Source organism: Triturus cristatus, chromosome 5_2, assembly GCF_964204655.1.
Source record: "Triturus cristatus chromosome 5_2, aTriCri1.1, whole genome shotgun sequence".
Classification (NCBI taxonomy): domain Eukaryota; kingdom Metazoa; phylum Chordata; class Amphibia; order Caudata; family Salamandridae; genus Triturus; species Triturus cristatus.
In genome coordinates, this window is record NC_140588.1 from 1056432088 (window position 1) to 1056576266 (window position 144179).

Genomic DNA, 144179 nt, shown 5'->3' on the forward strand with positions numbered 1-144179 from the left:
CATCGATGTCGAAGGTGAATGTGGTGGAGTCTTGCGGGGAACATAGGAAGGTGACCTCCAGGGCATGATGCGGAAGGTCTCATGTTATCCGGAAGCAGCAAATGGTGGAGTGGAAAGCGACAGCCTCGTTTTCACCACCAATTCGGTATCAGCTACATGAGGATGAAAACTAGCCCCTAGTCCATAGACTCAGATGCCACAAATGTATGACCAGAGAGTGTCCATGAATGTCGGGGAACAGACTTAGTGGCACTGGTGCTGAGAGGGGATGCAGTCTGCGATGATGCCGGTACACTGATATGAACTCCGCCATCGCTAAATCAAGACTCTGTGACCTACTGGCCCGCAGTGTAGGCCGGAGGCTGCGGTCAGCAGTGGCCCATTCCCACCTGGCGTTGGCTCGCGATGCACCGAGTTAGTGACACCAGGGCAGTTGTCGGTAGTGTTCGATCACCTTCGTTAACGATGATCAAATTCCCTCCGGACTGCAACGCGTCATCCTCTTACGCCTCGCCTTGCTTGCGATGATATGTATTCTGCCTTTGAATAATCGATGTTCAGTTCAAATTCTGTGACCTACTCTTGCGCAGCGTTGGCCAAGGGCAGTAGTCCACATAGGCCCACAGACACGTGTGATTGTGATGCCATACACAGACTTGGTGGCACCACATCGAAGGGAGTATAGTCACATGAACTCTGCCTTAAATATTGTTCACTGCCAGGGTGTAATCAAGACTCCGTTCCAAATGTGTGACCTACTTGACAGTAGGGTAGGCCGGAGGCAGCAGTAGAGTATGTCAACGAGAAAGGACTAAAGCAGGCCTGTGTCGTGGAGGCCGTGATGGTCTGTGAGGCTGCTCAGGCTTGGAGCTTTTTCAGGCACGTGGTGGGCCCTCCTTGACACACGCCGTTGTCGGAAGGTGATCAGTGTGGCCTGGCTGCGCAGGGTAGGGCCTGATGGGTTCAGGGTCCAGTGGGCCGGGGTATGGCAGGCGCACAGGATTGCAGGCAACTCCTCTCACGAGGACGGTGTCGGCGTGGTACGAGGCTCCGCCCTGGCAGAGACGTTGGGCTTTCCGGAAGAGGACCACGCCCAGGGCTATGTGCTTTTTATTCACACCCCTACGCTGGCCTGGCGTACGCCGGACCACCCCACTTCGCTCACGCTTACGGGGGGGGCGTAACAGGCAACATTTCCGCAAACTCACCCACTGGCTAGGGTGACATGGTTGTGTCCACTGTCCACTACACTCCATGAACCAGCTGTGTATGTCGCCATGGATATGGGTGTGTTCGGCATACTGCGGTCTGTCCAGCACATCTCCGCCACTCGTGGCATTGTGTAATTTCCCAATCATGGTTCTCCTGCTTCCTTCACACATGCCTGGTTGCCACCTCTCCCCACATTGGGCCAGTGTGTGACTGAGGTGCTATGCCGTTGATGGCTCATAGTCACGGCTTGCCCAAGTTACCATTGTGAGTTGTTCTGTCGTGTCTGGTGTGTGTGCATGTTGTTTTGCATGTTGGTTGTGATTTTGTGACGTGTGCATTGCCAGAGTTGTGAGTTGCATGGTTGTGGAGTTGAGGTGAGCGGGGTGTTCATTTGGAACTTGCCAAGGGGCTGTGCATTTCCCTTGGTGCCATCCTGGGAATGCTGGTTGCTGATGGACTATCGGAGGAAGTAGGGACCATGCACACTGGCTGGGTATTTGAAGGCGACATTGGTGGAGGTTCTACGATGTTCGGTTGTTGCCCGCACATTGATGTGAGACGTGTGCTTTCTGTTGCGTTGATTGTGTGCTGTGTCACCAAGGGGCACAGGTATGACATGTGTGCTGTGGATTGCCCCCAACATGTGTGTGCATCCAGCTATGGCGTATGGTCCTTGCTTGCTGTCCAGCAGATCCTGCGCATTGTGTTGGATGTATAGGGACTGGGGTACCAGGCTGATGGTGATGTACAGGACAGGTGTGAGGGACTTGGATGTGGCTGGCTTTGTGACTCCTCTGACTCTGGCGGTGTTGGTTGGGGGTACCAGGGGTCAACACGTGCAGCACAGCCAGCAGCTTTGTGTGGGGTGGGATGTTGGTTGTCTGCTGTGTTAGTGCCGTCAGCCTGTTGGGCGTTGTTGGTCAGGATGCGTAGGATGGTTGTCCTTTTGAGCCTGTAGTGGGCAATGACTGTTGGGTCTGTGTGGCTGGTGCGTGACACTGTCTTTGTCTGCGCTACCTCTGTGGTGGTCCGGGGGGTGTTCCGGGTGGGGTTTGGGCTCCTGGGTTGGTGGCGGTGGGTGTTGTGGCCCTCTTGGGTGTCCGGGCCGCATGGCCAGTGGCTGCATGGCATCTGTTGCCCTTCCGATGTGGCTGTGGGCTGTGCTCCCTTTTGTGGTGCAGGTCAGAGCAGGTGTTTTTTTTCCTGCTGCTAACGCGCCTTATCGCCTGTTTTGTGTTCTTATTGCAGTTCTGGCTGGTCGTTGTGAATGTTGTGGAGTGGTGTTGTCGCGGCTTTTGACACGGGAACGGCTTCTCTGCATCTCATTAGCGATAGTTGCGGGGGTCATCTGTGGCGATGTTTTTTGCAGCTGCTATCATGGGTAAACTGGTGCTGTGGGCTGTTAACACCAGCTTGTGATTGGGGCGATAAGTTTATCACAACTTTGGCTGCGATAATGTGCTGTTAACTCGGCGATAGATCCTTGTGAATATCCCCCAAGGTGCCTTGAACAAGCATCTCGTCGGACCCTGCTAGGGCAAAGGACCACAATGTGGCCCAGAACTGGTCGTGCTCAGGAAGTTCAGGGGACGCATCACTGTGCTGTCAAGCCCTCCAGCAGCCTGCGGTGCAGGAGAAAAAAGCTTCCTGTTGGGCCCTGCTAAGGTCAAGGTCCCCAACGCCCCGAAGCCTTTGTGTTCAGGAGGGGTGGGGGCCGCCCCTCTGCACTGAAAAGCGCCTCCAGGGCAAAGACCAGACTGGGCCTCATCTCTTGGTCCTACATTAGAGTTGCTATAACCGTGGATAAGCGTAAGTCCCCCACTGTCCCAAGAGACACATGTCTGTTTTTTGTCTTCTGCATTCAGGGCTCTTACCGAGGAAATTATATCCTTCTGAAGAAGGGCTGGAGTTGGGTTCTCAGAGCACAGTGAATGACAGGAGCCGTGAAGCATTTAAGGGGGACCCTGCATTTCAAACTGGGACTCAAGGATCAAGCAGGGAGGTGCATGCCCACCTCCCCTTAAAAACAATACGGCAACTGAGGATGCAGACCCTGGGGGCTTGTAAAGGCTTTGGGAGGGAGTGCATGCCCTCTCCTCAATAATATATATTTTTTAAAATAGACGCCTCCCACCGGCACCCAGGATGGGTGCTGGCAGTGGAGTCAGCAGGGGCGTAGCTCGGTCAGTAAGATTGTGGGGGGGTCACCTCAGATTTACCAACAATCAAGCAGGGCATGAGAGGGGCTTAAGGGGCACTGAGTACTGTTAGACACAATATTTTTCAAACTAGCCAAAAAATTTTAAAACTTTCAAAATAAACGAGAGAGCGAGTGTGTGTGTGTGTGTTTTTGTTTATGTGTATGTAGAACTCCCAGGTGAAATCCGACAAAAATAAACATCAGGGGTCCCAGGTGGACATCGAGATACCCAAAATAAAAATAACATAAAAATAACAAAATTAGTTATAAATGTGCGGCAGGAGCCACTCATTTACTATTCACTGCTCCCTGTTGGATCTTTCAACTTTTTTTTATAGCTTCTTGATGTCCCTAGAAGATACAGCATTTTTCTAAATGTTGTGCGGGGCTGCAAGGACTGCAGCAGCCCCCCGGCCACATAAAAAAGAAAGGGACATATTTACCAGATAATGGCACAGCTCGGCGGTGCAAGCCATCTCGCTGCGCCAAGCTGCCTCATTGGGAAAGTGCAGGAATGTGTTGTATTTACAACAATGCAATGCTTCCCTGTGCTTTCCTCTGCGCTGGAGCACAATAGCCATCCTAGCGAACGAAGGCACCCTTGCACCATGATCTAAGGGTGCCTGCTTTGCAGGGATGATTGTTTTGTGCAGCTAGGAAAACCTTCCTGCACAAAAATAATCATTGATGCAGAATGCACTTTTACACCACCTTTGGGGAGGCATTAGAATCTAACACATTCCCAGGTTTACAAAACCTTGTCAATCTGGGAATGCATCAGAATCCATGGGTGTTGCTTGGGAAGACCCACAGCAACACCCAAGGAATGCCCCTTTCACACCGGTAAAGCGTGAAAGCGGTCCATATATACAAGGCCATGAAAAGCCACGCAGGGTAGCTTTGCGTCGCCTTGTAAATATGGGTCACTACACTGCGCCACCGGAGCATCAAAAGAAGTGACGCTTCTGTGGCACACGGGGCTTGTAAATATACCCCTAAGTCTTCTGGGTCATGAAGTCCATGACCACGGGACAGCTTATCATATTTTCTCAAAGCACTCCTAGCTGGAGGTCTACGCTCTTCAGCCGGAGCTGTAGCCCATTTTTGGTGGTTTCTATGGCTGCACTTTGCAGTTTGAAAAATGTTAAAAAAAGGACTCAAAGACATGTTGGTGTTTATATATTTTTTTACTTAAACTTCATTACATTTTTTATAGCAAACACTTTTATTAAACATTGCACTTTGTGCATTAATGAAATATACATTTCATTGTGATTATTGTTCATTTGTTTTATAAAAGACAATACATGTGCTTTGTATATGTTGATATCCTGAACCCTTCATAATGCCAACAGGTCCACATTTAAAATGTTGGTGTTCTGATCCTTTGACGTAGTCAGGAGGTCTGTCTTACTTAAAAGGACACTGAAGTCCTGTAGGAGTTGGGCGCATAACCTGGTCTGCAGGCAACTCCATGCCGAGAATGCCCGAAGGCCATGCACGGCATAGGGTTGACTGCAAGTGAAGTGGTGGTTGCAAGTCCTGGCCACAGACCAGGCAGGCCCTGTGGCCAACTCCATGCTGGAAATAACCAAAGGCTGTGCACAGTGTGGGGTATCTTGCATATTAATGCATAAGTAAATGAAGAAGGTCACAATGATACTGTTGTCGACTAACATGTTTCCAGTGAGTTGCAGAACAGATTTAGAACTCAGAATTTTACTAGTCCAGTCACGGTTGAATTACACTCACTTTGATTATATAACTATTATAGGCTGAGGCAATAATATGTGACTTAGACATTGCTTTCATGATCATGTAAGTAAACCCACTTGGGTGATAAAGAGCTGATAGATAATATAATAGCAGCAGAGTGGGCGATTTGAGCACTATATTCATGACCAGGTAATTAAACCCACTTCAGCGTTAAATGCTGTGGCTGTACAATAGGATACAATCATATTAATAGAGTAGGCCTGGCATACACAAGGATTAGGAAATATGTGCGGAAGCACATTTGATGTGGCAATATGGGCGATATCAACTCATGATACATGGAAATCAATTAGTTCATAAAGCATCAGGTACAATGGATTATCACAAACTGAAGCATCTTGTGTTTGTTTGAAATTCACATTTTGCACTATGTATACAGTTATTGCAATATTTGCACTCTGTATAAGTGTCAGGGAAGCTTTGTATCAGACAGGTACAACCCTATTACGATAAAAATGTTGTTGGACAGAGTGTGTGTGATCACATTTTCACAATTGAAGCCACTACAAAGAAGTTCTTACAGGATGCAGTACAAGTGGTGCCCAATGTGTACTTTGTGTGTGGGAGAAATGCATATGTTCGAATGTCGCTGAATTGGTATGGCACGTGTTACGTGGCTGTTGCGTTTCCCAACATATATCATGTAGAAGATTTGGGATCTTTGGAAGGGAAGCCATCCCATGGAGAGAAGCGTGGTACGAGTGCTGGAGAGAAGGTTGGAGATGTGTTTGGAGCAATGATACCAAGTTTGGGAGTGGTTTTGAAAGACATAAAGATTAGAAGGTTATCAACTATTGTGGACAGGTTGTCAGCAAATACAGCTCCGTCTTTGTTACTAGTAGATGGAGAAATGGTCTCGATAAGAGCTATGGTGATGCTAAACCGTCTTGCTGTAGATGTATTGTTAGCCAAAAAAGGCAGGGTAAGTAAAATACTGAGGGTTCAACAGTGTTGTACTTATATCCCAGACCATAGTAAAGATCTGAGGAAGTATATAAGTAACATTACTGAGATGCATCATGAGATACATGATTTAGCAGCAGAAGGAGTTTGGGATAAAGCTGGTAAAGGATTTGGAAAGACTGGAAGTTGGTTTACAAATCTTGGGAAGGGAAATCTTGGTTACATCTTGAAGCCAATCATAATAGTCATGATTTGTGTAATTCTTTTGCTTGGAGCAATAAGAGCTTATAATTGGCATAAATCAAGACAGGTTGAGAATTCTCTTAGACACCGAGAGAGGGGAATGGAGAGACTGCAGGACAGTCACTATGCAAATCTCAACAACCTAGAAAAGTTTTGAGAGGGAACGTCTGTTTACTTCTGTTTTTTCTGCAAGGAGATGCGATTGATTATGATGACACTAGTCATCAGAGGAGGGACTGATAGAGCGTGATTGTGCTCTTTCATTTGTGGGGGTGCATCATAATCACGAGTAGTTGGCACCTACACATAAAAATACGTACTGTAATAACGTGTAAAGTGAAGTGATAGTCATGGTTTTGTACAACATGGAGAAATCAACATTGTAATCAAGTGCTATTTGATGAAGCTTTAATGTTCTGAGTTTTAAATTTGACTAATGAGAACCAATTTGTCTGCTAGGTAACGTATTGATGTAAAGATGCCCAGTAATAATGTTCATGACTACGTGTGTTCAGTGAGATTATATGTTGTTTTCTTATGTTAGCTGAATTTCATAGGCCTCATGTGTATTTCTCCCTGGCTCTCTAAATGAGTTTGCTAGTAGAATTCATGTGTATGTAGAATCTGTTCTTTCTCACGTTTCTGTTGCAGGTGAAGAAATTAATCTTTGTTAGTTAGAATAACACATTTGTTTTAGGAGCAAGGCTAAGGGAGGAGATGATACATTTGAACAAGCGGTACTGATAACGTGGGCTGATGTTCATTCTCACTGGAGAAGGCCTGGGAATCAAGGTCATCAAGCCAGAGCCTGAAACCACCGTTACTGCATGGAAAGATACTTACGAGGAGGTGTCCAGCTGGATGGACACCTACAATCCCTGTAATAGTGGGCATTAATAGAACCCCTGTAATTTCTAACTCACCCAGACCTCCTGCTCAATACATCACCATTCATACTCTAATATCTGCCAAGGATAATCCCTGCCCTCTATCTTGCATGCTCGTCATGCTGTAGATCGGTAGCACAACATGCTACAGATAACGCCCAAACCCTTCTCAGTGAGGGAATTGATATCGCTTTCCTCACAGAATTTTGGCACAATGATCATTCTACTGCCATACTTGACCTACTTACACCTTCTGGTTACTCCATCATTAGACATGACAGACCTGAAAGAACAGGTGGAGGTATAGCCATAATCCACAAAGCTGAAATTCAACTTTCCATTTTGAAGAATGCAGAATACACGACTTTTGAATACCTTGGCGTTGAACTTAAGGGTAAAGGCTCCCCATCTATCAAACTTCACACCATCTACCACCCGCCTGGTGACCGCTCCTCTTCACTGAAGTGTTATCTGACCAATTTACTCAATTCTCCCTTCCTGACACGAAGGGCGTGTTCTTGGGCGACTTTAACATTCATTGGAGCAATGCGGAAGACTCCACAGTCAAGCACCTCATGAACCTTCTTGAAATAAATGACCTTAAACAACTGTGCAATGAACCAGCCCACATCAAAGGTGCTACTCTCGACGTGATTATCACTAGAAACAAACTGGTCTCCCTCAGTGCCATCGTACCCATTGACTGGTCTGACCACCATCTCATACTGTTCAACATCGCTACCACCATCAAATCACACTCAGACTTAACTAACAAACCGAAGCAGTGGACCAGAAACCTCAAACAAGTCTCATCTACAGATCTTAAATACATGATTCATTAACAACTTCAACATCTCCCTTAGACTCAAAACGTAAACGATCTCCCTGCCCACTTCAACATGGCGATAACAGAAGTTCTCGACCAAGATGCACCGCTCAAATTAAAGCAACAAAGATCAATCCTATCAAAATCATGGTTTAACTCCGATCTTAACAATAAAAAAAGACAACTCAGGCTAGCAGAAAGGTCATGGAGACAAAACCCCTTATCATTACATCTAACTTCACTCAGAACTGCTAGGTTAGCATACAAGAAGCACATTTTCAGAGAAAAAGCCTCTTTCTTCCGCACCCAACTCGACCGTGCAAAGAATAGGCCAAGGGAGCTCTTTAACATTGTCAAGCGACAAACCACATCTTCCTTCCCACACGAAATAAAGGCCTCTAATGAAAGTTATGAAGAAATTACCAGCATCTTCACGGACATAATTCCTACAATTGAGCAATCCTTCCGTCAAGCTACAACCCTTCCTACCCTGCTAACTACTCTCACTGTCACACCTCCCCCTACGACAGTCCTGCCACCCAAACTTATCAACAAACAATCAACCCCAAATGAAACAAACAACAACCTTTTTAACTCCCAATTTAAAAACAATGCCAATTGGTCGGTCTTCAAACCCATGACTGAACAAGAAGTCTTCAATATTATTGCCAAACTTAAGCCTACGTCACACACCAAAGATCTCCTCCCTGCAAAAATTGTACAGAACCTAAATCACATCATCGCCCCGTGTTGGCCAAAAATCATCAATACTTTTCTCGCCTCTGGTTGTGTACCGGGTTCCCTCCAACTAGGTTTAATCACACCTATCCTCAAAAACTCCAAGGCAGACCCTAACGATCTCAACAACCTCAGACCTATCTCTAATCTCCCGTTCCTAGCCAAAACTGTGGAAAAATTAATCTTACAACAACTCAACAGACATATAGGTGAATCCAACCTGCTTGACTCCTTCCAATCAGGGTTCAGGAAAGGCTGCAGCACAGAAACCACCATGCTCAATATTGTAGATGACATCCACAGATCCTTAGAGGATGGAGATTCTTGCCTACTTATCCTTCTTGACCTATCAGCGGCTTTTGATACAATCACCCAGCCTTACTGAAGTCACTGAAGACCCGCTCCGGTATAAATTGCACAGTTTTAAAATGGTTCACATCTTACCTACAGCACCGATCACAACAAATCAAAATCAAGTCTTGCCTCTCGAAACCCACACCTGTCACACTTGGTGTGCCCCAGGTCTCACTCCTCTCCCCCTCACTCACCTCTTCATGGAACCCCTTACTAACATCCTGAAACAAGCTAAGATCAAATACCACCTCTATGCAGATGGCACAAAACTCTACTACAAAATCAAATCTCCCAGTGACATCCTACATACATCTCAGCGTTACACTGCATAAGATAGAGTCTTCCTTTAACTCTAACCATCTATATTGAGCCCCAGCAAAAAAGAAGTTATCCTGTTCTTCCCCCTAAATGATCCACCTTCCAATTCAAGACTAGATCAACGCCTGAAGGCCCTGAATTGTTCGCTCACTCTATCTAATTCGGCTGAATCCTTAGGCTTCACCCTGGACAAAAACGTGTCAATGAAGGATCACATCAAAATCTCAGCAAAAGGAGCGCTTTACACTCCAAAACACCTAAAAAAAATTTAAACCATTCATTCCCGCGGATGATTTCAAATGGGTTGTTCAATCCCTGGTCCTCTCCAAACTCGACTACAGAAATGCTATTCTCACGGGGACCCCGAAAACTCATCTCATCCCCCTCAAATCGTACTAAACATGGCTGCACTGCTCATAACAGCCATCAAATGGTATAGACCCATCACGTCTGCCCTCAAGTCCCTAAACTGGCTTCCCATCAAAGGCAGATGCATCTACAAGACTGCCTGCATCACCCACAAAGCACTCCACTCACACTCCCCGGACTTTTTAGACAACAAACTCACAAAAGCAGGAAGAACCAGACCACTGAGAAGCTCCACCACACTTCTTCTCATTCCTGCCAAAATAACAAGCATTGGCATAGCCATTCGGTCTCGCCTTTGGGACCTTAGAAGTGTTTAGCCATGCAACAGTTGCATAACTAAATACTTATAAGGTCCCAAAAGCGAGACCTATTGGCTATGCCGTGCAGCCGCGAAAGTGAAAGTGATCGCGATAAAGCGCGTCGTGCGCGCCCGCGCACATGCACTGTAGCTCTAGGCTGGCCATGGTAGCACTTTTTGGAGCCCTCACAAAAAGTCTTGCCAGACCAGCGCATGCGCTGGGTCAGGCGAGACCTAAAAAGGAAAACAAGCTAGGCCCGCTCTTTCTCAGGAAATGCTCCTAGCATTTGGAACTCCCTCTCGAAGGACCTACAATGCAGCCCCTCCTTCCCCAGCTTCAAAAGAGACCTGAAATTCCATCTTTTCAACAAATACTGGAACTTATGAACAAACGAAACTTGGTTCAATTAGGCTGTCTTACTCATTGCAGTCCCCTTTGATTCCGTTGGCTGTTTTTCTTTTCTTGGTGTTTGCCTCTATTTGTCTTAGATGTTTTTCGCTCTATGGACTCTAATTGTTTAGAACTGATCACAATTTCAGCAATCCACCCTGATGGCTAAATGTTTTTCTATGTACAGATTTCTTGTTTACTCCTTCTGAGTTGCCTATTTTTCCTGTGTATATATGTTATGTATACTTGAACTGATGATTGTTGCACGTCCTATGCTCAGTGACTGTTTATTGCCTTGCTCTTGATTCTGTAAAGCGCTCTGATACCTCCGTGTCTAGCTAGCGCTATACAAAACCTTGAATGAATAAATAAATACATTTGATTTCAGAAAAACAGTGCAAGCCCTGTCCCTTTCTCAGCTGTACTTTCTAATGGCCTTGTAGGCGATGAATTTAGTCTTGATGAGGATACTTGCTCGGAGGGTGAGTCAATGGCCTTGTCGGCGGTATATTTGGTCTTGAAGAGGATGCATGCTCGGAGGGTGAGTCAATGGCCTTGTCGGCGGTACATTTGGTCTTGAAGAGGATGCATGCTCGGAGGGTGAGTCAATGGCCTTGTCGGCGGGACATTTGGTCTTGAAGAGGATGCATGCTAGGAGGATGAGTCAATGTAATCTGTTTAGCGTTGGTATGATGTGGTCAAATATCTTCTAGTCTTTGAAGAGACATGCCATAGAATGTAGAATGCCATTTCAGGGCAAGCCATGTTCATCACTGTGGAGGCAATAACCAAAATCCCTTTGGTACCCCTTAATGGCATCCTAAAGACCTCTGCACATTTCAGCAAGGGTTCCAAAAAATGTTTCCGCATCACCCTAACTCTAGAGGTATTTAATTGGCTTTCTCTCCGTGCCCGCACATATCAAGCTGCATCACCTATAAGGCCATCCCAATTGCACCCATGTCTACCGTGCACAAAAAATCAGCACTGCATCGTTTGTGTTTCAAGCACTTCTCTAGTATGTTTTTTGTGGCATGGATAGGATTTTACTTATCCCTAAGCCTAAAATCCAGAAAATAACTGGATATTTAAGGAGACACTGTGCAGCATCATTGATGAAACTGTGATGTGTTTTACTCTGAACACTCTCCAGCTAACCTGGAAACACACCAGAGTTATGGTCACTGTCCAGTCTGACTCCACTGAGCACATGATGCAGCCAGTGAAGTGTTTCCAGCCTGCCCTTGTGCATGTCTGCACTAAGCACATGATATAAATAGGATATTGTTTGCAGTCTGTCAGAGAGCCTGATTGCAGTATGCACAGGATGCAAATAATGTACTGATTACAGTCTTTGTGAGCCTTGCCGCACACAGCACGTATGCAATGTGCGCATAACCTACCTGTGTGCCTTGGTGCACTTAGCACGTTACACAGGTCGTGCAGTGGTTCCAAGCTCTGTATTTGTCTACCTGTAAAATCTAGAAATAACGATTGTGAAAAGAATAAAGCATGTCCTGTTGACTTTGGCAATGTTTGCTTCAAATTGATGGCCTCATTTACAAATGTTTGGTGCAGGGCAGCACCACAAGCCTTTCTGCTTCTCTGCCCTACGTCAAAAGAAAAGGGACAGGAATGTGCCATATCTAGGAGATATGGTGCATTCCTGTCCTCTTTCACAGCGCTGGGGCTCAAATGTCTGCCTTGCACCAACGCAGGCATACTGGCACCATGGTGCAATGGTGCCTGCTTTGAAATCAGGTTGTTTTGTGGGGGAAGGGACACCTTCCTCCACAATAACAACCGTTACGCCACCCATGGGGAAGCATAGGCCTTTGATGCCTTCCCAGGTTTACAGTATGTTGTAAATCTGGGAATGCATCAAATGCCACGGGTGTTAAGTGGGAACACCCACTGTGATGCCCATGGTACGGCTCTCCCGGGCAGAGTGAGGCAATGCAGCGACTTGCACTGAGTTGCCTCACACCATATCTACGAGGCCATGAAAAGCCACGCAGGGTGGCTTTGCGTTGCCTCGTAGATATGGGTAAGCCCAGTGCACCACCAGAACATCAATAAGAGTGACGTTCCGGCGGCTCACTGGGCTTGTAAACAAGCCCCTGATATTGCGCATACATTAGCTATGCACTCGCCTTTTCCCTCAAATAGCGGTCACAGTCTCAGACAATTTAGGTGTAAACCATTCGACTGAACAAGGAGTAGGGAGTGATGAGTTGAAAGAAACCTGCATTCATATGAATAAATGCAAACCTACACACCAGACTTAGCCATTCTTCGAAGCCCCCCATTGTAAGTGTTACGTTTTCGGGCTTAAAGGATCAGATCTCACAGAAAGTGAATGTTTAAGCGGATTTGTAAATCAGACTGCTGCACATTTTGATTGGCTCTAACCAGACAATAGCTCTCTAAGAACTTCATAGCTAGTACCTGAGACAAGCCTCATTACAGTATCAATCCAGCTATCACTGCACCTTCCGCCCCTAACAAGATGACTGAATTCTAATAAAGGAGAAGCGTGTTCACCAAGCTCCCAGTGTGGCTGCACTGGGAGACAGGCTGCTGGAGAGGATCCGTGCAAGCATTCACTTCACTCTGCAGAAAGCTGAACATTTACAAGAAAATGGCTCTTACATTTGCCACTCCAAGTTTCAGTAATAAAAGAGCCCCCCAAAAACATGCATTTCCATGAGTTTGTTTGCAGGGAGATGCAACTAGTGACAAAAGGAAGTGTAAAAAAAAATGTAAATCCAGTGTTTGTAAAGCGCGAACAGCTACCGGAAGGCATCCCGGCGCTGGGGGCCGTCAGGAAGATTAAGCAAGCTATTGCCCAGAGTCACATGGTGCTGGGCTGACCTTGCCACCGGTGATGGAACCGTGAGACCCAGATTCCAGCGTCAGTCGCCCTGGCCGCAGCGCCACAACTCTTAAAAGTAAGTAAAAAGAAAAATGAAGTGGCCAGACAAACTAATTTGAAGGAGCACAAATCTATTCCAGAGCTCTGAAGCTTTCTAAATTCTTTAGTGTGGGAGCTAATTTCTGTGATGAGGCCACAAGTAGTGATGTCACACACTGACCATGATGACTTTACTGGAAGTCATATCTGTAAAATGGACACATGAACAGAACAGATGTAAAATGAAAACAATAACACAAAAATCTAACCAAAGTTGTCTCTCAAAGAAAACTGCACTAAATAGATAATATCTGCAGGTGTTCACTTTGAAAATCCAATTTTGCCAAAACGTAAACGTTTTTGCAGATGCAATTCAGTCACATTATCTACTAAGGTGAAACAACATGTGCAAGAATATTGATTTAGGCTTGGGCAGCTGGGCACTGTTAGGTCTTCTTTGTGACCATTCATCTGCTTGGCCTCTGTGTGCAGGAAACAGTCTTTACCAACAAGCAGGAACCCCGCATGCATCTACCGCGCAGGCTTTACCATGCATGTGACACTACCACACATGCCATTACCATGCAATTCTTTGCAACAAATATGTTTTTACTACAAATGCCATTACAATGAATTTCGTAGTAAAGGCATGAATGGTAAAGGTAAGTGCAGTTAAGTATTAAGAGTTTTAAGCATCAAGTGTTTTTTACATATACATATATATTGCTATATTAATTTGGCCAATGAACATGTATTACAAGAAGCCTATAGCCAATGGAATGACAGGAGCTGCTATATGAAGTGCAATCGGAACATATTGTGTCAAATTCAACGAAAATATTGCAAAGAACTCGAGGGTGGTGGAATGATGGTCTCATTGTATTATATTGTATTGTATGCGGTATTTGTAAAGCGCAGCAATCACCCAACGGGTATCTCGGCGCTACATTACATGATACATTGACAAGTGGCTTGGAGGGAACGGAAATGGAACAGATAGAGCAATAAGGAGAGTTAATAAGCTCTAGGAAACAGCCATGTCTTGAGTTTTCTCCTGAACTGCAGAAGGTCATGAGATTGTCTGAGTTCCAGGGGAAGGCCGTTCCAGAGCTTAGCTGCAGCAAAGCTAAAGGCTCTACCCCCTGACTTGGCTTTTCGAATCTTTGGAACATTCACCAAGTAAGCAGTGGCTGAACGAAAACACCTAGGAGGTGTATACCACGTAAAGATCTCTTGAAGGGGCATGGGTCTTAGTCCATGCAAGGCCTTAAAAACCAAGCATAAGGACTTAAATTGGATCCTCTGCGTTAAACGGTAACCAATGAAGCTCTGCAAGAGCCAACGAACCTGATGAACGCCGCGGTTTCATCAGCGCCAGTTTAGCCACCATAGTTTGCGCTCTCTGGAGGCGTTCAATCAAAAATTTGGGGGCATCCAGCAGTAGAGCATTGCAGTAGTCTAGTCTACTGAGGATAATGCCGCCAGTGACCAATGCTCTGGCCACCTCTGGTAGTAATGGAAAAATTTTCTTCAGAGCTTTAATCAAAGAGAAGCAAGTCCCTACCACCTTATTGACGTGCATCTCCAAAGTTAGAGTGGCGTCGAGCATGACTCCCAAATTGCGTACAGCTTTAGCCGGTACCAGAGTAGGTGTAGATAAAGAAGACCAAAGATTTCCAGGAAAAGGAGGGGGAATCCTCCCGGTGGTGCAGTATAAAACCTCAGTTTTGCCTGAATTAAACTGAAGAGAATTTGCTCTTAGCCAGTGGGCAGTGTCTCGCATACAGTCATGGAAAGCTGTTAGTGGAATGGAATGATTACCCTCTAAAGAAAAGAAGATTTGTGTGTCATCAGCATAGTTCACAAGTCTCACACAATGCGTTTTTATGATTTCAACCAGGGGTCGGATATAAACATTAAAAAGGATGGGAATTATCTCTGACCCCTGTGGAACACCGTGGTGGACATCAGAGAACTTGGACTGATACGGCGGAAGGGAAACGGCTTGACACCTATCCGAGAGGTAAGATCGAAACCATTCGAGAGCAGTCCCAGACACCCCAACTTCTTCCAACCTGGTCAGCAAGATGTCATTATTGACCGTATGGAAAGCGGCAGACAGGTCAAGTAGAATTAAAATACCTGATTGCCCCCTGTCTGCCCGCAGTCGAAGATCATCCAATACGGTCACTAGTGCAGTCTCAGTTCCATGGCCAGGTCGAAAACCGTACTGGACATCATCCAGCCTGGAATTGGATTCAAGGAACTCAGACAGACTTTTGCTGACCAGACGTTCAATGATTTTTATCGGGTAGGGAAGAAGGGAAATGGGTCTATAGTTAGCCGCACAGGTCGGATCCAGAGTCGATTTTTTCAGGAGTGGAGTAACCACTGCTTTCTTCCAACAAGCTGGAACTGACCCGGAGGTCAAAGAGCTATTGCAGATCTAACAAAGAAGAGGGAAGAGCTCGGAACCCAACTCCTTCCAGATTTTATTAGGAAGGGTGTCTAAAGGGGACCCCGAGGACACACTCCCTGCAGCTCTATAAAAAGTGTCCTCCGAAAATAGCTCAAAGTGATCCAAAATGGGCATTAGGCCCATCTCTATTCCTTTGGCCATTCCCGGCTCCAGTACCTCAGTGATATTGTCCACGGAATCTTTGCAACTAGGTGGATCATTTCGCCTTAGTCCATCAAGAACACTTGTTCTTGTAAAATGAAAATCCTAAAATGCTAGTAATGTACATGATTCCAAAGGTGCATAAAAATTCTTCTGTACCTCCAGGACGTCCAATAATATCTGCCCAAGGAAGTTTATTTGAAAATACATCAAAGTATATCGATTTTTTTGCAGCAGCATGTGAAGAATGTACCCTCCTATGTGATAGCTAGTTGGGATTTCTTGAGGCTAATATACACCATCCCCATGGAGGATGATTATGTCTTAATTGTACAAGACGTTACATCATTATATACTAGCAACCACCATGAGAATGGTTTGAAGGCTATGAGTTATTTCTTACAGAGCAGAAAGGTCAGTTTGTACAAGCATACTCAAATGATCCTTGCAATGGCAAAGAGGTGTCTAGATTACACTTTTGTCCTGTTTGGGGGAGAGCTGTTCCTGCAGATCCGTGGGACCACGATGGGCACCTGTTTCGTTTCCAGTTACGCATGCTTGTATGTGGGCTGTTGGGAGGAACAGGTGCTCCGCAGAAGCCATGGCGAGGCTTGGAATGTCTACATAGTGGTGTGGCCCAGGTTCATAGATTACCTATTTGTGGTGTGGAGGGGGTCTATTGAATCTGCTTAACCATTTGTAAAAGATGTCAATGCTATAATATCTGTAAAACAAATGTGATATTTATTGATTTGGAGGTGTTCAAACAGAATAGAAAGTTGAAAAGACGATTGCACCAGAAGGAATCTGCTGGTAACACTACGTTACGTGCAACAAGTTTCCACCCTAAACATACTAAAATGAGCATCCCATATGGGGAAATGCCCAGTGTGAAAGGAAAATGCAGTACACAAGATGATTACAAAAATATCAGGAAGAGATGAAAAAAAGGTTCTGACGGAGAGGGTACAGCCTTAAAATGATTGAGGAAGCTCAAAGGCCAGCAAAAAACAAGAACAGTGATACATTTCTGTTTTCAAAGCAGAAAACGAACAACCGAGAAATCAGAAATGAGATTTATAATCACACATAATGTTCAAGAAAACATTTCTCTACCACTCTACAAACACGCCTCCTGCCGCACTACTAGGTGGAAGATGAAATCCCCTTGGCTGCTGAGGGTCCTTGGGGGTGACAACACCTCCTATTACCTCCAGTAAGACCCACACAGCAGGATTGCCAAAAGGTCTTCAGAGGACATGCCTCATTTCTCCACCACTCTGCAAATGCATCTCCTGGCGCACTACTGTTTGGGGAATGAAGTCCTCTTGGATGCTGAGAGACCCTGGGGCCGAAAAGCCCTCCTGTTACTTTCTGTAAGTCCTACACTGCCGGATGTCTGAGAGCTGGTCAGAGCCCAGACCCTTTTCTCCACCACTCTGCAAACACCATTACTACTTAGAAATAGACATTCACTGGAAAAACAAAAGGTTACAGGACATTATAGTTAGGAATAAGCATTTTAAAAAACCTTAGAAATTCATTGAAAAAACAGAGGTTACAGGGACGTTATGGTTAGGAAATGGAATTTTAAAAAAAATTGAAATTCACTGTAAAATCAAAGGTTACAGGGATGTTATAGTAAGGCTCAGGCTTCACTCCTACAAAACCAGTGAAATTCAGCGGTTATAATTAGCTGAGCAAACTATAATTTGCACCGCCACAATGCACTGCTTATGACCTCACATAATACATCACTCATGACATGGTCAGTGACATCACTGATGACATCTCAAATGACATCACTGATTATATCATCCACAAAATCACTAATGCACCCACTGACATCCCATAGTACCCTTCATACACCCATTTCCACACAACCATTCACCAACCCATACCAAGTACTTACACACCCACTCACCGGTTCATAGATCTACACACATCCACTCACTCACCCATACAGCCCCTCAGACACCCACTCACTTACTAATACAGCCACTGACATATCCGCTCAAACACCCATACAGCCACTAACACACTGAGTCAGCCACCTATAGAGCTACTCACACACCTACTCACTCACCCATGCAGTCAATCACACACCTACTTACTTACTCATACATGTACTCACTTACCTATTCAGTCACTGACACAAGCACACACTCACCCATACATCCACTCTCACATTCCTACACTCACCCATACAATCATACCCCATCACTTACCTATACTGCCTTTCACATACCCAGTTACTCACCCATATACCACTGACACATCCACTCGCCCACATAGTCACACACACACACCCTCACTCACCCAAACAGCCCCTTACACACACTCTCACTAACCCATACAGCCGCTGACTATACATATATATATATGTATATGCGTGTGTGTGTGTATATATATATCGCCAGTAGGTAGTTATAGTTAGGACCTATTTTCCATAGGAAAATCGCAACATTCTATTCCAAATAACTTTGGCGCCGATTGACGAATCTTCGCAACATTTTCAAAACTCGTGGGGCGCTCCGGTCTGCTCCTATCTTGAAAGTTACGGGGTGATTCGGCAAGCGGGGGCGAGGAAAAAAGGGGGTCCCAAAACGTGTTTTTATATATACATATATCAGACAAACTAGAGGTTACAGGGACATTATTGTTAGGCTTAGATTTCACTCATACAACACCATAGAAATTCTGCAGCTATAGTTACCTGAGCTAACTACAACTTGCTCCCCCGCAATATTACATCACTCATTACATGGTCAGTGACATCACTGATGACAGCTAAAATGACATCATGGGCTGCCCTGTATCAAAATGAAGAAGTCACCTGGGGCATTAATAAGCCCTGGATGGCGTGCACCCCCCACTCCAATATTAGTAACATGCCCCTGGGACCTGGCCCACCTGGGGGCCGATAAATAAAGAAGCGCGGGAGTCCCCGCTTCTTTTTAATAAACAATTTCAGCGGGAGCCACGGATCCAGTACGACTCCCGTCAAAATGTTTTTTTTAATGCTTTTTGGGCCCTCGGGGGTGCTTGTTGGACCCCACCCCTCCAAGAGGCCTAGGGGCTCAGGGTATTTCTACCCTGCCCCCTTTTGGTTTTTTGTACAGTTTCAGGTCCAAGATGGTTGCCAAGTCTTCCTGGTTTGAAGTGTTGGCAGACAATCAGATTTGAGCACAGGGACTGTCAGATCCTCAGATGATCCGCATCACTATATATACAAATTGAATTTTTCCTTTATATTTCCAAAACTACTAAACTGATTTATGTAAATTTACAAACAAAAAGCCTTTCTGGACCACAGCTACCTTTCTGACAACTTTGGTGTAATTCCATTCAGCAGTCTGGTTTGTAGATATGTCTAAAGTTCCTACGGGAATTAACATGGGAAACTCACGTTTTTTGACTGCCCCTATTTCTTGGTCCTGGCTTGATGGATCACCCCAAAACTTTCCATGACCAACAAGAATCACCGGCACTCTTTTTTGGAAAAAGTTTGTGAAGATTCGTAAAACAGCCCCAAAGATATAGGCAAGTCAAAAAAATGCTTTTCCTATGGAAACATGGAATTAAATTACAACTACATACTGCTAACCTTTTTTAGGGTTTAGAGTGGGTAAGAGTATATGTTCTTTTGGGTTGTAAGTGGTTTTAGGGTTTATGGTGGGTATGGGTTTTTGGGTGGTAAGGGGTTTATAGGGCTCAGGGCGGGCATGGGTTTTTGGGTGGATTGGTATTTTTAGGGTCTGGGATTGGTATGGGTTTTTTGGTTGGCAAGGGCATTTTTAGGGTTAAGGGTGGGTAAAGGTGTTTGAGGGGCAAGGGTAATTTTAGGGTTTAGGGTGGGTACGGGGTTTTGGGTGATGGGAAATTTTAGGATTTAGGGTGGGTGTGGGTTTTTGGGTGGCAGGGGCATTTTTAGGGTTTAGGGTGGGTATAGGTTTTTGGGTGGCCATGGTATTTTAGGGTTTAGGGTGGGTATGGGTTTTTAGGTGGCAAGGGTATTTTAAGGGTTTAGTCATAGGTAGGGTTTTTTTAGCAGCAAGAGTATTTTTAGGGTGTAGGGATGGTATGGGTTTTCGGGTGGCAAGAGCTTTCAGTGTTTAGGGTGAGTGTGTGGGTATTTGGGTGGTAAGGCAGTAGGCATGTGTGTGTATGTGTACACACACACACATATATCGATCTATATATTCATATACACACACACATATATATATATATATATATATTTATATATTTATATATATATATATATATACACATATATATATATATATATATATATATATATATATATATATATATATATATATATATATATATATATATGCAACCAGTCCTGCTGTCAATATTCAAAAACAGGCGTAGACTCCGTGAGAATAAAGCATGAATATATATGTATATTTTTTGTTTTTTTGGGGTGGGGTTATAATTACCTGTTACATTTTTACCATTTATATGCCTTTACCATACATGCCTTCACAACGAAAATTTATTGTAAAGGCATGTGTGGTAGAGGCATATGTGTGGTAAAGACTTACGTGGTAATGGCATGCATTGTAGTGTTGCGGTCATTGTAATGACCACGGGGTAACTGCATGCGTGGTAGTGGCTTATGTAGTTCTTTCATACAACCCTGTGTGCACGTGTCACTGCTGGAGCCCAGTAGGTATGTATGTGGTATTTCTATAGCATGAACCTAACCAAAAGGCAGTGAAGCTCTGTACAGGCAAGCATAAAGTAAACTAGCACAAGGAGCAGTAGCTAGTTTGTGGACTGTTAAGGCAGGTTAACTATTCTTTCATGCAATGCAAAAAGACAACTTTCTGCATTGCGAGAAAGGGTGAGAGCTGAAATGGGCTATATTTACAAAGATATGGTGCATTTTTGGTCTTTCCTCGCGTACTTGTGACTACTTGGATCCAATACAGGCATCCTTGTGCCTTGGCGCAAGGGTGCCTATGTTAAGGGCGGGATTGTTTTTCTGCAGAAATGGACACCTTCCTGCACAAAAACACTCTTTAAGGGCAGTTTTTTCTTTGTATGCATGCTGCAAGATCTAGCATGTATACAATGAGGAAGCAGCAGAGAGAAATACATATATTTCTCCTCATAATGCCTAGGTGAGGAGGTGCACCATGTGGTGCGATCCCAGTTTTGCATACCTTTGTAAATCTGGGATTGTGTAAAAACCCTGAGTGGATGCTTGGGTAAGCCCACACTCCACCCATAGAACTTCATGCTGCAAGGTAATGCAAGGCTGTGATATGCACTGTCTTGAGTTACTTTGGATTTATTAAACCACAGAGCCACTCAAGCTGGCTTTGGCTGAGTAATCCCAGTAATGGACTTGCATTGCCTTGCGATGACTTGCACCACACAAAGACAACCAAGGGAGTAGCAAGAAAATTAAAATAATCCTCACTTTGAACCAAGCAGATCAAGTCATTGTGACCCGCCCAAAAACAACTCTCTTGTCTCTTCCCTCCAAGTATCTATCCATTTATCCTCTCATTCTTCCATTTCCCCACAATATCCACCATTTCACCTTTGCATACTGTCTCCCATTACTTCTTTCGTCCATCATTCAGTCTTTCGCCATTCTCTCTGTCCATCCATGCATCTGTCCTCCATATCCAAACCTATCCATCCATCTCCTAATCTATCCATCCTTTTAGTCATCCATGCCTCCATTCATCCATCCTTTCACTCATCCATCCATACATCATCCTTTTCACTCATCCATCCATTTACTCAGCCATCCACCCTTCCATCCATTTATTCTTTCAGTCATCCATCCAGCCACCCTTTCAAATATTCACCCATCCACCCTTTCACTGATCAATCCATCCATCTGTCCATTCACAGTCCCTTTCACTCATCCAACCATTCTTTTACTCATCGATCCTTACTCCCATCCATTCACTCGTTCATTCATCTATCCATCTACCCTTTCACTCTCACATCCATCCACCCACCCACCCATCCATCCATCCACCCACCTACCATCCATCCACACACCCACCCACCCATCCATCCATTTGTTCATCCATCCATCCTTTCATTCACTCACTCACCACCTACCCTTTCACCAGAGCCTTTGTCCGCTTAGTTGAAGATAGAAGAGGCCCATCCAGATCTCTCTTCCCACTGTAGCTGCTAAAGCAGGAGGTTCACAACGTCCCAGTCCAAACCTATACAACTATCTACAAACCTATCCATCCATGCATACATCCACCCTTTCACTCATCCATCCCTTCATTCATCCTTTTGCTCATCCATCCACTCTTTCACCCCATCCATCCATTCATCCACCATTTCCCTCCAACCATCCTCCCTTTCACTCATCCATCCATCCACCCTTTCACTCAACTATCCATCCATCAACTCTTCCACCCATCATCCACTCATCCATCCATCCAGCTACCCTTTCTCTTAGCTGCCAATCCACCCTTTCACTCATTCATCTACCTCTCCATCCATTCTTTCAGCCATTTACCCTTTTGCTCATCAATCCATCCATCCACTCACCCTTTGACCCGTCCATCCTTCCAGCCTCCCATTCCCTCATCCATCCACCCTTTCACTCATCCATTCATCCACCCTTTCACTCAACTATCCATCCAACCTTCTATCCACCAATCCACCCACCCATTGACCCAACCGTCCACTCATCCACCGATCCATCTACCCTTTTACTCAGCTATCCATCCACCCTTTCACTCAGCCATTCATCTTTTAAGTTGCCTATCAACCCTTTCATCTACGAGTCAATCCACTCATCCATCCATCAATTAACCCTTGCACTCATCCATCCAGCCTTTCAGTGACCCATCCACTTCTCTTTTAGTCCACTTATCCGTCCACCCTTTCATTCAGTCATCCAACATCCCTTTCACTCCATCATCCATCCATTCATTCAGTCATCCATCCACCTATTCATCCATCCATCCTTTCACTCATTTCTACATACATCCTTTCAGTCATTCATCCTTACATTCACCCTTTCACTCATTCATACACCCATCGTTCCATACACCCTTTCTCTCATCCATCAATCCTTCCACTCACTTACCCTAAACTTTCAAGTTAATTAATTATGAGTCTTGGTTTGCCGCGCTGCCCACAGAAGAGGCTCATAAAAACCCAAGCCCTTTGTAAATCTGTCCCCTAATGCATTGCAATGTAGAATTCTTTAAACAGGTGTGACTTCAACTCTTTCCTAAATTAGGGCAACATTGGGGTGATCTTTATGAACATATGGATGTAGTTCCAGATTCTCTGTGCATAGATGGAAAAGGCAAGTTGCCTTTTTTGCTGTTTTTTTATATTCTTAGGGGCATATTTACAAGCCCCTTGCACCACCAGTGCGTCACTTTTAACATGGGAAAAAGTGAAGCAGCTGCGGCGCAAGGGGCTTATGAATAAGCCACTTAGTCCGTGGTCTGATTGGGTCCTGACTGCAGGTATGCTGAGAACCACTAGAGATGGTGAGCTTGTATGCATGATAAGCGAGGGTGCTGGTCGTGATTGCTTTATAAAAGATCTAGCTAGGTTCAAAGACAGTGTGTGCCAACAATGGGAGTCATTGCAGTTCCATCAGGATGGCAGTGATGTGATCATATTTTCTCTGACCCTGGATGAGGCCTGATGTGGTGTGTGGGATGCCCATTAGGGGTGGCAGTGTGGAGACTAAGAAGTCATAGACCAGGGCTTTACTAGCTACTGATGTAAGAGTGCGAGGGCTAGAACAGGAGTTCTTAAGTCGCTTTCTGGAAAAACCTGTTTTACTTTATTTGGAAGGGAGAGCTGACACAAGGCTATCTTTGTTGTTTCGGCAGCATGTTCCCTGAGGGTGAGGTTGCTGTCCATGGTGAATTCAAGTAAGTTGAAGATTGAAAATCAATAAAAGAGGGGGTTTGGAGCAGTCGAGGTTAATGTCATCATGTCCGGTTTGTACAGTTGCTGGTTCTTTGTCCGTGGCAAATCGCAGGAGATCTGTCTTGGTTGCATGAGGTGCAGGCAGTTCTTGAGGCACTGGATGTCTGGAGCAGGGAGACTTTCAAGCAGAGTTGTACCTTTTTGGCATATTGGTGAATCTTGATACCATTATCTGTGAGTAGAGCACAGAGTGGCCCCACGTAGAGGTTGGAGGCAGCATCAAGGGGACAGTATTGAACCCTGAGGGACCCTGCAGGTGATGGAGATCTTTTGGTAACTGGTGGTGCGCATGTGAACAATGTGGTGTTGGTTGGAAAAGTAGAAGGAGAACCAAATGGAGGACATCACCAATGAACCCCATTCGAGATTCCAGGGTGCATATGAGGGTGGGATGGTGAATGTGTCAAAGGCAGCTGAGAAGGACAACAATGTCAGGAGACAAGGATCGTCTTCATTAGTGATTAGGAGCATCCGGGCTACGATGTGTAAGGTGGTAGTAGCTCCAGGGATGGAGCATCATCTGATGCCAGACTGATAGTCATGCTGCAGATGGTTAGCCTTAATGTGATCTTTAAGTTGAACATTTTTCAATGATCTTGCCAATGAATGGTAGGTGAGTCATGGTCCTGTTGTTGGTGAGGTCATCATGTTTTGTTAGAAGTTAAAGGATCTGTCCTGCCTTGAGACCTTCTGGGACGATTCATTGAGTGAGGGAGGCATTGACAAAGGTACGTAAAGGATAGCAATGTCCCCAGGGAGATAGTTCATGCATCATGGTGTGCAGTGGTGAGTCATTGTAGCATGCTGTTCCTTTCTTCCCCCAATCCCCTTTTAGTTTTTGTAAGGACTCTGTCTAGAAATATGGGCTTCCATAGCAGCTGAAATGCCATTTACAGACATTCATCATGATGAGGTCGGGAAATCAGACAGGTGGACTAACCTGGCTGCTGCACACAATACTGGCACTGTCCGGAGCTCGATCCTCGTAAGAGAGTATTGAAGGTGAATCCTCAATTATGTCCTCCCAGAAAAATGTCAACACAAGAAAATACTTGAAGATAATATGGTCACCACTGTTGATTTTCAGTTCAGACGTTAGGAAGAAAAGGTCATCAAAAGATATTTGAGAGGTCGTCACACCCTTAACGTATCAAGGCATGCTACATCATTTGACGACCTCTCACACTGGGGTAGGAACGATGCCACCCCAGCAGACTCAACAGAGGCAACAAAAAGCCCTGGGAGTTCTCAAAAATCAAGTTTCAGGACAAATATTCACCTCCTGCTTCGGGCAAAACCAATTAAAACATACGTAGGGGTATAATCAGAGGATTCCTTCATAATTGAGTACCCCTGGTATCACTTAAAAACACTAAAAAATTGTCATTTGGTGAAATACAATGATTTACCTGCCCATCATAAATCCGAAAGTTACCGGCATGTTTTGAGCTATACAACAGCTGTGGTATCCAATCAAAGCATGCAAAAACAAGGAATCCGTAAACCATACCGGTCCCTCAGTTGGATTGGCTTTGAAACTAAAGGAACAACACAAAATATAAGAGGGACAAGAATAAGTGTAAGTAACCCCATTCTTTTTCTAACTACTTTCACCACTAAATTAAGAAAGTGACAGTTAAATATCTCAAAATATTACTGTGCACCATGTGAAAATCAAATTCAGTAAGTTAATTCAATAGACACAACCATATTATAAAAATAATTAAACGATCCCAAAAAGTAGCATTTTTTGGGAAACGTGTACTGGATGTCTATGTCCATCCAACTTTGTAGTTACCCGAGATGTATTATAGTACAGGCCTCATAACTGAGTGTGGTGGGCGTCTTCTTTGTAGTCTACCGGTCCAGGGAAGACCTGGCTTGGCAGTTCAGGCTGGACTGTTCCCATGAGGAGTAGGGTCAAGAATGATTTGCATACGTCTGAGTCTAAACTGGGGTGGCATGGTGAGCAAAGGAACGATGGATTTAACCAAGATCTCTTGACTGGGGCTAAATGTATGATTTATTCAGCAGTCCATCCATAATTTGTTTGCATAGCACTCTCTAAGGAGAGGAACAGTGCCCATCTGGTAGCTTGTGCCCTGCCTCATGCTTACCTCCCTCCACGGAAATAGCCTCCTACCATATCTCCATGAGCCACTCAACATCCCAATATTACCTTTATGTGCACTTTGCCTCTTGGCAGAGCTATTCTACCCTTCAAACCACCCACAACTACCTTTGGGTACAGGTGGTCTAATAGATGGTTTCTGCCCCATCTCCTTACCCACATTATTCTTGTGGCCAGGTGGCAACCTCACCCTCTATAATTAACATCACACGCAGGTGACCCTCTGACACAGCCCCTGCACCGCCCACATCTCCCTTCTTGGGTATGAGGTTCAATTATGGAACTTTTATCTCTGCCACCCAATACAGACTTTGGGCCTCATTTATGAGAAATGACGCATCGCTGCGTGAAAGCAGCGATGCGTCACTTCTCAGTGCGCCCTCCTTGCGACATCAATGATGCGTCATATTTATAATATGACGCATCATGTCGCAAGGAAGGACAGATACGTCAGTATAACTGACGTATCTGTCAGCGCAAAAAGTGGCGCACTGCTGGAGTTATGCCGGAAGCCCGACGCAACTCCAGCAATGTTCCTTTCACCTGGGGCAAGCCCCATCTGAAAGGGCCTGCGTCACCCTTACGCCTGCCATGAGGCAGGCGCAAGGTTTTGACGCATTGGCGTCCTAGTAGTGGCGCAGCGAAATCTCATAGATTTTGCTGCGCCACTCCTACGACCCTTTCTTGCGGGGGTACGCCCACCCTGCATACATTATACCTGGTGCAGGTATGATGTAGCGCAGAGGTTTGCGAAGTGACGCATCTACCTAGATGCATCACTTTTAGGGCTTGGTGACTTTGTGCACCCGCCCATAGGAACTTTGTCCTCCTGGTGTTAGATGATTGATTGATTGATCATAACTGGAATTTTCTCCCTTCACAGTTTATAATAAGTCCAGAAGCCACATGCAAACAAATAGAGGGGATATTTACAATGAAAAGGTGCAACACAGCGCAGCAAGCAATTTTGCTGCACAGAGCTGCGTCACCCAAAAAAAGCAGGGATGTGCCGTATTTACAGGAATATGGCGCACTCCTGTACATTCCACTGCGCCGGCGCTAAAAGAGCAGCCATGCACTAACACAGGCACCCTTGCACCATGGTACAAGGATGCCTGCGTAGCAGGGATGATTGTGTTTGCTCAGGAAGAGACACCGTCCTGCACATAAACAATCATTGATGGTGTTTTGCTCCTTCTATGTGTGCTGCAGAATGCAGCACACATAGAAAGAGCAGAAAACAAGGAGAAATAAAAATATTTCTCCTCATTGCGCCAATTTATGCCTCCCCTTGAAAGGTGTTAGTTTTTGGCACAGCCTCAGATTTGCCAATCTTTGTCAATCTAGTGCAGTGTAAAAAAGCCATGGGTGTTGCGTGGGAACGCCCACAGCAACACCCATGACACGGTTGTATGATGGAGGCACGACTGGATAAACCATGTGTGCCTCTACCACGCAGCCTAAACAACTAATGCGTCTTAATCACACATCCCTTCACCACGCATGCCTTTACCATGCAATTTCGTGGTAAAGGCATGAATGGTAAAGTGGTATGCATGACTAAGGTCGGGACCACCCGCTCTAAGCTACAATCGCCACCCTCTGCCCCCCTCCCTGCCCTGAGGACCAAATACCCCTACCCCTCCCAGCCCCCACTCTGTCCCTGACCCTTAAACACTACCTCGACACCCTCCCACCTCTTTGCGCTGTCCCTAGAACTACCCCAACCCCTTCCACTGCCCTTAGGCAAAACCCTATTTTACAAAACTACTCTGATCCCCCAGCACTAAAAACGACCCCACCCTCCCCTAAGTCCTAAAAACTACTCTGACTGCCCATTCCCCTTCCCCTGCAGCCTAAACCCCTGTCCCTTAACCCTGTCCCTTAACCTGACTCAGCCCTAACCCTGCCTTGACCCAGCCCTAAAAACTACCCTGCCCTCCCTAAGCCCTAAAAACTACCCTGACTACCCATTCCCCTCCCCTTGCCCTGAGGCCTAATAACCTAAACCCTAATAAAAAAAAATCTACCCGACCCTCTCCCAACCCTAACAACTACTCCGACCCCCCCAGTCCTGAAAATTACCCCGAACCCCCCCAGCCCTGAAAATGATCTCCAACCCCCTGCCCGTAAACTAACCCCAACCCACCCCCCAGCCCACTAAACAACCCCGACTCACCCCAGCCCACAAAACTACCAACCCCCCTCACAGGCCACAAAACAACCCCCAACCCACCACCCAGCCCGCAAAACTACCCCAGCCCACAAAACCTCCCCGAACCACCCCAGCCCACAAAACAACCTCTGACCACCCCACAGACCACAAAACTACCCCGACCCATTCCCCAGCCTAGAAAACTTTCCCCGACCCCCCACAATCCAGAAAACTACTCCAACCCCCCAACAGCCCAGAAAAGAACCCCAACCCCCCCACATCCCAGAAAACTACCCTGACCCACCCCCAGTCCAGAAAAATACCCCAACCCACCCCATCCCAGAACTACAGCCCAGCCCCCACTTACCTCGTTGCTTCCTGCAAGGTTCTTCCTGCTTCCGCCCAATGCAGCCAGCAGCTAGACCGCGCAGTGCCTTAACCACGCATATGTGTGGTTAAGGCATATGCGTGGTCAAGGCAAGCGTGGTTTAGCTTGCGGAGTTGGAACACTCATGGTTTAGACCGCAGTGTTCCGACTGTTTCAACCATGACACCCCTTTAACGCAAGATACTGCATGAAAGATGGCCTTATTTACAGGGCCGTGTTAAGCCACGCAAAGTGGCTTCGTGTAGCCTTGTAAATATGAGCCAGCCTACAGTGGCACTGGAGCGTCAAAAAATGAGTCTCCGATGGCGCCAGCCTGGGGCTCGTAAATATGCCCCCGGATACAGCAGGACAGTTGTAACTGGAAAATGGGAACTTTCTCCAAGTTAGAAAGTTTACTGGGTTGTGATTCGGGGTGTCATTTGTTTGTAGGTGCAGTTCCATGCATTTGACCTGCTTACTGCCTGGCACAGTGACCCCTGCTGGCGCCCCCTCCTAGGACACCACTGAAGATGAGATGCAGCGCTTTGCCTGTGCAAGCCTTTCTGTGATGAACAGATTCTACATCTGGCCCTTATTGTTTATTTAAGCGCCTCTGGCTTTCGCCTCTCAAAGCATCAACTCTCTGCAGTGCCCCTGTCGAGTGTTCACTAAGCCGGTGGTGAAACTGCAGTTTTCTTCTGGCCGTGCCGTGCTTTGCCCTCCAGGTTGCTTTAAGATTATACCCTATGCACTTTCGGAAATAGTACAATCGGGGTTTCCTTTGCAGGACAGCCATTTCCTGATGTCCGCCCCTCCCCTAGAATCTTCTGAATTCCCCCTCTCGAGGTGGACAGACAGCCTCCGCTTCCAGGTAAAGAGGGGCAGAGACGCTAGAAGTCCTTCCTGTGGCGTCTTGCCTGCCTGGGCTTCCGGCGTCATGACTGCCCGCGCATCTTATCCATTTGTAACGCCTTTTTAGGTGTCGCCTGAGCCAGTGCTTTAGCGCTGCTCTCGCGAGAGCTTTAGTAAACGGGGGATTTGGAAGTGCAAACTAGTGCTTTCAGGCCTCCAAATACAGTGCATGTGCGCCGGGCGCACGCACCATTTGGCAGCCTGCGTGATCATTTCGCGGCCGCTTTGATGTTCACAGTGAGCCGCGCGGCCACTGAGAACATCAAAGCGGCCGCGAAAGTGCTCAACATTTGCCAGCCTGCATTCCTCTCTCCCCTACCCCCTCCCTTATCCCACTTCCTGCTTGTTTTAAAGTTGTTTTCCTCAAAGGTTTTGTTCTGCTAATTACTTCTCTGCATCTGTAGACATGGACAATTGAGGCCATGTGTCTTACTACGTCTTATTGACATGTCTGAACTGGACAGTGACATTTAAAGTCTGCACCCATGTCCTTGTTTACGAAACGGCTCTGTTGACAAGCGTTTAATTTACAGCTGTAGCTGCAGTCACAGTGCGGGACTCAGTGCCGCTGGCCAGGTGAAGATACACTCTTCACTCTCTCATTTACAAAGGCAAGTAAATGTAATATTTCACGGTAACTCAGATGCATGTGTGCTTCCTTTTGTGTGAGGTGATGCCAATGCTTTTGTTTTAAACCCCATCCATTCCCCTTCTCAAAGAGCTCACCCTACCATCACAGTTGTCTCTGATGTAGACCGCATATTATCATTGTGTGCTTAGTGATGATGCTTGGGGTAATGGTTGCACCTCCAGGAGCAGTATCAAAGATAATAACACACATCTCGCTATTGAACCATATTACATGGTTTGCATTACGGTATTTGAGCCTGCATTAGAAATGATTGCTCGAGTGTACAGGGCCAGAATGGCTTCCTGTGTGCAAATGGTTATCGTGGCGTTGAAAAGGGTGATCAGCTACACAGCATTGGTCGTTGCTGCTGGATTTAATAGTACTAAATAAATGCATTGTTTGCGGTGCAGCTCTGGCCATCAAAACACCCAGAGGGAGTGCTAATCAACCCAGTGCAGTTGAACCTTTTACTACACAGTGCAGAAGACCGCAAGATTTTTTTCTCGCCTTATGGTTCTTGGCTAGCCTAACGTTCCTCTTTACTTCAAGGCTTTTGCACGTGTGCAGCTGTCCGCTAGCCCACCTGGAGTGCTTGTTGATTTCCTCTGCTCTCGTCCGATTCCCTCTCTGCTGCACTGTGGTGTGGCGGCGCTTTGTTGCCAAGGATTCCTTCTTACTCTCTCCTCACCTCTCCACTGTCCTCCTCTTTCCCATCTACCCAGTTCTTTCTTCCCTCCTCTTTCTCTTCTACATCTCTCTTATGTATCATTCTCCTGACCCCCTCTTCACTCCTGCTCTCCTCGCCCCCCTCTCTCCTCTATCACTCCCCCATGTTCTGCTCTGCTCTTCTCTTCCTCATGACCACCCTCAACTACCCCCAAACTATATATCTCTATCATCTATCCTCCTTTCTCCTAACTCTCTGTGATCCCCCTCCCTCTCATCTGCTCTCCTTCTCTCTACTACCGCCTCTCCTCTTGCCCTTTTCTCCTCTGCACTGTAATAATGAAAGATGTCTCGTAGACAGGTCACGTAGAACAAGTTATAGGTTTATTGGTTAGTCACAAAGTCCAAGTAATACTCATATAGAGCCCCACCAGGAGCAGCCTCCCTGCTGCTCAGCCCATCTCTTCCAACTGCCAACTCCTCCAGTCCCACACACTCAACATTCCAAGTGACAGCACACATGGCTGAGCAGCAAGGAACAGGACAGTAATAAGGAAGATGCACCAACAACAACAATAGGTTATAGCACATCTCCATTCCTTAGAAAAACTAAGCAAAAGATATAAATGCATTAAGTCAGGATAGCACAAAATAACTTTGCTTGCATAAACAAAAATAAACATCTTGAAAGACTTAATAAAGAAATACATAAAGCAATTGAATTTACATAAGGCACTCAACTTAGAAAATACTCGCAGGAAAATATAATGAGCCCCATCCCCCTCCCTAGGGAAACTAATTAGATGGGTACTCACCACCAACAAACTAAAAGTAATAGAGTAACACACCACCCTAAAGGGGAATACACCTCCCTTAGAAACTACAACAACGTAATAGGGGAATCACACCTCCCATTAGGGGAATACACCTCCCTTAGACGCACAGGACATTGTAATAGGGAACTCACCTCCCTATGAAACTCAGAAGACTGCAATAGGGGAAAACACCTCCCTATAGGGGAAAAACACCTCTCAAAGACTCACCGAACACTGTAATAGGGAAAAATATTTCCCTATGATACTCCAAAACTCCAAATACTTTAATAGGGGAAAAACACCTCCCTATAGGGGAAAAACACCTCCCAAAAACTCACCGCACACTGTAATAGGGAAAAACATTTCCCTATGATACTCCAAAATTCCAAATACTGTAATAGGGGAAAATACACCTCCCTATGATACTCTGAACATTGTAATAGGGGAATTCACTTCCCAGAAGAAACACCGTAATAGGGAACACAACTGGGGCACAAAGCTCCCAAAACGTCTCAAAATTGAACTAGGGCACACAGCTCCACAACCCTACCAAAGTAATGGGTACACACCACCCATGAAAACAAGAATTGGAGCACTACCCGCCCAACAACCTCACCATAAAATTGTACACAACACCCTTGAACCAGAACTGAGACGCACATAACCCCACAACCTCAACATAAAAATTGCACTCATCACCCATTGACAACAGGACTAAGACACTCACTAGCCCGCTATTATTCACCAAAATAATTCAAAAATTATTCAATAAAACAAGTTACCATCCCACAACTTAGTAATTGGGTACTCACCACCCAATCAGACCGCACAGTGCCACTAACCACCCAAAACACTCAACCACCATTACACAACAGAATATCAAGCACAACAATTTAGGAGAAAATGGCAAGCATTAATGATGAAGTGGAAGTCTCCTGCTCCGGTGAGCGATCTCTCACCCGAAGTTTTCACTCAAAGTGAAACCAATGTCCAAAGTTCAGTGTTTTCAATGTGTTTCAGAGCAGGAAACTGACCACCTTGAACCTCATTCATCTCCATGAACACTGTGCTTCCTCCCAACGTCATTAGAACACTCAGAGAACATCGTGGTTGGCAAGATGAGGTTGCTTGGTAAACTTAGACTCACCACTCCAAACCTCAGTGATTCCAGTCTTCACAGAGTCCCTGTGGTCGAACTCTGCCTCCTACAACTGCAACTTCAGTCCTCCTCACAAAAGTCGATGCGTCCACAACATTCAACTCCCGCTGTCCCCAGACCGCATGACGTCATGTGGAAACTTTATTGAAACTCATCAAAGCACAAACAGTGCAGCGTGGTTGGCATTTACAGTTGGAAAGATAACAATAATGTGCCAGCCCCAAGATGGCAGCACGTTTTCGGCGTCATGCCGGATGGCTCACTGCACGAATCTGCAATGAAGCGTCCAGAAGCAGCCTGCAGCTCCGTATACCACTCCATGCCTCCTCCTTCCTTCACCTCTGTCCTCTCAGCGCTTCTTCTATCCTATATCCCTGGGAGCTACCACTCCCTTTCCCACATTCCTCTCCCTTCACCCCCTCTCTTTCTGTGCCCATTTTCCTTTGTCCCTATTCCCTTTCTCATCCGCCACAGCCCCCTGGCCTCTCTCTGTCGCTCTCCCTCCCTCTCTCCCTCCCTCTCTCCCTCTCTCCCTCTGTCTCTCTTCCTCCCTCTGTGCTCCCTGTGCCCCCCCCCCCCTTCCCATCGCTAAATTCGGACTTCACTGCCCCCGGACAGCAGCTTCCTAGCTTTGAACACAGTCTGGGGTCCTGGGAGAGAGGTTCGGCGGTCGGGGGTAAAGTACCGTAAGTCTTGAATATTTTATTTTTCTAGTAATGGTAAAGACGAAGACAAAGGCAGGAGGGAGCGCAAGCTCTTCCGACACAGGTACCTGTTTTAGGCTTCTGCTCCAGAGACTAGATTTCCAGACATCACAACATTAAGGGGTAATTGGCTAACAATGTAAAACAAGCATTGGCATAGCCAATAGGTCTCGCTTTTCGGACCTTATAAGTATTTAGTTATGCAGCACAATATCCTTGGTGCAACAACGTCAACTGTTGCATGGCTATACACTTATAAGGTCCCAAAGGCAAGACCTATTGGCTATGCCAATGCTTGTTCTCCGTTTTCAGTCGAGCTGAAAGTGACAGGTCACTCACACACAACAGCGAGAGGCCTCCCACAAAATCCACACCACCATCCAGAACTCTTCAAACCAAGCACTGCCCTGCAGAGTACTGTGGCCTGTCTGCTAATGCACTACAGCGCCTCGTCAGGGGTACGAAGCGCTATACAAGCAAAATTAAAATAGTATTACTGTACAGAAATGCCATCCCACAGTCAGAGACTTCAGATTCAGAAAAGCCTCCATCACTCACTCCCTGTCCCTACAACAATGGGACAGTAGTGGCGTCAGGAGTTGGGGAGGGTAGTGATCCTGGGAAGGGTCACGCCGGATCAGCCATGTTTCCAGGGCCTGGTGGAGGCTGCCAGTCGCCCCCTAGCCTCCCAGCAGCCCATGCAGAATGCCTCCCACCCTAGGCGCTGTGCAGGACATGGCAGGGTCCCCTTTGGAGAAGAATTCCCAAAGAGGGTGTAGATTGCAAAACGGTGATGGAGAGCAGGCAGTTCTCCGATGGGCCCCATGGAGGGGACCTCAATGTGCCACTGGAGTGTTCGAATGGAAGGAAGGGTCATCATCACTGAATGTCTACAGGGGAGTTAGAACTGGGACTGGACAGGTAAAGCCGAGGGCCAGCTGAGGTCCTAGATGCAGTTACTATGTGGGAATTGGCTGACTTGGTAATGGTTTACTGCTGCTCTTGTGTGCTCACTTCTGCTCTTGTGTGCTCACGTCTGCTCTTGTGTGCTCACTTCTGCTCTTGTGTGCTCACGTCTGCTCTTGTGTGCTCACGTCTGCTCTTGTGTGCTCACGTCTGAGTGACTCAAAGTGTGTGCGGTGATCACTGTCCGCTTATGCCTTTTGATGCATGATGCTCACTGTCCCTTATTATCAGTCTGCATGTTCCCAATACCCCTATCTTTAGATTTTTCTGTATGCTTAAATTGTCTCACAGTGCTTGAAAAAGGTCTCAATGAGCTGCCATTGTGTTAAATAGAGATGTAGCAAGCAAAGAAACAGACCCCCCTTGGACTGGGTGCACCAGAGGCAGAACAAAGAAGGCAACAAAGTAATTCCGCTCTTTAAGAGAGCTTAAAATCCTGCTTTACAGTGGGAATGACCGGAGTACCACACATATGAACAAGCGAAAAGATACTGAGATGGACTAAAAGCCTCCTCTGTGACCCCTCTACTGCTGCAGCTTCCTTTTCCCCCCAAAGCTTTATATAGTGCGAAATTCACCAGAAGGTATCAGAGCGCTTTACACGAGCACCAGTTGCGTCACATCAGGACACGTTCATTTTGGTTAAACACAGGGGGATTAAGTGATTTGCCCAGAATCACAGGATGTTGAGCGTCATTGCCGAGACTCAAACCTAGGGGCATATCAAGCACAGCGTTAAAATTATTGCCGCTTTAGCGCCAGAAAACTGCCGCTAAAGCGACGATAATGGGCTTGATAATATGCCGCAGAGAATTCCAATAGAAGGCCATGTTCTGGTGTCAACATGGGCTTCTATGGGAATTCTCTGCGGCATATTATCAAGCCCATTATCGCCGCTTTGGCGTCAGTTTTCTGCCGCTAAAGTGGCGATAATTTTATCGCCGTTTCTTGATAATATGCCCCCTAGTTCCCCAGATTTGAGATCCACCGCCCTAGCCGTTAGGCCACATCCTCTGCCCATCCTTCCCTCACATACAGGGTGCCACCACTTACAAAGACTGATCTGATAAACAGGGGGCGCAAGGAAAGAGCTTCCATCAATCACTTTTAGGGTAGCACCTCCTTTCTGGACGCAGAGAGAGCAGCCTTCCTATTGGCTCTGTCGATGGAAAGCTTCTTTCGAGCCATCTGAGTTAGGGCATTACACCACACGCTCTATTTGATTGATGGATTGAAAAAGCTTCATTTCAATCTGTAAGATCTTAAAAGCAACATACAATTTACAAAGACAAACATAAATATATTCACTTACATATATAACTAAACAAAAACAAAGATATTTTTCTTCCAATACAGACATCCACTAAACCGTCCATTGTCAACTCTTGTATCGATGACATCATCTTGGGCAACTAGCATAATATGCAAGTGGATAGACAATAACACAAAACAATCATATACAATAAATAGAATAAAAGCGTGCAAAAACCTGTTAAAAATCTAAATAGCCTATTTAAACGGGGTGTAATGCTAGCCCTCTCTTTCGCTAAACGCATGTCTGCCGCCACAAGCTTCTAGTGGAGTGATGCATCCCCTCTTCTCAATATAGCTATGAATGAATCAGTTAAAAATTTAAAATACAAAACAGTAGCTAAAAAAGTCCTATTTATAAGTGATATTTCATCATACAATAGAAGGTTCCGCTAAAACTTCAAGAGAACAAGGTCAAAAAAATTGTTACACCGCGTACATGTTAAAAAGACACTTGGCCTTTTGCTCCTAAACATTTGGTGTGCCACATTCAAACAGACTCTAGGAATTTTGCAAGAGCAAACACTCTTACTCGGGTTGTGTCTCTGCTCAGTATCCTAAACGCCTCCAGAGACCTTCTGGTTCCCAGCAACCTATAGATTGCCTATAAAATGTATACAATGAAAGGAGCGCATAAATCTCAAATAACATTCATTAATCAAGTATTGCAATCATATTATTATAATGTACTCTGTTTGCCTTTTGGACGACCAGAACACTGTGTGGAGGCTCTTGCCCTTCTTGACATCGTCGCTGGATTTCTTCGCGGAAAACTCTACACCTTGCAGGACCCGCTGCGCGGGTCCCGCTGCGCCTGCACCTACTGAGAGGCTCGTGTGGGGAGCTGGAAACTTCCTGGACCATCTGCACTCCGGCAGGGCTGCGAGCAGCCTAGCAGGGACTCCATTGCCCAGGAGTCCCTGCGTGTCACACCTGTGGCCGCTCTCCCTGCCGGCCACACCCCCGCCCTACCCCAGCTCTATATTAAAGATAGGAGTTACCGCTGCGCGGTAGCGAGCGGGAGCGACCGGGGCGAAGACCGGGCAAAGAGCGAGCCGTTTGAGGACGTTCGAGTACGTGAGAGTCCGGTCCGGGCCCCTCCTCTTCCATTTTCACATTTAGGCCGCTCAACCACCAGCGAAATGAGCACCAGGGAAACCAGAAGTAAAACATCTTCCCTAGCCGTGGCCAGAGCTGTCAAAGGACCTATTGACACCTACTTTGCTAAAGCTGTCTCTCTCCTGATCGAGGAAATCGAGGTGCTGGAGCGAAGAATCTCCCAAGAAATAGACTGGGTAAGGAGATCTTCAATGGGCCCAATGGCCCAAGCCAGAACCCCAGAAGTTAGATCCTGCCTATCAACTAGTGGTAGAATTGACCAAGCACCATGCTCACTCCCTGGCACCTCAACTACTAATCCAGAGTTCACTACTGAGGTGCCGAGTGACCTTGAGGACATGAGCCTAATGGCCCTACCTAGCACCCAAATTACCCTACCAACACTAACCGAGAACACTGAGGCAGTTAAAGCTATAGAACCTAACACAGATAGAGATAGGGGGGCGAGAGAAGGGGCAATACAAAAAAAGAAGAGGGGGCCCCAAAACAAAGAAAATAATAGGATAAAATCCCCCAAATCCAAACAACCGAGAGGCAAAGGGGGGAAAGGAGCCACCTCCGTCTCTATGCTAGAGAAGTCGGGAATGACAACTCCCCCTAGAATTAATAATACAATTCCATTACCACAGTCCACCAATACCGCGCCAGTGGATATTACCTCTGATGATATCACACTGGAGGACATAGGCACACTCTTAAGGTCCCTATTGAGTCCCCTTGAAGCTAGACTGATTAAAATCGAAGCTAGATTAGTTAGTATTGAGAAAGCCACTGTACAACTTGTTGACGCAAGGAAACTTGACAATAGTGGAATTAAAACTACAATAGAGGGTCTAGAACCAAAGCACACTAAGGGTAATGGACCACCTATTGCTACAAATAATAAGCCTCCACTCACAAACCCCAAAACTCCACAAGTTGTACTAAATAAGACCTTGCAACCCTTAAATGATAACAAGGACCCAACTCCAACCCAGCCTATAGTAACTGTCACTCCAAAAATAACCCCCCCGCTTAAAGCTACTGCTATACCCGCAACCAATAACAAGGGTGATTCGCCACCTATTGGCGAGAAACCATACCCTAACCGCAGACAAAAGCCTGTAAACCTCCCCCCAGAAGCAGCACCCTACACCTTAGTTCTGGTAGGGGTCCCGGAATTAAAATCCTCAACATTCGAATCCACTACCTCTCTTAGGAATAAAGTCATCAACTGGCTCTCTATTAATAGACCCCTTCCGAGAGGAACAACCAGTGATATCTCCATGGCCAGGAGGGCAACGTGGGTGGGTTACACCAGGAAATCTATTAATGGGGACTGCATTCTGGTCACCTTTAGAGACCCGAATACAGTCGCATATATCTGCACGTGGGTTTCTGACGAGGACTTTGGCAGTAACATTCAATCACTTCCTCTTTCATTTTTCTACCCTTCGAGCCCCTATAATTCAGAGGACCAGAGATGGGGGCACCATCAAGAGTTGCTGGAGGATTGGGAAAACTGCCCCAGGGAGAGCAATGTGCCCCAATACCATAGGGGAAGACCTATACATCATTTCCACCAGTATGGGGTGAGGCTGGTTGGGAAACTGTTACACGGAGGAGGGGCGGGGGTGGAGGATATAGGAGAGGAATCCCAGGGCCACACAGAACACATTATCCAGCCTATTTCCCCACCCATAATAGATACAGCAGTCTGGAAATGGTAGACTGACAGGTGGATGAAGTGGGGAGTTCTCTAATAGTATCTCCCAGGATGGAGATCAGCATACCCCCAGTCCCGGATATACATACTAGGGCAATTGACATAGTCGAACACAAGCCGGCTCTCGTATTAGGCATGACGGATTTTATCCTGTCTCCCATTAATATAACCTATGTCACAAATTATTCCCCCACTAGCCAAATGGCGCCCACTGAGCTTAACTCTAATAACTTTGTCTCCGCAGGCCTACACACCACCCAATCGGCACATATAACTGTGATCTCTTGGAACGTGGCAGGCCTAGCCAATAAAATAGACTCCATAGAGTGGGGCTCGTACATTAGCTCCAAAAATATACTTCTTTTCCAGGAGACTTGGGCACGTGAGGAAATATTATTTCCGGGCTTTGCCTCCTTCTCTAAACCCGCAAAGTGGGGGGGAAGGGGCAGGCCGTCGGGGGGACTTACGACCTGGGTAGCAACTGACCTAGGTTGTCACGCCACTTGCCTGGAGACCGCCTCGGATGACATATTGGCTGTCTTACTCGAGTGGTCAGACTCCACTAAGCTGTTAGTCATTAACATATACTGAAGGCCTGTTCCTATGCTAAAAGAATCTTGCACTATAGATGAATTATCCGGGTTCCTAGAAGGCATTCCTTGCGAACTTGCCTGCTTGGTGGGAGGTGACTTTAATTCACAGTACGAACCACTTTCTGGACTACGTGACGGCCCTTCCTATGAGGAAGATTCATGTTGGATTGTTCCAGAAACTGTGGCCCCACCACTTAGGGCCTGGACTCCCTTGGCCTTGCAGATAACTGCCCTCACTCTTAATCAAGGCCTAAGGGCTTGCAATGGCCGCTGCAAATCGAACATCCCTAGCATGTATACCTATAATAAAACAGGTAGCGAATCCAGACTGGACTATATTTTGGTCAAATTGTTCATGTGGCCATTAATAGTCGATTTCAAAGTCACTGAAAGAATGGACAGTGACCATAACGCTTTGGAATTGACTTATTCCCTGCCAGGGGGAGAGGACACATCCTACGGATCGGATAAAGATAAAGCAGGGCTCTTACTTGAAAACAATCGGCGGAGAGTCAAGTGGGAGAAATTGGTCAATAGTCCAGATAGAATTCCGCAGTTATATTCAAGGATCATCCCATTGCTGGAGAGGGCCTTTCAGATTGGAAAGGAGGTGCAAGATGATCCCAATAGAGGAAAGCTTGCACAAATTCATGCAGACATAATCATCACCTTAGAGCAGGATCTGTTTTCATCCTCAGGGAAAAGGAAAGGCCCCCTGTCCCAAACATCCTGGTATAACGCCACTTGCAGGGAATCCAAGGCCCATTTGTTACTTGCTATAAAAGGACGCTATGGCAAGGAAGAAATCCAAGCTAGGAGAAGATCCTACAAAAGGCTCCTGGAAAATGCCCGGGCGGAATGGGACCAGGATTATTGGGAAAACCTTGTTAAAACACTAACTAACAGAGACTCGCGCAAATTTTGGCGCATAGTCGCCAATGGTACTGAGGATTTATCCTCGGCATTAGAGCCCAACATAGCGCCCACGATATGGCAGCGCCACTTTGAGACGTTTTATGCTGAGGAAGGGGGGGAACAAAACACAGTTGGTGGCATAAAGACATCTAGTCATACGGGAGCCCCCTTTACTGAAAAAGAGGTGAGGGAGGCCATCAAGGGTCTAGCTGCGGGAAAAGCCCCGGGACTCGATGGGGTGCCTGGGGACTTGTTCAAACAGGAACCAGGGATATGGGTCCCATATCTTACACTAATATTTAATGCCATTCTGGGGGGAATGGAGGTCCCTGATACTTGGCTGAGAGCAGAGGTGGTTCCAATTTTCAAAAAGGGTTCCCCTCTGCTCCCAGCCAACTAGCGTTCTATCAGTCTCATCGACATATCCCAAAAACATTTTGGACAGGCTTCTGGCCTGGATAGAGGAGATGGACATCCTGTCCCCCTATCAGGCGGGCTTCAGACAGGGTGTATCGACAGTAGATCAAATTTTCCGGCTGAATCTCCTTTACTGGAGAACAGCCGTAATCGAGGGCGGTACTTTGTATACTATTTTTGTAGACTCACGTGCCGCCTTCGATATGGTACCTAGGGCACGGCTGTGGAGAGTCATGGAAGAGCTAAACGTCCCTGGTGATAATCCTGATGAGACTTCATTATAACAACTACGCCCGCGTAAGGTGCGGAAAAGGTGGCAAGTTAACCGATAGTTTCCCCGTTCGCAGAGGGGTTAGACAGGGTTGTGTCCTTGCACCGACCCTGTTTTGCCTCTTTGTGAACGGGGTAGTTGCCCACCTGAACAGGATTGCCAACACCGATGCCCCCAAGTTGACAGGCAGCAGGGTGCCTGCAATCATGTTTGCAGATGACACCCTGCTGTTGTCTAAATCCCCTATGGGGATCCAACGCATCCTAGACGGTTTTTTAGAGTTCTGCTCTGAGCGTGGATTGGAAATTAATCCTTAAAAAACTAAATTTATGATTTTGAATCCCAATACCCATAACCGAGCTCCACCTAGGTTAGGCACAGTCCAATTAGAACGTGTGCACAATATCGAATACTTGGGGATTACTATAAACGAACATCTAACGTGGACGTCACACCAGACTAAAGTGACTATCAAACTGGCTCAGTTGGCGGGTGGCACTATGCGTCTGGCGAACAAATCTTTCTATCGCCCACTAACCCCAATCATTCATATTTACAAAACTCAAGCCCGCGCGGGTGTCACATATGGGGGTGAGCTGTGGGGACACACTAATCTGTCTAAACTACAGTCAACGGAAAATAAATTTCTGAGACAGATTGTTGCCCTACCGCAGAGCACTCCACTACTGCCCCTAAGATTGGACATGGGAATTCGATCGATAACCGAGGAGCTAGGTCTCAAACCCTTGACATTTTGGAGACGCTTGTGGTGCAGCCCAGATCTCATAAACTACAGAGAGGAGTTACAGGAATTCCTGCACCTACGGAATGCCAAGAGAATTCCATGGATGATTTATGTTAAGGGAATGCTAGAGGAGATTGGTTATCCGGAACTATGGACGGATCCTACAAACGCCTGTTTAAAGACTCCAAAAAAGGTTCTTGTGAGAGCATACCAAGAACTAATGCTCACCAGAGCTATCGATGCCAGACGAGAAGGATCTTTGACCCATTTGTTCCTAAAAGTAAAAGATTCTTACCATCTTGAAAGTACTCTAGATGCCATGTCTCCTGTACTAACGAGGAAATTATTCTTACAATGGAGATACGGAACACTTCCCTTAGCATCGTTCACAGCGTCCTGGACATGCCGCTCCTCCATAGAAACTTGCCCAGTGTGCGCACATCCAAAGGAGAATGACGTTCACGTTGTTTTCTTCTGCAAGGGCTATGAGAGGAGCAGGAAATATTGGTTAGTCCCCCTACTTAAGAACTTGGGTTTTAGATCCTTTCAACCTGCTTATAGAGTTCTAAAGACAGACCTCTCCCCCACTGTAGTCTTTGCCCTCTCGAAATTTTTAACTTCCATGTAGTACACCCGAAGCCGATGGGTAAAAAGACTCGTATAAAAAGACTCCTTGATGGCTACAGACTGAACTTCATGTACCCTCTTTTAACACTGTTTTAACTATTGGATCACACCGTTGTTTAATTCGTTTTTAACATTTTTTGTATTAATGTTATGCATCTTTTATGATCTGTGATCGAAATAAAGATTTCTGAAATGAAATGAAATGATTTACATTATGAGATTGTTGTGTCGAACAAGGTAATAGAATACAGACATCATTGACTATTTATAGCCAAGTGGGCAGAGTGCGTCAACTTGTATTTTAAAGGGAGTCTAAAGGATGGCCTAACTGGTCTAAGTAGTGAGAAGATATGCAGAGTTGAAGCATTGTAATGATATTTTTATTATGTACACTGTTGATTTGCATCATGAGATTGCTGTTTCATTTACATGACTGATTATTATTGAGGGGCGTTTTCCTATATGTTTTTCCATCCCAATGGCCACTGGCCACGGTCCCACGCATCCGGAGAACTACTTCCGGAGGCAGATCCTTCTCCCATCGTGCCGCCAAGACCTGGAACTCCCTCCCCCTCTACCTGTGACAAACCGAAGACCTGCTGACCTTCAGGAGACAACTCAAGACCTGGCCCTTCGACCAATAGCAGCAGCTTCCCCTCCCCCCCCCCCCAGCGCCTTGAAACCCTCACGGGTATGTAGTGCGCTTTACAAATTACATGATTGATTGGTTGAATGTTAATTATGAAATTATAGAATGGAGATAGGCAGGCTGACGACCTGTTGGTATCAATTATTAGAACGTGCTATTTTTCAATGAAATAAGAGACTGATTAGTGTGTATATTTCTGTTTCTTACAGCCCTGATGAAGTCCTATGTCATGTCGAAACGCGTAGGCTGTATCTGTGATTATTAAGAACTAATGAATATAAAGAAATTGACGGTCGGATCTGCGACTCAAGGAAGAATAGAAATTGAGACTGAATGAACTATTGATAATAAATAAATTTGGATGAATCACGAGAGAACTTTGGACATTTTTGATCGCTGAACTATAATGTACAATAATTGATTAATTAATGTTATTTGAGATTTATGCGCTCCTTTCATTGTATATATTTTGTAATTTGAGAGTGGCTGTTTGAGCGGTTGACCACTGAGAGTAGAGCGCTAGATAGGAGTCTACTTGTATCGAATATCAGTGGCTAGTGCGCAAAGTGACCTAACCTTAAACCGTTTCAGTCAGTGAATATAGATTGGCTATATCCATTTATTTCTTTGGGTAACATAGGCTGAGCAAAAGAATAGGATATGGATTAGCGTTTCTTGTGCTCCCATACAGTCTGGGCATAGATCATCTGTGTTTTCTACTTCTGACCTCTTACTATAGAAAGCCTTAGTTGGTAAGGACTTTTATCTAAACTATATATATAGTTGGCGCACTCTCATCAGTACTATTTCATCTATAGTGGGCTCATACTCTTGGTAGGGGTTTATAATCCATAAAATCCCCAGAAAGACTATCTGTTTTTCTGGTGGCCCTTAGGGCCGCCATAGTTTCCCAATAAATACTTTTTAAGCTGGCTTTGGATACTAACAACAGATCATCTGTGTTTGACCAAAAACTCTCCAAGTCCAATCTGCCCAACAGCCCTATCACCAATTAAAGACATGGTATTTTCATAGCCTTCCCTGACAATAATAACTCTATTAGGACCACACAATAGGGTTCAAGAGGTTGGGAAGACCGAAGCCTATGCCAGTAGATCAAAATTCTACACTCAATTTATTTCCCTTATTTTCTTCTGTGCCAAATCAAGGAAAACTGGAACCAGTGGGGTACTCACTGGTAAGGCCAGGAGAGATTTTAGGAGCTTATTTTCAGCTGTCTCCAGTAGTTCATATTTGCACAGCCCCACATTTCTGAACCATATAGAACGGCTCCTAATACCTTCACATTGTAGATCTCAAGAGCTGAGGCCCCCGTAGTTGAAAAGGTCTTTTTTTGTATTATCACAATATTGGCAGTTTGTTAGGTTGAAGATACATATGCTTTTTGAATTTGTAAATCCCAATTAAGGTTAGACGATAATCTAATACCCAGGTCATCAAAGCTAGTCACTTGCTCAATTTGGTTTGAGCCAATATGCATCTGCGGTCTACCTAATTTCTTTTGATAAGATGGGCCAAAGACCATGAACTTTGGTTTTGGGCTGTTTAGTTCAAGCCCCCGTTCCTCACAAAATGCAGTAAAATCCTTAAGCAACTGCTGCAGCCACCAGGGGGATGATTTCAATAGCAGGAGCATGTCATCTGCGAAGAGCAAGGCAGGTACCCATCTGCCCCCCATCTTTGGTGCGTCACAACCCGCAGTTGCCAGGTGATCTACAACCCCATTTATAAACAGAGAAAACAGGGTTGGTGCAAGGACACAACCCTGTCTTGCACCTCAATCCATTTTAAAGGAATCCGTCAGCTGTCCCTGCTCCCCCATCTCACTCTGGCACTGTTGTCCAAATGAAGTCGAATAGGAATATCCTGGAGATTTTCAGGTATGCCCATTTTTTGGAGCTCCCTCCATAAGGTATCCCTAGGCACGAGGTCGAATGCAGCACACACATTGATGAAGACTACATATAGTTTGCCTCCATCACTCACTGCAGTGTTCCAGAATATACAATTAAATCGCAACACCTAGTCTATGGTACCAATGTTGCTGCAGATACCCGCCTGGAAATCTGATAATATATTGTTGTCTTGTGTCCACAATTGTAAATGAGCCAATACCTGTTTAAAGACATTTTTTTGAAGTGCCTAAATCAACTGATTGGTCTGTAGTTAGTTGGTGTATTGCGTGGGCCCTTTATAAAAATCAGAATAATCTCTGGAGACTTCTAAGATGGAGGGATGTCCATTCCCTGTAATATGGCATTAACGAGCAGATTTATGTAAAGGCCCCATTCTTCAGAGGCAGCCAGATATAAATCATTAGGTAGCATATCTGGCTCAGGTGTAGAGGCATGACACAATTTTATAGTAACCAACATTTCAATGAGCTCAAATTTAATATCACTAACACTGTCTGTCCCAGCACTAAACAAAGGGGCCCCACTTCCCCTTTCTGATACATCCACACATGAATATATGTTACCAAAGTAAGAGACCCACTCCCGGGGTTGGATAAAACATTACACATCCATTTTGGCGCCAGTGGCACTGTCCGAGGCAATTTTCCAAATGGATCTGGTATTCTTTGTAATCATAGCAGTATACATGTTATCCCACAATTTACTTTCCCACTCTCTCTTTGCTTTATCTAATACTTTTCTATAGACAGCTCTGTGTTTTACCCAGTCGTCCCTACCTTTTGATCTGATTGCCCTCACCAGATCCACTTTAACTGCCCTGCAGGCTTTGTTGTACCAGGCCATCTCTTTGTCCTTAGTGGGGCCAACTATTTTATTCTGGGCTAGGAGATCAGTCAATCTACTATAGAGAGTGGTATGAATTCTCGGCACATCCCTTTGCAACTCTTCTGGGGGGAGGTTGTGAATCTTTTCGGTATCAGATTTTACCATGTTGAGTGCATTTTCTAGGGCCTCCGGATGCTTGGATACCCACTCCCACGTAATATTTTTTCGCATTGTTTGTCTGAAGAATATCCCCTACCGCCCTATTTGCTTTGTCTGAATTTCTCAATCTCAAAACACCCTCTAAGGACAAGGTATGGGCATTATGGTCACTGTCACCCACTCTATTTAGGGTGCCAAGTGTGTTGTCCTTTTTTCCATGCTGGAGGTGTTGGATGGAAAATAATACTCTGGGAGAAAACTCCTAGGCTGTGGAGTTCATTAGTTATTCTGTTTTTCAGAAATAAACTCCAGCTTTCTGAAAAACCAAAGAAGTTAAAAGTTTGTGAACGGCCATCAAAACCTAAGGAAGGTGTCCATTAAACTTTTTGTACCTTGAAGCGAACCTTCATGAATGGAGTCCCTTACAGGGTACAGAAATGACCACTTGGATGCCGGTCATCTCTAAATTTGACAGATGGAATACTGCTGGGATGGTGAATGGAATGTCCTCTGACATCCCGACGGCCTGTACTCCGTCTTTCAAACTAAAAAATCAGGCCTCAAGTTCTGCTTCATTGAGTACCTCGGAAGCACTGATCAAAAGTATGCAAGCAAATTTGGAAGATATGGAGGACTGATTCTGCATAAATAACATCACTCACATTGATTGGAATATCAGAGATGACATCTCATGATAGCATAGACCTTTTATATTGCACTACTGGACTGTTCTTCAACTATCCAGAATTAGGTTGCATGTTTACTAAGGAACATTCCACATTGGCTAGCTAATAATCAAGGTGCTGGGTATACTGTATATCAGCCAATGTCCCATATCATCGTCCGGAAGATTACATTTTTTATATCCCCTGAAGTGGCAGTGGTCTACGTGGTGTGAACTGTTTATTGTTGATCGGGTTCATCCGTCTAAGTCACATGCTCATCACCGCATTGAAACTAGGGGTGGGCGGAACTCACAAAGTTTCACTCCATGGAATTCAGCAGTTACATAAAAACTCAACGATATTCTGTGGAGTTCTGCGAGATTCCACGGAGTTCTGCGAGTCAGCGGAAATCAGTACATAGTGTTGCTCGCACTGATTTTTAGCACCAAAAGCTTGTTCTGCTCTGATTTTGCCAGAGGGCGCAGCTTCTTTGCTGCTGCTCGAGTAGATTTTCTACTTGAGCTGCAACTTTCTCAACATGAACGGCCACGATTGCCCATGACAGCCCGTGTAGAGAAAATCTCACCGGGTGCCGTTCTAGATCCTCAAAATCACTTGAGTAGACTCAAATTCTCGTAGGCAAACTTAATGATGGAGAGCCGCGAACTAGAAAAAACTCTGCCACACAGCTATGTGGTGGAGTTTTGCTAGAACTCCATGTTACCAGCGTAATACGGAGTGGGCTAAACTCCACATACTCTGCCGGTGAGTTGAATTTATCGCCTACCCCTAATTGGAACCCAATTAGCCAAATCACACATCCTGCCTAGTCTACTGAATCCTAAATGAAACTGCTTTAATGCAGCACCCTCTGAAGTGCGAGTTGTAACTAAAGACTCAGGGGCAGATTTATGTTAGACTTGCGCCACTTTTACGCCGCCGTTGAGTCACTTTTGTGACGCAGCGGCGGCGTAAACCCTGCGCCACGTTGCGCCCTATTTACATCGTGACGCATCTATGGAGATGCGTCACGGTGTAAAGCCCTGCGCCACATTAAACCTGCGTCAGGTTTAATGTATGCAGGGTGGGCGTTCCATCGGAAAAAGCCTCGGAAAAGTGACGCAGTGAAATCTACAAGATTTCACTCAGTCACTTTTCTGACGCTGCTGTGTCAAAACCTTGCGCCTGCTTGAAGCAGGCGTAAGGCATGACGCAGCATGTTAGGTATGGGCAGCCCCTAAACATTGCTGGAGTTGCGTCGTGCTTGCCACACGACTCCAGCAATGCGCCGCCCTTACGCCATCAGATGCGTCACGCATCTGTTTATCCTTGCGCTATGATGCGCTGCATTGTAAATGCGGCGCATCTGTGGTGGCGCAAGGGTAAACTTGCGTGACGCATCTTTCCTGGCGCATCCCTGCTGATTTGCAGGTATGCGCCAGGAAACATAAATCTGCCCCTTAGTGTCACAGTACATAAGGTTTCAGTAACAAAGGTATGTTTCAAGTTTCATTGGGTTGCTAAAAGTTCTACTGCACTGGTGTATTCTCAGCCACTGTGTTATCTTTACATTGGTAAGGTAAAGAGTCATGTCGGAGAGGAGGGAATGTCTCACTAGTTCGGTATTGACAGCGTAAGTGGAAGAAGGGTTTTGAAGGGGTCAAGAAAAACAGAGAAATGCACACAACTATGGCACCTGTGATACACAAATGTTTTTCCTACCAGAACCTATAACTATTTTTGACAGTGAAAAAGCAGCCCAAATATCTACCTCTCATATCTGACTGTTGTCTCTGGAGGTTTTCTTGAATGATGTGCCTTTTCCTGTATGGTTAACTGGTTACGTAGTAGACCTGTTTATCCACTTCTCAGTTCCTTTTTCGCATTTCATTTGGCAAATAACAAGAGATTAAGTAAATCTGAGACTGCATAAAGGGCTTTTATGCTCTAAACGTTTTGCAGAATTTGGGAAGAGAGTTTAGCATCGATCATTAAAGCATCACTGAATTCCTATCATGAACAAACTCATTTTTTGTGTGAAATGCAATATTTTTATGTTCAATAGATATTACGTGACTCTACGGGGAGAAGGCTCGAAAGAACCTCCATGGGATGGTATCATGAGATCTTCCAACAATATTATCTCTGATCCCACAATTTAAGCAAATTGATGATAGAGCTTCTCCTGAGCTGATGGGGATGACATTTGTCACTATACAATTTTAGAAAGGTCTTTATGAGCTGGAATGTGGCTTCTTCAAGACTTGTACACGAATTGCATGTGGGCGTGCTTGAATATTCATACTGTATATTACATTCAATAGATCCATGTCAAGTAGTGAATGCCAGGACTTGGCCAGACTGCCTCTACAGAGCTCCGCACATGATACAGCTCATCTACTAGTCTTTACACATTTGCTATTTTTTGACCCAGTTTTATCCACCTCATCCATAACCTTTTCTTACCTGGTGGTCCTAAACCTTCATCTGCCTCCTTCCCCAAATAAAACCACCAATTCTAGGATATTTAACATCAAGATTTTATTCAAATGCCAAGCAGTACAAGACATCTCAGGAGCCAGTGCTGTTACTGAATGCGCAGCTCATCCCTGGATATAGTATTGCCAGGTGGACGTGCGAGTGGTAGATCGTTCATAAGCGGAGAAGCATCAGCATGAAGACAGTGAGAATGCAGGGTGGACCTTCTCCTAGGTGTGAATCTTCAGTAACTTAGACGGTATTCGCAGATATAGGCTTGCTTCGTGTAACAAGGTAGGTCATTCCATTTCCCGTTACCTGAAAAATAGGAATTGCAACGTCAAGAGTGTAGCAAACTTTGAGCAACGGATGTGTGGGATGGGTGAGGATACGGAGGTTTTTAGAAGAGTTGGGGAGGGAGGACAAGAACCTGAGAGGGCATCTTGCAGCATAGACCTCTGCATCAGTGAGGAAGGAGTGAAGGCATTACCTACTCTCTGTATAGAAGAGCATGAGGAGACAACAGCAGAACATTGTTTACCATAAGACCTGGGGCAGCAACAGGGGGTTGAATAGCAAGAAGCAAGTAAGAGCAGACCTGGAGACCATGAAGTACCTGTGTGTCATAGTACAATGGATCTAACTTTCTAACACGCCATCTATAGAAATATTACTCAAGTGGACTTAAAAATATTCACAGCCAGTCGTAAGGCCTGGTGATGCGCTCTATCGTCTAGAGCACACTGCCTGGAACAAATAGGAAAAGCAAAGATAATCATAGGAACCAAAGTTCCTACACATGCCTCTCTGTGAGAAAGGACCTTCTGAAGGCATCAAAGAAAAACTGACTTTTTAAGTCTGCAGTGCACCTCCCACTCACGCCAGAAGCTCTCACATAAGTGCCGTTGTGTGTCTGGCTGCATTAGGTAGGGTGAGACATGCGCTGGTCTCTGAAGAGAGTAGAGCAGTGCTTGTAGACCCACTGGCAGTCGGGTAGCCCCAGCAGGCCCTCTGCCCTGCTATGCAGTGCTTGGGTAGCAAGGACCTGACATCACCCATGAATGAAAGAATGACCCTGATTGGTCAGGACCCACAGGCTGGTAGGAAAACACAGTCTTGACGGCATCCAGGCGCAGGCTGCCTGACACTAGTCCTAGTAAGTCACCAGCTGAAAGATCCCCTGATGTTGTCAGTCATGAAGCCCTTCTACACAAGGGATGTGATTTCAGAAGGAGAAGAGGGGTTTCCAGGCCAGGCTTAAAGTTTCTTCATAGGTAATAAGTTGGCAATGTGCACCGAATCACTACTACTGCCGAAGGGGCATATTATCGAGCACAGCGTTAAAATTATTGCTGCTTTAGCGGCAGGAAACAGCTGCTAAAGCGGCGATAATGGGTTTGATAATATGCCACAGAGAATTCCAATAGAAGCCCATGTTGACACCAGAACATGGGCTTCTATGGGAATTCTCAAGGGCATATTATCAAGCCCATTATCGGCGCTTTAGCGGCAGTTTTCTGCCGCTAAAGCGGCGATAATTTTAACGCCGTTTCTTGATAATATGCCCCGAAGTACCTTGCGGGTGAGTTAAAGCCATTAGGGAGGAAATGGGCCTGAAATCCTTGTGGGATTTTCTTATCGTAGGCACCAAGCTTCACAGGCCTTCACCTACCATGTCTCTTTCCACTTGCCTTTGCGCTTCCCAGTTAGAGATCATAGGCATAGCCACCATGTAGGTGGACCACAGAGGGATGTGAGGTGACTCTTAATCACAGGCATACTGTCCACGCTCCCCTCCCCCCGTCCCCAGATTATTCTGCAACAGGTCTCCATTCAGGGACGATTGAGCTGCTCAAGTCCTAGGTGAAGTGAAGGAAGAGATGGAGACTTCGCCCTACTGAAATTTGATGTTAGCATCACTTTTAATGTGTCCTCTCCCAGAGGGAGAAGACTGGGAGTCTCGGTTCCAGGGGATACTGTCCCCTCCCTCTTGCACGGCTGACAGCTGCCACCTCAGTTCTTACAAGGAGTGGGCCTTGGGGGCTGTGCTCAAGAGGTGACTCTCCCTGTCTTAGGAGAGGATCCCTGCTGATATTTGCTTCTAATGCTGAACTTACTCCTTCAGACAGTCACTGATGGTCGCCCATCGGCTACAGGTCATACTCTTTTAGCCCATTTGGGGGTCCCCGCTTTTTGCAGCCGACCTCCTGATGCAGATGTTCCCTGCCTGGGTCTGCTGCAGGTGAGGGCAGGAGACCAACCAAGGCCACCACATGCAGGGAGAAGCCTGCCTGTGCTTCAGGGCCATATGTTTTTATTTCCCCACAGACCCTCCTTTGGGGGTGTGCATGGGAGACACAAAATATAATGACGCACACGCCTCGACGCGGCGGTCCACCTAGCGTTCACTATTCACAAATGGGTTTTCTCTCCATGTTGGGGAAGGAACACAGACGAAGCCCTACTAGAGCTGTCGGTTTGCCCTAGGGTCAGCGGAGACAGGGCCTCCATCGCCACGGTATCCTCAGGGGCAGCGGAGACAGGGCCTCTGTCGCCACAATCTCCTCAGGGTCAGGGAAGGTAAGGCCTCCATCGCCACAATATCCTCAGGGTCAGGGTCGGCAGGGCCTCCATCGCCACAATATCCTCAGGGTCAGGGTCGGCAGGGGCTCCGTCGCCACAATATCCTCAGGGTCAGGGTCGGCAGGGCCTCCGTCGCCACAATATCCTCAGGGTCAGGGTCGGCAGGGCCTCTGTCGCCACGGTATCCTAAGGGTCAGGGGAGGCAAGGCCTCCATTGCCACGGTATCCTCAGAGTTAGGAGGCAAGGCCTGTCACCCCGGTATCTTACGGGTTGGGGAGGTAGAGCCTCCGTCTTCCCTGCATCCTCAGAGTTAGGAGGCAGGGCCTCTGTTGCCCCAGTATCCTAAGGGTCAGGAGAGGAAGGGTCTCCGCTGCCCCGATAGCCTCAGAGTTAGGAGGCAGGGCCTCTGTTGCCCCAGTATCCTAAGGGTCAGAAGAGGCAGGGTCTCCGCTGCCCCGATAGCCTCAGAGTTAGGAGGCAGGGCCTCTGTTGCCCCAGTATCCTAAGGGTCAGGAGAGGCAGGGTCTCCGCTGCCCCGATAGCCTCAAAGTTAGGAGGCAGGGCCTCTGTTGGCCCAGTATCCTAAGGGTCAGGAGAGGCAGGGTCTCCGCTGCCCCGATAGCCTCAGAGTTATGAGGCAGGGACTCCATCACCATGGTATCCCTCAGAGTTAGGAGGCAGGTCCTCTGTCTCCCCAGTATCCTACCGTGAGGGTATTGGAGTGTTTTACGGGGCGGGGGTGGAAAGGATACCTCAGCAGACTGTCCGCTAGGCTCTAAAGGGTGAAACTAAGCAAGAAATCTAAAGTGAAGGAAAGGATGTTCAATCATATGGCAGTATCTATATCATATGTTGCTATCACAAGACCCAGGTGACTTAGACCCAGTCTTTAGATCTTTAACATACATCAACTTATACCATTATTGGTTAACAATTTGCTATTAGCTGTTTGAAACCAACAACAGTTTCCCCACAAGTACATCTCAGTAGATGTAAACGGATTCTGTGTTCGGTAAGAAAACTGTTCTTCGTCTCACATGGTACCTGCCATAATCCCTCTATTCTGCACGCTCATTGCGAGAGGTGCTGTAGAGTGTTTAGGGATGGAAGCCTATGTAACCCATGTAGCAGCATCTTACCCTGTATTGGTAGCACCATCAAGACCACAAGGGGAGGTCATAGGTCACTTAATGGGAAAACCAGGTCACAGGTGGACCAGACTCCTTCAGAGGAAGGGTAAGCATCAGCAGTGAAGTCACACCTTAAAATCTCCATCTTTGAACTTCCTGTTCCTCTTTCTCTGGGATGTGGGCATGGGTCACTCTATTGAAATACCATTATTAATTTGCATATAATCTACTACCCTAAAGCTTGTGAACTAATGTCGGAGTGTGGGGCGCTTCTCTTTGCTCTTACCGAACATCTCCATACAGAATTCTTTTGCAAGCAAGTTGGGCTCGCCAGTTGACCAGTTCTTGTAGTCCATTTCACTCCCATCTGTCCAAACATAGCTTCTAGCCTGGGCACAGAAAGAGAAGGAGACAAGAGGCTTAGAGCAGAGGTGCAGGGAGGTCAGAGGCAGAGAGACTGGTGAGAGAGGGTGAATTTCAAAGGCACACATAAAGATAGTGTAGTGATAGACTTAGTCCTTCATTTATGTCTATGTTTTAAGCTGATGGTCTCCATTTACATTCTCTGCCTCGCGCTATGTTTGCAAGTGTTGACGTATGACGAGGCTCACGCTCAGCATTCCTTCTCCATGGCACCCAACTACAGCTGAGTTATTTGCTGCTTGGATGCCTTGGAGGCAGGACATGGACGCCTGTAAATGTGATATTAAACTTAAACGCTGCAACAGCTGATGTCTCTGTGTTTTACCACAACATAATTGGCGACGAGGATGGGATTCACCACAACAGATAGCTTTGGAGATAAAGCCTGTTTCAGTGACAAAGAGGTCAATTACACTCAAGAACAAAGGCATTAGTTCCAGTGGTGTCTATTTCCACCCAGTAGCCATCCACGTGTGATTTTTGTTCCCAGAGTGAGTCTCACAACGAAGGTGCCCTGGGCTCGCTGACCAGGATGGAGGAGCTATAGATGGTGCAGGACAATGCTTTAAGCTCCTATAGTCACACCTGAGCAGCACACGAGGCTGCTCTTGCACAGGTGAGAACACTGACCCAAAGGTAGATGTATGATGACTGGGGGGGTAGATAGTGCCTAAGTCAGAGCTAGAAAGGAGAGGTGGTGAGTCAAACTACAGGGGGTCCGCAGCTTGTTCTCGGGAAATGAAATGATGATGTCCCATCCTGGTCTAAATAGATACTCAATTTTCCAATAACACGATCTCCTGGGTAAAAATCAGACAACTGACTTTAGAATTGTTGAAGGGACTCTTGGAAAACGAGTGGATAGATTCAAGCAACAGGTGCTTTAGCCAAGGGCCATTAGTAGTGTTGTCATTGTGGATCTGTGCTTAATGGTAAGCATCAAAGGGTGGGCTACTGTGGATGCTGGCAGGAGAGCAGCACAGCCACAAAGAAATACGCTCTCATTGCGGCTTTCTAATATTTGTTTCCCAAGAGCTTTCTGCTGAGGTATCTCATTCCTCAACTTGACATAAGTGAAAACACACTGCAAGTAATGGTCAGTCCATACATCCTGGAACCAACGCTATTCCATCAAATGCATTTCAGACATGGGTACAAAGATGCAAGTAGGCCTCTGGGGCCACAATCAGTGCTTGATTGTAAATAACCGGGTGCCAGAGCCCAAGGTACTGCTCCGGAGGCCACCGCCAGATGTACTGCCGACTGGACATGCCATCACTGCCACATGCCAGTGTAAACGCCCCCTACTAAACATCACACCCCTATAAAAGCGACAGCTTGGACAGCTCCAGGCCACCCAAAGCAGTAATAATGGCTTGGAGGCTCCAGATTTATTTTGTATATGTCCATTTAATTGTTATACTGATGTTCTCCATACAGAAGTAGATCCACCTTGTGGACAGTCATAAGCCTAACAAAAAATTAATGTGTGTCCTCATGTAACATAACTGGTGCTATGTAAAGCGCTCTGATACCTGATTGGAAACGGGTCAAGTTTGCGCTATATAAAACTCTGCAAAAAAATAAAGTAAGTGCTGGTGATAACAATTAAGTGTCGGAAAACACCGGCACAAACTAAGCACTAGTCACTGATCATAGCTGTGTTATTGGCTAGGTTCACACTATATATATAACACACATACATACTTACTTACATACATGCTGGTAAAGTGTTCCTTAGGACGGGTCACTTAAGACCCTTCCTTCCAAGTTACACTCTGGGCTCTGAGGCAGAAGAGACAGCCGCCTGCTAAGATCAGTGGGCCGCGACACCAGTTTTCCAAGTGAGCAGGAACTTAAGGGACTTGAGTTCCACCACTTCTGATTCTTCACTTCTATTGTTACACTATTTCGTAACACCATTTTCAAAGTTCTTTTTCTTGTCAAAATATATTTCTTTTTATCTTCCAAATGTATTTAACAATCTCTTAAGGGACATGTTTCACATTTGACTCTTGGGCCAAATCAGGCCCAGGGCTCCAGGAACACGATGGCTGTGTGTGCCTACTTCCGGTGCAGACCCTTCTGAATTAAAGATGGCACATCTGGCTACGCCTTGGCCCTAAGGGGGCGTTCCCTCGTTCCTTCATTTGCATGAGAGTGTGGCCCCATGTATATGAGGGCAAACTTTGCTTCCGCCTCTGTGTCATACTATGAAAGAGGGTGCCGGGGCAAAGGAGCGGTCAGGAGACGCACTGAATATGGGCCACAGAGGTAGCGCCTCCTGAGACTGCTCCTTGCGAGGGGATAAATGGGGCCCTGAGGGCACCTCCTACACCCCTCAGGCACTCATTGCACACGCCTGCATTGGGATCTCTGCCCCCCTCTGAAGTGCAGGCCGCGCTGCCACCTTCACTGTGAAACAGGAGCCGGCGGCTTCAAACTGCTGGTCTGCCTTTCACTAATGCGCTGTTCCAAGGGCAGGCGTGAGTTCACGGCTGCCCTGAGGGCCGCACATGCACTGCTAGAGTGCACACCTACCTGGTCTGCGCCCGCACACCCAGTGGATGATGCGCGTTGGTGCATACCAGATCGGTGCGCCCAACACATAAGACTGCCCTAATGCTCTGAAGAGATTTGAAATGCTGCATGTTCTGGCTCATCCATTACTCCTCCTAACATGGTCTTCTTTCTCATGACTCCAATGACCACAGTATTTATTTTGCTCTATGCCAACATCTGTGTGAAACCGACTCTAGAATGAGCTCCCTTGTTCCTGTTCCCTTCCGAGAGCACCATGGCAGATCTCACCACCCTGGTCCTGCCCTCACCACCAACCCACGCTGCTCATCATTTTCACTAATATTTCTGTAAATATTTCTGTTCATCCACAGCATCATTGCTGAGGGGCCTGAGGGGCCTGAGGGTTGTGTTTTTAGAGCCTTCGGTCCCACTTATGCCTGGCAAAAGTAATTATTCTTCACCTATAACTCAGCAAAGCCACTAAGTTAGAAAGTCCAAGAGTTGTACATTTAAAATGTATGCAAGTATTGAGCAATTATGAATTGGTAGGCTGTAAACAAGTGTGAAGAAGTTGTAGACCGATGGGCATAATCTTAAAAAAGGGGGGTGTCAGCAGAACGGCGGGGGACTTGCGATGCAAATTTTGTGACCGCCTACAATGTAAAAGATTTCAAGTGTAGTGGCAATGTAATGGCTACCACTTTGGAAACTCCTAACTCAAGGTTTTCAAATATAGGTCCAAAGCAGCCAGCATATGTACATGTTTATGGTATTTCTGCAGTTCAACCTAGCCAAAAAGGCAGTGGAGCGCTGTATATGGGGTAAATCACATCCCCTTAGATTCAGTGTATGCAAATCCTCTTCATGTGGTTGGTTGTCCTGCAAACCTGGCATGGATTATCCTTGGTTGGCCTAGGTTAGACTCCCTTGTCTGGAAAGACTTAAGGTTGTGTGAAAAATGGGTTGAAATGCATCAGACACTCTGACATTTGAGATGTGCCTAGCAGGAAGAGGGACATAAAGAAATATTGTTATTGCAAACAAGAAGAAAGAAAGACATTTAAAATGTAGTACTTCCTAACTCAATGCACGTATCTTATGTAAAAACTCAAAATAAATCTTTCTTCAAGTTACTGTCAGTGTTTTTGTGAATAACCTATTTCCACCTGTTTTTTTCAAAGTAGGGGTTACCTTTGCGTAGGTGATATACAAAAGGACTGGTTCTCAATAGGTTAAAATACATAATGTTTGCATTGGCATGAATTTCACATGTTGCAGTTTATAGTTGTGAATTGACCCCAAATAATCTTCCAAGAGTGACGTATAGACCAAAGAGGCCTTTCAACGCCCCCTTCTACAGGTGTCGCTCCCATTCTCCTCGTGCTCATTTACACATACCTCATGAAGGTAGAGTCCGCCAACCCAGACACGCGGCGCATTGGCATGGGTCATCCTTGCCAGCTGTATGTTGTCTGAATTGGTATGAATGGAAGCCAGGCGCCCACCACGGATGACATTCCTGCAGTACATCTGGTGAAGAAATGGAGAAGTAAGCAGGTATGGGGGACATGAGACACACACATTTCGATTATCACAAACTATACATTATAGGCATCAGTCCATAACTGACCTCACTGAAACTCCAAAAATGCCATGGAACATCTCTTGTGTAAAGCAGGGTGCCTATATTCTACCCCATACTCTCCTAGCTGTAAACACTGCTTTAGACACTTTACAGGAACATGGCTACATCTGGTGATGGATCAGAAACGGCTTCTCCTGCACAGCTTCTACCCTGCAAGTTGTTTGGTCCATGCATCTGCCTGCCTGGGCATGCGCGGAGTGATGAAACTGTCTAGAAAGATGACATTTGTGTTACCTTGTCAAAACAATATAAAGCTACGTAAAACATACTATGCCACCTATGAAAACAAAATGTTCCTGCTTCTTATTCCTTCTGCATAGAAAAATGTTTGTCACACGTACAGTTAGCACACCATATTAGGTGCAATACATTAGAATGTTTCAGTAAAACACAAACCATAAATATTCCCATACAAAAAGTAAATAAAGTTTCAAGTATTTTTACAAGTGACTGTAAAATAATGTGAGACAGTCCACCAACTATATGCGTATGCACAAACTTCTAGTTTTAGGAGTGATGGATATAAGGTGGACCTGCTCTAACAGGACTGACAAAAAACAGATGCAGTGTTTCGATTTTTTGTTGTACAGCCTTCTTCAGGACAAAAGCCCTGCATAATTTGGTTATTCTGTGGTGCTCACTCGTGTCTCGGAGTATAGTTCATCTGTTAAGTGTGGCCTGTGTTTGATGGTGCACATATATTGGGAACTATGGTCTCTTGTATCATTATAGTTAAGACCAATACATGATGGTCACAACTACGATAGAACCTCTCCTTCAAATGTCTTCAGCCGCTTAGTCAACAAAGGTCGATGCTCGAGTCCTTCTATTACGGATTAAAAATCTAAATGTGTCCTTTAGTAAGCATAACAATGTTAAAGGATATGCAAAGGCCTTCTAAGTAAGAGATGTGTAGCCTGGCTAAAGGGCATTATTCATCGGTGTGGATAATCTCGCCAGTAGACTGTGGGCTGTGATAAAGATGGGTATGGGAAACCTTCGTCATTTATGATTCATTTAAAAAAGGTTCATAATTAAATTGGAATAGTGAAAATACAATCTTATCCAGATAGAAAACAACATAAGAATTTTTTTTAACATGTTTTAATAACATTCCAAACGTATTCCAAGTAGCATTTGTACATCCAATGTACCCAAGCTGGTTAAACAATTAAGGATAATAAGTCAAGGATAATAAGACACCTCCTCCCTCGTCTGTCCTCTCCCATACTCACCCTATCTCATGACATGAGCCTGTCATCTGCTTAATCACCAGGCTCATGATTGTGGGGTCATTGAATTGGAAAAGATAGTCTATTATAACCTAGTAGAGCCCTGAAACCACACCATTATAGGTTCCCCAGGTTTGCAAATACCTAAGAATCTGTGAGTTTGGCAGCTCAATTGGTTGCGGCCCAAGTAGTTTTACCCATAGAGTGGGTTAACCCTTCAAAGCTGGGTTCGAAGTTATTTTGCACTTCTGCAAATGTTCACCCTAAAACCTGTAAGTAAATTGTCTATCTGAGTAATTCCTTTGGCTTCAAAGTCTGACCCTAGTGGTTCGGAACCCCCTAGCCTAACACTTCCTTTGCCCCATAGCATGGCTCCCACATGTACCCGGCTCTTTACCTTCAGTGTCTCATGTACCCAGTGCCCCACAGATGTCTTTGAATGAATAATGGGGTTCACTTTCTCAGATTTCTGACTGTCCATCATGTAGAGAGACCACAGCCTGCCAAAGAGCTCATTTTACATTCTCAGTCTCTTGGTGTCTAGGGAATCATGTATCAAAGATCACACTTGCTCCAGCTGAAAGGACAGCCAGTATGATCCAGGTGTTGCAATGTCAGACCTCCATATTTAGGGGTTGCATATAAGTTGACTATTTTGACCATTTTCAAACTTGGCTTTCTTCCCTGCCAAATAAAGGTGTTCCACATATTGGCCACTGAATTGAACAGTATCACAGGCATACGTAATGGTAACACTGCAACATTTTAATTCAACTGTTGAGCACCCATCTTATCAATTTCATTTATAACTGCTCCAACCTTCCTATTGAAATGAACATTTTCATATTTTTTAATATTTTTTTGTGACTTAAATAAAATGTTTCATCATTTGAGTATTTGAAGAATGCTTCTTTCTGTATTTCTGTGTATTGTTGTGAGGTTCAAGTCTTCATAAATGCCTTAGCCGAGGTCCCCAGCTTCCAGTAATCACATAGTGGAGGGCCCCGGATTTCAGTGGGGCCCTCGGGTTCCAGTTATGATTAAGTGAGGGTCCACAGAAGTCAAAACGTTAAGTACCACTTTTCTAATATTTCTGGGTATGATATTATCACTATTGTATCATCATCATCATCAAATAGGGCTTAATGGATGCCATCAGGTGTTGCTCTCCCCTTTATCACGATACTCGTGCAGATCACTATCAATAAAGGCTTAATGGCTAGTAAAAATAATAAAGAGGAAAGTGGGCGGTCCTACCTGGTCCCTCTCTAAATCTCAAAGAAAGGTAACTTGTAGTCATTGCAGGTCACCACCACAATCAGATTCATATAAAACCACATCTCCTTCCTCATGAACTTTGTTCCAATGCCCATCCATTCCAAATCTCTAAATAAATAGCTTCAATCTACCCTAACGAAGACTTTTTACACATTCAATGAGATTGCCACCCATTCTTCCATGTCGTTGCAGACCTGCCACGATACGTGGGCTAGCGATCTCAATTGGATGCGGATGATCAATGCAAAACAAACCCCACTTAATGTGGGTGGATCAATACTGTCAATACTGCCTTTAATCTATCTGCTAGAATTTTAGGCAAAATCTTAATATCACTACTGATCAGCGGGATGGTCTGAATTCTTGCAGATCAATGAGTCTTTATTAGGCCTGAAGCAGAATGTTCAGGAATTTCGCATTACACTTGTTACGTGAAGTTCCCAAAATTACGCCATTACGTCACTTTGCGTAATCATGCACTATTAATATACTGGCGCAGTTTGCAGTAATGGATGAGAAAAAGTTAACACAAATGCCCAGCAGCATCAGCTGTTGTTCATGGTGCAAAAATTGACATGAGGATGCATTTTGCTCTAATATATAGGCAACATGACGGATTTGCATTTTGCTTAATTACGCATATATACAAATTTCACACCTGCATAGTCTTTATCCAGACAGTTTTTTACAAGGGCAATCTTGGCTCTGTTAGATTCTGGCAATGGGCTTCTACTTCTATCCCTCTTTTGTCTCTTCAAAACCTTTATGTAAGAGGCTTGTTTTCATTTGTTGACCTTAGAAAATGTCGAAGAAAATTCATCTAACCCTAGGACTTTGTCAATTGGCAATTCATCTATCACCTTCCTGGTTTCCTCCTTGGTACTATCCTCCTCAAGTGTCTGGGCAGGTCAGTCACAAATGTTGCCAAGAACATCTTGGATAAAAACTGGTCGTCCCATGCCTTAGTATTCCTACGCTCCGAGGATCAGAATGGTCAGTAGAACTCCTGGAAGCCCAAATGTGTCTCAATAGGATGTGTAACCATCATGCCCTGTACATCTCTTATAGCTTGGGATCCCTATGGTTGGTTTATGTTTATTGCCCTAATTATAAGGCTAGGAGTCAACCAACTCTATCTCCCTTCATAATGTAGCTTTTGGAGGTTGAACAAAACGTTCTCAGCTTGAGTCTAAAAAAGCTTTGTCAACTGGTATTTGACTTATGACAATGATTGTAACGTATCCTGGAAATGACTCCTGCGCCAGCGGTACTCTTGCCTTACGTTCTAGAGCGAGTTGGGTGCTTTCATCCATCTGAACATAGAGTCCAACATCATCTCTTCTCTTAGGCTTGCTTTGCCGACCGTCCACAAACCCTGATGTGAGACAACTGCCACCGCTCTCCTCTGAGTATGGATGTAACACGGATATTAAGTGGTCTTTGTCTTTGGGCAGTGAGTTTGTATGGCATAGTAAAGAGCCACTGAGGGGGTTTCTGATTCCCCAAGTCAATCCTGATCTGAAACCAACCGTGATCAGAGACACCATTGAGTGTTATGTTCGAACTCAAGCCTAATAACGAATTAGGAAATACTTTGCGTTCCATACATGTAAGACATAAAAGTTAAATCTCTGTACATTGGGTGCAGCAATCACCATGTGTCAGTTAAGGTATAGTTTTTCATGAGATCATTGAGCTATCCCTAAAGAACTTGTTCTTATCCACCGATAGGGCATAGTCTGGCAGTATTGAAGAAGGCAGCAATATACATCTCCAGACTGCAGGCTGTGACAACCTGCAGGACCTGAAATATAATCACCTCTCTCCTCTCTATTTACAAAGTCACACGGAGAGTCGCGATTTTGCAAGCTCCACTCTACAGTGTGTGAAAAACACAAGACAGTCTTGGAGTGTTTTTCTTTAAAATGAAAAGGGTATATTTGATAGAAAATTGTGCAATTTGAGAGAGTGGTGTGATGATGTTTGAAACGATTAATGAAAATCCAAAACATAGTTAAATTTAAAGCTGCTCTTTGAATAATAATTCATGTGTGTTTGGGAGATTTACAGCTATTAGTATTTCTTTTGTGCCAGTGGCCACTTGTTACTGTGGCTGTTATTTCATTAGTCATGTCGAGGCTTTTTATATAGATAAACTTTTTCCCAATATTGCTGTGGTAACTCTGTCTTATACTTTGGGATGGTGGGTGTTCTAGCATAATGTATTCAGAATATTGACAACCACAACATTGTGAAAAAAGTATATATAGGTAAGTATAGTTTAATTTGTGATATGCACCTGGATGGTCGCTACTATGATCCTGCAAGGTGTGGTCACTATTGCGGTCATATTTGATGTAGTCACTACTGCAACAATGATCAAAGCCATTAGTAGCTCAGAACTATTTTCATTGATCAGAAATAGCTCTCACTAGAGAAAGGTTGGAGAGCCCTGGCATAGATCAACCCCATTATCCCTGTCTGGTGCTGCCTGGTGGCCTTTATAAACATGCAGTGCCCATCAAGATCTGTCCATGCCTGAGTTACTCAGAGGAGCATCAGAATAGCCACGCCCCTCTTACAGTAAGCTTTAGTGGTTGACCCGTCGATTCCTGCCTGTGGGCTTTTGCTAGATTAATACACTCTCCCAACCAGTCCCTTTTGAGCTTCTCACTTTCTTCAGCAGAGAGTTAGATCTCTGGTACCAGTGCTACGTCTGGTTGTATTATGTGGAGGTAACAGAGAACTATCTTCCTCTTGATATAATGGGTCATGCCATGAACATTGAGGGAAAGTGCCACTAAAACTTGTGTATTCTGCATACTTCGTGGAGCGGTGAATCTAATGGAGTGTTTCTATTTGAATATATCTCTAGGAATAGTAGTGTGATCTGAGAAGTGGTATATGTGAGTGAATATTGACATATAGGAGGAGTGAGTCATGTAGGGTAAAAGCCAGAGAAAACAAAGGTTAGACAGAGTTCCAGTCCACTCTGCTGATTGTCCTCTGTAGCCAGTCTAACCTGATAACCGCTGCTCTCGGTCCCCTTACTATGACTAGAGTGTGGTACACAGTGGTGGAGGTCTTTAGTGGTGAATGATGTGTGATCGGGCACCGACACCTTAGTCGGGCGAGTTGTTGGCAGTCTGGGTCTGACGACCAACCTCCATGAGTTTCATCTAACCATTCCTCTTCCCTATCCAACGGGGGGACTAACCTCATACAAGGTGAAGTTGGGTCTATTAGACGTGTAGTTTATGCAGGCTTTGTGGGACTCTTAAGTGTCCGTGTGGGAAAGTAAATCCATCCACGCCATGGGGATCCTTCCTGGCCGTACCCTCACCCATGTTTTATAGGCTCCCCACTCTCTAGATCAATTATCGAATGCAAGCCATTCCTCTGCGTCTCACCCACAGTGTCATAACCTTTCTCCCCGTTAATGCATATCTCTCCTTACTATATCTAAAATTCCAACCTGACCTCCCATGAGCTTTTCTCTCTTTCTACAAGCCCTGCCTGAGGCTTCTAAGCCAAATACTCTACAGATCAGCTCTCTTCCAGAGTCATCATGGTGCCTTTAGAGGAGATCGTGTCTCTTGCCGGAGGATGAGGACTGGACTGTCAATACTTGGGCTCTGATAACCATTGTCTAGAGACCTCTTCTAGCCTCTTTCTCGTTCAATTGGCGACTGCTCCATCTGGGACTGGTTCGCATGTGGACCACCTGTCTCTCCTTGCTGCTCTAATGCATCCATGTCAGGAGATTCCAGCATATCTAGTAATCATTCCAGGTGTTTCTAAATTATATGGTATGCTTCCCACAAATAATTAAAATGGGTGTTGGATATAGCAAGCTATATTGAAGGCCCAGTTTTTTCAGTCTGAGTTTCTGGGCTAGGAACCGTTTTCGCGTTTGCAATGTTTCATTGGAAAGGTACGAGAAATGAACATTTTGTATTTCCCATAATTAAACAGGCCACGTTGTTTAGATGTTTGGGTGAGTTGCTGTTTCTGTTGAGGGTGGTAAAGCTGACTACCGCTTGCCCCGGCCTTCTCACCTTTTATCTGCCTGAGCTTGTGGCCCTTTGGGTCCTTTGCAGCTCTAGTAGTAGGTAGAATTCTGAGGCTGTATGTTCTGGTATGAAGCACCTTAGAAAGAGTATCTTGTTGTCGTTTCCCCGCTTTTATGAGTTCCCCCCAAAAATTGCTGTTTGTCCCAACAATTTCTATCCTCCAATTCCATAATTTTCTTCTGCATGTTCCAATGACCTTGCTCCCAGGCTAAGGCGCTTTCCATGTTTTGCTCTGTAGTAGCTATCCTATCTCCAGATTCAAGCAGGTGCAAGTTTAAGGAGGCTGTATCTGCCATGACCGATACAATGATCGATGGCTTTGACGTCTTCTCCTCAACTGAAGTCATGGACATTCTCAAGGCTATCAATTCTTTCAATATGGCCTCTAGGGCTAGTTTTCTGCCATATTGTACTGCCCTTTGCTTGGGTTTTGGGATTTACCTGCCACAACTTCAGTAAAAAGGATTTGTGTAGCTGATCACAATATCTGTCCATTTCACTCCAGGTAGATGGCCAGTCTAACGCATACCAACCACCCAGGCAGCCCCCAGATACAATTTCTTAGGGCTGTGGCCTTCAAATGTGTAACCGCCGAATCTCATTTGCCCTACGACATACAGTCGCCGGCTTCAGGGTGCATCAAAAGAAACTTGCCTTTATTTCTTGGTCAGTCCCTGCACCCCTTTTTGTCCGCAATCATATGGAGGCTGAGAGCATGCGGTTGCCTCCTTTAATGACCACCAAATACCTGCAAAACAATGAGGGCCATATTTATGGGAAATTGTGGGGGTTTGAGTTCAGCAAGTGGGGTCTTCAAGTCTGAGCTGCTCAGTGCTATTCAGCCTGTCATAAGAGTTACAGGACCATTTATTTTTCACCATCGTTCTACTTACTGCCCCTGGTGGAGATCGACAGTCATGGCAGATACATCAAGTTGATGGGGATTATTAGTCATTCCCTGGTGCACTGAAGAGCTCCAATATGGCTCCAATGCTCCTGAAGAGTAAGTCCTGTTTCTGCTTCTATTGGTCTCTGTCCTGGTGTCTCTAGTCCTCTGCCGGCCATGCACACTGGCCTCGCACACATTTCAATAGACCCGATTCTGCCAGGGAGACTCCTGATTTTTTAAGCCAAAAATATTTTTCTTTTAGCCGTCTCCGACCTGAAATTGGCTCTGCTTTAATAGAAGTCAATGGGGAAATACATCCTCCAGATTTTCTTTTTCAAAATCTCCTACTTTTCCGATCACAAATTTCGGCTTGTATGGCCCTGGGGCCTGTCTGGGCCCTTTACATGGAGAATTTGAAACTCACCCAACCATCTTAAGAAGCACACACACTTCCTTCTGAGAAACTCTCGATGACAAGACACGAAGGACACAATGGTATTATAGCTTATCACAGTGAGGAGCGACCATGAGCTGCGAGGAATGTGCATGGAAGGCCATGAAGCTTGTGCTTGATTCCCTCTGGATACAGAGAATTTATAAGCATTGGGAGATGGTGATAGTAGACAATTATGACCTATATGACTTTACTAGAGAATGCATTACTTTACTAGTCTTTACTGTGGCCAATAACAAAATATTTAGGATTCGTGCTTGTATTGGGCCCTCCAGGCTGTTAAGTACAAATTACACATTTGCATTTAAAGGGAAAAAAAACAGGTTGACAAATCTTCACCTCCCCAAATTCAAGGTTTATCGTTCAGCCAGGCTGTCTTTTAGTGGAGGTTTCCATCCTTGACATTTTTTTATTCTGTTGAATCTCTCAGGTGTGCCCCGGGGGATCAACCCGTCGCACATGGGTTATCCTGGTACACCTTATGCCTTTTTCCAAATTTGAAAGATCCTGGGGCCATATTATCAAGGAACGGCGATAACATTATCGCTGCTTTAGTGGCAGGAAAAAGCGGCGATAATGGGCTTGATAATATGCCCTTGTGAATTCCAATAGAAGCCCAGGTTCTGGTGTGAACCTGGGCTTCTATGGGAATTCACAAGGGCATATTATCAAGCCCATTATCACCACTTTAGCGGCAGTCTGCCGCTAAAGCGGCGATAATATTATCGCCGTTCCTTGGTAATATGGCCCCAGGTATCAACATGGATGTTGGTCTGACTGTGCTCTGGAACCCACAGGCCTGGCCTCATCCCTTGCTGAGGATTAACAGAGACGGCTCAAATCCCAGGGTTTGCAAGAGCACAGGATAACAGGGCTATCCAGAGCCCTCCTCCTCGCGCTCACAGCTGGTTAGAAGATGCCGCCAACGCAGTCTTGGGTAGGCCTCCACTTTGAGTTCGCTCTTCTCACAGCAATTAGGACTATCTCCTCAGCACTTGCACATCAGTGCTGCTGGCTCTTTTGGTGCCTAAATATTACATGTATGCATTTGTGCTCTTGGTGATGTGTTCTGGTCTTCTTATCATATTGAGTGATACATAAATTATGTTATCACGTGGACCCTCTAATGTTAATGTTCTGAAGCAGCCTTTATTAAAACCATCCCAAAGCTTAAGTCCACGATAACGACGTGCTCTGGTGTTATTTAGATTTTGATGCAGAGGTCACTCTGTCAAAAAGTGATGAATAGCGGTCCACCGTCTTACAAGTGCCATCGATTATAATGCGCTCGTAATGCACCGGACGGGACATTTACCATGTTTGTGGCCTGTCCTCTACACTCTAAATAAGGCCATACGTTGTGGACCTTGGTCCCGACACCTGTAGCCAAATCTACCAAGCCATTTTGTGGTTGCAAACCCTGAAATTCACAAAATCCGGGTGTTTTGAATGCAAGATGGCGTTGTGCCTTGCCCTAGCCCCCTTTTGCGGCTTTGAAATCATTAAGGATCGCAATTAGGAGGAGGCATGAAAGGAGGTCCTCTCCTAACTGCAATTTTTAGTGGTAAATATCAACTCTTTGTAAACCCATCGAAAAGTTACCAACACTTCAAAGGGGGTAGTAATTGATTTTAAAAAGTCAAACTGTTCACATGGGTCAGATTCCCCTTTGGGAACCATGTTGATGACCCCTCCTCGTCCCCTGATGTGTTGGCAAACTGGAAACATCTGGGTTTTAAAAGAGTCATCTGTCTCTTCAATGGACATAGGCTGCTTCTAAACAAAAGATCCCCATTAGAGAATGCAAATGCACAATGGATGTCTGCTGACCCTGACCGACCACCAACCCTGCATTCATGCCACCCACAGAGAGATGCAAGATGCAACCGGCTAAATAAGATTTATTAGGCGGGTCATTTTCTGAGCCCCTGTTAATGGAAACCTTGCTATGCCACCTGCTGTTAAATAGGTCGCATTGCAATTTATATCCTCATTCACAAACCAATCAGGCGCAATTTGCATACGCCTGGTTTGCCAACAGTAATAGCACATCAGGCCCTGGTCTCTGACATTGGCATTGGCACTAGACGTTACCTTGCTCAAATCAAGAATATGTAAAAGCCACCCATAACACTGTCTCTCTTCTCCAGTATTGTACTAATTACATCATTTTCCCCATGCCCCTTGCATCCTAGTTTCTGTGATCTGGCTTCAACTGGACCCAAGAGGCACACAATACTGTTGTGTGTAAAACACCTCGCGCTTAAGATGCCTCAGCAGCAATGCGAATGCTCATTTTAAAGGGCTCCCCTACAACTGGTAGCTATATCAGATACCTAAAAAATATTTTGTTCAGCACTTACATCAGCCAGTTTGCTGAAAACCCTTGCGCCTGCCCTGGTCACTGGCTCCCTCTCCTTTTGGGTCATTGCCCTCATTCATGGAGACCTAACATCACCGAACCAACCCTAAACATTCTCGCCACCCAAAACAGTCCTCAGGGTGGATCGATGTATTGGTCTTCTCTTGGGTCGCTGACCTTCAAGTAAAATCTTACCCCTTCCACCCCTCTTCCTGATTTCATTGAAATTGGGAAATCTGTTGGACCCTTTTACATTAAAGCCATGTTTAGGCTCAACATGTGTCTTTAGGCAAGAGAGTCACGTAGAACCAATGTGTACATACCTCAGCATTGGAGAAAGAGATCTTAGATGAGAAAAGCTGGTAACATGTGTTTCCAATTTTGGTCCACCTCTTGATTCCACACATGGGGCACGAGTAGGCATCAGAGATGGTCAATTTTCCGCATGATTCGGGCACTGAGGGGTCGGGCACAACATCTTCACTTGTCCTATTTCCTAAAAACAACAATGAAGAAGATCTCATTTCATTGCGGTGGTTGCTGGTTCCAATTCATGGCTTGTGCCATTGAATATCACTATCGCTGCGCAGGTTCTATATGCGGGAATCTTCTGTACCCAAAAAGCATTCTCCAGGTGTACAACTACTATCACCATGAGAAACCTCTTAGGGAGATTCCTCACTAGTGCAGGATACTTACAACTGCATCAATCTTTTCCAACATGCAACATGTTTATCAATAATCCCAGCAGGTTCACTGCAGTTCCTGTGGATTTTCCTTGCCCTGAATGAAGCTGGCAGTCTTGCAGGTACTGGACAATGCTGTCTGGGGTAAACAGACTCTGTGGCCTTTTGCGAAGAACCCATCACATCACACCTCAGGCACCTACACTGGCTTGCCGTACAGAGGAGATGCCAATAAAAGCTGCTGAACCACAAGGCTCTACACAACCAAGGACCCGCCAACATTAACCACCGCCTGAACTTCCACCAACCGTCGAGAAGACTACGCTCTGCCTCCCTTTCACATGCCCATAAACTCTGCATCTACTGAAGCTGAAGTGAAGGATGCTCCTTCTCCCACATTGCAGCAAATACCTCGAAGAGCCTCCCCACACAACTCCGGCCCATCACCTCACTTCCGGAACCCCGAATGTCCCTCAAGACATGGCTGTTCGAATAAGCCTCCGGAACCTGCAAGCACCTGGATACCCTATTGGATGATTATACATCCTCTATAAATCCTAATTGATTGATTGATTCATTCATTGACTGAGACCCATTCTCATTGGGGTGTGTCTCCAATGTAGCTCTAGAAGTTGGGTAATTTATATCTATCCAGGAGCTAGATAATGTATAAGAAGATTTCCCTCTCATTAGCATTCCTAGAGCCCCAAAACAGACAACTGCTACCTGCCACAGAGGGAAGAAGATTCATTTGAAGGCTTAAAGCTGACTTGAACTCTAGACAAAACTAAAAGACCATCAGTATGGTCCAATAGGGATAATCATACCCCAAAATGGTCCATACAAGTGAAGGGACTCTTGAATCATACTTGAGGATGGGGCAGCTAGTGAAGCCCCATTTTACATGAAGATGGTGTGCCCCTAAATATCGAATCAACAATATCGACGGGACACAGTAGCGGCTGGTAGAGAATGGTGGCAGGGGGTAAAAAAAAAAGAAACTTACTTGCACGTCACGCCGGTCACCAGCTGCCACCTTTTCTCCACACAGGAACCAGGAAGCCAGCACCCAGGCTCCCAGCCAATAACAACGCTGCAATGCAGCATTGTGATTGGTCTGAGCGCCATGGTTCGGTGCTCAAATGAGGATTGGGGGCCTGGGCATGTCTCCACCCCGGCTGTAATGCAGCAAGTGCCAGCCAAACCTACATGCGCACTGAAGGAGCAGCCATCACACCTCCCTGAGACGGGGGAGCCCAGCCCCGCCGCTTCAAATGCAAGCTTAATATACAAAAATAAAATAATAACAACGGAGCGTTACTATCATTTCATTTTTTATATTGAGCTTGCAGGGGAAGCAGTCACAATCCATGTTAATTGAGCTCAATGTCCCTGCAGGGAGGTCATCTGGATTGAGCTCAATGTCACTGCATAACAGTCCATGTGGATTGAGCTCAATGTCAATGCATGACAGTCCATGTGGATTGAACTCACTGTCACTGCATGACAGTCCATGTGGATTGAGCTCACTGTCACTGCATAACACTCTATGGGGATTGAGTTCACTGTCACTGCATGACAGTCCATGTGGATTGAGCTCACTGTCATTGTTATTTGTTATTTGTTATTTAAGCTTTATTTCGGCTTATTAGCCATAAAAGCAAGAAGTACATAAAAAGACATTTCCAACTACTATATACAAATACCACAGACCAATATTCAAGTTAATACATACAGTGGGGAAAGCAAACTATTAATCTACATCAACGGATGTACAATTACTGCATTAAAAAATCAAAAACATACTTTTATAAATTAATTTAAAAAGCCAGATTTAAAAATGTTTTAAAACACGTTAAAAGAAGGGATCAGTACATTTTATACTAACTATACAGGGCTAGGGGAAACTGCAGACCACAATAATACTTTACAGCTTACAACCAATCTGTTTCCTCATGAGGTACACATTAAATAAAAACCTACTTATACAATACACTACCAGTTGCGAGGTATTTTACTTAATTATACGTTCTGCCTCTTTATAGGACCTAACCCCCATGTTTTTACATAAGGGTTTGATCCAAAGGTCCCTCAGTTTTTTATAGACCGGACAAAAGAACAATAGATGGACATCATCTTCCTTTGCCTTTAGAGAGCAGATGGTACACAGACCACTGTCATTTTTACCCCCCCCCCACCTACAGGTGTTTGCAGTAATCTGTAGGACCCCATATCTGAATTGCAGATATAACGTTTTTGCCAGTGGTGGTCTTATCTCATCCATGAATTGTTCAAATTCTGGGTTATCCTTTATAGTCAAAAATTTCTGAGTCAATGTGCCAATCGATGAGCTAAGGAATAATTCACCATTGACATAAGACCAGAAAGTAGACTTTACAAGCTTTTTGAAGGGCGGCGTCATATTCTGAGGTTCTTCCCATAAATGGGAGAGCCCTAACCTATTATACCACTGACAAATGTGCTTTAACCATGCAATTTTCTTATACCCATCGAACTGTAATATTTTTATCAGTCCACTCTTGTAAACACTCAACTCCGGGGTTGTGCATAACCTAACCCAATACAGTAATGGCCTTAATATCGCTTGGTAGTCTGTCCTTTTAAGATTAATATCCAGGAACACTGGGACAAGAGGGGTTCTAGTTGGTATTTTAAGCAACCTACATATAAAGCAATTTTCTTCCTTTTCAAAGTTGTTTTTACAGGAATGCCCCCATACCTCAGCACCATAAAGTGCGGCTGATTGGGCCTTCGCCTTAAATACCTCAAGTGCCGGCGTAATGGCTTTAGAATAACTACAGCCGTGCACTTTTAAAATAGGCATCGAGTTTTGTTTTAAGGATAATTCACTTTTTTCCAACTGCCCCTTCCATGAAAGGGTACTATCCAGCATAATTCCTAGATAATTAAAACTTCCCACGTATTCCAGTTTTTCATTATTTAAGGCCAGGTTCTTCCTAAAAGACTTCTGAGGGTTTATGGACATGTATTTTGTTTTGGAAGAATATAACCCCTTCCCTACACAGTAGCTATAGAAGGAATTCACCAAATTTTGTAGACCCTTTGGAGTCTGTGAGATGAGGATCGTATCATCGGCAAAAAGTAATGCCGTGATCGTCTCATCTCCTAGCTTCGGGGAGTCATGGTCACAATCCCTTAAAAAAATAGGTATATCATTGACGTTTAATGAGAAGAGTGTAGGCGCCAACACACAGCCTTGGCGCACACCCCGTCCTACAGGTATGGCCTTTGAAATTTCACCACCCTTCCCCCATCTGACTTTGGCGTAATTCCCTGTATGTAGTCTGATGAGTTCTTTAAGTAGCTCACCAGGGACCGCCATATTCTTAAGTGTGATCCACAACAAATTACGTGGAACGAGGTCGAAAGCGGCCCTCAAGTCAATGAACGCCACGTACAAACTGCCCTTCCTTATATTAATGTACTTCCAGCAGATGCACGTGAACCTAAATACCTGATCAACCGTGCTGGTTTTCGATCTAAACCCTGCCTGGTATTTAGATAATATCTGAGTCCCCTCTATCCATTCTAAAAGTCTATTTAAAATATGTCTGGCAAAAACCTTTTATAAAAGATCTATTAAACTTATAGGGCGATAATTGCCCGGATCATAACGATCACCTTTTTAAAAAAATTGTTACAATTTCTGCCCCTTTCCAGGTTTCGGGGATTGGTGTTCCGGCCACTATAGAGTTACATAAGAAATTAATATAGGCCCCCCAAACTTCCACATCATGCTTCAATAGATCACCGGGGATCTTATCAGGACCTGGGGCTTTGCCCATTTTGACAGCCTGTAATACCTGGGTAGTCTCCTCTAGGCTAAATCGCAAGGGGGCAATACTCAATGCTAAGTTAATCACTTGATCCCCTATGGGCAACCCTTCATTGTCATTAGAATAAAGTTTAGAAAAATGGTCGCACCATGTTTTTTCATCTAGGTAAATATCCTTAAGCGATCTGCCCTTTTTATTTCCTTTTGAAATTAAATTCCAAACAGCGTCCTGGTCTCTCGATTTAGCCGCATTTAAGAGATCATCCCAAAAGGCATCATCCCAAGTTTTTTTTTGCTTTGGTCAGTATTTTATTATATGCCTGTCTACTATCTCTTATACCCAGTGGGTTCTTAGATTTAACAGCCTGGATCAGATGGGAATTAGCTATGCGACATTCCTTATTGTACCATTGATTAGCTAACTCTAAATAGTTTTCTTTTCGGTTCTTATCCCTTTTGTAAATTTTACTCAAAGGGGAGTTAGCGCATCTACCAATTTATAGTGCAGATCTAAAACACCCTGGGTGCCCAATAGGGGCATCTGGCATGCTACAATGGTATCAGCAAATGTATTATAAATATTTAGCATCGTCTTTTCTTTAGCCAGGATATAGGGCCATCTTAGAGCACGCCTATTGTTTGTTGCCTGAAGTTCCCCAAGAGAGCTGTTTAACATAGCTTCTCCAGCTAATTTAGATATAACAGGCTCAGGATCTAACCAAAGTTGAAGTGGAAGATGGTCACTCTCTGTCCTATGATCTAGTTTAAAGTCGATTATTAAATACCATAGGCTTAGAGAGACCAATATAAAGTCTATATGTGACCTAGAGTTGCCTTTACAAAATGTTGGAGCCGATGGTCTGTCAGACTGGAAACGGCCATTACATGCCCTTAAATCATGGGCCACGGTCAGCTGTAAAATCTGAATAGCAGCTATAGTACTTTTAGCTGACCCAGAAGAATCCAGAGACAGGATGTTATTTGCAATATCCTGCTCATCAAATAAGTTATCCAGGTCCAACACTGGTTCATATTTACAATTAAAATCCCCTCCGACTACTACCTGTACGTTTGGACTTAATGTATCTAAGAAGGAATCCAAAAGCTCTACCACCTTGGATTCCCTATTAGATGGATATGGTCTATTATATATATTTATTAAATATATGGTTCCTTTTTCCCTGGTCACCATTTTTAATCCCAATAAATCAGGAGAAGAAATCGACAATTGGGTAACATCTATTTCTAAAGTAACTCTTACCCATATCACCAACCCCCCTGACGCTCTTCCTCTTACTGACGGGATAGCATCACAACAGAATGTTTTGTACCCTAACCTGTGAGGCATTTCTACAGCCCAAGTCTGCTGTAGAAGAATAATATCATACTCCTCAATATAGGAGCACCAAGCGACATCCTGTAGATTCCTAGCTATACCTGCTATGTTCCATGATGTTAGTCTTACAGGTGGATTTCCTTCTGGGCAAGGTAAAAATGCATTCAACAATCTATCATGCCTAGCTGAACCATCTACAGGGCTAATTGGGGTATTTATTCCATCAACTGGATTATTTTCAATAATATTTCCCTCTGCCTCGGTGCTCCTAATACAACACTGGCCAGCCTCACCCAAGCTACCATTTCTAGGTCCTGCACTAATTAGGAGCTCATCTGTTGCCACAACTTTGAAGGACAAAGCAGATCAAAATCTAACATCATAAGATAATGTGGGAGCCTCCATCCTTAATTGTTCAATCTCTATGATACTCGGATTTGACTTTCCAGCCTGGGTGTCTACAGTTACCTCTAAATCGAGATTACCAACCGACAGGAGTCAATCATTCTGATCCAATGTGCTCAATGCCAGATATCTATTATTAGTAGGAATCTGAAAAATTGGACATCTGCTGGGATTCTGAGGCCTACTTATAGTGTTAATCTGCGGGGCCCTACTTAGGTGACTATAAAAATATCCCAAAGGATGCACACCCCCACTATTTTCCCCCGGTGCCAGCGATGCCGCTCTAAGTAACACAGTCACCACATGTTGTGGATGTCTAAAATTTATAATTACACATTCACCCCTACAGGTTTTCCTAGCATTACCAATCCAAGAAACCCGTCTAGTCTGATCTGAATAATTAGTAGGAAACCCACAATTTTTGTTCAACCAAGAAATTGTTTTCCGTTTAAGTGAATCATGTGATTCATATCGTGAATTAGATAGAGAAGAGTCTAGGGGTGGAACATTTGAGAGAACCACAACATATGGCTCACAGTCTGGTGGTAGATTAATGGAGCGTATTTTTCTCTCTGGGACTGAAGACCACTCTGTACTAGCTGAAGTCACTTTAGTCTGAATAATATTGCCGTCCATTCGGCTTATCTCCCTGGGATTAGATGTGCTTACTCTCTCTATCAACGGCATCTGTACAGCATTTCCAGGTTGATCCACTATCTCCCTCTGTACTAGGCTCTGGTCATTGATTATTTGAGTTAAGAGGCCACCCAGTCTAGTCACTTCGGCTGTCAATGAATCTATCTTTTCCACAAGTGGCTTAACAACAACTTCTAATTTAGCTTCAAGTACCTTGGCTATATGATCTAAAAAAATCAGAATTCATATCTATATTGATGTCACAGTTGTTGGTCATGGTCTCCTTATGGCCAATAGTACTTCTCTGTGCTGATTCAGAAGTTAGCTTATGGTGTGCACCCCCCGCTTAATCTGCGTTTTCCGACACTTCCTTACCACTCTCTTCACAGGAGAGCATAGTATTGGAATGTCCATGGAATCATCTGGTGGGTCCTGATCTAAAGCATCCTGATCTACAGCCGTTACTACAGGAATCTCCACTAATACAGTATCAGTGACAGGAGGTGCAACAACATTTGGACTACTACTATCGTCATGGGGAGAAGATAATATTTACGGGAGACTCGCCCGGCCCAGTGATTTCCTTCGGTCATCATTAATCTTACTCACCACCTTCACTAGATAATTATCCATGGTTGATTTGTTTTTAGCCATTGGTGGTACACAGTAATACACGTTTAATCCACAGTACTAGGTAACAAAACCTCTAAATAATAACAGACAATATCGCCAAGTACAATAACCTTAACCCAAGGCACAGGGGGTGGCCCAGCCCAGCCCAGCCTCTTCCGGTCCCTGACGGGCAAGGAGCTCACTGTCACTGCATGACAGTCCATGTGGATTGAACTCACTGTCATTGAATAACAGTCCATGTGGATTGAGCTCACTGTCACTGCATAACAGTCCATGTGGATTGAGCTCACTGTCACTGCATAACAGTCCATGTGGATTGAGCTCACTGTCACTGCATGACAGTCCATGTGGATTGAACTCACTGTCACTGTATGACAGTCCATCTGGATTGAGCTCAATGTCATTGAATAACAGTCCATGTGGATTGAGGTTTCCAGCACTGGCGGTGAGGGGTAGGTTACGAACCACCTCAGGCAACATGAAACTGCTGTCATGTTGATGGACTCTGTGCACCATTTAGTGGAGAACTGATTTCCGTCACCTGTGGCCGCCTGTTCCTGCCCTTGTCTCCCTCCCACCGCCACACTTAGTGATCTTGCGGCCGCCGTGTGGAGGGAGACTACAATTCCCAGGCTCCCTTGCACTGGAAGCCGTCACAGCATCATACGCGCCTGGAGGCGCTTTAAAAATCACTGCAGCCCCGGTGGAGCGGGCGCTGCAACTACACTTAGGCTGTCGTGTTGATGGACTCTGTGCACCATTTAGTGGAGAACTGATTTCCGCCACCTGTGGCCGCCTGTTACTGCCCTTGTCTCCCTCCCGCCGCCGCACTTAGTGATCTTGCGGCCGCCGTGTGGAGGGAGACTACAATTCCCAGGCTCCCTTGCACCGGAAGCCGTCACAGCATCATCCGCGCCTGGAGGCGCTTTAAAAATCACTGCAGCCCCCGCATCGCGGGAACGCGCGCGTGCAGCGCCAGGCTAAGCCCGGGCAAAGGACGGGCCGTCTGTGGCCGTCCGGGGCTGGCCGCGGCTGGGCTGGGCAATCCCACTAACATTTCATCTTACGACCTTTCCGGAAACTGTAACGTAAGATCGGTCCTTCGTATGTTTATTGTACTGTCCTGGTCACAGTCTATTCATACATGATTGGATATTCTGCCTATTAACCGTTTTTATCTCCTTCGCTTTATTATCCCTAAGTTTTGCATTGTGCTCAGCGCATTTTTGAAATTGTTATTGTGTTTAGGATCATGAGTTCCCGTAAAACTAGAGGCAGGAAATCAACGGTGGGTGGCTCAGTGAGGGGGACGCTGGATCATTTTATAACTAGAGCAGCATCAGCTCTCGAGCATGAGATAGCAATAACAGAACGGCGTCTTTCCTTGGAACCTCTCTATAAAAAAGGCTCCTCATTGGGTAATATTCAGAGGGTAATTACTCCTCCCACCAATCAAAGGAATGAAATAGATCAAATAGGTGATATTAGTATTCCCCTGCAGCTGCAGGAACAAATTTCCTTAACTCAACAGAATGTAGATGACTCATATTTAAATCCAACACCTGAAGTTATCTCTGTTGAGCAAACATCAATTATATCCTCTGATGAGTCCCGTAGCCTAAAATCAAATAAAAGACGGGTGGACTGCTCACAGAAAAATAATAAAAGGAAGCGAAAGGGGAATACCCAGAATGGGCGGTTCGCCAAAATATAAAAAACAAACAAGACCCCCTCAGCTAATTCTAAATATAGGACAGGGAAGACCTCAATAGATAGTCTTTCTATTTCACCCAAGTCTATGACAGAACTAATAGGCTCGATAGAATTACTAGTGAAATTTCTGATATTGCCCCTCTTAGAGAGAGTCAAAAGATTGTCAGCTCAACTGGGGACTATGGAACAAACTCTTATAACCAATACAGATACGATTAGGGCCTTTACTCAAATTAGAAACCCAAAATCCATGGACGGTAAACCGCCCCAACAATTACTAGGTGAGAAATTACTAAACCAACACTCTTCAGTAGCGAAAGAAGCTGTCCCAATGATTCCCCAGCATCCTAATAAGCCCCGTACAACCTTGGGAGAAGAGAGAGAGGCCGGTAAAAATAGTACTTCCACTGAACAGGAGAACTTATATAAACCTGTATCCAGACTTCCCCAACCTAGTGATAGAATAAGGGGTAAGCAGCAAATCATAGACCTCCCCCCGGAAGCGGCCCTTTACGTGGTGGTATTGACGGGGTACCGGAACTAAAAGACGGAAGGATTGAGGGACATCAGGAACTTAAAAACAAAGTGATCCACTGGCTAAGCTGCAATAGGCCTTTGCCGGCGCACATTGATGGTGAAATTCTCCATATCAGGAGATTATGGTGGCTGGGACGCAGACCTAAGGATATAAGAGGTGATCTTATTATCATTAACTTTAGAGACAGAAGAGTGATTAGACATATGGGTGATTGGTATAGTGAGAATCGAGGAGATACAATTTCTACCCGGGATTTAACATATTTCTATCCGCACTCCATGTTGTCAAACCCCCCAAGAGCCCGTCCTCGTTCTGGGCGCATTAGTGAATTATCTGGCTTTAACGTTCCTATTTCGAATCGTTATTCCACACTCTCCGGATTGGAAGGTGTGGACTGACGCCTTAACCAGGTTTGTGGGAAAAGCCATGATGGAAAACAACCATTGTCAACAATTGAAACAGGTTTCCCTAATGGTAAATTTTCTGTAGCTGAGTTTGGCGGCAATCTGCCGGCAGTATTAACATACATGAAAGACCCGATAGTCTGTTTTGAACCGTCCCATAAAAGTTTAGGATCATTAGGACTTACATCATCAAGCACTGGAGCCCAAAATTCTTTTTTACCTGGACCCACGGAAGATCCACCAATAAGACAGCTCAAAACCCAGACAGGGAAAAAATCTCTCAAACCAGGACCACGAATAACGTTACTTTTTTGGAATATAGCAGGTTTACGCCCTAAAGTAGAAAATGGTATTGGCCCAACACTTTTCCATCAATCAAATATAATCTGCCTCCAAGAGACATGGACTACTAATGTAATACATATGGTAGGTTATAAAACCTACTTTTCACCTGCGGTTCCTACAGTTTCTGGTAGAGCGAAGGGCGGTTTAACCACTTATATCACAAATTTATTAGGAAACCTTCAAATAACTATAGTTATTCTTGAGGTCTATTTCCAAATATTGAGTATTCGTTTTGGTAAAGGGGAGCTGGTACTTTTGGTAAATTTTTATAACAACTTAAAGGAGCCCGAACTATTGGTGGTTTTGCGACAGATCTGCCTCCAATTAACAACACTGATAAAGGCATACTCTATGGGTGCGACCATCATTTGGGGAGGGGATTTTAACCTACATCCGTGTAAAATAAACAATGGGATTCTTTGTGGGTTAATAGACGAACAAGAGGAACCAATCTTCCATTTCTCGCATTTTGGTGCGGGCGCTATGTTAAATGAAATATTAATTGATATGGATATCGTAATTGTAAATAAAAAGAACACTGAAACTCAGTGGCCGGACGCAACATTCATAGGTAGAGATAGTCATTCCATCATTGACTTTATTTTAATATCGAATATGGCGAGAAATCGGGCAAAGGAATTTGATACGCATATCACCGTAATAGGCGACCACTGCGCCCTGACCGTAACATTTACTCCACTTAATGAATATCGGATCCAAACTTTATCCAGTGTATGAAGACAAAATTCTCTCTACTTGGATAAACTTAATGGATACTCCTTGAAATGGGAAAAAGTGGATCCGGTAGAAATCATGGGTAGAATAATGAAAGAGGTCCCTCACGCCATTGTAAAATGTTTAGATTTGTACACTACGGATGTTGAACTCCTCGGCCACTTTTGGGAGATTTTGAAAGCAATTAACAATATCTTGTTTGTGAAATCAAAAAAAACCCAGCCGAAAAAAGTAGGATGGTTTAACCATAGATGTACAGCAGCACATTCCAAATTAAAAAAAGCATTGCAAAAAATAGATAGGGTCCCGCAGGATATAAAAACTTTGAGGAGAGATTATAACTCAGCCTTAAAAGATAGGAAAGTTGAATTTAAACTAGATCTATGGGCGCAACTCCAGAAAAGCAGTAAAAATAAAAATAGTTCTGCTTTTTGGACTGTAGTTAAATCCCCCTTTCTTTTGAATTCCAAAGACTCTCCTACTATTGAGGTGGCAATTGATGCGGGGGCTTGGATAGACCATTTTTCAAGGATCTTTGCGAACTATCCCGGGGAAGGGGATAGCCAAGATCCTGTAATTCTACCACCTCTAGGAACATCTTATCCCCTAAATATTGGTATAACCATGGAAGAGGTATTACCAGCATTAAAAGCCAGTAAAAATGGAAAGGCTCCGGGTCCGGATGGGGTCCCAATAGACCTATTCACATCAAATTTAGGACTTTGGGCCCCAATTCTGACAAGGGTACTTAACGCGGCATGTGGGGTGGGACTAATAGATTCGTGGTCCAAAACAATCATGGTCCCCATCTTTAAGAAAGGGGATCGTCAAGACTTAACATGCTATCGACCAATCTCACTATGGGACTCTGTGGGTAAAATGGTGGGGAGGATTATCCTAGAACGCCTCCAAGGCTGGGCGGAGGATGGACAGATCCTATCGGATATCCAGTTTGGGTTCCGGGAGGGCTTAGGGACAGTTGATCAGGCTTTAAACCTGACATTGTTGTTGGGAAAATATGTATCTGCAAAGGGAGGCAGTGTCTACATGGTATATGTGGACCTGTCTGCGGCCTTCGATTGTGTTAGTCACACGAAATTATGGTCCATACTACGGGATATGAGAGTAGATATATCACTTCAAATTTTCCTACGCGAACTGTATTCCAACGCCTCAGCTAGGGTAAGGTTTGGGGTAAATGGAGAATTGACTGCATCGTTCAAGGTGGAGAGAGGAGTGAGACAGGGTTGTGTCCTGGCCCCCTTTCTCTTTACGCTCTATACTAATGGCTTGGAGAGAGCCATGTTGAAAGGGAGTCAGGACCTCCCATGCGTAAAAGATCGCAGATTCCGGCCCTACTCTACGCGGACGACGCAGTGATATTGGCCAGAACACCGATCGAGCTACAAAGGGCATTGAACAGATATTCTGATTTTATGTGCAAGCTAGATCTACGAATTAATATTAAAAAAACCTTTGTTATGATTTGTGGCCCCAGTAAAAAAAGGACAAAGGAAATATATCTGAATCAGGAGAAACTTGCCATTACAGCTCAATACCCATACCTGGGAATTATCATCGATCGCAAATTAAATTGGAACGCAGCTATTGAATCTAGAAAGTTCCAGCTTGTAAGAACTACTAGGGCCCTCGTCAATTTCGCTACAAAATTGGGAAAGAGACCCCCTGTAGAACTCCTAAAAATCTATATAGCCAAATGCCAATCTGTAGCGCTATATGGGGCTGGAGTGTGGGGGCATGTAAAAACGAACTCCTTGCAGGTGATAGAGAACGCCTTTTTGAGATACCTCCTATCCCTCCCCTGGAGTGCATCGACTTTCTCATGTCACTTGGAATTGGGGATTGCTCATATATCAGATCTAGCCAGAATTCAACCTCTCTTGCTCTGGCACCGTATATGGTCTTCGGATAAGAATATATTCACACAGCAAATTATCCGAGACTGTATGGAGCTGGATCTTGCAACCAAGATTGGCTGGTTAACCCATATCAAATCTTTCCTAACTGATCTAGGTATGGAAAAGTATTATCTGGTTCCAACCTCGATTCGATCGGTACCTAGGAAAACACTGAAAATGGTGTCCCTTAGCCATCTTGAAGAATTACGGACTGTTAATGAAGTGTCAAAATCGACCGTACAACAAAGTATGGCCGTGCAAATTACTTCTAGCATTCAGCCATATCTAACCTATGATTTTACCACCTTTGAGAGATTCCTTCTGGTTAGATTCAGGTTGAATATGTTCCACCGTCTGGTAGCTTTTCCAACAAGCAATAACTGGGACAAGGTTTTACCTTGTTGTCCCTGTGACAACATCTCTAGACAGGCAACAATTCATACAGTCTTCTTTTGTCAATTCTATAGGGATCATAGAAAAATATGGCTAATACCGCTTTTAAAACTTACGGACATCAGAAGGTGCCGTTCGGCATTATTGGCGCTACAGCGATTGGGTGAGGAATGGATAGCCAGGCTTATTGTTAAGTTTTTGAAATGTATTTTTCGACACCGATTGAACCTATAAAAATTATATGGCTATAGATTTTGGAAATTGATTTTCTAAAAATTGAACCTGAATAGATGAACTTGTCTCTCCAAAACTAATGATTTGTAATATTACTAAGACACCCTAGAACACGATAACAGAATCTTATAATGAATTTTTATGCCTTTTATCACTTCTGAAATTTTTTAAACTAGTAGTGGATATTAATGTACAATATGAGATGTACCTGTTCTCTTTTTATGTAACTGCTTTTATGGTTTTTAAATTGACAAAAGCCGCATAAAGTAATTTTCTATTCTATTCACTGCACAATAGTCCATGTGGATTGAGCTCACTGTCACTGCATAACAGTCTATGTGGATTGAGTTCACTGTCACTGCATAACAGTCCATGTGGATTGAGCTCACTGTCACTGCATGACAGTCCATGTGGATTGAACTCACTGTCACTGTATGACTGTCCATGTGGATTGAGCTCACTATCACTGCACAACAGTCCATGTGGATTGAGCTCACTGTCACTGCACGACAGTCCATGTGGATTGAACTCACTGTCACTGTCTGACAGTCCATGTGGATTGAGCTCACTGTCACTGCACAACAGTCCATGTGGATTGAGCTCACTGTCACTGCATAACAGTCCATGTGGATTGAGCTCACTGTCACTGCACAACAGTCCATGTGGATTGAGCTCACTGTCACTGCATGACAGTCCATGTGGATTGAGCTCACTGTCACTGCATGACAGTCCATGTGGATTGAACTCATTGTCACTGTATGACAGTCCATGTGGATTGAGCTCACTGTCACTGCACAACAGTCCATGTGGATTGAGCTCACTGTCACTGAATGACAGTCCATGTGGATTGAGCTCACTGTCACTGCACGACAGTCCATGTGGATTGAGCTCACTGTCACTGCATAACAGTCCATGTGGATTGAACTCACTGTCACTGCATGACAGTCCATGTGGATTGAGCTCACTGTCACTGCATAACAGTCTATGTGGATTGAGTTCACTGTCACTGCATGACAGTCCATGTGGATCGAGTTCACTGTCACTGCATGACAGTCCATGTGGATTGAGTTCACTGTCACTGTAAGACATCTTGTGTGGATTGAGCTGAATGCCACTGCATGGCACCCCTGTGGATTGAGCACCAAGTCACTGTATCACAATCCATGAGTATTGAGCTCACTGTCACTGCTGGCAGTACATGTGAGCTCACAGTCACTGCTGACAGTCCATGTGAGCTCTCTGTCGCTGCTGACAGTCATTGTGAGCTCACTGTCACTGCTGACATTCCATTTGAGCTCACAGTCACTGAGCTCACAGTCACTGCTGACAGTCCATGTGAGCTCACTTTCACTGCTGACAGTCCATGTGGATTGAGCTCACTGTCACTGCATGACAGTCCATGTGGATTGAGTTCACTGTCACTGTAAGACATCTCGTGTGGATTGAGCTGAATGCCACTGCATGACACCCCTGTGGATTGAGCACCAAGTCACTGTATCACAATCCATGAGTACTAAGCTCACAGTCACTGCTGACAGTCCATGTGAGCTCACAGTCACTGCTGACTGTCCATGTGAGCTCACTGTCACTGCTGACAGTCCATGTGAGCTTACAGTCACTGCTGACAGTCCATGTGAGCTCACTGTCACTACATGGCAGTCCATGTGAGCTCACAGTCACTGCTGACAGTCCATGTGAGCTCACAGTCACGGCTGACAGTCCATATGAGCTCACAGTCACTGCTGACATTCCATGTGAGCTCACAGTCACTGCTGACAGTCCATGTGAGCTCATAGTCACTGCTGACAGTCCATATGAGCTCACAGTCACTGCTGACAGTCCATGTGAGCTCACTGTCACTGCATGCAGTCCATGTGGACTCAACTCACTTTCACTGCCTGGCACTTTACAATGAGAGATGCAATTGTTGGTATATAGCACTGCAGATTGAATGAGCTCTTGTCACCTCAAACCACTCCACATATGGTGATGTAATCTGACTGCAAGGCAGCGTACATATATTTCATTGTGACTTGTACATTGACTAATGTCATTAACACTGCATGGCACCTTAGGTGAGTTACTTTCGAAGGCAGCATACTGCTACTGCTGGCACTTCACATGACATGTTTTCTCAGTTACTGCATGGCACTTCTGTAGGAGAGTAGAATCTGCACTTATGTTGCCCCCACTTTTTTTCTGATGTATACACTGGTTTCTGGCTATAGTCTGGCTGGGTCCCTGCTAATCAGGGCCCCAGTCTCACTGATCTCTCTAAACAACTTGGTGTGCATATTAGATGCACTAGTGATTGGATACTGTGGTACCTTATGAGCCCCTAGTATATGGTACCTTAGGTACCTAGGGCATTGGTACTTCACAGGCCTACCAGGGGCTGCAGCATGTATTATGCCACCCCTGGGAAGCATTCACAATCTGACACCACAGGCCTGTTACTGCAGTCTGTGTGACGTAGTGTTAGCACTCCTCACTGAGGTATAGGTTCCTATATCTCACCATACACACACATATAAAACTATCAGTCACCCCTATTGCAGGCCCTAACAATCCTGAGGGCAGGGTGCTTGGTTTACTATGTGAGGAGGTGCTTCTGCATGAGCAGGACCCCTCTGCAGCTGGCAGAGTCTATTTTCTGCTGCAGTTTGTGGATGCGCGTAAACCATATACTCTTAAGTGCATTATAACCTCGCGGTAAATACTAACTTTGGAATGACTGCATCAAAACATGTCGTGTTTGGTGTCAAACAACTTGGAATCATACCCCCACACCAGTAACTGGTGTGGGAGTATGATCCCACCCTTCTAGAGGGGATGACATGTACCCACTGTACTAAACGGTAGAAATCTCATAGAGCCCTGGCATCACAAAATAGATGCCACCAGCACAGACACTGGGCTGCCCTCCTGCTGCTGACCGAAACTCGCAGTGGAGGAAGCCCAACAAAAGGTATCCTGTCGCAGGGAGGTGTCACCACCTCCCAGACAGGATTTAGTGTATTGGAGCTGGGTGGGTGCACTCTTAGAGTGCTTTGAAGTCCTGCACTGGGGGAGCAGTAGGCTCCTCTGTGCATATGCCAGCTCAAACCGGTTCAGGGGCTACCTGCCCCTGCTCTGGCGTGAAACTGGACAAAGGGAAGTGGGTGTAACCACCCACTACCCTGACCCTCCTAGAGGAGTGGTCATAGAGCTACTCCCTCCCCTATCTTCACTATAAGATACCAAGCATTGTCAATGCAAATCAGATTACCCTGGACGACGCTCTACACAGAAGAATCCTGGCCCTTCGACGTTCCACTATCTCTGGAAGACTGAAGAATCTCCCTTGGAGTCAAGGAGTGACTCCCCTGCTTGGCAGGCACCAGTAACTTTAATCAACGGTAGCAAACTTCACCGCTCCCGCCGGAGTCCGAAGTCCCTGCATCCCCTGAAGTAGATTTCCTGACCTCTTGATGGCTATTTTGAGTCCCCAGTGAAGCTGTGGCATCTGGACCCCACGAGTGATGAGGAACAGCAATACCAGGGAACCGTGCACTGTTTTCGAGTGCAAACCCTAAACAACATTCTACGAACTTGTGTTTTGGACCAGCTGTAGTCCAAGCCCCTAGCAGGTCTGGTACCGAAAATCAGTGGCCTACCCCATCCCGAGTGACCGTGGGCTCCTGTGGAACTTTTCCTGCAAAGGTGTCTTTGCGGTTACTTGCCCATTGGCTAGTGACTCACCCAAAGATGTTCTTATTGACTTCAAGGGCTCTCCTGGTTGCTCCCGGCCTGCCCTTACTTACCCTTGCTGGGTAAGTCCATCAGACCTTGCTGGTCTGCATCATCACCAATCTTCAGTCCACACAAGACTTGCAGTTGCCAAGGCTTGTTGGCTCCAATCCGGTTGCCGACACCGTCATCAGCTGCAGACATTGTGCGATACTCTGAATCCGGCTGCTGGTCATCGTCGATCCCTCCTGGACCTCGTGAGCGAAGAGACAATCACCATCGACGACCTGAAATGACGCGACATCAGTGGTCATCCATCCTTCTGGCCACCGGTCACTGGCAAGTGACTTTGAACACTGTACCCTCAATTTTCAGGTCCTCTTCATCTTCAATCCATCTTCGGATTCCAGCGGACACCTCTTCAGTCATCTCAAGCAGCAAGTCTTCATTGGTCTCCATTGAAAACGGCATCGCGACCCGACACCAAAAGACACCTATGCACCCGGCTTCCGTGGGTGAGGTAACTCGTGCACTCTGGTGCCCAAGTGTGTGTTGGCCCTCGAAATACTTACCCTGTAAGTGGCTTGCTTGTTGCCTTCTTCGAAGTGCCCTAAAACTTTAAAATACAAACCGCAACTTGCTCCATTGTAACCTATAGGAAACCCACAGCTGTGTTTAGACACTGCACGCGTCTCCCGTGGGCTTGTTACTTACCTGCTAACACTGCAGTAGTGAAGCCCCAGCGATTCCCAAGGCCCTAGGCTTTGTCATTTTGCAAGTCGACTTTGTTAAACCATTTTCTTAGTATATGGTCTGGTACGCCCCTAGGGCTACAGCCATATTTGTGCTTAATTTATTGAGAACTGTTGACATTTGAATGTGTATCTGGGTTCTAATCTCATAAAGAGATTAGTAGAGTGTATCTAGAAATAAATACATATATATTTGATATATGTACCTGTGTGGTGTCCTTTTCATTTGGTAATTCAAGAGATTATAAGGTAAAACAAGCTGCTTTACATTCCTCAGAGACTTAGCCTGAAGGCTGCTCTCCACAGCTACCACTAGGATAGCTTTCTTTAAAAGGTTGTCTTTAACCTATCTACCATAAGAGTCGAATTGGAGTGGTGGAAGGTGGCCACTATAACTAGTGACCAGCATATGCCAGGCCAACTTCTCACATTGGTGGGCAGCGTGTGGGATTCCAGCTTGCCATTGTTGTACCAGAAAATCTCTATTTGAATTACTAACTGAAAACCACTAAAGGTACTCAAGGTACATATAAAGTCTAGCTAGTATCAATAAGTTCTACTGAACTTAGAGCTGTTTGTGAAGGGATAAGCACACCCTTGCTACAGCTCAAGCTAGGTTCAGTAGGCCTCAAGTAGTGTAGGTAGTACAACACTGCACAACACTAGTATGTCTCACCAAGGTGGAGCAAGTGGGTCCACCCCATCTCAGTACAAAGACATAGCCTACACTGACCTGAAGGCCTTATGCTTTGAAAGACAACTGAGTGTGGGCAGGAGTCCCTCCTCACAACACCTGATAGATCTGTTAGTAGCAGATGACCTGAAACAAGCTCTAGGAGCTAGTGGGTCTGCATCAGGGATCGGGTCAGCCATAGGCTCTGGGTCTGATGATAAAAATCAAGATGACCTGGAGTCTGTGATTGAAGGGCCAGACCCAGAAAGGTCTGAACAGAACAGAGGAATTCTCCTTAAGAGAGCTGACAAAGTGGGAGATAGGACCAGGTCCCCTTCAAGGGAATCTGACCATTCATACCACTCTGGAAGAGACTTTGTTCAACAGAGGAACTCCACCTATCCCAGGGAGACCTCCTCTGACAGAAGGTTCAAGATGCTCCAGTATGAGGAAGCTAGGCTTGCCCTCAGAACCAAGCAATTGGCCTTAGATAGGGAAGCCTTCGAGCTCCAAAGAGCTTCTAAGAAGGAGGGGTTAGATACCCCTGGTGGCAGCAACAGTGTCCCTAGAGGCAGAGATTACATTCCAGACCATAGGAACCTGTCCAAGGTTGTTCCTCCCTACCAGAGTGGGGATGATATCCACAAATGGATAACTGCTATGGAGAGGGCCTGTAAAGTTCAACAGGTCCCCCAGACACAGTAGGCAGCAATCTGGTGGCTCTCCTTTTCAGATAAAGGTAGAGACAAGCTCCTCACTGTTAGAGAAGAGGATGCTAATGATTATGAAGCCCTGAAGAGTGATTTGATAGATGGGTTTGGCTTAACCACTGAACAGTACAGGTTGAAGTTCAGAGACACCCAGAAAGTACAGACTCAGGATTGGACTGACTTTGTTGATTGTGCAACCAAGGCTCTAGAAGGTTGGCTGGCTGGTAGCAGAGTAACTGACTTTAAGGGATTGTATAATCTTATAATGAGAGAACATATCCTTAATAATTGCCAGAACCAGTTGTTGCATCAGTACCTGGTGGACTCTGATCTGACCTCTCCCCAAGAATTGGGAAAGAAGGCAGACAAATGGGTCAGAACCAGGGTGAGGCAGAAAAACCAGAACCAAGGTGGTGACACTAAGAAGCAAGATCCTAAAGGCTCAGACAAAGGTGGGGATAAATCTAAAGACCAGACGTCTTCACAAGGGCCCCAAAAATCTGCATCTGGTGGGGAGTCACAATCTCCAAAGGGAAAAGGCCAAAAGAAGCCCTGGTGCAAATTCTGTAAACAGAAAGGGCACTGGACATCTGACTGTACAAAGTCCAAAGACCAAACCACTACCACTCCAGCCCCTGCATCTGGGCACATAATTATAATGGTGGTAGTGGATCATGCCACCAGGTATCCAGAAGCTATACCCCTAAGGACTACCACAGCTCCTGTGGTAGCAAGAGCCCTCATTGGAGTTTTCTCCAGAGTGGGTTTCCCTAAGGAGTTCATCTCTGACAGAGGTTCCAACTTTATGTCAGGATATCTAACTGCAATGTGGAAGGAGTGTGGTGTAATTCACTACTCCCTATCACCCACAATGCAATGGGAGAGTTGAGAGATTCAACAAAACTGTAAAGGGAATGATTAAAGGCCTCCCAGAAAAGCTTAGGCAAAAATGGGGCCTTTTACTTCCCTGCCTTCTGTTTGCATACAGGGAGGTTCCACAGAAGGGGGTTGGCTAAAGCCCGTTTGAACTTCTGTTTGGGCACCCTGTTAGAGGACCATTATGTCTGGTGAAGGAGGGATGGGAGTTATCTCTCAAACCTCCCAAACAGGATGTGATGGACTATGTACTTGGTCTCCGCTCCAGGATGGCAGAGTATATGAAGAAGGCCACTAAAAACCTTGAGACAAGCCAAGAACTACAAAAAGCTTGGCATGACCAAAAGGCTGTCCTGACTATTTACCAGCCAGGTCAGAAAGTGTCTTACAGAGTCCAGATTACAAAAAGAAGTTCATTGTTCATTGTTCAAACAGATGCTTCAGAGCTGGGTGTGGGAGCTGTACTGTCTCAACTTAATGATGAAGGTCAAGACCAGCCAGTAGCTTTCATAAGCAGAAGGCTAACCCCTAGAGAGAAACGTTGGTCAGCTATTGAGAGGGAGGCCTTTGCTGTGGTGTGGGCCCTGAAGAAGCTGAGGCCATACTTGTTTGGCACTCACTTCATAGTTCAGACTGACCATAAGCCCCTCCTATGGCTCAAACAGATGAAAGGTGAAAATCCTAAACTGCTGTGTGTTGGCCCTCGAAATACTTACCCTGTCAGTGGCTTGCTTGATGACTTCTTCGAAGTGCCCTAAAACTTTAAAATACAAACCGCAACTTGCTCCATTGTAACCTATAGGAAACCCGCGGCTGTGTTTAGACACTGCACGCGTCTCCCGTGGGCTTGTTACTTACCTGCTAACACTGCAGTAGTGAAGCCCCAGCGATTCCCAAGTCCCTAGGCTTTGTCATTTTGCAAGTCGACTTTGTTAAACCATTTTCTTAGTATATGGTCTGGAACGCCCCTAGGGCTACAGCCATATTTGTGCTTAATTTATTGAGAACTGTTGACATTTGAATGTGTATCTGGGTTCTAATCTCATAAAGAGATTAGTAGAGTGTATATAGAAATAAATACATATATATTAGATATATATACCTGTGTGGTGTCCTTTTCATTTGGTAATTCAAGAGATTATAAGGTAAAACAAGCTGCTTTACATTCCTCAGAGACTTAGCCTGAAGGCTGCCCTCCACAGCTACCACTAGGATAGCTTTCTTTAAAAGGTTGTCTTAAGACTTAAACCTATCTACCATAAGAGTCGAATTGGACTGGTGCAAGGTGGCCACTATAACTAGTGACCAGCATATGCCAGGCCAACTTCTCACTACTTCTGGTAAATTGATCTCCCTGTCATTGCATGGCACTTCACATTATTTGCTCTTCACATTGGTGTATCTGCCTGTCCTTCATCGGCACTTAACATCGATTTACCTCACTACGTCTGTATGGCACTTAACGTGGGGTATTCTCACTGTCACTGCTTGCCACTTCCCATGAACAGGTCTTTGAGTGGTACTTCACCTGACTTGCTCTCACTGCCACTTCATGGCAAAGCCCAATGATTCATATCACTGGCACTTTGCATGGATGTAGTTCACAGGCACTGAATAGCACGTCACATGGATGTGTTTTACTATCACAGCGTGTCACTTCACTTGACTTAATCTCAATGCCCCTGCATGGCACTTCACAGTAATTGATATCACAGTCACTGCATGGCACTTCATGTCGTTGTGTCTTCACATTGATTGATATCATGGACACCAAATTCAATTTCATTTGAATTGAGCATACAGTCATTGTTTGTCACGTTACATGGATTTTGGGCACCGTCACTGAATGACACTTCACAGGGGTAATTTCACTCTCACTGCCTGGCACTTCATACGGATGAATCTCACGGTCACCGCATGGCACTTCACCTGACTTGATCCCACTGCCACTTCATGGCACTTCATATGGATGTCTCTCACTGTCACTGCATGGCACTTCACCTGGCTTTATCCCACTGACACTTCATAGCACTTCATATGGATGTCTTTCACTGTCACTGCATGGCACTTCATATGGATATCTCTCACTGTCACTGCATGGCACTTCATATGGATGTCTCTCACTGTCACTACATGGCACTTCATATGGATTTATCTCACTGTGACTGCATGGCACTTCACCTGACTTTATCTCACTGCCACTTCATGGCACTTCATATGGATGTATCTCATTGTCACAGCATGGCATTTTACCTGGATGTCTCTCACTGTCACTGCATGGCACTTCATATGGATGTATCTCATTGTTACAGCATGGCACTTTACCTGGATGTCTCTCACTGTCACTGCATGGCACTTCATATGGATGTATCTCATTGTCACTGCATGGCACTTTACCTGAATGTTTCTCACTGTCACTGCATGGCACTTCATATGGATGTATCTCATTGTCACTGCATGGCACTTTACCTGGATGTATCTCAATGTCATTGCATGGCTCTTCATATGAATGTATCTCACTGTCACTGCATGGCACTTCATATGGATGTATCTCATTGTCACTGCATGGCACTTTACCTGAATGTTTCTCACTGTCACTGCATGGCACTTCATATGGATGTATCTCATTGTCACTGCATGGCACTTTACCTGGATGTATCTCACTGTCATTGCATGGCTCTTCATATGAATGTATCTCACTGTCACTGCATGGCACTTCATATGGATGTATCTCACTGTCATTGCATGGCACTTTACCTGGATGTATCTCACTGTCATTGCATGGCTCTTCATATGAACGTATCTCACTGTCACTGCATGGCACTTCATATGGATGTATCTCACTGTCACTGCATGGCACTTTACCTGGATGTATCTCACTGTCATTGCATGGCACTTTACCTGGATGCATCTCACTGTCATTGCATGGCACTTCACGTGACTTGTTCTCGCTGCCGCTTCATGACACTGCCCATGGATTGACATCACTGTCACTGAGTGACACTTCACATGAAGTACTTCACTGTCACTGCATGGCACTTCATACCGATTAAGCACATTGTCACTACCTGGCACTTTACATGCTGTAAGTCAGTTTTGCTGCATGACACTTCACGTGACGTTATCTCAGTTTCAATGCATAACATTTCACGTAGGTTGGCCTCTCCGTCACTACAAGATACTTGTTACTGTGGCACTGTGTGGGCATGAAAGGGAGGGCAGGGAATACCAAGTGAAGCCCACACAAGTATAAAAGATAACAAAGACATGATACGTTTTTGGCTGGGCAGTTTCATGCCAAGGCGGTGAGAGAAATACCACAGTGGTTGTTGGGAAGCTGGACTGTAGATGTTGTGGAAACATGCAAACGCGATTGGACTGGAAATGGGACAGTCGAAAATGGACAAGACGAACAGACTATGAAATCAAATGTAAGCAGGAGGACAGTGCAGGAGAATAAGTTAAAAGGAAGAGAAGGAAGCCGGAAACATACCTGTATTGTTCAAAGTGCTTGTAGGCTGGACATATGTAGTCATCCAACACTCTGCAAAGTTTTCTTCCACGAGAGAAGTCTCTGAGTACTATTCTAACCGCGCATTGCAGAGAATTGTGCTTTTACCCTATTATTATGAGTTCCTCTATGCTGTGCTGGCATCGTTCTTCCATTCTACTGTGTCTGTGCCAGCATAACGCTTCCACTACACCCCCCTCTGTGCCAGCATAACGCTTCCACTACAACCCCTCTGTGTCAGCATAACGCTTCCACTACACCCCCTCTGTGCCAGAATATCGCTTCCACTATACCCCCTCTGTGCCAGCATAACGCTTCTCCTGCACCCCCTCTGTCTGCATAACGCTTCTCCTACACCCTCTCTGTGCCAGCCTAACACTTCCACTACACCCCTCTGTGCCAGCATAACGCGTCCACTATACCCCCTTTTGTGCCAGCATAACGCTTCCACCATACTCCCTCTATGCCAGCATAACTCTTCCACTACTCCCCCTCTGTGCCAGCATAACGCATCACAACACCCCCTCTGAGCCAGCATAACTCTTCCACTATACCCCCTCTGTGCCAGCATAACTCTTCCACTATACCCCCTCTGTGCCAGCATAACTCTTCCACTATACCCCCTCTGTGCCAGCATAATGCTTCCCCTACAACCCCTCTGTGCCAGCATAACGCTTCTACTACAACCCCTCTGTGTCAGCATAACGCATCACAACACCCCCTCTGAGCCAGTATAACTCTTCCACTATACCCCCTCTGTGCCAGCATAATGCTTCCCCTACAACCCCTCTGTGCCAGCATAAACCCTCCACTACACCCCCTATGTGCCAGCATAACGCTTCCACTGCTCCCCCTCTGTGCCAGCATAAACCCTCCACTACACCCCCTATGTGCCAGCATAACGCTTCCACTACACCCCTCTGCGCCAGCATAATGCTTCCACTACACCCCTCCTCTGTGCCAGCATAATGCTTGCACTACTCCCCCCCTGTGCCAGGATAATGCTTCCACTACACCACTCTTTGGCAGCATAGCGCTCCCATTACAACCTCTTTGTGCCAGCATAACTCTTCCACTACACCCCCTCTGTGCCAGGATAATCCTTTCACTACACCCCCCCCTCTGTGCCAACGTAACGCTTCCACTACACTCCCCACTGTGCCAGCATAACGCATCCACTACACCCCTCTGCGCCAGCATAACACTTTCACTACACCACTATGTGCCAGCATAACGCATCCATTAAATCCCTTCCGTGCCAGAATAACACTTCCACTACATCCCCACTGTGCCAGCATAAAGCTTCCACTACACCTCCCCAGTGCCAGCGTAACCCTTCCACTACACCGCCCTCTGTGCCAGCATAATGCTTCCACTACACCCCCTCTGGCCCAGCCTAACGCTTCTACTACACCACCTCTGTGTCTGCATATTGCTTCCACTACACCTCCTCTGTGCCAACCTAACGCTTCCACTACACCACTCTGTGCCAGCATAACGCTTCCACTACACCACTCTGTGATAGGTTAACGCTGTCAATACAACCCCTCTGTGCCAGCATAAAGCTTCCACTATGCCCCATCTGTGCCAGCATAACGCTTCCACTACACCACTCTGTGCCGGCATAACGCTTCCACTACACCACTCTGTGATAGCATAACGCTGTCAATACACCCCCTCTGTGCCAGCATAAAGCTTCCACTACACCCTCTCTGTGTCAGCATAACGCTTCCAATACACCCCCTCTGTGCCAGCCTAATGCTTCCACTATGCCCCATCTGTGCCAGCATAACGCTTCCACTACAACACCCTGTGCCAGCATAACGCTTCCACTACTCCCCCTCTGTGCCAGGATAACGCTACCACTACACCACTCTGTGCCAGCATAACGCTTTCACTACATCACTCTGTGCCAGCATAATGCTTCCACTACACTCCCCTCTGACTGACTGACTGAAGGTATTTATAGAGCGCACTTATGCCGAGGCGTCTTGGCGCTGGGTAGTATGAACCGGGAACCGCCCTATGATTAGATTTGCATTGAAGAGCCAGGTTTTTATGCTTTTCCTAAAAAGGGTGCGAGAGGACTGGAGTCGCATTTGAATGGGGAGGGAGTTCCATAATTTGGCTGCTAGAAATGAAAAGCGTTTTCCTCCCCATCTTACTCTTTTTATCCTTGGAAGAAGAACTAGTCCGGTGTCCATAGATCTGAGGCAACGCAGAGGGATGTAGCGGGGGAAGAAAGATTGTATGTCTAGCGCCCCTCCTCCATAGAGGGCTTTATGCACTAGGCGGAGGGCTTTGAACTCCACCCGACGTCTCACAGGAAGCCAGTGGAGTTGTTTTATGCTGGCAGAAGTGGAATGGTGCTTGGGTAAACCATGCAGTGCTCGCACTGCTGCATTTTGCAGTGACTGAAGCTTATTGAGCTGTTAAACTCCAGCGTCTAAATAGAGGGCATTACAGTAATCTATCCTCAATAGAATTAACGCTCCTACCACCGTTTTTCTCAAGGAGAACGGAATAAATGGAAAAATCTTACGTAATACCTTCAACGTGAAGAAGCAGGCTGAGGCCACTTGGTTTATTTTAGATCTTTGTCGATCAGAAAACCGATATTTCTAGCCTTAGACACCGGCACCGGGTACGTTCCGGCTTCAGTGGGCCACCATAGTTGGCTCCAGATTGAGGATTTCTGGCCAAATTCCAAGATCTCGTTTTTTTCGGTATTAAGTTTCAGGAAATTTGTGTTCATTCACGACATCAGCGAGGAGAGACAGTTGCAGAACCGTTCAGCTGACATGTCGCCATTTTGCGTGACAGACACCACTAGCTGCATGTCGTCGGCATAAGAAACGAGCACTAATCCATGACTTTTGATTAGTCTGGCAAGCGGAGCCACGTAAATGTTGAACATAGTTGGGGACAGGGCCGAGCCCTGAGGGACTCCACCCGGGAGAATGAACCGTTCCGACCTAAATCCCTCCCAGTGTATTATTTGGTCCCTGGAGGACAAAAACGATGTTAACAGGGCCAGGGCCTTGCCGCTGACCCCAATGGCCTGCAGCCTGCTCACTAATACCGCATGATTTACGGTATCAAAAGCTGGCGTGAGGTCCAAGAGTATCAAGGCCGCCCTACCACCCATCTTACGGATCTCCTCTGTAGCCATGATCAGAGCTGATTCTGTAGAATGCCGAGCTCTAAAACCATGCTGGGAGGAGTCAATAATGTTATTAGCATCTAGATAGGCCGTCAACTCCAGGTTTATGGCTTTCTCCAAGATTTTGGAGGGTAAAGGTAGACAGGAGATCGGGCGGTATTTTTTAGCCTCCAGGGGCTCAAACAAGGTTTTTTTTAGGATAGGTCGGATCAGGCCATTTACCAGCCCAAAGGGAAAATCCCTGATCTGATGACTAGATTTAATAGAGGGGACAGCGATGTGCAGACCTCATCCAATGCTAGATGTAAAATGTGTGGGGGACAAGGGTCAAGTGGGGACCCAGACTTGGTTTGCAACAGTAAGTCAGCCACTTGCTCTTCGCTTAGGGTGGAAAATTGAGTTAGGCTACACTGGGGTCTGCTCCTCCTGTACCTCTAGATGGTTTCTTCTATTAGCTTCTGATGAATTCAAAACTTCCTCATAAACCAATTGGACCTTATTCTGCAAGAAGACCGCAAGTCTGTCAACAAAGGTTTGATCTGGGACAAAGATGGTGTCTCGAGGGCAGCGCGACAGGGCTGTTACTGTATTAAACAGTTAATTTGAGGAATTCCTGGATTTTGGAGGTAAAGTAGGCCGTCTTGGCCAATACTATTGCCCCCTTATATTCTTTTAATGCTGAGCAGTAATCGATCTTATGCACCAAACTATAAGTAGATCTCCAAATGGGTTCCTTATGTCTGCATTTGATTTTGATTTGTTTAAGGTCCACTGAGTGCCAAGGAGATGATACAAGTCTTCTCCCAGCCTTCTTGGTCACTTCCGGTGCCAACAGATTTAACTCCAGTTATTGAAGTCAGTTGCTGCATCATTAGGATCTGAGCTAAAGGTAGGTTTCTCCTTCAAGGTAGTGGTCAGCTCTTGTTGAGATATTTTCTTCCAAGAACGTAGTTTGACCAGAGGGAGTCTATTCCTACGACACGTTAGTGTTAGAGATATTAATGGTAAAATAGACAGCATAATGATCTGACCAGAGAAGGGGACGTGAACTAGCCACTTCAATAAGGCCATTATTTGTAAAGATGCCGTCTAATGTGTGGCCTGCCAGATGAGTAGGCCCAAAGCTGACTAGATTGTCAGTCAGGCTTATTGTGTCTGAATTATTAACGGCATCTAAATGAAAATTTAAATCACCTAGCACCGTAAAAGAGTCAGTATTAAAACAAGACTCCATACGGGTCTGGAGAGAGGTGATAAAGGAGGATCTCGGGCCTGGTGGTCTGTAAATCGGAATCCCCTGGAAAAACTCGTGATTGTTAAGTTTGACTGGTATGGTGCGGCATTAGACTCCCTCTGTGCTGACATGGCTCTCCCTCTGGACTCCCTCTGTGCTGGTATGATGCTGCATTAGACCCCCCCTCTGTTCCGGCATGGCTCTCCCTCCAGACTCTCTCTGCACTGGTATGGTTCTGCATTAGCCCCCCTCTCTGTGCCGGCATGGCTCTCCCTCCGGACTCCCTCTGTGCTGGCATGGTGCTGCACTAGATCCCCCCCTCTGTGCCGGCATGGCTCTCCCTCCGAGCTCCCCTTCTACTGGTATGGTGCTGCATTTCACTCACTCAGTGCCGGCATGGCTCTCCCTCCAGACTCCCTCTGTGCTGGTATGGTGCTGCACTAGACTCCCTTTGTGCCGGCATGACTCTCCCTCTGGACTCTCTCTGTGCTTGTATGGTGCGGCTTTAGACTCCCTTTGTGCCGGCATGGCTCTCCCTCCGGACTCCCTCTGTGCTGGTATGGTGCTGCACTACACTCCCTCTGTGCCGGCATGGCTCTCCCTCCGAGCTCCCCTTCTGCTGGTATGGTGCTGCACTAGACTCCCTCTGTGCCGGCATGGCTCTCCCTCCAGACTCCCTCTGTGCTTGTATGGTGCTGCATTAGTCCCCCTGTATGTCGGCATGGCTTTCCCTCTGGTACTACCTCTGCGCTGGCATGGTGCTGCATTAGACTCCCTCTGTGCCTGCTTGGCTCTCTCTCTATGGACTCTCTCTGCGCTTGTATGGTGCTGCATTAGACTCCCTCTGTGCCGACATGGCTCTCCCTCTGGACTCCCTCTGTGCTGGTATGGTGTTGCACTAGACTCCCTTTGTGCCGGCATGGCTCTCCCTCTGGACTCTCTCTGTGCTTGTATGGTGCGGCTTTAGACTCCCTTTGTGCCGGCATGGCTCTCCCTCTGGACTCTCTCTGTGCTGGTATGGTGCGGCCTTAGACTCCCTTTGTGCCAACATGGCTCTCCCTCCAGACTCCCTTTGTGCGGTATGGTGCTGCATTAGACTTCCTCTGTGCCGGCATGGTTCTCCCTCCAGACTCTCTCTGCACTGGTATGGTGCGACATTAGACCCCCCCTCTGTGCCGGTATGGCTCTCCCTCCGGACTCCCTCTGCGCTGGTATGGTGCTGCATTAGACTCCCTCTGTGCCGGCATTGCTCTCCCTCTGGACTCCCTCTGTGCTGGTATGGTGCTGCACTAGACACCCCCTCTGTGACGGCATGGCTGTCCCTCTGAGCTCCCCTTCTGCTGGTATGGTGCTGCATTAGACTCACTCTGTGCCGGCATGGCTCTCCCTGCGGACTCCCTCTGTGCTGGTATGGTGCTGCACTAGACTCCCTCTGTGCCGGCATAGCTCTTCCTCCGGACTCCCTCTGTGCTTGTATGGTGCTGCATTAGTCCCCCTGTATGCCGGCATGGCTCTCCCTCTGGTACTACCTCTGCGCTGGCATGGTCCTGCATTAGACTCCCTCTGTGCCGGCATGGCTCTCCCTCCGAGCTCCCCTTCTGCTGGTATGGTGCTGCACTAGACTCCCTCTGTGCCGGCATGGCTCTTCCTCCGGACTCCCTCTGTGCTTGTATGGTGCTGCATTAGTCCCCCTGTATGCCGGCATGGCTCTCCCTCTGGTACTACCTCTGCGCTGGCATGGTCCTGCATTAGACTCCCTCTGTGCCGGCATGGCTCTCCCTCCGAGCTCCCCTTCTGCTGGTATGGTGCTGCACTAGACTCCCTCTGTGCCGGCATGGCTCTCCCTCCAGACTCCCTCTGTGCTTGTATGGTGCTGCATTAGTCCCCCTGTATGCCGACATGGGTCTCCCTCTGGTACTACCTCTGCGCTGGCATGGTGCTGTATTGGACTCCCTCTGTGCTGGCATGGTTCTCCCTCCGGACTCCCTCTGTGCTAGTATAGTGCGGCATTAGACTCCATCTGTGCCAGCATGACTCTCCCTCCAGACTCCCTCTTGCGCTGGTATGGTGCGGCATTCGACTCACTCTGTTCGGGCATGGCTCTCCCTCCGGTCTCCCTCTGTGCTGGTATGGTGCTGCATTAGACCCTCCCTCTGTGCCGGTATGGCTCTCCCTCCAGACTCCCTCTTGCGCTGGTATGGTGCGGCATTCGACTCACTCTGTTCGGGCATGGCTCTCCCTCCAGACTCTCTCTGCACTGGTATGGTGCTGCATTAGACCCCCCCTCTGTGCCAGTATGGCTCTCCCTCCGGACTCCCTCTGCGCTGGCATGGTGCTGCATTAGACTCCATCTGTGCCTGCTTGGCTCTCTCTCCATGGACTCTCTCTGCGCTTGTATGGTGCTGCATTAGACTCCCTCTGTGCCGACATGGCTCTCCCTCTGGATTCCCTCTGTGCCGGCATGGTTCTCCCTCTGGACTCCCTCTGTGCTGGTATGGTGCTGCATTAGACCCCCCCTCTGTTCCGGTATGGCTCTCCCTCCGGACTCCCTCTGTGCTGATATGGTGCTGCACTAGACCCCCCCCCTCCGTGCCTGTATGGCTCTCCCTCTGGACTCCCTCTGTGCTGGTATGGTGCTGAACTAGACCCGCCCCCCCGTGCCTGTACGGCTCTCCCTCAGGACTCCCTCTGTGCTGGTATGGTGCTGCATTAGACTTCCTCTGTACCGGCATGGCTCTCCCTCCGAGCTCCCCTTGTGCTGGGATGGTGCTGCATTAGACTCCCTCTGTGCAGGCATGGCTCTCCCTCCGAGCTCCCCTTGTGCTGGTATGGTGCTGCATTAGACTCCCTCTGTGCCGGCATGGCTCTCCCTCCGGACTCCCTCTGTGCTGGTATGGTGCGGCATTAGACCCTCTCTCTGTTCTGGCATGGCACTCCCTCCGGACTCCCTCTGTGCTGGTATGGTGCTGCACTAGATCCCCCCTTCAGTGCCGGATTGGCTATCTCTCTCTGGACTCTCTCTGCACTTGTTTGGTGATACATTAGACCTCCCCTGTGCAGGCATGGCTTTCCTTCTGGACTCCCTCTGTGCTGGTATGGTGCTGCATTAGACCCCCTCTGTACCGGCATGGCTCTCTCTCTCTGGATTATCTCTGTGCTGGTATGGTGCTACATTAGACCCCCTCTGTACCGGCATGGCTCTCTCTCTCTGGATTCCCTCTGTGCTGATATGGTGCTACATTAGACCCCCCCGTGCAGGCATGGCTCTTCCCCCAGACTCTCTCTGCACTGGTATGGTGCTGCATTAGACCCCCCCCCCCTCTGTGCCGGCATGGCTCTCCCTCCAGACTCCCTCTGCTCTGGTATGGTGCTGCATTAGACTCCATCTGTGCAGGCATGGCTCTCTCTCTGGTCTCTCTCTGCGCTTGTATGGTGCGGCATTAGACTCCCTCTGTGCTGGCATGGCTCTCCCTCCGGACTCCCTCTGTGCTGGTAGAGTGCTGCACTAATCCCCCCCTAACCCCCCACGGCTTGGCTCTCTCTCTCTGGACTCTCTCTGCACTTGTATGGTGATACATTATACCCACCCCCCCCTGCAGGCATGGCTGTCCCTCTGGACTCCCTCTGTGCTGGTATGGTGCTGCATTAGACCCCCTCTGTACCGCATGGCTCTCTCTCTCTGGATTCCCTCTGTGCTGGCATGGTGCTGCATTAGACTCCCTCTGTGTTGGCATGGCTCTCCCTCCGGACTCCCTCTGTGCTGGCATGGTGCTGCATTAGACTCCCTCTGTGCCGGCATGGCTCTCCCTCCGTACTCCCTCTGTGCTGGTATGGTGCTGTATTAGACCCCATCCGTCTCTCTCTCTGGATTCCCTCTGTGCTGGTGTGGTGCTGCATTAGAAGCCCTCCCCCCCCCCCCGCAGGCATGGCTCTCTCTCTCTGGACTCCCTCTGCCCTGGCATGGTGCTGCATTAGACCCCCTCTGTACCGCATGGCTCTCTCTCTCTGGATTCCCTCTGTGCAGGCATGGTGCTGCATTAGTCTCCCTCTGTGCCGGCATGGCTCTCCCTCCGGACTCCCTCTGTGCTGGTATGGTGCTGCATTTGACCCCCTCTGTACCGGCATGGCTCTCTCTCTCTCTGGATTCCCTCTGTGCTGGTATGGTGCTACATTAGACCCCCCTTCACCCCGCCCGTGCAGGCATGGCTCTCCTTCTGTTCTGGTATGGTGCTGCATTAGACCCCCTCTGTACCGGCATGGCTCTCTCTGTCTGGATTCCCTCTGTGCTGGTATGGTGCTGCATTAGACCCCCACCCCCCTCTGCCGGTATGGCTCTCTCTCTCTCTGGACTCCCTCTGCGCTGGCATGGTGCTGCATTAGAACCCCCGCCCCCCCTGCAGGCATGGCTCTCCCTCTGGACTCCCTCTGTTCTGGTATGGTGCTGCATTAGACCCCTTCTGTCTGTACCGGCATGGCTCTCTCTCTCTGGATTTCCTCTGTGCTGGTATGGTGCTGCATTAGAACCCCCCCCCTCCTCTGCCGGTATGGCTCTCTCTCTCTCTGGACTCCATCTGCGCTGGCATGGTGCTGCATTAGACCCCCCCCCCTCCTGCAGGCATGGCTCTCCCTCTGGACTCCCTCTGTTCTGGTATGGTGCTGCATTAGACCCCCTCTGTACCAGCATGGCTCTCTCTCTCTGGATTCCCTCTGTGCTGGCATGGTGCTGCATTAGACTCCCTCTGTGCCGGCATGGCTCTCCCTCCGCACTCCCTCTGTGCTGGTATGGTGCTGTATTAGACCCCATCCGTCTCTCTCTCTGGATTCTCTCTGTGCTGGTATGGTGCTGCATTAGAACCCCTCCCCCCCCCTCTATGCCGGCTTGGCTCTCTCTCTCTGGACTCCCTCTGCCCTGGCATGGTGCTGCATTAGACCCCCCCCCCCTGCAGGCATGGCTCTCCCTCTGGACTCCCTCTGTGCTGGTATGGTGCTGCATTAGACCCCCTCTGTACCGCATGGCTCTCTCTCTCTGGATTCCCTCTGTTCTGGTATGGTGCTGCATTAGACCCCCTCTGTACCGGCATGGCTCTCTCTGTCTGGATTCCCTCTGTGCTGGTATGGTGCTGCATTAGACCCCCACCCCCCTCTGCCGGTATGGCTCTCTCTCTCTCTGGACTCCCTCTGCGCTGGCATGGTGCTGCATTAGAACCCCCGCCCCCCCTGCAGGCATGGCTCTCCCTCTGGACTCCCTCTGTTCTGGTATGGTGCTGCATTAGACCCCTTCTGTCTGTACCGGCATGGCTCTCTCTCTCTGGATTTCCTCTGTGCTGGTATGGTGCTGCATTAGAACCCCCCCACCCCCCTCCTCTGCCGGTATGGCTCTCTCTCTCTCTGGACTCCATCTGCGCTGGCATGGTGCTGCATTAGACCCCCCCCCTCCTGCAGGCATGGCTCTCCCTCTGGACTCCCTCTGTTCTGGTGTGGTGCTGCATTAGACCCCCTCTGTACCAGCATGGCTCTCTCTCTCTGGATTCCCTCTGTGCTGGCATGGTGCTGCATTAGACTCCCTCTGTGCCGGCATGGCTCTCCCTCCGCACTCCCTCTGTGCTGGTATGGTGCTGTATTAGACCCCATCCGTCTCTCTCTCTGGATTCTCTCTGTGCTGGTATGGTGCTGCATTAGAACCCCTCCCCCCCCCCTCTATGCCGGCTTGGCTCTCTCTCTCTGGACTCCCTCTGCCCTGGCATGGTGCTGCATTAGACCCCCCCCTGCAGGCATGGCTCTCCCTCTGGACTCCCTCTGTGCTGGTATGGTGCTGCATTAGACCCCCTCTGTACCGCATGGCTCTCTCTCTCTGGATTCCCTCTGTGCTGGCATGTTGCTGCATTAGACTCCCTCTGTGCCGGCATGGCTCTCCCTCCGGACTCCCTCTGTGCTGGTATGGTGCTGCATTAGACCCCCTCTGTACCGGCATGGCTCTCTCTCTCTGTGGATTCCCTCTGTGCTGGTATGGTGCTACATTAGACCCCCCTTCCCCCGCCCGTGCAGGCATGGCTCTCCCTCTGTTCTGGTATGGTGCTGCATTAGACCCCCTCTGTACCGGCATTGCTCTCTCTCTCTGGATTCCCTATGTGCTGGGATGGTGCTGCATTAGACCCCCCCCCCCTCTGCCGGTATGTCTCTCTGTCTCTCTGGACTCCCTCTGCGCTGGCATGGTGCTGCATTAGACCCTCCCCCCCCCTGCAGGCATGGCTCTCCCTCTGGACTCCCTCTATTCTGGTATGGTGCTGCATTAGACCCCTTCTGTACCGGCATGGCTCTCTCTCTCTGGATTTCCTCTGTGCTGGTATGGTGCTGCATTAGACTCCCTCTGTGCCGGCATGGCTCTCCCTCCGGACTCCCTCTGTGCTGGTATGGTGCTGCATTAGACCCCCTCTTTACCGGCATGGCTCTCTCTCTCTGTGGATTCCCTCTGTGCTGGTATGGTGCTACATTAGACCCCCCCTTCCCCCCGCCCGTGCAGGCATGGCTCTCCCTCTGTTCTGGTATGGTGCTGCATTAGACCCCCTCTGTACCGGCATTGCTCTCTCTCTCTGGATTCCCTCTGTGCTGGTATGGTGCTGCATTAGACCCCCCCGCCCCCCCTCTGCCGGTATGGCTCTCTCTCTCTCTGGACTCCCTCTGCACTGTCATGGTGCTGCATTAGACCCCCCCCCCCCTGCAGGCATGGCATGGCTCTCCCTCTGAACTCCCTCTGTTCTGGTATGGTGCTGCATTAGACCCCTTCTGTACCGGCATGGCTCTCTCTCTCTGGATTTCCTCTGTGCTGGTATGGTGCTGCATTCGACCCCCTCTGTACCGGCATGGCTCTCTCTCTCTGTGGTTTCCCTCTGTGCTGGTATGGTGCTACATTAGACCCCCCTTCCCCCCCCCCCTTCTGCCGGTATGGCTCTCTCTCTCTCTCTCTGGACTCCCTATGCGCTGGCATGGTGCTGAATTAGACACCCCCACCCCCTGCAGGCATGGCTCTCCCTCTGGACTCCCTCTGTTCTGGTATGGTGCTGCATTAGACCCCCTCTGTACCAGCATGGCTCTCTCTCTCTGGATTCCCTCTGTGCTGGTATGGTGCTGCATTAGACCCCCCCCCCCCCCTGCCGGGATGGCTCTCTCTCTCTCTGGACTCCCTCTGCGCTGGCATGGTGCTGCATTAGACCCCCCCCCCCCCTGCAGGCAGGCATGGCTCTCCCTCTGGACTCCCTCTGTTCTGGTATGGTGCTGCATTAGACCCTTTCTGTACCGGCATGGCTCTCTCTCTCTGGATTTCCTCTGTGCTGGTATGGTGCTGCATTCGACCCCCTCTGTACCGGCATGGCTCTCTCTCTCTGTGGTTTCCCTCTGTGCTGGTATGGTGCTACATTAGACCCCCCTTCCCCCCTCCCCTCTGCCGGTATGGCTCTCTCTCTCTCTGGACTCCCTATGCGCTGGCATGGTGCTGCATTAGACCCTCCCCCCCCCCCCCTGCAGGCATGGCTCTCCCTCTGGACTCCCTCTGTTCTGGTATGGGGCTGCATTAGACCCCCTCTGTACCAGCATGGCTCTCTCTCTCTGGATTCCCTCTGTGCTGGTATGGTGCTGCATTAGACCCCCTCTGTTCTGGCATGGCTCGCTCTCTCTGTGGATTCCCTCTGTGCTGGTATGGTGCTACATTAGACCCCCCTTCCCCCCACCCATGCAGGCATGGCTCTCCCTCTGTTCTGGTATGGTGCTGCATTAGACCCCCTCTGTACCAGCATGGCTCTCTCTCTCTGGATTCCCTCTGTGCTGGTATGGTGCTGCATTAGACCCCCCCCCCGTGCCGGTATGGCTATCCCACTACGCTCCAGTTTTGGCTCTTCTAGTAATTTCTCTGCTAACAGGTTTCTCCTACTGTACTCTCTCTCTGTGCTGTCCTGGCCCTCCCATTAGATGCCCTCTGTGCAGCCTGGTTCTCCCTTAACATATAGTCTCTTAGTCCCTGCAGGAAAGCTCATGGGTTCTGCAGGGGGCATGGAGAGGACCTTATCCATCCTTAGGAGCAATCACATGTCGGACCAGACAGACATTGTGCACTTACCCAGAGTGCCACAGGCCACGCGCCCTAGCAGCATGAAGACTATGAGCAGGGATGTCATCATGGCAGAGTGTGCAGGAGCCCGAGAGATGAGTCTCCAACACCCTCAACCTTCTGTTTAAGCCCTTCCTGCTTTAGGAGAAGTTCTTATATGGAATGAATTAGTAGGAGGTCTGAGATGTGTCAACCACAATGCGCCCTACACCATCTTCATGATCAGTATCTCCTTCCTGGCAGGCTCCACTGAAGGCGCTGTCACACCCAAGATGTGTGAACAGGAGGCATCTCTCAAACCCTCAGCGAGGGTGGGGCTGAAACAGTGCAGAGTGGGCAAAGTACTGCAGGGTGGACTGTGTGCTTCATGCTGTCTCTGGAGAGCCCTGGGTGAAGTTCTTCAGACTTTTGCAGGCTTTGAATATGGCCAATGGACAGTTCTGAAACTGAAGAACTAGCCATTCGTTGTGTACTTCCCACATGGACGCACAAATGTGCTTTCATTTAGAATATGTATTTTGCACCAATATTTATGCACGCACAAATCTGCTTTTATTTAGAATAGGCATTTTGCACCATTATGCATGCATGCATGCACACATTTGCTTTCATTTAGAATAGACGTTTACACCAATATTCATGCACACACAAATTTGCTTTCGTTTAGAATAGACATGTTGCACCAATATTCATGCACTGACAAATCGGCTTTTATTTAGAATAGGCATTTTGCACCAATATGCATGCATGCACGCACAAATTTGCTTTCATTTAGAATAGACATTTTACACCAATATTCATGCACGGACAAATTTGCTTTCATTTAGAATAGGCCTTTTGCACCAATATGTTAGTCATTGGGCTGGTGAGCTCTTACCATTGTTGCGCATAGAAGATAATCAGATATATTGATGTGATGCTAAAAATCCCAAGATGTCCCAATAAGTGATGACGATGACATCATACAACTGAGCACCCACGAGCAGTGGCACAGTTTGCACATGCTGCAGTTCTTTGCCAGCCTTGAGGTCTCTCCGGATCTGCTAACCTAAGGATATCTAGCACAACAATATGGGAAAAGGTGACGTACCGGTGGCGCAATGGGCTTGTAAATAAGCTCCAAAGTGTTTCTTATGTGAAGCTGTATATTGCACGAGGCCTGAAAACTAAAGCCATCTGGCAAATAAGTTATGCCCTTTGTTAGCAGCATACTTCTGTTACTGGGATATCAAAGACAATTGTTCCTCAATGCATAACTAAGAAAAATAACAAAGTGATGGGCAGACTGCTTGAGTTAATCTCAGCCACTGCTATTAACTAAGGGCCTCAACTTACTCCCTTTATTTGCCCTCACTGCCGCTTCAGACAGGAAGCAGCCACATGCTAAATAACCTTAGTGTTTCTCCAATAGGAGCAGTGCAACCTGACCCAAGGGTTTCTGCAAAGCCCCTAAGGCAGTGCTTAATTTGTGCTAGTGCTTGCCAGAGGGGGGCACCAGCACTCACTTTTTGTGGACCACGATATTTTGGCAGCAGATTTTGATCCAGAAAAAGGTAGAAGGAGAATGAATAAGGAAGATAAAGACTGGAAACAGTAAAATGGGACAGATCGGAAATGAAAGAGAGCCCACAAGAGTGAAATAAAGATGTAGGAAGAATAGGGTGGTGGAAGAAAGAGGTAAGATGTAAATCAAGAATAGGCCATCGTAGTATTCAGCAGCAACAGCGTTGGGCTCCTAAGAAAACCTTTTGGCTCCTGCACATATTATTTTACAAATTAAGCACTATAGAAGTAGGAGCCAAAGAGGAAACTGATGCCATTTTAGGTGTCTGCGAAAAGGCCCTACTGTGATGTATGTGCTCCTTTCACCTGTGCCCACCGCAACCACGCAGCTGGGACACCGAAGAGCATTGGGCAGGATCATGATCAACTCAAGCGGTCCCAAGGGCTGAACCCCAGAAGAAGCTTTTGCAACATCCCTTTATCCGGTCAGAGATGTTTGAGTGGCCCACACTCTAGGCTGGTATTTATGGGAAGCTGGGCGAGGTATCGTCATAGGTTCAGTGGTCCCAGGTCAGTCCTATTAACACGGTTCAAAAGGCAGACTATACAAGGGTATCCTCCCACACATCACGGTAGACTCTGCATGCCGACTGTGAGAAGTGTACAGCACTGTCGCAGAACCTCTAATAAATAGTATGACAATACTTACTAGGGGGAGACAACTTTAAAGGGATGTGGGAGACCACCACTAAAGAGCAGAGCAGATGGTGGGGTCAATTAGAAGAGATGAAGAGACGCTTTCACAGTACTCACATCCAGCTGACCTCGCCTCTTCAACGAGCGCTCCAGCCATTGCATCGCATAAGACTTGAAGAGTTCCTCAAAGTCAGATCTTCAGGTCTCCAGGTGGTCTTTCTGAGGTGAGACCTTCTCTCCCCCTATTTGTCACATCCTGGTGAACAGAACACTGATGGACTAATGTTCATGTCTTCAGACATTCCTAACAGGGCTGTTGTGCATAGGTAATGGAAGCAGTAGACTCAGATAAGAACTATGACTACCCATTGTCACTAACTATGAAGGTGAAGCTGAGTGAACAGCTGGAAGATGACTGAGGCAATGCATGGCCGAAAAGGTTTCAAGAAGCAGCCCAGGGCGTCTCAAACGTCAGACACCTCAACCAATCAATCAAATCGGATTTGTGGAGCACAGGTAATCCCCCGCGAGGGCATCCAGGTGCTACTGAATCATCAGGCGCTGTGGGCAGGTTAGCATTTGTCTCTTTGGGAAAGAGGGCTTTGAGTGCAGCTTTGAAGGTGTAGAAAGATGACATCTCAGAAGTAGGTGGGATGGCAGGAGCTGATATCAGCAGGTGGCTCTGTGTTGGGATTGGAATTAGGTAAATACAGGGGCATATCATCAAGACAATTATCGCTGCTTTAGCGGCTGTTTTCAGCCCGAAAGCAGCGATAATTGCATTGCACTATTAGCAAGGTCACGCTATCACGTGAATCTATGCCTCAGCGCCCTTTGCCTTAACGCCCAGCTTTGCATCTCTAATGAGATGCAAAGTGGGCGTTCCTCCCCGAAATAACGTGAGAAATGTCGCTAACCGACATTTCTCCAATTATCTAGCCTCACGCTAACCTGCAGAGCGATAAGAAAAGTAGTGCAACTGCGCTTATCGCTACTTTTCTTACGCCTGTTTTTCATCTGAATTAGCCATTATATCCAATGGAAGGTGGCTATGATGGCTAAGTCTGCCCTGCCCTATCATCAAGCTATCGCCAAACGTTGTGTGATTATCGCTAGATTTCCAGCGATAATCGCACATTTGTCAGCTTGCGCATGGAATTCTTTCGCTTTGGAGATAAGCGTTGCTGATAGCACGCTATCTCGGCGATAGAAGTCAGCGTTAGCCGGCGATAATTATCCTTGCGCTAAGCGCGCTTAGCGATAATTATCGCCGGCCCTTGCTGATATGCCCCAAAGTTGGTAATGATCTGCTTGTGGGAACTGATGACTCAAGCAATGTGTGGAGACAGGAGAGGGAGACTGTGAAGGATCCATAGACTATCACTCATGATAAAGTGTAGGGAACAGGAGACGTATGGAATCTGCTGGCCTCAAAACACCTGAACAACCTGCCACACTAATGGGGAGAGACAAAGAATGTCAGGGTGCACTAGAAGAGGGTTCCACTAAGCAACAGATCCTTTGAAAGTCTTGTACCCCAACTTTACAAGGCCCTCCCATGTCACATCAAAGCAATCTCTTCCCTTTTCTAGTTCAAACTTCCCCACAACCAGCTCCTTGCACTAGACAGCTTGAACAGTTGATTCCCTCTACCCCAGTCCTAACTCACATCTTAACTTCCATCCCACACACGCGTTGCCCCAACCTGCATATGCACCGTAGTGTGAATATGAACATTTCCTGTACTTTCTTTGTAATATCTTACAACTTTTTTTGTACATTCTGCATTCTTTGTGTAGCTACCCACCGATCCCCACCATCAGTGTTTCTATGTGTATAGCCCCACCCTAAAATCTTATTATGTAATCCTTTGTTTGCCAAGTACAACACTCTTCGTTCGAAGGGATACCTATGTCCCAAAAGTTCAACCTGAAATACTATTTATGTCCCCACTGTGTAGGTTGTTGACTGTTTCGCTTCCCATTGCTTGACTGTATCCATTTCTGGATGCCAGAACACTGGACGAGTAGAAAGAACACACAGACTAGAGACAGGTCACAGGAAGAGATGCTCCACAGTCCACACCAGAATTCTTACAAAGAGAGCTGCAGGCATTTGCATGTTTTGCACAATTATTAATTTCCATTGACACCTGGGTTTTAGTTTTTGTTGTTTGTTTTCATTCTTGTACTTTGTGCACCTTTCTGCGGATCACCTACTTACAGAACTAGATTGCTGTCATTCGACTGGTCAGGTATCTGGCAATGAACTGTAAAAAAGACATTTATTCTTGGATTTTTATTTATTTAGAAGCTTATAAAGCGCTTAGCTAACCCCAACAGGAGTGTCCCGGCGCTAAGACAGGCGGCAAGTGCAGGTACCAGAAAGAGTCAAAGGGCTGGAAAACAGCCAGGTCTTCAGAACAAGTCGGAAGATAGTTTCAGACTCAGCCGTACGCAGAGAGAGTGGCAGGCTGTTCTAGGTTTTGGTAGTGATCACTGCAAAGGCTCTGCCACCCATTCTAGAGCGGTGGAAACGGGGAGTCTAAGGGTACGACTGGACTGGGAGTGCTTGAGTCGAGCTCTAAGATAAGCTGGACCACGACCCTAAAGCGCTCTGAAAGCCAGGACAAGAGACTTGAATTAAATACGTTTGATCACGGAAAGCCAATGGAGCTTCTTCAAATGGAGTGTCATCGAATGGCGATATGGGATTTTGCATAGCAGCCTAACTGCCGCGTTTTGAACGATATGCAGGCTTCCAATCAAATATGCTGGTGTACCCACATAAAGACTATTTGCATAGTCAAGACGTGAGGTGATCAAGGCATGAATAATGGTCCAACGGGAATCCAGAGAGAGGAAGTGAGGGATTTTGCGGAGCATGTGAAGTTTACCAAAGCAGGCAGAGGAGACCTGACTAATTTGGGATTTGCAAGACAGCTCATTATCAAACCGGAACCCAAGGTTCCTAGCCGAGTCCACAGGTTTAGCAGGGGGATTCAGCTCAGATGGCCACCAAAGCGATGGAAGAGAGGGGCTTTTTTGATTAAAGAACAGAACCTCAGTTTTGTCTGAGTTGAGCTTAAGCGTATTCAGTGACTTCCAAGTGGAGATATTACACAGGCAGCATCTGGGATTTCGGAGTGAACTTTAAATGAGAACACCAGTTGTGTGTCATCGGCATAGGAGATCACTCTTACTCCACAGGATTCTACCAGTGCTGCTAAAGGGGATAGGTAGACATTGAAGAAGAGAGGGCTCAGAGCAGAGCCCTAGGGGACCCCACAACTCAAGGGTTTCTCCTCGGAGACAAAAGGCTGGAGAGAGACTTTGTGTGCGGCCGCTAAGGTAGGATTGAATCCAGGACAAGGGGGTGCCCTGGATCCCAAGGTTGTAAAGTCTCTGTAGCAAAATAGAATGAGAGACCGTGTTGAATGCCGCAGACAGGTCAAGAAACACCAGAATGGCTGCTTTGCCTGAATCCACGCAATTGCGAGCAGTCTCAGAGACTTCAAGGAGGGCAGTCTCAGTACAATAACCGGATCTAAACCCGGACTGGGAGTCATGAAGAAGATGACGGGATTCAAGATAGCTTGACAGTTGTCTCTGAACTAGTTTTTCCAAAACGTTGGCTGGTGCTGGTAGAAGGGAAATGAGTCAATAGTTTTTAAAGACAGACTGGTCAGCATCAAATTTTTTAAGGATAGACACTAGGAGGTCCTGTTTCCAGATTGAGGGGAAAGTCCCAGTGCGCAGGGAGAAATTCCAGATCAGGTTCAGAGGAGAAATAATAAGGGGGGGGGCTAAGGTGTTAAAGAATTGTGCCGGGTAGGGTTCCTTAGGAGAGCCTGACTTGCTGGCGAGAAGTCTTTAAAGTTAGGTATCAATGGAGATAGGGTGAAAGAAAGTCAGCGTATCGCTGTTAGCCGCCCCTGTGTCCGGCATAGGGGAAAGTGATGATGGGTCAAACGTTGAGTAAATATCCAAAATGTTATCACAGAAGAAGATCCTGGGTAGGAGGAACAATGCTCGAGATGGCAGACGGCTTGGTGAAATCTTTAACTATTTTGAAAAGAGTTTTTGATGAATTGTCTGCGATGTGAATTTTATTGATGATGTACTCTCATCGCAGAGCGCTTGAGTTTATGAAAATTCTTTATGGCGGCTTTATAGACTGATTTAGCCGTGGGATCATAGAGTGATCTCCAGCTGCGCTCAAGTTTCTTACAGCGTCTTTTCTCGGCACGCAGCACCGGGGTAAACCAAGGGGCTGATGGTTTTTGTCTTGAGGAATTAATATGTTTAAGGAGAGCAACAGTGTCAAGGGCCGAGGAGAGCCAGCTATTGAAGTTTAACACATCTAGCTCCGGTTCACCAGCCAACTGAAGGGGGGTAGAGGAAAGTGCAGGAGTCATAGAATTGCTAGTAATTTCAAACCATTTCCTACTGTAATCCTGGGTAGTGGAAGGATTAGACGATCAAGGGGACAGTGCCATGCTGAATGGAATTAAGAAGTGGTCAGACCACGTAAGTGGTAAGGGAGAAGCTGTGGCCAAAACAGTAGGTCAAGTGTGCGACCGGCCCGATGGGTGGGACCGCTAACCAGCTGGGTCAAAAAAAGGCCCTCCAGTGTTTCTGGAAGCTGGCGGGATTTAGTGCAGTGAATATCATCCACATGCACACTGAAATCTCCAAGGATCATGAAGTGGGGGTGCTTAAGCGACAGGCAGCAACTATGTTGTAGAGTTCTAATAGGTGATGGGGCAGGAATTGGGGGTACATAGATTAGAATTCCGGCCATAGCGATGTTAGGTGCTGCTGTTATACTAAAAGACATAGCTTCTAAGGGTCCAATATTCAGGAGTTTCCTATACGAGATTTCCCAACTTGAGTGAAGGACCACTGCAACTCCGCCTCCCACCTTATTGTTAGCCCTATTTACCCCCGCAAATCGATAGTCACTGGGAATGGCTAGGGTAAGGTCGGGATTCGAATAATCCCGGACCCATGTTTCAGTAAGGAACATTAGATCCAGGCATGCATTTCAAGTGAGAGCCAGATATCGTCCGAGTGGAGGGGTAGGGATCTGCAATTGAGTAGGCAGGCTTTAATGAGGGGAGAGAGTCGCGTTCCCATTTGAGGTGCAAAAGGAAGTAGGCATTACAGGGAGCGGTACTGAGGGATCTACCTTAAAAGTGAATGGGCAGGAATCACATTTAAATTGAGCAAGGGCCCGGAGAGCTCATGGATAACCGTGGAGATACAGTACCTATCTCTCAAATTGAGTAGTTGAGCCCTGGACCAGTGGATTGGATCATCAGAGGGGCTACCGACAGCATGGCTGGCACTGGCCGCGGAACAGACGCGGACGGGCGCAGACGTGCTTGCCTTTGGCGCGCCCGCTGTGTGCGTTCGCTGCGCATCGGAAATGCCGTGTGGTTTCTGTAGGCAGCAGAGCGCTAGAGCGCCAACCGTCCTGCTCAGCCCCGAGAGAGGCCAGAAGAGAAGACCTCAATGTCCCCAGGACCCTCCACAACAATCGAGCAAGCCCGTGGTGGACTGGGGTGTGGGGCGGAAGGCGCCTGATTGCCGCGGTAGACTCGTTGAGGGAGGGTTAAGGAGAGGTAAGAGCCGTATCGAATGCAATATACATTCAAAGTGTAAGGTGCAGAAGGAATTGATGCAAAAGGAATCTATAAAAGCAGGAGGCTTGGTAGAAATTCATTCACAGGTACAAACAGCTAAAAACAGTTTAAAACCAATATCTCAAAGCACGAGTAGCTTGCATCTGCGCGCGTCTTTCCAATCAAGCGTTACAAGAGAAACAATAATTTATCTTATTGTTTAATGGTGTTAACATGGATATCTACTAATATCTGGAAAAAGAGGAATCCCGCCTAAAAGGCATATTTTAAATGAAGCATTTAGCATCATCCCGGAAGACCCTTTGGGTGTAATGACCTTCCAATGATTGGGGTTTGGAGCCCATATGATGCTGCATCTTCTTTAAACACCTGTTGCTCCTCGATTTCTGCCTTCGCCATTCATGTTTGAGGGCCACGCTGCACCTGGACACCCCCTTTCCACAGACTCAAAACACTCTCCAAGGGCAGGAAATTCATTTTGCAGTGAAAGAAGGCGTGACCTGAGGCGGGAATTATTTTGTGCTTATAGAATAGGTTTCCAGATGTGTTATAGGTTTGCACCCTTGAAATACTCTTACCAGGACCAGACTGATATGTTAAGATGAGAAACATGCCATTTGGAGCTGTAGGTATCCTGATGCTTAATACTAACAGGGGTCTTGGGCTGGGATGTCCCTTTGAAAGAGCCCCCATCAAAACTGATCGTCACTTACAGTCATAAGTCATCACTTTATTGGCAAAAATAGCAATAAGTACCCTTAATTTAGAACCATAGCTACGTGATTCAAATATCCATGTCACTGTAGAAAATGTATTGATAGCTGGCCAAACCTATTTAGAACCTTCTAGCTGCCTATGATACCCCAATGTGGTGGATGGACAGCAAACATTCGAATGTAGGTGACTTTATTTTTAGATTAAAACAAATGTCTTTACAATTCATTATGTAAATTATGGAAACATAGTTTTGGGCAAATATTTCTGGCATCAAAATGTAGAAGCTCTTAAAATCCCTTATTGTCAGCAAATCTGAAATAAAGTGGAAAATACCTACTGTAAACACTGACAAGAAGAAGCCCTGAGCACAGCTCAGAAAGGAGTTTGTTCTTGAACAGTTGAGCAAGGGATCAGAGCTGATACAGGAGGGAACACGACTAACACATGGGTGTCAAGGTGGGGAGTACAATGATCCGGCTTGCAGCGGGACACAACTTACCACAGCATGAACACATGAAAAATCTTCCTCTGTACTTCTTATATCTCTTTACATATCTCTGATCGAAGAGCAGGCAACTGGTTGGTCAGCTAAGAGTACAAGAAGATTCATTAGACTAAAAGGGAGTGGCTGGAAACTGACTGCCCTACACCCTGTGCCTCCAGATCACTGAACCCCTGGTCAATCCACAGCCAAATGTCAAACAAAGTAGAAGCCAGGCAACATCAACAAACGTGAGTCCATCTGGGGCCCAAGGAAAGGTACATGCCACCTACATCTCAGCTCCACCAGATTTCTAGCACAACATACTTACTTAACCTTGGATATGAGGTAGACATTGCACCTAAGACATTTCAGAGGGGCCTGTCTTTTCTGACACCCACTACTGTTTCATCACCAGAAGCATGACTCAGAGTCCCCATTTCACTTGCTTGCTCATCTTTTGAAAGCTCCTGCAATCAGTAAACTATGACCACGGAGAGTTCTGACAATCTTCCTCACTCCAGGCTTGCACCACTTTTCTCTTCCATCTCTAAGCCGTCCCAGAGCTCGATCCATCTCAGTAGTGGCCAAAGGTAGATACTATTCCGATGCTAAATCCTCATAGCCTCTGACAGCCCCCTCATCTGTACTGCCCCTTACTTTCTCAATAGTAAGACCTCAGAAGGCGGGAGAATCCCCCCGCCCATTCATGCCCTGGACGGCTCCATACTATCAGTAGCGGCTCCTCCACTAAGGTGGGGGAGAGTCACCCCACTGCTCAAAAGGAAAAATAAAATGAAACTAACGAATCATTATTACCATTTTATTTTTCCTATTGTAGTCAGTGGTGGGGCGGGGCTGGCCAGAGCAGAGGGAGGAGTGGTTTGAACTCCCTAAATGCCTATCACTGTTTGGCCAGCCCTCTTTGGCCGGCCAAACAGTCATGCACACTTTGCCTGTTCCCCACCAGGCTGCATTACACAGCCTGGTGAGGAACATGCACAGGCTCCCTGTCCATGTCTGAGCGTCGAACTACGGCACTCAGACCAATCACAAGGCTGCATTGCAGCATTGTGATTGACTCAGGGGAGACTGGACTGGAGACAGGAAGAAGGAAGACGGAGGAGAGGCGGCGGGCCGTTCCAGGTAAGTCCTTTATTTTTTGTATTGCCCCCGTAGCAGCTGCTACTGCATACTATGAAATAACAAGGCCTCATAGGGGTCCTCCAATCCCACTCATTCCTTATCTATACCCCCCCTTACTACTCCAATGTTATGGCCTCATTGGGCTCTGCCAATCTAACGCTTCCCTGACCTGTACCATCCCAAACTACCCAATAGCAAGGCCTAATGGGGCTCTCCCAATCCACATCTGTCCTGGCCTGGATCTCCTGCTTCTATTACAATGCTATGGTCTCATAGGCCTCTCCCAATTCACCTCATTCCAGGGCTGCAGCTCCCCAAGCTATTAGAATACTAAAGCCCTATGGAGCTCCTCCAATGCACCTCAGTCCTGAGTGAGGACGCGCCTTACTATCCAATATGAAGGACTAATTGGGCTTTGTCGATCCGCATCATTCATGGACTGTATTGCTCCTACTGCTCACACACCGAAGCCATACAGGACTCTGCCCGTCCACACCACTTTTCTGTCCTGTAGCACACAAACACTAGGACCTATTGGAGCGCCTCAAACCCACCCCATTCCTGATCTGCACCACACTATACTGTTCCAATACTAATACCAAAGAGGGCGCCACTGATCGACCTCGGTCCTGACCTGTAAAAACCCCTAGTATTCCAGACTGAAGAAGTCCGAAATCTCTGCAAATGCACCTCATGCCCCATTTTTCCCATAACACATTTGGAAACGATCACATCTAAGTAAAACATCCCATCAAAGTACTTAACGAGGACATTCTCTCAGGGATGAGCCAGTTCATTACTTTCTGATCTGTAGACCCCCTAAAATTCAATACTACCAACTCGTGTAACTCTTTTCTAACCTTTTATAGCCACTGGCATGCAGGACACTGATGCTATACGTTATGACAACCCACCAAAATACTGGCACCTGACAAAAGTACAGTTCTATGCCATGGTATGTGTTCCCCCTCCAGCTCTTTAAATGCTGGTACTTTGCAGAAAGCAGTCAATCCATTCAGCAACCAGGTCCAGCCATACCACTGTCATATTCAGACAAGCTTCACAGCCATGAAAGGAACATTTCATCTCTGTGCCAGAGCTTCAGTCCCCTAAACACTCCACACTACAGCCTTGCAGACCACCCTGTTCCTGTAACCCTCAAGTCACCCCGACAAAAGATGCCATTACCCTGCCCTCTAGCCGTTTCAGTGGCATTCCAACAGACATCCCCTCATCCAGAGTTTAGGGCACAGCAGGTCACAAAGGGAACCCCTGTTTATGGTGAGTGCCTTCTAGTGCTGGCTAGCAGCAGTACCACTCACAGCCAGTGGAGTGGATGAGAAATAGCCTTTTCAACGCTCCATTTACCATGCAATCTTTTTAACTTGCAGCCTTTACCATGCAATGCCTTTACCATGCATTGTGCTCACCACGCATGCCAGTAGATTATTTACATAAATAATCTACTAGCAGTTGCCAGTAGGTAGCTATAGTTAGGACCTAGTTTCTATAGGAAAATACTTTTTGACTTACTTATAACTTTGGCACTGTTTCATGAATCTTCTCTAAATTTCCTCTCAAAAAAGGGACCTCCTGTTTCTAGTTGTGAAAGGAACATTTCAGAGTGATCCGTGAAGCGGAAGCCAAGAATAAAAGGGGGGGTGAATATGTTTCTTATGTTAATTACCACCATAGAGATTTTACACACGACTACAACCCGAACTGCTGCACGGAACTACATCAAATGTGCCAGAGAGGTAGCTCTTGGTCCAGAAAGAGTCCTTTTTGTGATTAGGGGGAAATCCATTCAGTAGTTTACGAGATATTAAAGGGAAAACACATTTGTACATCTAGAGGCGTGAGATCTGATTGCCTGCCAACACTTCAACCAGGAAGTGTTGGCGCCCATTTTGGGACTCAGACTTAGCTGAGTTCCAAACAAAAAGCTAAAAACAAAAAAGATAAGGGGACAGGATAGGAATGCCCTGACCTCCTAAGCCTGGCGTCCCCCAGAGACCCCACTTGGGCCAAAAAAGCATTTTTTTAAATTTCACAATGAAAAAAGCGACAGATTCGCAAATCTGTGGCGATAATAAAAATAGAAAAAACAAGCGGCGTCTTCTATGCTTGTTATTTTCAACCCTTCACCCAGGGTGGGCTAGGTCCTGGGGAATTGCTTTTAGTATTATGGTCCCCTCCCAAGGCTGATTTCAGTGTCGGCATAGTTGCCGCTTTGTTGCAAGGGCTAATCTTTGTCTTGCAAGGTAAGCAGTATTTTCCACATCTGTGACGTGTGGGCAAATACCCTCTTGCACCAGATGAGGAAGCAAAACAACATTGTTCATAGAGGGAGACTGAAGCGGATGCAAGAGGGTCTTTGTGACGGGAGCATCATGCTCTCTGCATTGGATTCAGGCCAGTGCTTAATTTGAGCATGTGGTTTCAGGTGCTCGGCACCTGCACTTAATTGTCAGCACCAGTAGCTATGCCAGTCTGCCACATGGTGCCACATGGTGACCAAGATTACCACAAGTGTTGTTTATTAACTAAATATACATTTAGAATGACTAATACCTGCTGCCAAAGCCGTTCTTTTAACTTAGGAGTCCTGAAACTGTCAGAAATGTAACACTTGTAGAAGTGTGAATTATTAGTTATGCTGTTACTGTAATTGACAGCAGCTATATTCAGTGCAAGTGAAGTGGCCTGCTTACTAGAGACCTGGCACTCAGTGATGTCATTTTAGATGTCATCAGTGATGTCATCAGTGATGTCATTGACCAAGTCATGAGTGATGTAATATGTGACGTCATCAGAAGTGCATTGCGAGGGCACGAGTAATAGTTAGCTCAGCTAACTATAACGGATGAATTTCTCTGGTTTTGTACGAGTGAAATGTCGGACTAACTATAACGTTCCTCCGACCTTTGGTTTTTTCCATGAATTTCTAAGGTTCCTAAAATGCTAATTCCTAACTATAAAGTCCTTGAAACCTGTGTTTTTTTCAGTGAATTTCTATGGTTTTTTAACTAGCAGTCACATTTGTAGAGTGGTGGATAAAGGGGGCAGGGCCTCCAACCAGCGCTCAGGAATTCCACTGCGTACGACTTACAGGAGGTACCAGGAGGGCTTCTTGGCCCCCACGGTCCCTCAGGAGTAAACTGGACTCCATCCCCAACCAGTAGTGTGCCAGGAGGTGCTTTTGCAGAGTGGTGGAGAAAGGGGGCGTGGCCTCTGAAAACCTCTCAGAAATCCCACTGTGTGGAACTTACTAAAGGTAACAGGAGTGGTAGTTGGGCCCAACGGATGTCCTTGGGGGCCAACTACCCCTCCTATTGCTTCCAATAAGTCCCACACTGCAGGATTGCTGAGTTCTGATACCAAGCCACACCCCCTTTGTTCACCACTCTGCAAACCCGCCTCCTGGCGCGCTCTTGGTTGAGGGATGAAGTCTCCTTTGCTCCTGGGGTCCTTAGGGGCCAACTAGCCTATCTGTCACTTCCAGTAAGCATCAAGTTATTTCTCTACATTACTGCCTTCAAAATGTTAGACAGTGCGTAAAAAAGTAATCATAAAAAATACCCTCTAATTCACATGCTAGGCTGGGTACCCACATATTCGGAGATGTGCAAATAACCACTGATTCTAAACTCCATATGTTGTTCCTATTTCAGAAATACATAGCTTTCATTGATATCTATTTTTTACTGAGTATATTTTATGAAATGAATTGCTTTATGCCCGGTACACAATGAAAAATCATTGCAAGGCACAGCTCAGTTGTTGGCTCTGGGCACCTCGGGTTCTTGGTGAACCTACAAGTCCTATATATCCATGCAACAAGAAGGGTCCAGCGGGCATAGCGGTAAGTTGCTTTAAAAAATATGTCATACTTCGACGAAGTTACAGGTGAAAATGCAGGCATGGCTGTTTTCTCAACTCATTTTCAATATTTGTTTTTATCAACTGTTACTTTCTACAGGAAAACCTTGAAGGATCTACACAAATGGCCTCTTGCTAAATTCTGAATTTTGACTACCTTTCATAAATGTATAGGTTTCTGGGACCCATTACTGGTTTCACACCCATTTCTACCACTAACTGAAAGGAGGTTTAAAGCACAAAAAATAGAAGAAATATAGGCTATGTCACACTAAAATGCCATAACTGTGTGGAAAAATCTTTTTTACTGATGAACTTCTGAATTTAGCACCACAAAATCATCATTGATCCGATTTGCAGGTAAACCCACCACTTTCGCCTTCACAACTTTTTCCCCCCAAAAAACAAAATTTAGCTGCATTTTTGCTAAATTCTCGGCCCCCCCCTGGGGAGTCCACCAACCCTGGGTAACTTTAGAATCAAGCTAGCCTGGCTGATGAAGGGTATTACCCAGAAACTGGACCCAGGATGATTGTTTCCGGTTCAGGGAAGACCTGGCTTGGCAGTTCGGGCTGGACTGTTTCCATGAAGCACAGGGTCAAGACTGAATTGCATATAGCTAGGTTGGAACTGAGGTGGCGACGTGAGCTAAAGAACGATGATGGATTCAACCCAGACCTGTGACTGGGGGTGAGTGTCTGAGAAAGTTTCAGCACTCCGTCCATCATCTCTTTGTGTTTACCTTTAGAATCACCAGGATGTTGGAAAAAAAGAACACACATTTGGTGGATACCTTTTGTGGAAAAAAAGTTATGACGCCCTAGGCACAAACTACCCCAAATAGCCATAAAATGGCTTAGTGGGGAGGGGGGAAGACCCAGCAGTTAAGGGGCTAAATAAACGGACAAGCTTTAATTTACAAAATAACTGAAGTAAAACAAAAGAGGCAAAGAATCGGTATCCTGCGCCACTTAACTTTTGGAACACATTCATTATTTGAGGCATCTTGCAGCAAATATGTATAAAAATTACAAGTCTTTTCAACATTAAAAAAGTTTATTCATTAACATGAAGAAACATTTTACTTTAGTACATCATCATATATCGTATATCAGTGCATTGAGAAGTATTTTTTTTAAGTGATACTTTTCAAAAATGAACGTAGAAACATTCATGCCTTCCCCCACCCTGACAACAATGCAAGTAGTGAATTAAGAGGCTAGCAGGTTGTCCCATTGAACCTTCTGCGTGGCCTGCGTTCTTATTATACATGGACATCATTTTAGTTTATTAAATCAATCACAATAGAAGGTTTTGTACTGTGCATATCCTGAACATGTATATTTCAAGGTACTCTTACAGGTGAAATGAAGAAAAGGGAGGCAAAGTGAAACAAAACAATTGCCGAGGATCATACAATTTGGTCAAGTGGGGAAGTCGGGATTGATCGTGTTTTTTTTTGGTTTTACATTGTATAATTCTTATTTCATTCCCATTCAATTATGAGGTTACTTAGTTTTTTACACTTCACTCTCCCACAGTAGTGATAGCAAGAAGAGAAGGCTGGTAGAGAGATAGCGATTCAAATACTGCATAACACAGAACTTTCAAATCTATGACTCTTCTAGAGATTAGGGGAATAATTTAGAGGGCTGTATGGAATGTATCCCTCAAAATAATTCCACGACACATTGGCCACACAATGTATATGCTTTGCTTCCCCAATGCCCATCTGACCCCTCAGCCCACAAAGCCCCACTGCAGTCCCGCTAGCATCAGTGCTGACCTTGGGCACACCATAGACCATATTTTGTGGCCCCAGGGAAAATGTTTATGAGTAATAATGATCTAGACCATTCCTAATAAATTCATAGAAGAAAAGGCATAGGCATACTCTAATGACATTTTATTGAACATTAATCTATTGCACATACTCTTATGTTCTTTCTCTGATTACTAGGCGCTCAGTAGTACCATTTGTTTTTTTACCTCTGTTCACTCTTAAGTAAATTATTCTTGCCACATTTCCTTCTTGTTGACTTAGGCTTTTTAGAGAACTTATCCAGGTTGCTCTCAGCCTATTTGCATAATGAGTGAGCACTCTAGGCGATTAGTGGGTGAAATGTCAACTCGTCAAGAAGATCAGGCACATAATTTGCTTTTTTTTCAAGCACAGTTCATTTGATCAGCGTATGGCTTCAGCGATGTGTTAAAATAATTTTCATGACACTATGACATTTGGTTGCTGCTACACACCGTATATTAAATTGAGCAATTCCTCGATTCGAGTGATCACAAGACTACTGATTCTGTTTTACTCTATTTTTTAACTTAAATATAACTTTTCACGTCGCCTCATCCAAATTAATAATTATTTCCTGACATAATAACTGTGCCATATGTTAAATCCAGGGCCACTGGAATTATGCAGCAGGAGAGGGCTAAATTATGCAGTGTCAAGAAAAGGCAAATTATGCAGTGTATTTTGTCATGTTTATACTTGTTAACACTGTCTGAGCATAGGTTACACCTCATTACTATCATTACTACCAGTTTAAGGCGCAAATATAGCAATAAGCAACAGAAAGGTGACTAGTCAAACTTTGTAAATGCCCGTCCACTGCGAGGGAACACGCGTTGCTGCAATTTTAGTAACTTTTGAACCGTTTGAGCTAGAAATCTTTGGGGGTTAAAATCTGCAGATTATGCAGCAAATGATGGATTATGTGGCAAATGCGGCAGATCTATAATTATGCAGAAAAACACAGTGAACACACAATCACATAATTCAAGTAGCCCCGGTTATATCACAGCAGATGGTTATGATAGTAATAGTTTTTCAATGGCTGAACCTTTGTCATAAAATACATATATATTCACTAAAAAACAAAGGTTATAAGGACATTATAGTTAGGAAATAGTATTAAAAAATCATATAAATTCACTGAAAAAAGCAAAGGTTACAGGGAAGTTATAGTTAGGAAATAGAATTTTAAAAAACCTTAGCGATTTCCTGAAAAAATCAAAGGTTACAGGGACGTTATTGTTAGGCTCAGATTTTGAATGCCCAAAACCATAGAAATTCAGTAGTTATAGTTACCGGAGCTAAATATAACTTACGCCCCAGCAATGCACTGCTGATGATCTCACATATTACATCACTCATGACAAAGTCAGTGACATCACTGATGATGTCTCAAATGACATCACTCATGACGTCATTGCTGACATCAGCCACAAAACTACTAACATATCCACTCACACACCCATGCAACTACTCATACACCCACTCACACACCCATAAAACCACTCATCCATTGAACCAATCACACACCCACTCACTCAGTCACCCATACAGCCACTTACGCCCCAATCAACCATTCATACAGCCGCTCACATATCCAAACAGCCACTCACACACCCACCCACTCACCAATACAGACACTCATTCACCCACACAGCTACTCACACTCATATACATTTCTATTGAATACATCCTCACCAACCACCGAGATGCGTCGCTGTCACTGAGTACACTTTCATGGGGCAAGGAAGAGAGCAGCTCGGATCCAGTTTCCCAGTCCTCTTTATTTTAAATATCCCACGGGTGCAAAACACAAGACCAAAGCATTTATATATAAGGGATTAGGGTGTTTATTTAGAGTGTAGGGGTAGGTAAGGGTAGTGGGTGGTAAGGTCATTTTTAGGGTTTAGGGGTTGGTAAGGGTATTAGGTGGTGAGGGTGATTTTAGGGTTTAGGTGTGGGTAGGGAGTATTGTGTGGTAAGGGTGTTTTTAGGTTTTAGTAGTGCTAAGTACATTAGTTTTTAAGGGTACTTTTAGGGTTTAGAGGTGGGTAAGGGTTTTGGGTGCTAAGGGTGTTTTAGGGTTTAGTGGTGGGTAAGGGTAAGGGTATTGGGTGTTAGGTTGTTTTTAGGGTTTAGGGTTAGGTAGGGTATTGGGTGGTAAGGATAATTTTATGGTTTAGAGGTAGGTTAGGTATGGGTAGTAAGGGTTGTCGTAGAGTTTAGGGGTGAGTAGGGGCATTGGGAGGTAAGGATTTTTTAGGGTTCTGGGGGTAGGGGTATTGGGTGGTCAGGTTGTTTTTAGAGTTTAGGGGTGGGTTAATTTAGGAGTCGGGTTGGTAAGGCAATATATAAATTTATACTCACTGAAAAAGACGTAGGTTTCAAGGACGTTATACTTAGTTGGACATTTCACTCATACAAAACCAGAGAAATTCTGCCGTTATAGTTAGTTCAGCTAACTATAACTCATGCCCCCGCAATGCACTGCTGATGACGTCACATATTACATCATTCATGACATGGTCAGTGACATCACTGATGACATCACTGATGACATCTCAAATGACATCACTGATGACATCCTCCAAGTGAAAATCTGATACACCTCCTCACACTCTAATATAACCTTTGATACACCCACTGTAAAATACAAACTACAATTTTTGAAACCATCAACACACCAATACCAGTTACTACATACGCACTCACTGATTCATAGGTCTACACAGACATCCACTCATTCAAGGGGGGCTGTGTGGACCCCTTCTTTTCCTATTTTTTGGACCCTGGGGATCCCACTCCCCAGGGCCTGACCCTTATTTGTTTATTTTTTTTAAAAAAATACGGGAAGGGGGCCGCGAGGGCCTCCTCCCAAAGGCCATTTTCGGCCCCGGGAACCCCATCTCCTGGGGCATGGCCAGTATTTAAAATTGTATTTATAATATTTGGAGGGGGAGAGCGTGGCCCCCCTCCTCAGGCCATTTATTGCCCTGGGGACCCCATCCCCCTCGGCCCGCCTTTCATTTTTTTTTCTTTTTTTAAATTTATAGATGTAGGTGGGCTGCGTGGCCCCCCTCCTGGGCCACTTCTGGCCCCGGGGACCCCATACCCCGGCGCCTGGCCACTCCATTGGGGACCGTGGGGGGAGCCCCAATGCCCCCACGGTCCCGCTGGCTCTCCGCCTCCTGCGGGAGCCGGCATTGCTTTTCCACAAAGGGAGCTGCTAACATGCAGCTCCCCTTGTGGGAAAGCAATCTGCTTTGGATTTTGGCAGCGAGAGCTTTTCCTGCTCTCTCTTCCAAAATCCAAACCAGCGTTTGCTTTGACAGGGCGGGAGCCGCACAGCTTCTGCCCTGTCATAGCAAACACCAGTGTCCCAGGGTTGGGCCCCCTGGGACACTGCAGGAGCCGGCCCTAGTGGGTGGCAGTCCCCAGGGCCAAGAAGGGCTCCAGGAGGGGATCACGCATCCCCCTCCCTACCATTGCAAAGCCCTGGGGAGGTGGTGGTCCCCGAGGCTCGGGTGTCCGTAACGGACCCCCGCCTTTACATATTTAGTGCCCTGGGGAGGTGGTGATCCCTGGGGCATGTGGGGGGGGGCTCAAGCCCCCCCACACCCAGGTTTTAATTAAAACAAGCATTTGCAATGCAATAGGTCTCGCATTTGTAAGAGTTTTTTGCTATTGCATTGTAAATAACAATGCATTATATGTATATATGTTTTGAAAACCTGCAAGCAGTGCATAAATACACACTTTGTACTAATAGTCGTTACTTATGAAAAGCAATGCTGGCAGTAACTGCCCCTCTTTTACTGCCACCTTGCTTCTCGTAAGCAACGACTGTATGTAGTGCGTGTTTATGCATCGCTTGCTGGTTTTTGAAAGACATAAATAAAAGGCATTGTCATTTACAATGTCAATAGCTCATGTCAGCATGCACTGCACCGTCCCAACCTATATTTGCAGGGCCGCCTCTAGGGCGGTGCGACCTCACCGGGCACTGACTTTGGGTAGGGTCATCCTGTTTGCAAGTATATTAAGGTTTGAAAAGCACCTCCTCCCTTATTCCTGGCCTCCAGCAATTTTCAGGCAGCAATAAAAATGTCAAGATAACTCAGGAGATTAATGTTCTTCCTAGAGACAGATCAGCGATTTGTCTAGTAGAGTTTTCAATCATTGTAAGGTAGTGCAAAGGGCAGTGGCGGCTCCTCCGCAATGGCGGAGAAGCGTCGCTCCACTACCTGGCACAGAGCCAGCAAGGGAAAAATAAACCGATGCACGAGCATTGTTTTATTTTTTGTTTGCCAGCTTGTGCATGGAGGGACGGGGCATGGGAGGGTGGAGGAGGAGTGCTTGTGCAAACCCTAGTCCCTAAGTGCTCATGTGTGTTTGGCCGGCCGTCTCAGGCTGACCAAAACACACATGCACACTTAGGTTTCTATAGCCTCGCTGCATTCAGCACCTGGGCTTGAGAAACTCCCACAGGCTCCCTGGTCTGAGCAGGGCGTCTTTTCCGCCCACTCAGACCAATCCCTGTGCTACTTTGCAGCACATGGATTGGCTGAGAGTCTGTCCCAGGGGCTTCTCGGACCCAAGAATGGGCCAAAAGGAGCAACGTGACGCGGGAGGCCTCCGGCAGCGTCAGGTACGTTTTAAAAATTCTTCTTAAATCCCCAGTGCTCGTTCTCCCACCCCGCGCTCCCCCCTCCTGCCCACCACCCTTTGTTACTGTCGGCCGCAACTGGCAGAGGGTTAATATGCCTGCTGCAAAGAACGTGGACCAGGCAGATTATAAAGTGCATAAAGTGCATAAAGTGCATATAATGTAAACAGGGTTACTGCTTTTGTCTGAGAGATCCTTTTGCTACTTACAGTTTATAAGTTTTGATCAAAACATAGAACAGTGAGTTATTAAACTATACTGTCTACCAATATGGATGACATGTGACTCCTACACCTTGTAGTCCTCTGTCTTATGTAACATTTCCTGTACACTGATTTACACAACTATGAATGTCTCTGACTAGTGTGTGTGATGTAAAGTGCTCTGACACCCCACGCTGGTATGAGTGCATTTGAGAAAGAGTGGTCTAGGGGTTCTGTTAAAGGGTGGTAGTGGGGAATCCGTGGTGGAGGCGGTCATTGGGGGAGGCGCCCAGGGCCGTTTGTACCATTAGGCAAGACTAGGCGGCTGCCTAGGGCGGCAAAAGGGGGAGGGCGCCAAAAACATGAGTTTGAGAATATCTAATGCATGCATTCTTCTAGCCTGGATGACAGGGGGAGAGAGTGATTGTAGTAAAAGGGAGAGGGCGGCATTTTTCAATTCTCGCCTAGGGCAGCAAAACACCTAGAAACGGCCCTGGAGGCGCCAACAAACATTGTCGCACCCTATATTTGTGCTGTGCTGGTGAAACTCGGTCAAAAGCACGTTTACTTCACAAAAGCCATAGCCGTTAGCATTGCCAGTGCTTTCTCGAAATGTTGCAAAATAAAAAAATGACATTAAGTTGCTGCTGTATCCAAAAAAAGTACGTGTTGTTTAAGGATACGGGAACAGTAGCAGCGGCTGAGTGGCAGGTACAAGGGGACGGAGGCCCCTGAAAGCGTGCATGTGACGTAAGCACACACACACACACACACAAAGGAAATTAAAATGCAACAAGCTCAAAAAATACATTTCAGAATAATAAATCGGATACGTGGTGCAGCATCTGTGGCAGTCTGTTGGCAAAACAGCAGAATGCAGGTGTGCAAACGCCACCCACGGGGTGACTGTCTTAAGTCACGCACCCCTCACTTGCGCTTTCTTTTCATCCCTGCTTTCTCCCTGTCACTGTTCTCCTCTCACTACATACTCCATTCTCCCATTTCCGCCTCCCTACCTCAGGAGTGGGCTCAACCTGTTGTATTTTTGGTCAAATAATTTAATCTCCGCATGCTCAAAAAATGTACTCTTATGTAATGTAGCAGGTTCTCATGTAAATCGGTCCAGTACCTTCCGAGTGAATTCCGGACATATAAAACTGCAAAATAAATAAAGCGAGAAAATTCTAGATAGCACGCTGTTCGAGTGTTTTTTTTTTATTACCATTACTTTCTTTTGACCATTCGAGGTGGTAAAGCCCCTAGCAAAGAATCGCATATTTTTATAATCATTTCGAATTTCTCCACCTTTCATATTTATCTGCGGCAATGGGCAAAATAAAACGGGTGTCTCCGTGAGGAAATTATTTTGGAAATACAACTGTGTGTGACGTTACATTATTTATGTATATATATTATCTACTGGCGGTCGCCAGTAGATAGTTATAGTTAGGACCGTGTTTCCATAGGAAATCCGCAACATTCTATTTGGAATAACTTTGGCGCCGGTCGACGAATCCTCGTGAAATTTTCAAAACTAATGGGGCGCTACGCTCCGCTCCTACCCTGAAAGTCTCGGGGGGATTCGTCAAGCGGGGGCTGAGAAAAAAGGGGGGTCCCAAAACGCGTTTTCCCCATGCATTTTTCCATAGGACCTTTAGACACAGCTACAGCCCGAACGGCTGAACAGAATTACTTGTAATTTGGCAGAGAGGTAGTCCGCAGGTCAAGGAAGTGCCTTTTGTAGGTCTGGTGTAAATCTGTTCAGTAGTTCCTGAGAAAATAGCATTTAAATCAATATATATATCTGTAAGCGCGCTCCGTGCGCTTACCGTAAGCTTACCGTACGCGTACGGTGCCGTGCGCGAGCTCAAATCTGATTGGTTGTCACGTGACTGTAAACATTCGAATCGGACGAAATCAGGAAGTGTCGGCCGCCATTTCGTGTGTTTCACACAGAAAAAAAAGGAAGATATCGTGAAAAGGGGGCAAGGAAGAGAGTTACAGACCCCCTAACATTTGAAAGGGGGTCAAAGAAGGACACAAAATTACGAAAAAAACATTTATTAATTTTTTTAAAAAATCGCGGAGTACGCGTACGGTAAGCTTACCGTACGCGTACGGTAGAAAAAAAAAATAAAAAAAGAAATAAAATTCAGATTTAAGTGTTTAGATATTAGGGGGCTCTAAAAAGAGCCGTTGTGTTAATGAAGTGATTTTTTAGTGGTACCTACAAGTAAGTACCGATGCAGAGTCTAAGGTTCAAGAGGAAGACTCTGTTCCCTTCATCAGTGAAGTGTACACCATCTCCTCTATAAATATCTTGCATGTCGTAACGCAAGTTGTTGTGGTAAATGGAACCCATACCATAGTCTCGGAGGAAAGCAGAAACAGATTTGTTGACGTGTTTCCTAGCTTTCTCAATCTGTGGACAAAAATGATTGGACCAGTTCCATTTTTGCCTTTGGCATATGTTAGAATACGCAAAGGCAGTTTTAGGGAAAAGTGAAAACAGTTGTGCAAAGGTGTCCTTCATAAGCATTTCCAGACCTACCCCAGTCAAAGTGCCTAGGTCATTGCCACCACAGTGCACTATTATGAGGTCAGGGTGTTGGATTTGCATGAAGGATTTCACCAATGGCATCAATTGGTGCCACTTTAACCCTCTCTGACCAATCCATTTAATGTCTACATTTGGCAAAGCAAGGTCTCTCACCATACCTGTTTTCTCTGCATACTTTTCACTCCAGAAGACATAGCTGTGCCCTACAATCCACACTGTGAACATCTTCCAAGGAGATCTGGATGCACTCAGGAGGTGTATTTCAGTAGAATGGGAAAAAGAAATGAAAGACAGTTTGGAAATGGAGGCATACATATTTTTTTTAAATAAAAAGAACTCATTGGCTGTTTCATACCATTCTACACTAAAAACTAGGCTGTATGTGTCATGTTACCAAAGAACAGTACTATGGATTTGCTGTTAGGTTAGAAAAGTCAAGCACTCTTGCTGTTTGGAAATGAAACAATGTGTGGTGAACTTCTGACCTAACTCCACACAGCAGTGTTCCATGAGCTGTTGCTATGGTAGCAGGCAGAAGTCAAGTTGGGGGAAGGGTACTTTTGGAAAAGGGTTGGTTTTCATCCAAAAGAAATGTGTGATTACATTTGAAAAAAAGGGGGAATCACTGAGATTTGAAATTAACATGTATATGTGTGGAAAAAGAGAGGGAAACATTGCCATTATCTGGTTCTGCTGAGAGGAGAGAGGTGTACAGAACAGAGATCCTGGCTCTGACTCTTGCTCTTTGGAAATGAAACATTGTGTGGTGAACTTCTGACCTAACTCCACACAGCAGTGTTCCATGAGCTGTTGCTATGATAGCAGGCAGAAGTCAAGTTGGGGGAAGGGTACTTTTGGAAAAGGGTTGGTTTTCATCCAATAGAAATGTGTGATTACATTTGAAAAAAAGGGGGAAGCACTGAGATTTGAAATTAACATGTATATGTGTGGAAAAGGAGAGGGAAACATTGCCATTATCTGTTTCTGCTGAGAGGAGAGAGGTGTACAGAACAGAGATCCTGGCTCTGATAATCTGCTGTTTGAGTGCCACATTTCTTTCACAACTAACTAATTTTAAAGGTGAGTTATGAGTTTGAGAGGGGATGTATGTGGTAAATTAAGAAATGAATAATAGAATTGGAATTCCTTTTGTTGAAGTTGTGTTTATCATTTTTTATTTTGGGAGAAATTTAAATGTAAGGAACATGTAAAATATTATGGACTATGTTTTCACCATAAATTAAGGTGTACTGGTATAAATGAGGAATACTGTTTTCTAATTAAATTTTTGGGTGGGTCAGGTAAGTCAGAAATTTGATGATCCCTTTTTTCCACTTCTCCTCAAACAGCTTTTCAGTATTTCGTTATTAATCCCTCAAGGAACTTGTAATGTGGTAATTGTTTTTTAGTGTTTTAAAAAAAAATAAAAAAAAAAATACGCTTACGCGTACGGTAAAAAAAAAAAAAAAAGTTTTTAAGAAAAAATTAAAAAAAGTTGAGAGGTAAGGTTGGCTCTTAAAAGAGCCGTTGTGTTCATGCAGGGACAGAGGAAAGGAAGAATGGGAATATTAGCTGGTAGGACAAATGTGCTGGTCTATTCTGTTGTTAATTAGGGGAACACTGGTCTCCCCTCGAACAATTAGACCATGGCAATTTGAGCACCGCATTGTAACCCTCGCAAATTGATGGTTAGTTTCCAGAGGACCAGAAAAAGGTGAATCTGCCCCCACAGATGAAGGGCTCAGCTGAGCTGCCGAAGATGGACTCGGCTGAGCTGCTGTGGATGTGCTTGCATGACTTACTGAAGGGTTTCCTCTAGTATGTCGAGCATGTGTCCTAGGGTGTACATCCTCAAGGTGTCTTAACATAGTGTGATTCCCGAAGGAATACTTCTTGTTAGGATTACCTCTAGAAAGTACACGCTGGCACAGCTTGCAAGTCACTAAAGCAGCATTTACTTTTTTCTCGCCCTCAGGAAAAGTAAAATACTCCCATATAAAAGAGCTCTTCTGTTTCCTCTTTCTCTGCCTGATGGCTGTGCTGCTAGCCTCACTCTCACAAGAGGAGTGCTGGTCTGCCATCGTATCCCAAAGACAACTCAGCTCCTTCTCCTAAGGGATCACAAGCAGAAATGAGGGGAATGGGTGTGGTGTAGGAGAGTTCTAGAACTGAAACTACTTTAAACCAATCAAAAGTTTTGTTTCTTGATCACATGACCCACCGTGCGCGTACGTTACGCTTACGGAGCGCTTACGGAGCGCTTACGGTAAAAGTACGCATGCGCGTATAAAAGACACGCGCACGCGCGCATGCGCATAACAGGCACGCCCCAACACTTCCGCGTAACGTGCGCGTGTAGCGTATGCGCTTACGCGCCGCGTACACAGTACGCACGGCTATGTAAATTGCGTAACCATACGCAAAAAGAGTAGAAATATTACGTACATTACGCAAACCGTACGCTTACCGTAAGCTTACTGTACGCGCACGTAAAAAAAAAAAAAAAATGGAAAAAAAGAATCACTATGTTATACTAATATATCTTACCTGTTTGGTAAAAAAAAAAATGAGAAAAAATAATATATTGCAAAATTTTTAAAATGTAAGCATAGTGTTTAAAGAGAATATAAAGTAAAAAAAAAAAAATGTAAAAAACCTTGCAAATAAAAAAAAAAAATCACACGTTTAATATAAGAATTTGTATTTAAAAAACCATACAAAATCACTGAAAAAACCATGGGTTTCACACATGTTATAGGTAAGAATTAGCATTTAAAAAACCATACAAATTCACTGAAAAAACCATGGGTTTCACACACGTTATAGTTAGGAATTAGCATTTAAAAAACCTTGCAAATTCAGTGAAAAAACCATGGGTTTCACACACGTTATAGTTAGGAATTAGCATTTAAAAAACCTTGCAAATTCAGTGAAAAAACCATAGGTTTCACACACGTTATAGTTAGCTGGACATTTCACTCGTAAAAAACCAATGAAATTCCACGTTATAGTTAGTGCAGGCAACTATAACTCACGCGACCGCAATCCTCTGTTGATGCTAATACTGTATCTTTAGCTATACATATATTACAAATTTTTATTTTTCATAAAGACACATATGTCATCAGTGATGTAATATCTGACATCATCAGCAGAGGATTGCGGTCGCGTGAGTTATAGTTGCCTGCACTAACTATAACGTGGAATTTCATTGGTTTTTTACGAGTGAAATGTCCAGCTAACTATAACGTGTGTGAAACCTATGGTTTTTTCACTGAATATATATATATATTACCTACTGGCGGTCGCCAGTAGGTAGATATAGTTAGAACCTATTTTCCATAGGAAATCCACAACATTCTATTTGGAATAATGTTGGCGCCGATTGCCGAATCTTCGCGAAATTTTCGAAACTTTTGGCCAGCTCCAGTCCGCTCCTATCCTGAAAATTTCACGGTGATTCGTCAAGCGGGGGCCGAGAAAAAAGGGGGTCCCAAAGCGCGTTTTTCCCACGCATTTTCCCATAGGCCCTTTAGCCGCAGTTACAGCCCGAACTGCTGAACAGAATTACACCAAATTTGGCAAAGAGGTAGTCCTCAGTTCAGACTCGTGCCTTTTGCTTAAATGGTGTAAATCCGTTCAGTAGTTCCTGAGAAAATTAGAGTTAAAAGTACATATATATCTATGGCCTCGGAGGATCCGCACACCCTATGCGCATCCAGAGCACACCCTGCCGTGCACAAGCTGTATTCTAATTGGCTGTCAACATTCCAGATCAGGAAGTGTTGGCAGCCTTCTTGTGCCTCGGTAGAACCGAGGCACAAGAAACCTACAAAACAAACGTGAAAAACGCAAAAAGGGGGCAGGGTAGAAACCCCCTGACCCCCTAGGCTTGCTCAGGGGGTCCCACAAGGACCCCCAGGGCCAAAAAAGAATTTTAAAAAAATAGAAAATCGGCAAGATTCGCGCACTCAGCGCGAATTTCGGCCGAAAATAAATAAAAAAATTCAGCGCTGAATATGCTAATTTGCCCCCGGGGAGCCAAATCCCGGGGGCATTATTAAAAAAAAAAGTGTGGGGGGTCCCAATCCCCCCCACACTGCCCCCGGGGCTCGAAGATAGTATATGCGGGGGGCTCACGGCCCCCCGCAGCCCCGGGGACCGCCAACCCCCAGGGCTTCTTCAACATGGGTGGGGGGGCTCTCAGCCCCCCCTGCCCCGGGGACCGCCACACCCCGGGGCCACTTGCCAATGTGGGAGGGGGGCCACGCGGCCCCCTTCCTGGAGCCTTGTATAGGCCCTGGGGACCGCCACCCCCCAGGGCCGGCTCCTGCAGTGTCCCAGGGTGCCCACCCCCGGGACACTGTAGTTTGCAATGACACGGCTCATTGCAAACTGCTTTGCTTCATTGAAGCGAGAGCTCTCGCTTCAATGAAACAAAGCTGATTGCTTTTCCACATGGGGAGCAGCATGTTAGCTGCTCCCCATGTGGAAAAGCAATACCGGCTCCCGCAGGACGCAGGGAGCCAGCTGAGACTGTGGGGGGATTGGGGACCCCCCCACGGCTCCCAACGGAGGCTAGGCCCCGGGGGATGTGGTCCCCGGGACCATAAGTGGCCTGGGAGGGGGCCACGCGGCCCCCCTCCACCATCAAAAAAGAAAAGTAAAAAAAAATTTAAAAAATAATGCCCGGGGGATGGGGTCCCTGGGGCCTTAAAGTGGCTAGAGGAGGGGGGCTACGCAGCCCCCCTCCATACATTTTTTTTAAAAAGGCCCATGCCCTGGGGGATGGGGTCCCCGAGGCAAATTATGGCCTCGGGAGGGGGGCCACGTGGCCCCCTTCCCTATTTTCTTTTTTTTATAACTAAAAATTGGGGGCAGGCCCTGGGGGATGGGGTCCCCAGTGCCAAAAAAATAGAAAAAGAAGGGGGGCTACACAGCCCCCCTTCTAAAAAAAGAAGAAAAAAAAAACGGGATTGGGCTGGAGGCCACGCCCCCTCCTCACACCACTCTGCAAACGTGCCCTCTGGCGCGTTTGCAGAGGGGGAACTAATTCCCCTTGAATACTGGGGGTCCCTGGTGGCCAACTAGCCCACCAGAAACCTCCAGTATGCGCCAGGGGGCTGCGTTGCAGAGAGGTGTAATGAGGCCACGCCCCTTTTTACACCTCTCTGTAATGCGGCTCCGTGGCGCTTACTGGAGGTACCTGGTGGCCTAGTTGGCCGCCAGGGGACCTCAGGATTCAAGGGGACTTAATCCCCAACTTAAAACACGCCACGGGCCACGTTTGCACAGTGGTGAAGGTAGGGGGCGGGGCCTGAGGTGATACTGTGCAAACACGCCCTGTGGCACGTTTTAAGTTCAGGAATTAATTCCTCTTCAATCCAGAGATTCCCTAGGGGCCAACTAGCCCACCAGGTACCTCCAGAAAGCGCCACGGAGCTGCGTTGCAGAGTGTTGTAAAAATGGGCGTGGCCTCTGAACACCTCTCTGCAATGCAGCTCCCTGGCGCATACTGGAGGTACCTGGTGGGCTAGTTGGCCCCCAGGGGACCGCAGGATTGAAGAGGAATTAATTCCCCAACTTAAAACACGCCACAGGGCGTGTTTGCACACGTCACCTCAGGCCCCGCCCCCTTCCTTCACCATTGTACAAATATTCTCCTAAAATCAGCCGAACTACGAATTCCGATTTACTCACCTGTTATCAGGAGAGAACGCAGTGCTGCATCTTTTAGAGCAGCACTGACCCTGAAAAGTAATTCTAAGCGTACTTACCAGTAGCTTGTATTTCCTTCCATAGGAATCCATTGTGTGGTTTTCACCAGAAAAGTTTCCAAGTGTCCATTTTTGAAACGTACAAATATTCCTCTAAAATCAGCCGAACTACAAATTCCGATTTACTCACATGTTATCAGGAGAGAACCCAGGGCTGCATCTTTTAGCCCAGCACTGACCCTGAAAAGTAATTCTAAGCGTACTTACCAGTAACTTGTATTTCCTTCCATAGGAATCCATTGTGTGGTTTTCACCAGAAAAGTTTCTGTGTCCATTTTTGAAACTTACAAATATTCCTCTAAAATCAGCCGAACTACGAATTCCGATTTACTCACCTGTTATCAGGAGAGAACCCAGTGCTGCATCTTTTAGACCAGCACTGACCCTGTAAAGTAATTCTAAGCGTACTTACCTTTAACTTGTATTTCCTTCCATAGGAATCCAGTGTGTGGTTTTCAGCAGAAAAGTTTCTAAGTGTCTATTTTCACAAACTAAAAATATTCCTCAAAAATCGTCTCTATGACTTAAACACATTCTTTCTACTGTTTAGAGGAGATTGGCCAGTGCGTAAGAAAAAGTAACGATAACACTACTTACCTGCTAAGTGAATTTTCTGCCATAGGATTACATTGGTGATTCTGGCAGCGCTGCTTAATTTACGAGGCCACTGCCAGGCGCTCTATCCTCCTCAGCCAGTCTAGCGGCGGAAAAGTATTTTAAACTGTTGTTCCTGCTATTTGCACATCTTTTTAAATTGTTTTTAAATTGTCCTATTCATTTTATCTACCGTATACTGCCATACTTCTGCTGACTGCTATCTTACCTGCTTCTCTGCCCCTGACCCCGTTCCGCCACGGCTTGTGCCGATTGAGCGGAGGGTCGTCGGGGCCAGCACTCACTTCCGGCTCTACCGGACATTGCAGGTCAGCGCTCTAGCCTTGCACGCCTCACACACCCCTCTCGCTACTTAATCGGACTGAGAGCGCGGACGCGCGCAGCGCTGCTTAGTTTACGAGGCCACTGCCAGGCGCTCTATCCTCCTCAGCCAGTCTAGCGGCGGAAAAGTATTTTAAACTGTTGTTCCTGCTATTTGCACATCTTTTTAAATTGTTTTTAAATTGTCCTATTCATTTTATCTACCGTATACTGCCATACTTCTGCTGACTGCTATCTTACCTGCTTCTCTGCCCCTGACCCCGTTCCGCCACGGCTTGTGCCGATTGAGCGGAGGGTCGTCGGGGCCAGCACTCACTTCCGGCTCTACAGGACATTGCAGGTCAGCGCTCTAGCCTTGCACGCCTCACACACCCCTCTCGCTACTTAATCGGACTGAGAGCGCGGACGCGCGCAGCGGCGCGCCGGCGGCATGCCGCGGGTGCGCCAAAGGCAAGCCCGTCTGCGCCCGTCCGCGCTATGTCCGCTGCACGCTGCCAGTCCCCCTGTGCCTTTATTTTTTTAACATGCCAACATATACACAGGAAGGGCTTTTCTTCTATCGGGATCAGTCAGTCTGCACCCCCCACCTCTTCCATCCTGGCCCACCTATGGTGCAATGCCCTTACTGTGGCTTCACGACTATAGAGACCTCATTACCCCCTGACAAGCTAACACACCTTAAGGTGTTCAGTTTGAACTGTAGGTCTCTGGTCAGTCATTATGAGGATATTCACGATCTTCTGGCTGACCAGACCCCTGACCTATTGTTTCTTACGGAAACTTGGCTAACTAAAGATACTTTAGCCATTCCGACTTTGTCCCTTCCACCAGGTTACCTAATACAATTTCAGAACAGACCCGTAAAGAGAGGGGGAGGTCTAGCAGTGATTTTTAAATCTTCTTTTTCCTGCTCGCTCTCCCCGACTAATATTGCGGACTGTGAGAGTTCTCTTTTTAAGATCAAGATCCTGGACACCTTCACTTTAACCGGGCTTCTGATTTACCGCCCACCTGGCCCTGCTAGTTCCTTTCAGGAATCCCTGGTGGCCACCATCTCCACTATGACTTTGAAGTCCGCTAACTTTAGCCTATTGGGAGACTTAAACCTTCAATTTGATTGCAGTGAGACCCCCACGGTGAGAGGTCTCCTAGATGATTTAGAAGCATGCCAACTTACACAATTTGTTAAAGGGCCCTCCCATGCAGCAGGCCATTTATTGGACCCAGTGTTTTCAAACATTCAAACCATCACTGCCTTTCCTCCAAGTCCTCTCAGTTGGACGGACCATTATTTGGTTCATATTTCCATCCAGGTAGCTGTTAATTTTAAAAGACAGGCCCCCCCTCCTATCCCAAGACGCCCATGGCACAAACTAGACAGCAGTCTGTTTATAGACAATCTGAAAACCACGTGCCCTGTCTGGCCGGTGAATTTGGAGGAAGCAGATGCCGCATACAGAGAGTGGATTAATAAATCGCTGGACCAGCTGATTCCCGTAACTCTGTCCAAATCCAAACGTGGACAACCTCATCTCTGGTACTCAGAGACACTTGCTGAACAAAAAAAGCAATGTAAGCTGCTTGAACGCACTTGGAGAAAATCCTATGATCCCCAAGCCAAAATTACATTTAGGTCTGCAACCAAAATGTACCATAAACTAATAAAAAAAGCTAAGGCTAGATATTATACTGACATGATCCGGTCAAGTGCAAATCAATCTAAAACAATATTTGCTATGGTGAAAGACATGACTAAACCACCAGAAGGCCCCAGTAATACGATTACTTCTAATGCTCACTGTAATGAGATTGCCACCTTCTTTATAAATAAAGTACAGGGTATCTATAAGTCCTTTCCCTCGAATGTTGCTAGCCCTGATTTTATTGTAGCCGAGACGTTACAAGATCTTCCACATTCCCTCCACACCCTCCCACCTATTTCAGCGGACCAGATGGATAGGCTGACTGTAAAAATTAAATCCGGATCCCCTGAGGATCCTGTTAAACCCGAAATGGCGCGACTTCATAAGGATCCCATTTTGTCAGAAGGTTTGAACCTGATCAATAAAACCTTGGAATCAACCGCAATACCTAGATCCTGGAAGCATGCTAAGGTCGTCCCTCTATTAAAAAAACCCACCTTGGATCCCTCCAAGCCGGAAAATTTCCGACCGATATCCTTGCTACCTTATCTTTCCAAGATAGTGGAATCCCATGTAAATTCCATTCTGATCAACTATCTAGAGGTTAATGGAATTTTAGATGACTCCCAAAACGTTTTTCGGGCGAATCACAGTACTGAATCGGCCCTTTTAGCCGTTACAGAGCAATTGAGGGAGGTACAGGACCAAGGTGGTACAGCGGCACTGGTCCTGCTGGACTTGAGTGCAGCGTTCGACACGGTCTCCCATGAGATCCTCTTAAGAAGACTGTGGGAGATCGGGGTCCGTGATGGAGCGCTAGAGTGGTTTGTTTCTTTTTTGACAGATCGCTCCTTCCAGATCCATGCTCCACCGTATAAATCAGGAAGGTTTCCGCTGCGCTGTGGCGTCCCCCAGGGGTCCGCACTTAGCCCCACGTTATTTAATGTGTACGTCCGCCCCCTGGCCGTACTGGCCAGAGCTCGTAACATCAAATTGACATCTTATGCGGACGACATACAGTTTATCTTCTCCTTCTCCAGTGATACCGACGCCGACAAAATTAAATTCCAGGAAGATCTATCGGTCATTGCTAACTGGATGACTGAGAATTGTCTCCAGCTTAATTCATCCAAGACGTAGGTACTACTGGTTGGAAAGGAGATTCAAAAATAGGATGATCAGTGGTGGCCGTCTTCATTGGGCCCTGCACCCACCCCTTAGAAGGAAGTCAAAAACTTGGGTATTATGGTCGATAACCGACTAGACCTTGATTCCCACGCCAAAAAGGTGGCAGGCATGTGCTATGGCCGTCTACGGTCTCTAAGACCCATCTTGGGTTTTTTTGAACCCCCAGTCCGTCAGACGATCATCCAGGCCATGGTGCTGTCAAATATTGACTACTGCAATGTCCTCATGCTGGGTTCCAATCAATCCACGATTTACAGGCTTCAAAGAGCTGAGAATGCGGCCGCACACAGTGTGTTCGGTCTGCCAAAAATTGCCACATGTCCCCCATCCTTCATCGTCTGCATTGGCTGCCTGCAAAGCAGCGCATTCAATTAAAGGCACTCTGCCTCATCCATAAAATCCTCTACTCCTCGGGCCCCAAAATTCTGCAAAATCTAAGTTCTCTATATGTCCCCACTCGGGCTCTCCGTTCTGCAGATCTGTTTCTGGCCCACATTCCTAAGATTCGGAAGAGCAGAGCAGGAGGTCGATCCTTCAGATTTTGGCCCCGAAACTATGGAACACAATCCCGCTCGAAGCTCGTGCGACCACGAATCCCCTGTCTTTCAGGAAGAGAATTAAGACCTGGCTATTTGCCGCTCTCTAAGCACGACTTTCTTTGGCTTTTCCCACCCTTGGCCTGGTTGCTGCGTATCTAGTCTGTCTGCAAAGCGCTGGGATGCCCCGTTGCTGGGGTAGCCATGCGCTATATAAGCTACCCTAACATAACATAACATTTTATGTGAAAATGTTTCAAAGTGTCAACTTTTAAAATACAATAATAATCCTTCAAAATCACTACTGTAACCAAAACGCTTTTACTCAACTGTTTACAGGAGATGTCCAAGGACTGAATCTAGGATCCAGTCCTGTGGTTAGAAAAGTAATCCATAAAGTAACTAATTGCATTTGACTAGAAATTCACATTGAGCTCAATGTTGCTTTGTGTTTGAAATTGTGTTGCCCATTGCACCAACTGTAACTACTGTACTTAAAAGTCTATTGCCTATTTGCAAAGTATTTAAACTAAAGTAATTCATTCTGAGAAAGTATATTTTGTATTGTAGTTTATAATGTAATTAAAAAAATAAAATATCTAAAAATAAACAGTTTAAACAATGTAGTTAATCAGTATCAAAAAAATCAGTATAAGAATTAATACATTAAAAATTGTCATTTACAAAACCTTTGAAATTCAATGAAAAAACCATAGGTTTCAGGCCTGATATAGTTAGGAATTAGCATTTAAAAAACCTTTGAAATTCACTGAAAAAACCATAGGTTTCAGGCCTGATATAGTTAGGAATTAGCATTTAAAAAACCTTAGAAATTCACTGAAAAAACAATAGTTTTTAGGGGTGTTATAGTTAGCCGGACCTTTCACTCGAACAAAACCATTGAAATTCTTCCGATATAGTTAGTTGTACTAACTACATCTAGCACGCCCGCAATCCACTGCTGATGATGTCACATATTACATCATTCATGACATGGTCAGTGACATCACTGATGGCATCTCAAATTACATAACTGTAACTTTTTTCTGTTTTCTTGTGACTCTGTTCTACCGAGTCACCAGATGGCTGCCGACTCTTTCTGGTTTGGAGTGTTGGCAGCCAATGAGAATGAAGCTCGTAGTAGGGAGGGTTTGCGAATCCACGCGTCCCTAGATGTCGAAACCTTTTCTTTTTCTAATTTCTCATGAACCACTGAATGAATTCACACCATTTAAAAAAAAGCTCGCTTTCTGAACCAAGACCTACCTTTTTGCCAAATGTGGTGAATTCCGTTCAGCAGTTCAGGCTGGAGCTTTCTCTAAAGTTCCTATGGAAATTAACATGGGGAAACGCGTTTTGGGACCTCCCTTTTTTCTCGGCCCCCGCTTGACGAATCACCCCGAAACTTCAAGACAGGAGCAAACTGGAGCGCCCCACTAGTTTTGAAAATTCCACGAAGATTCATAAAACGGCGCCAAGGTTATTGAGAAAATAAAAAACGCTTTTCCTATGGAAACTAGGTCCTAACTATAACTACCTACTGGCGACCGCCAGTAGGTAATATATGTATATATACCATGCATATGCCTTTAGCATGCATGTCTTTACAATGAAATGGTAAGTATATATCAGGTAAGCAAAAAAATATATGTATAGGGGCTCCACTTACCTGATATATACTTACCATTTAGTTGTAAAGGCATGCTTGGTAAAGGCATATGTGTGACGTAGGCATTGTGTCATAAAGACTTCATGTTAAAGACATGTGTGGTAAAGGCATGCGTTGTTCTGTCATACATTCAAATGGACTAAACAGGTGCTTACTCTCATACTCTTCTATGGTGCAACTGGTGTGATGGAGGCATACAGCGCTCCGAATACCCCCAGCCTTTCCCCTCAACAGTGAAGAGAGGAAGAAACTGCATAAACGAGCTATGGCCATAAGACATTTTGGTTCCTCCTTGTCATTGGTTAGATGGAGAGGAGATCTTGAGACTGAGGGAGAAGGACTTGGTAGTTGAGGGAAGAGAGTATCCATACCTAAACCAATCACAATACATGTTTAGGGTAAGTGGTGTGGGTGGATTGGTTTTTCACTGACAGGAAGAAAGCATAGCCTGGTCTGGTGGTTATTTGGACCTGCATTTGACCCCCAAAGGCAAGGGCTCTAATCACACCGGTTTAATCAGTCTTTCATCCTCCATAAGCTGGAAATACTTATACCATTGAGTTGGGTAACAATGAAGGTCCTTTATCTGCCACTAGCACCAAGTTTCTTTCTTTTGGGCTGAAAATGCGCTTTACAAAAAACTCTGTTACGTAATTCTGTTTCGGCACAAGTGAGTGAGTGCTGGGACGACTGACTGATTAAATAACTCAATCAGTGAGCTGTGAGTGAATGCATATAACAAATAGAGTGTATGACTAAGTGAGAGCAGATTAACTTGGCCTTATAAGAGTGCAAGAAAAAGATTTCCTCAAACTTTCTGATATTGTTAAAAACTTATGTACCAGAACTGTTTACGCCTTCTTTCGCAAGGGAAGAACAGAAAAGAGCTAAATTCTAAAAAAGAGGAACTAGATCAATATAGTGATAAAGAACTGGGCGAGTGCGACTGAACTGTGAACAGGAGGAAGAGGACATACAAGAGGGTGACAAAGAAATGTGCGACCTTGTGCAAATTTGACATTTGAAAATATATGACACAAGTGTTTAGTGGAGTGTAGTTTATCATTACAATGATGTCTCTGCTTATTGGGTTATGTATATAATATTAGTGTGCTGTGGAGTTTGCATTATGTGTTTTATGATGTTTGTACCATAGGAGAATGAAGTGTCCTCTAAATGTAGACCCTACCCTTATCTGTTTTAAAGTGGAAGAAATATTTCAATGTTTTAGTATGATTGCTTGTATGCAACGGATGACTGAAATAACATTGTGATGAACGGGGTGAGTGAGGTAACTCAGATAGTGAGTGAGTGAGTGAGAAAAGTAAGTTGAGTGAGGGAACAATTAAGTGAGTGCGAGATATAGATGAGTGAAAGGGGTGTGAGATAGGTAAACGAGCAGCTGATTTTGCGGTGACTAAGGGCCAGATTTAGAGTTTGGAGCATGGGCCACCATTCCTCCTACACAGAGTACTCAATCTGTCCGCTACACTAATGGAATCCCGTTCGCTGTATTTATAGTTTGTGCTTAAGGCCCACCGGCCATCATTACAGAGTTGTCTATGTCAACCAAATCACATTACTCTTTCGTCTGTACCAACTCTGTCAGCATTGGTATAGTATATAACGGTACACCATATTTAGAGTTGAACGCCATCAGAGTGAAACGGTTGGACCAGAACGATAGAGTATTTAAAGGTAGGATGAGTTTTCATATGATGGGCACGTCTTTAACGGATTTGTCTATCTGTATAGACACACAGCTAGTTTGTGTCACTTTATCCAAATCATCTCCACCTAACAGCATAAAAGCCAACCCTCCACTCATACTTCCCTTTTCTTTCTTTACACTTACACCAGGAGGGGCGTCAGCAGCAGCGCTACAAAACCTTTATTTGAGATTAGATGTTTTATCTTTTTTACTCAAATTGTCTGAGCGAAGAGCCCCTAGATTTTCAGAAAATGAATTCCCTGTGTGGAGGTGAATGAGATAGAGAGGGTTGAGACACAGTTGTCTGGAGCCCTGGTCCAAACCACAACACGACTCAGAGAAGGCAAACGTGGGGCATCTGTATCCAACATGAGGTGCTCACAGAGGACATTTGCAAGGGCTGGAAGGGCCAGCGGGGGAGATTATGAGCTCTCACTTACAGGGCATATAGAGATGACATGGCAATTGGTGGCGGTTGTCCCAGGCCCCTCAAACTCATTTCCTGGAGTAGAAGGTCTTATCTGTAACCCACACTGAAGACATTACAAGAATTCAAGGAGAAGTTGAGACAGGTGAAGTTAATACATTCCAATATGTGCTGAAACCCTGCTACAATTCACATATTTATGCTGGTCATTAGATAAAGGGTGGGTGGGTTTCCTATCTCATTCGTAAGCAATGAATGGTGAAAAACCATGGCTCCTGCTACTCACTTTGGTAGCATTATGTGTTTGCTGTCCCAGGGTGATGTTTCCTTGCTCGTAGACAAGAATACACACCACCACTGTTTAAAATATTACTTTTGTTGTCCGATACCTTCCCACAGTGATAATGACAGGCACCAAAATGTGACTTCCGGTCATAGTCACCCAGTTTACTGAGTCAGGTGGTCCAGAAATCGAGTTTGAGTTTATCATAAGTCCTGAAGGCATAAGAAAGGATGAGAAAAAACTGTCTGCTATAACTCAGTGGAAGTCTCTATTAAATGTAAAGGCTCTTCAAAGCTTTTTAGGATTTGCCAATTTTCACAGGCGTTTCATTAAAAACTTTTCAGCTATCGTTCAACCCATTACTCGCCTCTTGAGAAATGTAGATACATTTACTTGGACAGGAAAATCAGAAGAAGCATTTAAAACCCTGAAACAACAAATCATTCAAGGCCCTATCTGGAGGATGTTAACCTCCCATTCATACTTTAAGCAGACGTTTCATTTTCAGCAATGGAAGGAGTTCGCTCACAGCGTCACCCAAATACGGGTCACATGCATCTTGTGGCCTACTATTCTTGAAAATGTACCCCATCTGAATTAAACTATAACATGATGGACAAAGAGTTGTTGGCGATAAAAACAGGTATTCGAAGAATGGTGCCATTATCTGATTGGTGCCAGGCACAGCATTGAAATTTGTTCTGCAATTTACAATTTTTAAAATCAGTCAGGGCCCTAATTCCTCGGCATCTTTAATGGCACTTATTGTTCTTGGATTTTGACTTTGTCATAAAATACGTCCAGGTCTTCAGAATAGAAAGGCAGATGCCCTTTCAAAGTCTCATATCACTTCAGTAGAAAACAGACAAGATCCAATTTATAAACCACTATTCATTCTCTCAATGCCAGGAATGGTTTGTAATAGGGTGATGCTCATAGGCAACACACATGACTTTTTAACCAAACTAAAAGAGTGTATATGGAATATTTATAAGGAGATGTGGTTAAAAGCAAACCCGGTCAGAGAAGAGAGAGATCGGCTGGTGTATCATCAAGGTTATAGCTATGTCCCAAATCATGATTAGCAACATCAGGTTTTAACAAGGGTACATAATTCTGACATGGGGGGGCATGCAGGAACTCACAAATCTATAGATACTACTCAATGATTCTTTTGGTGGCCCACACTAAATTCTGATATTAAGAAACATATCTATCACAACTTGCACAGTTTACACTCAAGGTAAGGCAGAGCACAAAAAAACAGCAGAATTTCTGTGCCGAATTCCCATCCCAGCTAGCCCGTGGCATGCTATCTCCATTGATTTTATTGTAGAAATTCCTTGCTGTCAAGGAAACACAGCCATTCTAGTAGTGGTGGATTACCTAATCAAGATGGGGCATTTCATAGCTTCCACTAAATTACCTACTGGTAGTGAATTAGCACAGATTTTCTCACAAAATATTATCCTATTAAATGGCATTCCCAGTGTGATCATAACTGATCGAGACACTCAATTCATTTCACGTTTCTGTCAAAAGTTATGTTCAGTGATGAAAATATATGTTCACTTATCTTTTAGCTTTCACACAGAAACTGATGGTAAAAAGACAGAACACTTAAGTGAACTGTTAGAACAGTATCTTAGGTGTTTAGCAATCACTCATATGGAAGAATGGACCATGCATTTGTGGATGGTCAAGTTTGTTTTTAATAAGTCTGAACATACTACTTTGGGCTATTCCCCTTTCTATTGCACAAATGATTATCATACCAATATTCTTCCATTTGAATGGCCAGCAACCTCCAATGACCCTCACAGTACAAGAGCATCACATGAACGTACAGTCCAGTCTAAAATCCACTAAAGAACACCTTGTGTTAGCACAATGCAGCAGGAGTAAGCTTTATGCTGATAAAAAGTGTTCCACAGAACCTCAGTATGAAATTGGAGTTTGGTTACCCACCAAACATTTGATGCCAAAAGCTAATAGAAAACTAAAATCAAAATTCATAGGGACACATCGTATCACAAGGATGATTAAACCAGTGGGTGTTCAATTGGAGTTTCCACCAACATTCCAGATACATTCTGTGTTCCACATGTATTACTCAAACTCTGTCATCCAGAAATACTTTTAGAATGTGTCCCAGTTTCCACTGAAGTAGATGGTGAATTAGAATATGAATTCAAACGCACACTCGATTCTAAGAAAATACGAGGGCAGGTTCACTACTTAATTGGCTATAAAGGGTTCGGGCCTGAGGAAAGGTCTTGTGAACCAGCTAGTCCTCTTCATGCACCACAATTACTTTGCAACTTCTATAGTCAGGATCCCACCAAGCCTGGTCAACCGCCGAGACGGTGGTTATTACGGGGGGAGCTGTCATGGGCACCCAGTTTACAGAGTCAGGTGTTTCACAGAACATCCCAGGAGGTTGGTCATTTTGGCAATGTTTGTGGAGATACAAAAAGATGGTTCCTAAAGCTTTGAGCGCAGGGTGGGTCACAAGTGTTAAAAAGTAATAGAATGTGGGCGTAGCCAGCCAAGATGGCCGAGTGGAAGTGATCCACCGAGGCTCTGCTGCATCAGCTAAGGAAAATGAGGGAAGCCTGGCTGAAGAGTGGTGTTACCCCAAACG

At 45.9% G+C, this 144179-nt stretch overlaps 1 protein-coding gene across 1 annotated transcript; it reads right to left on the reverse strand.

Moving 5' to 3' along the window:
• Window positions 1-48962: 48962 nt before the first annotated feature.
• Window positions 48963-104191, reverse strand: LOC146829654 (C-type Lectin CRL-like). Its single transcript, XM_085606710.1, has 5 exons — window positions 104070-104191; window positions 67841-68013; window positions 56983-57114; window positions 52925-53027; window positions 48963-49242 (listed from the first exon to the last, which is right to left on the reverse strand). Exons 1-5 carry the CDS (start codon window positions 104128-104130, stop codon window positions 49169-49171), a joined length of 543 nt encoding a protein of 180 aa, XP_085462836.1. The 5' UTR covers window positions 104131-104191; the 3' UTR covers window positions 48963-49168.
• Window positions 104192-144179: the final 39988 nt, after the last annotated feature.

Coding starts and splice junctions, on each gene's coding strand:
- LOC146829654 (XM_085606710.1), bottom strand. CDS start 104,130: ATGATGACATCCCTGCTCATAGTCTTCATGCTGCTAGGGCGCGTGGCC. Junction 68,014..104,069: donor CGTGGCCTGTGGCACTCTGG/GTAAGTGCACAA, acceptor TGTTGTTTTTAG/GAAATAGGACAAGTGAAGAT. Junction 53,028..56,982: donor GCGGACTCTACCTTCATGAG/GTATGTGTAAAT, acceptor TTCTGTGCCCAG/GCTAGAAGCTATGTTTGGAC.